At 43.4% G+C, this 113,416-nt stretch overlaps 5 protein-coding genes across 8 annotated transcripts; 2 read left to right on the top strand and 3 right to left on the bottom strand.

Moving 5' to 3' along the window:
* The first annotated feature begins 1,199 nt into the window (after positions 1-1,199).
* On the top strand, positions 1,200-39,267 carry PITPNM3 (PITPNM family member 3). 2 transcript variants are annotated; one of them, XM_084219374.1, is made up of 19 exons: positions 1,200-1,355; positions 9,713-9,808; positions 13,337-13,444; positions 14,566-14,642; positions 16,611-16,846; positions 17,857-18,046; positions 19,695-19,814; positions 20,832-21,013; positions 22,305-22,474; positions 23,980-24,150; positions 25,211-25,405; positions 26,211-26,359; positions 28,023-28,139; positions 28,781-28,897; positions 30,062-30,210; positions 31,242-31,391; positions 32,242-32,425; positions 32,824-32,952; positions 33,339-39,267. In XM_084219374.1, exons 1-19 carry the CDS (start codon positions 1,334-1,336, stop codon positions 33,645-33,647), a joined length of 2,871 nt encoding a protein of 956 aa, XP_084075500.1. In that variant the 5' UTR covers positions 1,200-1,333; the 3' UTR covers positions 33,648-39,267. The 2 variants fall into 2 exon arrangements, with proteins under 2 accessions (XP_084075500.1, XP_084075499.1); XM_084219373.1 differs by having other exon boundaries at positions 1,224-1,355; positions 28,781-28,837.
* Positions 39,268-40,994: 1,727 nt separating this feature from the next.
* PIMREG (PICALM interacting mitotic regulator) lies at positions 40,995-45,496 on the bottom strand (the record flags this gene model as incomplete). The annotated part of the gene is made up of 4 exons (XM_084219200.1): positions 45,161-45,496; positions 44,034-44,365; positions 43,218-43,313; positions 40,995-41,121 (listed from the first exon to the last, which is right to left on the bottom strand). The coding sequence occupies exons 1-4, from the start codon at positions 45,449-45,451 to the stop codon at positions 40,995-40,997; spliced, it is 846 nt and encodes a 281-aa protein (XP_084075326.1). The 5' UTR covers positions 45,452-45,496.
* A 3,173-nt stretch (positions 45,497-48,669) lies between these two features.
* On the top strand, positions 48,670-51,810 carry FBXO39 (F-box protein 39; the record flags this gene model as incomplete). Its single annotated transcript, XM_084218843.1, has 3 exons — positions 48,670-49,683; positions 50,461-50,637; positions 51,682-51,810. 3 exons carry the CDS (start codon positions 48,670-48,672, stop codon positions 51,808-51,810), a joined length of 1,320 nt encoding a protein of 439 aa, XP_084074969.1.
* Positions 51,811-52,741: 931 nt separating this feature from the next.
* On the bottom strand, positions 52,742-57,065 carry TEKT1 (tektin 1; the record flags this gene model as incomplete). Its single annotated transcript, XM_084218918.1, has 7 exons — positions 52,742-52,901; positions 53,193-53,389; positions 53,980-54,202; positions 55,418-55,561; positions 55,999-56,127; positions 56,336-56,501; positions 56,876-57,065. The coding sequence occupies 7 exons, from the start codon at positions 57,063-57,065 to the stop codon at positions 52,742-52,744; spliced, it is 1,209 nt and encodes a 402-aa protein (XP_084075044.1).
* A 3,098-nt stretch (positions 57,066-60,163) lies between these two features.
* SMTNL2 (smoothelin like 2) lies at positions 60,164-79,955 on the bottom strand. 3 transcript variants are annotated; one of them, XM_084219064.1, is made up of 9 exons: positions 78,149-78,915; positions 72,146-72,236; positions 71,190-71,432; positions 70,455-70,508; positions 68,854-68,929; positions 66,666-66,836; positions 65,988-66,105; positions 64,506-64,657; positions 60,164-62,569 (listed from the first exon to the last, which is right to left on the bottom strand). In XM_084219064.1, the coding sequence occupies exons 1-9, from the start codon at positions 78,551-78,553 to the stop codon at positions 62,443-62,445; spliced, it is 1,437 nt and encodes a 478-aa protein (XP_084075190.1). In that variant the 5' UTR covers positions 78,554-78,915; the 3' UTR covers positions 60,164-62,442. The 3 variants fall into 3 exon arrangements, with proteins under 3 accessions (XP_084075190.1, XP_084075192.1, XP_084075191.1); XM_084219066.1 differs by lacking the exon at positions 64,506-64,657 and having other exon boundaries at positions 78,149-79,955; XM_084219065.1 differs by lacking the exon at positions 70,455-70,508 and having other exon boundaries at positions 78,149-79,954.
* Positions 79,956-113,416: the final 33,461 nt, after the last annotated feature.

The following is a 113,416-nucleotide window of genomic DNA, read 5'->3' as shown; positions in this document are numbered from 1 at the left end:
AGTACAGCATGTACTAGCAGTGTCACCCACAGCTGGGAGAAGGTGAACCATAGTTTGCTTGCAGCTGCCTCTGGAGGTGGGAACTGCTGGGTGTTCTGGCTATTACACTTAGGGCTCAAGCAAAACCACTTAGCTTGCATGTTCTCAGGGGTATTTGCTATGGCTCTTGAATGAACTGCTAAGCAATACCCCTAGCAAATCATGCAATTATACCTACCAAGTTGGTGTTGGCACAGAGCCTGTAAGTTGCTTTAAGACTTGGTTACATTATGTTTGCTTAGTTCTTTAATTGTAGGATTTTTGGGGCAAAACTTTTGTTCACTGCCCTTTATTTAGTGGTCTTCTGACACACTGTAGTAACCTACAATCCCTCCTAAGATCTCTGCCAGCCTCCACCCATCGTTTCTACTAGAAGGGCTGTGACTTAAGTCATTCCTTAAGATTAATTTCTCCCAGTTATTGGGAGTTCTAAAGAAGTTCGCTTCTCTACTTTTAGAGACATGCTGCTAGCGAGGCTCTTGAAGAGGGACGAGCCCTGCACATTCCCTAATTCAGCCTTCAGCAGATTTTAAGCCACTTGCCTATGGCCGACTTAAAAGGCAGCTTTGCACTTGTTCAGCCACTGCATTGACAGGGGGCTTGGCAGCACCCGGAGGAATTTTGCTGTTCAAGTCCAGAGCAGCCGCTCGCAGGAGCGGCTTGGCAGGGGCAGTACCGCAGCAGCAGCCGAGCCGTGCGCGCCCCAGCACCCCGGGCCGGCGTAGGGACAGCGCCTCTCGGCCCCCGGAGAGCTGAGGGCGGGAATCGGGCACGGTGCGGAGCTCAGCCCCCTCCCGCCCTGCTCGCGGCTACGAGGGGCGCCAGGACGGCGAGGGAGCCGCGACCCCTCCCCGGGAGGCGTGTCGTGAGGGCTGAGGGCGAGGCGTGCTCCAGGCAGAGGGTCCTTGCCGGCAGCGGCGGGGCGAGACCCGCCGCCGAGCCCTGGCCGGGGGCGGGGGGCCGCTCACCTCGCGGCCGCTCTCTCCAGGCCGTATATGCGCAGCCACGTCCCCGTGCTGGCCCGGCCCGGCCCGGCCCCCGCTCTCCGCGGAGCCGCTCACTGCGCCTTGAGCGACGGCGGCTGCGCCTTTAGCGGCGGGCGGGCGGGCGGCACCGGGCGGCGGCGGCGGCGGCGGTGTCTCCCGGCCTCGTCTCTCAGCGCCGCAGGCAAGGGGGCGGCGCGGGGCCTCTGCTGAAAGCCGATGGGGCGCCGGAGAGCAGGGTGCCGGAGCGCCCAGCAGGCGAGCACCTGACACGGCTGCGGACGGTTTGGCTGCGAGTAGGCAGCCGTGAAATGGCGAAAGCTCCGCTCCCAGGTAAGTGCTGAGCCTGCGCGGCGCAATGGGGCAGTCCCGAGGGGAGAGCGAGGCCCCTAGGGCGGGATGGGGCGGCCCTGAGGGGAGCGCGGGGCCCCGGGGGCGCGGCGGGGGTGAGCCTCCGGTGCGTTCCCCGCCCACCCGCGGCTCCGTGGCAGCCCCGTGTCCGCGTCCTTCGCCGTCGGCCCCGCGGAGCAGTGAACGCGAAGTCGTGTGAACGAGGCGCGGGTACATTCGACCTCGTCGTCGTTATCGAGCACGGCCCGCACTGCCTGCGGCACCCGCATCTGCCGGTGCCGTCGTCAAGGCACGGCCGTGCGGGTCTGCGGGGGCATCGCAGGCGCCCGCGCCTGTCGCCGCTGTCCGGCCTCCTCCCCGCGCTCCGCCGGTGCTGGTCTGGGAACGGTCTCTCCCAGCTCCGGGGAAATTCCGTGGCTGCCGCCTGGTCGGGGCGGTGCTCGCTGCCACCCACTCGGGAGTAACAGACCGAGAGGCAGCAGCCGTGATCAGAGAACAATACAGATGTGCAGTTGGGTGGAATTTGACGAAAGCCTGCCCTGCGCCTTGCCCGTTCATGTAACTTGTGCTTCCTCTGGAGCCTGAGCAGTGTGGAGGTTGGAGGTCGTTAGCTGGGGCTGAGACCGAGGGTTGAGGATGCTCAGCAGCAGCAGGACCCAGATGTCCCGTGCCCGGTGGCAGGTGCAGCCTGAAGAAGGTAGCATGTGTTCTGTGTGCACGAAGCCAGAACAGATGAGAGTGCAGTTGCTGATGCAGAAGTGGTTTTCTTCTTGGTTGCACACAAAACGCATTGCCGTTGCAGGTGAAGGCCTAACTGCTATGGTCTGAATGGTCAATATGTGACATTTCTGGTGTTTGGTTCCAGGTCTGGACACATCTTCACAGCAGCATGGCAGTATTAAAGCTAAACCCAAAAGGATGTTTTTTTCCAGCACAGTTTATTTCTTTACTCCCCCAAAATAAACATGGATTGGTGGCAGCCCAGAGATGTAAGACTCAGAAACATGAGAGCATTAATAATCTCAGAGGATGCAAATATAGGATTGAACTAAATGTTTCTTTTCCGTCTTTGGAAGATGAAGAAGTAATCAAATAGGCAAAAAGTCTCATGGCTTTTTTTTTTTTTTTTTTGGCATTATCTTGCAGTTCTTTTAAGTTTGATAGGAAAATAAGAAGAGGGCATTGCTTTTGCTTTCTGTGATACATGAATAATGCAGCCTGCATACATACTTTGAATGTTCAAGTACAATTTTGCACAAGTACAATTTGAAAGTGTTCAAGTACAATTTGAAAGCATGTCTTGGATGTGATTTCACTGAAAAAGTGTGTATTTTGAAAGAAGCTTTGTAATGGCAATACTTATTGCAAAGAAAAGTAAGAGACCATTCACAAAGAAGGTCTGGAAGAAACTATCTGGTCTAGGCATAGGGAAAATGTGCTGCTTTTATAAATTGAGCTAACTGAGTTTATCCATGTGAGTCGCAATACGCACAAAAATTAAAAAGCTGTTTTGCTTGTATGTATCCTACTTTGCAGTCCCTGCCAGTGCTGTAGCCTTACCTCAAATAGAAAGGAAGACCAAAATGGTAGTGAAAACGTGCTGTTTGCTCACTGTTGAATGACAGGTGTGCTTGTAAAGGGCTTTTAGATATGGTCCACACTTTACTCATTTGAGTAGCCAGATCTTGCCTAGTGAACTCCAGACCCTAAGCACTTGAGGTTGTCCCTATGCAGAAATGCTTGAGCATTTGCGAGTGTAGATTGTAAAACCACATAAAGACAATTGCAGATCACCACCTGGCATGTCCCTGTGGGAGTGGTAGAGTATCTGCTTTTCAGCTCTGACTTCATTTTTAACAGACCGCAGTGAATGCCAGCCTCCTCAGAGGCTCAAAATGCCAGAGCCTCCTCAGAAAGCCAGAATCTCTGCACTATGAAAGTAGAGACTTTGAGATGTGTTGCAGGCAGTCCACCTACAGTCATTGCAGGAAGAGATTGGAGAATATTCATATCTTCTCTGGTTTTGGGGAGTTAAGTTTGGAGGAGGTGATGACACTGCTGAGAGGGAGGGTGAAGTTAATTTCGGCTGTGGGGAAGCTGGCATCTGAAGCACCAAGAAACAGCTCTGGAAGATGTACAATGTTTACAGGAAAGTTTGATCTAGGATTTGAAGTTTGAACAGTCATGTTAAACCTCTTTTCTTTCTTCCTCCATCTCACTAGTAATCCTGTAAAGTGCAAGACTGAAAATGTCATTGGTACCTTAAAATAGGGGCTTTAAGACCTGCATGGCTTAGTTTCTTGATTTGTTTTCTGCACTCAATATTCAAATACATGCCTATCCTTACCATCTGCTGCAGAACTGCCGGTGGAGGGATATAAACAGTAGACAACCAGGGATTTCTCTGTGAAATTACTGTGACATGAAAGACACTGAATGGGGAATGGGAGAGAGGAGCTGGTTGTGTTGGCCACTTCTGACCACAGTGGCCATCAGTTAGGTCTTTCACTTCTTCACAAGAGAACCTGTAACTATGTCTGGCTTTGTCAGTTGTGCATTTTGACAAGGGAGCTTGACATCTTGACTTGATCTTCCACTTTTTTCTTCACAATTCCCTTTGGCATTTTAGGTTCTCTCTACCCCCCCTCTCACCTCCCACTGTTATTTTTCTTCCTCTTCTCTGTTAGCCTCGCAGTTTTGTAGGCCAGCCACTCCATGCCTCTCCTCAGCCCCTTCTGCTGAGTTTATTCCCTTTCAGCTTCAACTGATTTTATTTCAGTTCCAGTCTCTGATGCAGATTCATTCTGTGATTTTGGATGAGGAGGCCTGGTATCAGTGATGGCATATGTGGTCCATCTTTTTTAGTGGTCAGTGTGCAGGCAAGGACTTCCTCTGATCAGCATCTCCCTCTGTCTTGTATGAGCTCTTGAGTCTTAGGATTGCCTCCAGTAGTTAAATTCACATACCTGTAATGTACGTCTCCAGTTTTATGATTTCCAAATAAGAAATGAAACATAAGTAGGAAATAATAGTGGGTGAACTTGGCCTCCAGTAAGTCTTAGCTTCATAGTCACTAGGTAACACTGTGTGGGTAGCTCAGTTAAATCATTTAATGGGTAGGCAAGAAGCATCTGAAACCAGCAAAACAGAAGGAAATATTATTATGCAACAACAGGCAGTAGCAATAGCAAAGGTCATTCCTCCTACCCAACATCTCTATCCAAATGGAAAAATGACTTGTGCTTTTAAATTTTATTAGGACAACTGCCCCTGAATTCAAGATGGTGTGTTTCTAAAACAAGTTTTGACAGGTGGAAATTTTTGAATCTATGTAATAGAGTCTATTTTTTATTATTTTTTAAATTGAGATTAAGTTGGTCCTCAATATTTGACTGTGTAAAAGACTGAGTTTCCAGTAGCTATGAGAACACTGTGTGCTGTTTCATCTCTACCTAGGTGTGGTGATAGTATTCAGGAGTGCTTTCTTTATCATCACCTGTCTTCTGGCATGTGTTTCTGTCTGGGCTTGATTGGAAATTGGAAAACGTTACCAAGCAAAAGATGTAGAAAAAGGGTGGGCCTCCTGCAAAGCTTGAAATTTGTGATAATATGACAGTGAAGTAAATATAATTGAATTCATTTTACAGTAAAGCCCAGTGCTGTAATTGCATCCAGTGAAAACTGCAGCTCTTACCCCAGTCTGCTTGAATGCATTTTCCTGGCAAGCATCCCTGAGCTGGGATGGCCTCTGGAACCTGCCTGTGATGCTGCCAGTACACAAGGGGCTGGTATGGCTGGCATTTGGGTCATCCTGCTTAATTTCCGTCTGTCCTGCTTGCCTGACGAGGTAGCCAGTGATACGTGCATTGGTAAGGAGAAGAGGGAGATGCTGGAGTGACTCTTAAACTGATGCTTCTAGACTGTGCCTACTGTGCTGCTGCTCTGCCCTCACAAGTATGTTCAGGAATGAAATCAACATACTCTCATTCCCAAAGAGTATGTGCTGGTCCTGCCCCTGAAGTGCTTCTGTAAACAGTGATGTGATGACTCCAGAAATGGGTTTTTTTTTCAGTTTCAGTAAATTTTTAAAAGCTATTTCAAAATTAGAAGGCAGAACCAGTGAAGAAAGGTAACATGTCTGTGGTTTCACAGCAGGGCTAGACTTACTTCCTGCTGCATTTGAAAATTAATTTTCTGCTTGTTAGATCCAGTAGCAGATTCAATCCCTGTACCTTGGTAAGGTGTGCTAAGAGGACATCATTTCCACAGGAAAATGTTCCTTCCTTTTTCCAGAAGATATTCTTGTGCTCTCACATGTTTCACCTCTAGGTGTATGCCACCTAAGGACCTGGGGCCTGTACTGTAGGTGTTGCTTTGTGCTGTCAGAATTTATGCCAGTTACTGGAATGGAAATGGAAACTAGATGCCTTTTCTTTCTCCTGACTTGATGTGCATTTTGAATATTATCTTTTCTTAACAGGTAATATTGAAGCAGCATTTTTGGTACTGGTAGCAGAACATGTGCATACTATTGAGTGACAGTGGTGAGCTGTTCTGTCTTAGGATCCTTGGGACTTCTATGAAGAGTGTGTTTTGGACACTGGGCCTTCCAAAGGATATAGGAAAGTGATTGAAGTTGGGAATCAACAGCATTAACTATTCAGTTTTCAGAGGAAAACCTTTGCTTCTTAAACTTTTTCTGAGCCTCTTCAGCCTTACTTTACTTACCTGTTTTTCTGTTTCCATTTCCTTAGTCCTGAGAATGTTGGCTAAAGACCAGTAGGGTCACTTTAATTCTGCTTGTGTTTTTCTTTTTTTTCTGCTCTTTTAGAATCACCCTCATATCACATGTAATGAAGCATGCTCATGCCCATCTTTATTGTCATATCATTGCCAGCTGTAAAAAAAATACACACCTTTTGAAAGAATTTGGGTTTATGCCTCCTGACCAGAGGAAGCTAGAGCTGATTCTTCTCTTATATATACTTTTCAACTGCTGGTGATTTCTTATGAAACTATGGTAGAATGAACCCTGCTGGTGTTCGTGGGTGAAAGTAGAATTGGCATTTTCCATTACTGTTCCGCTCCTTTGGTCTATTTGTGGAACATATCAGAGATTGCATCATTTTAGTGGGTTGTTCCTTCTCTGGATGGACAGCATTGGAAGCTGCTGGTATGTGAGTGGGAACCGTTTCTTCTGCTGTTTGCTGGAATTATGTACACTCACTAAACACCAAGGATTAAATTTGTCTTGCATCTGAATTAGGATGACGTGTACAGAGGTGCAGTCTGACTTGCCTTCAACCGAAGTGCAAGTGTTGCATAATAGAACATGGAACTATTTCTGTAGCAATTTTTAGCCAAATAAGATCCTGGCTATTTTGCTGCTTATCACAAGAGGTTGCAGCTGATTATGATCAGTGGCTCTTCCCCTTATGGAAGCTGTTATGCAGGATAGATTTCAGTTGTGATCCTTACTTTTACATAGTAGGGGTAAGGAAATCAATATCTATCATGCATCACAACACCTCCATCAGTCACCAGATCACTGATGTAGCAAAGTACTAGTGAAATTCCAGCTGGTCTTTTTTGAAGAAAAAAAAGGCTTTTTTTTACTGAGGAAAATCCCCGATTGTAATCTTAGTTACAATTACTTATGGGTAATGCTAGCCTAACTAGAGCATTGAGCTTCTCTTCATCGTGCTGCAACAATGGCTCTGCTTGTGTCTTCTCCCTTGCTTTTACTGTGCCTCTGTGCTCAGGGCAAGCCCCTGCCACCTCCCTTTGTGACAGGTGACTGTCACAGCTTGGAGTCCTGTGCAGAGAGAACAGGTTAGATAGGAAACTTTACTTCTGTTCCTTCTAGAAAAAAAACACCTGTGCATTTCTGTGGGCTCTCCTTCCACCTCTGGGAAATGGGAAAACTCTTTTATCCTACTATCTTTCTGTCGTGCCACCCCGACAGCTCGTGGGGAACTACTGTATGTGCTTCCAGTTCAACTATTGTGACTCACAAATTGGTCATGTAGTGTTCAAGACATTTCTCCATGCTTCATGCCCTTATTTGATCAGAAATTGTGATACTGAACAACTGAAATGAAATGAAAGTTGCTACCCGGGTGCAAAAACTTCTGAAATCTGGTTGCTAAGAGTCAGCTGACTGACCTGATAAAGGGTAGGTTCACTGCTGTAGAAGCATAAAGTGTCATTACCAAGGAGCTCGCCTGCGCTCTGAAGTAGGGCTGGTCTTTTCATTCTCTGAAACAAAATTATAAAATAAGATATGCAGCAGTTGACAGTGTAAATCAAATCAGTGAGTCCAGGAAATGCCAGTGTATAATAAAATCAAGAAATGTTAATAGAGTCCTCTGAAGGTGCCTAATGCTAATCTGCTGGCGCAGAAGGAAGCAGACTCAGTAGGACCAATGTATTAGGGCAATGCAATGCAGTCCAGCCAGCAAATCAATCAGATGAGGAGAGCTGTTGCAGTGAGTTTTACACATATTTGTGCTGCTGACTGTGGTTATGTTTAAGCTGCTTCTAAATCTAGAAGCATTCCCAGTGCAATAAAATAAAACTTATGCTCCCAAGATCTTTTCTCATAGCCAGAATTTATGCCTGGATATTTGTGACACTTTTCCCTGCCCTCCCTTCACATTCTACATCAAACTCCAAGGTCCCTGGAACCATGGGCTTTTTTTTGTGGGGTGAGTACTATTATTGATTTTCAGCCAGGCTAGTGGCAGTTCTTCTCCAGGGAATTGCTGTTTGCTTTGGAGTACCTTTGAAGTTTTTACAATTTTTTATTTTTATAGCCTCCTCCCTCCTTTCCTTCTTCCTTCGTCCCTCCCTCCCTCCCTCCCTCCCTCCCTCCCTCCTTCTGTCCAACCCTGCAATCATCACTTTGGGGTTTTTTTGCGGTGCTTCCCACCTTGTGCTTTTAGAATTTTGGAATGCCTGCTGTTCTGAGCATTGACCCAATGCAGACTTTTTTCATTTGAAGTTCAGAATAGTGTTCTTTCTACCACTATTTTGATGTCTGTAGTGATGCATTTTAGGATAGATATGTATCTGAATGGAGGGGCTCCAGTAGCTGCCAGATATGACTGGACACATTCCCAATACATGCTGTACTCTTGTAATGAATACTGACTCCTTAATAACCAAAAAAGCATATCAAAAAGCTATTAATTGACTATTATTTTTACTTACTTCTTAATAACCAATTTTTTAACCCTATTAAAATGCTATTAATTGATTATTGTATTTACTCACGTCTTGGCCAGCTAAAATCTGCTGCTTCTTACCACCCTTCACTTATATTTCTGATTAATTCAGCTATAGGTGGAGTAAATGAAGAACAAAAGGCTGTGACCTAGTGGCATGTTTTCTCCAGAATAATACAGAAGGATGCATCCTCTGTTTGAGTTGCTCTTTTACTACTGAGAGAAGAAGAATGCTTTTGTGGCCAGGGGCTCAGGATATTAGAATCAGGTCTGATGTCATCATTTGCGGAAATGAATAAAACGAAGGACACTATTCTGGTGGGTAATGAGTGTCCTTTCTACAATAGTGTTGTTAGGGGTATGGTGGATTTGATCCCTGGTTCTCCACTGCTTGTGGGGAGACTTTGTTGTTAATATAAGGAATATATTTCACTTCTTTGTAGTGTCAGGTTGCTTAGATGTAAGGAGAATTCAGATAATTAGACAAGTCTGGCTTACTAACTACAAATTAGTTTGAGTATGATGATCCGTTAGGACCATCTAAGCTGTCATGACTAAATCTGTTACTGTACCTATTCTAATGTGGTTTTCCCTTCCTGTCTTCAAATGGCAAGCTTCAAGTAAAAGCCCCAGGCCCCAGCACAGCAGAGCTCTCTGATGAAACCAGTTCAGTGAGTGAGAATTAAGTAGCTTGTCTGCAAATCTGTGAGCCAAATAAGATGTCACTTATTTTAGGAGTTAAATTAAGTGGGAGCTACTGTTGTGTCCTGGGGAAATGCTGCTTTGTGTCTTAGAAACAATGTGCAGTTTGAGTGTTGGAATGGAACAGTCAGATGAATTCAACAGGAAAGAGTTTATCTTTTGAGGTCACTGCATTAGCTGAATGCAGGCTTATCTTTAACACAAACTTGTTTTAATCACTTTCATTAAGTGGAAGTATTTTCTTGCCATCCTGAGAGCTCTGGCTGGCTGACAGTTGAGATTAAAGTGTGCATGATGACCGTCCTCCTGAGGCAACTACACAAACTGGTCATTAATGTGTTGGGTCAGGGTCTTTTCTGGAGCCGAGGTGAGCATTCCCTTGTGTTAATGTGGGTCTCCTTGTATTTTCAGCTGGCCCATGCCGATTTGGTGGTGCTCAGCGGCACGTGCAGAGTGTTCTCAGAGACTCTGTAGAGAGCTCCGATGATGAATTCTTTGATGCGCGGGGTGAGTACACATTTTTGTCCTTCCCTCCCCATTTTTTCCCCCAATTTTGCAACAACTAACTGAACTCCTTCATGGGTGAACTGACAGCATTGTCTTCATCATACAAAACCACTATCAGTTCTTCTATCCAGGATTTGTGAATGGACCTAAATTTACTGGAGTTTGGTGAGGTGCTGGGGTGGATGAGTGAGCTGCCCTGAGCTTAGTCGGGCGACAGAAGCAGCAAGACGCCATCAGTGCAGACCTCATGGGGTCTGACCCTGGTCCTTCCCAGCTCAGACCGTGTATGAGGTTACAGTGGGAGTGTTCTTGTTCACAGCTCCTGATGAAGGCCATCAGTGTCGATGTTACTGATGGCCAACTTTAAAGAACAATGTCTTAGGTTTTCCACTCTATCAAAACTTTTTCTGGAGGGACTGGGGCCTCTGCTTGTTGAAGAAGCAGTATTTGAATGCTTGCGGATTTCATCGCAGGGTATTCTGGCTTGGAAGGGACCCACAAGGATCATTGAGTCCAGCTCCTAAGTGTGAATAGCCCATATGGGAATCAAACCTGTGACTATGGCACTGTTCTCTAACCAGCTGAGGTAACTGAAGCACTCCCTATGTCATCTGGGAGGCCCTGAATCTTGACATGGTTGGTAGCATGCCAAGTTTTGTTCTCAAGTGGGAGAAGAATCTGTAGGTTGTGTGCATACAGAATCTCCCACCTCCACTGGGAGGCTGGGGCTCTGGTTTTGGTTCTGTTTTCAGGAAACAAAATTTACACTTTCTGACACATTTCACTTGCTTTTTTCTGAAAGAGTTTTCCTTAAATACCTAAGTTTTAATGTCAAAAGTAGTCTATGTAGTCTGAAATGCTTGTAATGACAGTCGCTATAGTTTTTATAATGGTTACTTGAAATAAAAAGATGTAAAGATAATGAACAACATCTGTTGCTGTGTTGTTAATCCCCTAATAACAGACTTTTAGTGAGAGATAATAATACATGATAAATTGCTTCTGTGGATCAAAATTAAATGTGCATGGGAGACATCTAAGCATGAAGAGAATGAGAGATGGTGATCTTTTCCCACTGGGTATTTAATGACAATAGGATACCCAAATTGTTTAAGCCGCATTTAAATCCTAAACTTTAATGAATGGAAGAGTTGGAAATAGAAAATAAATATACCCTATGCTGATCATCCTCCACACTGCCTTTGTGCTTTGCAATGTTCTACTATGCACTTAAAATAGCTGCCTTGATGAATTCAGCAATGTTTCCAAATTCCGCGTGAAGCTGCAGTTGTAACTTTGAGCACCAAATCATACTTCAGTTTTTTTCTCCATAAAGAGAACTAAAATGATGATGTTTCAGACATTCTAGATGGCATAGTTTTCTTTGATGTGAATAGATCAAAAGTGTGACTGGATTCTGTCTTTGGGAGTATGATCACTCACTGTTCTTGATGGAATATTCTTTTGAATCATCAAGATCCATTGTTCAGTAATGCTTTGAAGGTCAGTTTGATGCCTGCATTTTTGGAGCTGGCAAGGCATGTAGAATGAGAACAAGAAATGCACTTTAAATTTGCTGGACGTAGTCCATATTGAGTTGACGCAAGTATTTCCAAGTTTAGATTACTTGACAGTTAGCTTGCAAAAATGCTCTTCAAATCAAGTTTTGCTTAGATAGATTTTCATGTCTTCATATCCTGTCTGGTAACCACTGACCTCTCTGTCAGTGGTCACCAGAGAGATATCAGCAACTCCCTCTCCATGGCCTGCATTGGGAAAGTTGCAGACTGCGATGAGGTCTCCCCTCAGTCTTCTCTTCTCCAAACCAGGATTACCCCATCCTGGGTGCACAATCCAGCACTTGTGCATGTTAAATTTCATATGGCTGCTGATTGCCCAGCTCTGTGGTCTATTCATATCTCTCTGCAAGGCCTTGAGGCAGTCCATAGGTCCTCCTAATTTAGTATCATCTCTGCTTTCTCCTGACCAGCCTTTCAGAAATAAAGTGTTTAAATGTCAGGAAAATAAATGTACACAGAAGCACAAATACTAGCAAAAGAGGCAGAAGGCGTTTCTACACTCAGAAGCTCTCTTGGTGATAAGGGAGCTTGTGTTTTTGGTAGAGGAAAACATATGTGTGGGCTGAAGTAATTGGCATTATCAGTAGATTAAATTTAGCACCAAAGAAACAAGAGGAGTTTGTTTGTGCTGGACTGAGAGAGAACTGTCCAGGATAGAGACTGTGGCTTTCACCTCCTAAAAATGAGGTAACTTGATACCCTTTTTCTGTCTCCAGCATAAAATTTTATGCAGTGTTTCTTACCTATATTCCTCACCCATTCTCTGTAACTTATACAGAGTGCTTCATCAATGTTTGATATTCTTGCAGCTGCAAAGTGCAGCTGGAGTTGAGTATTATGGGGTTTCTTCATGGGAGAATTTGGAAGCTATCCCACATCTACCCATGTGTAATTTGTACTTCATAGACAGGCTGAAGTAGGAAGCAGTGGGCAGAGCAGTCAGCCCCATTAAAACATAACATTAGTGAGCTGCTTTTGTATTCTGAAAAACAGCTGGGGTCAAATCTCAGTTTCTCAAAGAAAGAAGTTTCTGGCTGGCAGCCTTGTAAACAGAGAATGAAGTGCCTGTGTTTGAGATGAAGCAGCTGTACATGTTTTGACTGTTGATTCATCTGTCATGGCTAACTACTTAATTCAGTGAAATCCATATAGAAAGGGAGAAGTAACTGTTTTTTGTTGCCTGGCTTTCCTTCGCTTCTTGCTTTCCATGTGACATGCCATAAGTTAGGCAGGAATTTTACAGTGTCAACATGTAAAATTATATTTGATGCAGGAAACTACCTTATAATTTAACTGCAACATACCTCTGATAACAGAAGATGGAAATTACAGCTGAATACATCATCACAAAATTGTCAGAATATGAAATTCCATGGTTGACTAACATTTCTTTTCTCAGATTTGAAAAGCTGCTCAGAGAAGCCGGCACATTCCCATTTGGCTGTTTTATCGGACTTCAACAACAGTCAATCACCCCTATACCAATCTCCCCACATGTCTGCCCCACAGCCTTTAAGCTGAAAAACAATCTTCCATAACAGCCCTCTCATTTGTTTTCAGTTCTTTTCACTGGTCTTTGTGCCTGCCGCACACACCTGCCAGTGTTCTTCTAATAAAAAAAGGTTTAAAAAGAAACCCCAAAACCAGCCAACTACTCTAACACCTCAAAGTGATTATTATAGACTTTGTTTTGCAGTGGCTGCTCAAGAGAGAAAAGATTCAGACAGTTCTCTCTTTTTCTGTGTTTTTCCTGCACATAATCCATGAAGCATACAGGATTGCTGTAAAGCATATGAGTAGGCAAGAAGATTTCCTGGTTAGTCCTGCATAACCTGTTACCATTAGGGGCTCTAATGAGTGTTTATTTCTCTCTTGATTATTAGTTCTCACCCTGTCATTTCTCTCTTTTTTGTCACAGCAATTTATTCTGTTCTTTTTCCTCTTATAGAAGAGATGGTGGAAGGAAAAAATGCTATTCTCATAGGCATGAGCCAGTGGAACTCAAATGACCTTGTTGAGCAGATAGAAACAATTGGGAAGCTTGAAGAAAATCAAGGTAATGTTTAGCTTGTATTACATAATGCTTAAGAGTTAACAAAAACATCTGACTACTGAAGCAGTTCACAGTGAAATGTCAGTTCTTTATTCCTGCAGCTGTGTTCATAAGCACATTGTCACTAGGTGCCAACTCCTTCCCTTTTGGAAATCATACTTTTCCCATCTAGCCTGGTCTTTTAACTGGAATTGTGGAGCATTTTGAGTTGTGATCCACAGCTAAATCCTGCGTGTTTCTTCTCCTGTGCTCTGTAGTAGTCATTTATGAGATCTGGTGGCGTGTGTATGTGTAAGACTCATCCAGTGAAGAAACTGTGGAACTTAACACAGGAACTATCTCATGCTGTGATTTTCAGAGCAGGATTGGATTCAGTGATGCATGCCATTATTTTCCTATAAACAGTGCAGTCTGCAAAACTGCATCTGCAGTATATTTACAGTATTCTTTCTCATTTGTTAATAGAAAGCATATGTCACAGCCTTCATGTGAACATATTTCTTATGACAGATTTGTCATTATGAGGGGTTAGCAATAGTGAAGCAGATGGCTTCATCATTTCTCATGAGAGCGTGATAATGGAAATAGCAGTTTTCTTTTGGGACTATCACCCCTTTATGCTTTGTAGCCAACACAAGTTCTCTTTTTCCTTTTTTTTCCCTCTAAATCTCTCCCTAGTTAGCATGGCAAAATATTAGGGATATTTGAAATGGTCTGTGTAATTAAAAAAAAAAAGAGGACCTGTCTTGATTCTTAGTATGGGTTCAAACTTTACCTCATGATCTCAGAAGTTTAGGAGTGGTCATATAAATTGTCTTCTCCTCGATTCAGGGTACAAGTGTTTTTCCTTTCACCTGGCTTTCTTTTTGTGGTGATCTTGAGATCTGATGTACTCCACCTGAAGAGGCAGGGCAACAAGTTACTTCAGGCAAAGCTAGAGATGCAGAACTTGCTTAGTGTCTCTGAGTCACTGATGAACATGTATTGTTCTGTTTGTCTACAGGTATTTCCTGTGAACAGAACTTTCTGTCTTGAAATCATAAATGGGCCTTACCTTCACAGACGTCTGTAAAAGATGTAACAGACAAATATTTATATGACTAATATGTTTCTTTTCCTTTCAGGTGAATTATATAGAACCTCTTTAAGAAAACAAAGGTTCCCTGCACAAGGCAGTATTGAAATACATGAGGACAGTGAGGTGAGATTGTTTCCTAAAACAAGCTGTGCTGATTTTCAAGGAGTAGACATGTGGAAATACTCTCATATTGTATTATGTAACTGTAAACTCATCTGATGCCTTAGTGTGTTTTTCCCTTGTTTTAGTAGGTGCACATGTACTCACTGAAAATCATCGCAAGATTTTTAGACATTACATACTTACATGGAAATAGGACTCAGTTTTCTGAAGAGAAATTGTTATGTCTGCTTAGTGCTTGACTGGAAATGCAGATTTTGTGAAGCAGATTCAGCAGCAGTCGTGAATTTGATAGTAACAGATTTGCATTTCTTTAGAAGCAGGAAAGAATCTCAACACGTGGTCCTTCCAGAAAACTGATTAAGGTCCTCTGTACACACATAGGACAGGTAATGGCAATGTCTACTTTACATTTTTGACGAACTCAGTCCTACAGCCCCCTTAAAATGGTGACAGTCATTGATTGACTGCAGTCAATTAGTCCTTGAGCACCTTGTCTAAGTCATAGCTGAGCTACTCCTGAGAGACAAATTAATTTTATTCTCTTTGAGTCTTCCTGTGAAAGATACCAGTTAAATTCAGCTGAGAGACTTCTCATACCAGTGACTTCAGCAATATTGACTTGATTTTTTTGTTTTTGAAGCTTTCAGTTCCACCAATTCCTCAGCAGTGGTGCTTATTTACAAGCAGACCTTGTCCATGGAAGGAACTATATTTAGCTTTTAAAGGGAATTAAATTTCTCTTCTGAAAACTGGAATCAAACTTTACGGAGAAGGAAATTGTAAATCAGTGCATGGAAAAGTGGAACCTGAAAAATGCTTGCATGATTCTCCTGTATTTAAGCAGATACAATCAGGTCAGCAAAGTGCCTTCAGAATGAATACTGGATACTAAAATTCATGGGCTGAACAGAGAGAGTGGAATAACCTGTAATTCTCTCATTTTCGGCCATTTCTCTGTCACCATAATACAAGTGCTAAAGTTACCCATTTCCTTTCATTCCAGAACTTCAGAATAAACTGTCCAGAACATTGCCTGATTCTGAGTAAAACACCCAATCTAGCATTTAATGATCCTTAGTCAAAAAACATTACTGTTATTTTTACAGTGTGTTCATATTTGGTCAGGAACTAGAAATCTTCAGGAGTCCTGTCATCCAAAGTGAAGAAGAAAATAGCAGTCAAGATTTAACAACAGAAAATCTAGCCTTTTAATGTATTACTGAGTTCTTGGAGTGCACATGAGTATCAAGGGGTAAAGAGGAAAATAAAGGTGAAACTGTGAGACATTCAAAATGCTTTTCTGGTTTCAAGCAGGAAACATCCTGGTTATTCTACAAAACACGCTGATTATTGTCTGTGTATGCGCCTATTCACATATTCATAAATTTGTTTGTGAGTTTTATGGATATCAGCAATGATGCATTTTTTTTACTTTTTCAGTAAGTGTCTTTCATTTTTATAAGAAGCTACCAGTCTCAAAAGCCTGAGATAGCTGCATCATCTGCTTTTGCTGAATGCTTTCATTGGCAGAGGAATTTGTCTTTTTGGACTTGTGATGATTTGAATGAGAACCTTGTCAGTAAATTAAGCAATTACTAGGGTACCTGGACAGATAATTGCTTTCGCTGCCTGTGGAGTTTGGAATTTTTCTCCAGTCTCAGAGTATTTAAAGTAACTTCTGATGTACACAATGCTGTCTTAATCTTTGTTGATCTGAAACCTACATCTATGCTGCACAGAGTTTGTGTCAGAGCATAGTGGGCTCTACATGATTCAGACATACTTGAATTAAATGGAATACAGGACATGCACACACATGCCCCCATTCACTTCAGTGAAAGCAAATATCAAAAAATTATCACGGTGTGAGTGGCAGGAAAAAAAAATCACTGCTAATGTTGACACCAAGTAAACTAACAAAGTCTGTAAAAATGCCTCCTCCTTTTCTTTTTCGTGTTTTTCTCACAGGAGGGAGTTCAGCACCAGAACTGCAAAACTCATGTGTTAATTTTGATCCTACATGGAGGGAACATCTTAGACACTGGAAGTGGGGACCACAGCAGCAAGCTGGCAGACATCAACACCTTCAGTTCTGTGTTTGAGAAAGTGACCCGAGCCCATTTCCCTGCCTCTTTGGGCCACATCTTAATAAGACTTGTTCCCTGCCCAGCAATTTGTTCAGCAGCTTTCTCTCTTGTTTCCAGGTAAGTTGATTCGCATTCCCAGGTGTTTGGTTATGCATTGTGGTTTTGAATGGTTTTCTGTGACCTATATATTTCATAATGAAATTTTGTGATTCATTCTTAATCCTCTGCTGACTGGAAGACTTGCAGCGATCTTTCATCCTTTTCTAAGTGAATTCATTTGTTTTAAGATAAATTTTTATTGGATGTATCCACTTCAGAAGTGGCTCTTCCTCAGCTGCTTTTTCAGTCTTGAAATTCACTCATTGAATGAGAGAATATTTTCAAGTAACCTTACTTTCCATGACATAAGTATTTTAAATGGCACAATAGAGAAAGATGAAAGAAACACATACTCCTGCATCAGTTCTTCTACAAGTGCAAACCAGGATTAATTGCTGAACACTGATGAGGGAAGGAGAGAATCAGATTTTCTTGGTTTCTGTTTTACTAAGCAAAGAGACCCTTCTCTTGGTTTTGTCTGGGGCTTCCTTAAGTGATACTTGCTTTTAGAGTATTTTTATTTCAGTACAGTGCCCAGGGTTACATTTGAAGGTCATGATTTCAGATCGTGTGCATCTTTGTTTTATCTTTTTGAAAAGATTGGACACTGGGAAAAATGTCTTAATATGCTTTTGAACAATACACCTGTTACACTTTTGTTCTCGGAAACTATTCCATTGTGATGGTTGGATTCTGCTCTCTGGTGTAGTGAGTTATTATATGGGGGGGGGAAACAAAAGCTGAAATGTAATCATGTCATTGCCATTTAAAATTGTGTCTAGTTGTATGTAGAACAATTGCACCAAGTGTGTTTAACTACAGAAATGCCTTCTAGTATGATCCCATTCACCTGAAGCAGTAGCGCTTTGGTTTTTTTAAGGAGTTGAATTCTCTGAGAACATTATCCTTTCTGTGTTTGCTCATTGCGAACTGCAGTAGCCCAACCCTTTTCTGTTAGTAATTGCTCATTCTCTAATGCTGTGTGCTGCCTCTTGCAGTTTTCCTGATGATAACATGTCCTTTTCTAGCCTAAATCCCTACAGCTATGATGAGAGCTGTCTCAGCAGCAGTGAAGACCACATCCCACTGGCTGCCTTGCCTTTGCTGGCTGTTTCATCTCCTCAATACCAGGATGCAGTTGCCATGGTGATCAGTAGAGCCAATCAAGTTTATAATGATTTTCTGAAATCTACCGATGGGGCTGGTTTTAATGGACAGGTAGGACTATTTTCTCTGACATCAAAGTAAAATTTCTTCAGAGCAAGGCTGTTTGGTTTTATGAGCCATTATGTTGAGGGGTTTGAGTTATGAGTGTGGGACACTACAAATATGATGGATGAATGTTAGCATGGGATCATCTACACAAAATGCCTTCTCCGTGTCCAGCACAAGACAGGCACTTTTAGAATCCTGTGCACTATCTCACGTGGATTTACTCAGCTGGTGGAAGATTATAGACATTCTCCCACAGGCATTTTGACTACTAACCTCTTTCTGTGCTATGGTAAGTGAGGTACGTAGTGAACAAGCATGCCAGCCTGAGACAAATGATCATCTGTGTTAATGAGTTCTTCAGACATAGCTGGTGGAAAAATTGGGACACCTTTAAGATCCTAAGAAATACAATGCTGAACTATTATTTCTTCTTTGTCTCCATCACTGTAGTAATAAAGAAATAGAAGAAAGAAGACTCAGTTGCTAGCAGTGTTGCAGATTTCCTGTCTAATTCTGGGGAAATAATGTGATTTTTCTGGTGTGACTTGCACACCAGTGAAGTCACCTAAAGGTTTCTTTCAACTGACAGTAACTGTTCATTACTGTCCCTGCTTTACCATCTTTAGTCTACAAAACCTCCTGCTTCACATAGGAATAGGATATTGATACCCTATGTGAGTTACTGATACTATTTTGTAATGGGGCCATCTACAATGCACAGAAGCATGCGCTTCCTTTAGGTACAGTGACCTCCCCACTTCAGAAAAAGAAAGAAGATACGTTTAATATAAAGTACAGTGTAAACTTTGAAGAGAAGCATGTGTCTTATTACACAAATTCTTTTCCATGGCACTAATAAGATTATGCTGTGATACATCAGTATTTTTAGTCTATAATTTGGTTGGAAGCCATTTTTACTGTGCATAGTAAACTGTTCTTGGTTAAAGCATAAAACCAGCCCAGCTGCAGTGACAGAACATTATCAAAGGTGAAATTATGTAAAGAAGAGTGATATCAGTTACAAAATAATATGAAAGCTTTTTCAGTAGAACTTTAGTGTTATGATTTTTTTCCTTGACAAAGCTACAAAAAAGTCCCTCTCTCGTGGTTTACAAATAGTATATGTTACTTACTGTGGAAGACTCTGTTTGACCTCTGTATGTTCCACAGAATTTTCACCATCAACTACCAGCACAGTTAAAATGCATGTGACTTCTCTGTGTTCTCTAAAGTGCTTTGCTTTCTTCCTTAGATAGAAATTTCAGCTCTGACTCTGAATAAGCCCTGTACTGATTGAATATCATATATCCTGACATGCACCCTGTGTGGATCTTTCCTTTCATATTTTTGTCTCGTCTCTCAATTTGCATTCCAAGTTCATTAGATCAGTGATTGCCTTTTTTTATTTTATATAGTATGTGGAACAAATTAACTCCCACTCATCAAAATAGTCCCTGGCACAGATATTCTTTGCATAGGGCATATTTCTGGTGATAAAAGAAAGTAGAAAAAAGTAGCTGCAATATAAAACAAAGTGTAAAAACCAGTAACAAGGGAATGAAGTAAGACAGAAACTCCTCTGCAGTACTGTGAAGCTTTTTGTCTTTTTTGAAAACACTTGCTACATCTTAAAACAAAATCTTTTTTTCAGGTGTGTCTTATAGGTGACTGCATTGGAGGAATTTTGGGCTTTGATGCCATCTGCTATAATTCTAATACAGCTTACGAGAGTCGGAACAGTAGCAGGAGAGGAAGCATCAGCAGCACACAGGTGAAGAGAAAAAAATACACACAGCTGAAACCCTATAGATGCATTTCATGGAGAAAATCAGCTTCATATAAACCAGAGGAAATTTAAGGGTTTGGTAAATTACCATAATAGAATGAGATTCTACCCATGTATCAGAAATTTGCTGTTAAAAATTAAGTTGTCAGCCTCAGTTTTTTGATATACAGAAATCAGTAGTGGAGACTTTATCTGTGTTAGCCTTTTAAAGTAGTGTTTATTTTCTTTTTCTTTTTCTTTTCTTTCTCTTTTCTTTTTTCTTTCTCTTTTCTTTCTCTTTTGTTTTTTCTTTCTCTTTTCTTTCTCTTTTCTTTCTCTTTTCTTTCTCTCTTCTCTTCTCTTCTCTTCTCTTCTCTTCTCTTCTCTTCTCTTCTCTTCTCTTCTCTTCTCTTCTCTTCTCTTCTCTTCTCTTCTCTTCTCTTCTCTTCTCTTCTCTTTTTTCTTTTCTTTATTCTTCTCCCTTCCTCCCTTCCTTCTCTCTTTCATCTGGAATTCCTTACACTACTGCCTTGGTGTCTAGCATTAAGACATATTATGAATAAGTGCTGTATTTGTGCAGAAGAGAGGATTCATTCTACCTGTGATCTAGGAAAGATATTATGGTAGTAAAAGTACAGGTTTTTAAAGTAATACTAGCATGTCAATTTCATTATTGTGTGCAACACACTTGAGAAAAAAAATTGAAGTTCAACTGATCTTACGTACTTCAGACTCTAAGAATGATGAAGTCATGAGGGTTAAAGCTTTTGTGTTACTTCTTCTTTCCGTCCCTTGCCACCACTCTACCCTCAAATTCCTGATTCTTCTTCTGGCTTTAAGCTATTATCTTGAAGGAAATTTAGTCTTCATCTCTGTCCTTCTACTGCAAAGAGAAATTTTTAATCCCTTCCACCCTTTGTTGGATTAAGTGAGATCATATGTATAAACGCAGGCATTTCATAAAAGCTCTTTTGTGTTTGTTATCTGTCTAAATCTTCCCTTTGCTCTGTTAATTTTCTGAAGGATAATCCACCCTTAGCAGAGGACTCCAGTCTGGGTGACAGCAAACACCTGAGCAAAAGCAATATTGACATCTCGGGAATCCTGGAGGATGAGAAGCAAAGGCCACCGCTGCCTCGGAAACAGAGTGACTCATCCACTTATGAGTGTGACACCATAACCCAGCATCACGCGTTCCTGTCCAGGTAACCAGTGCCCAATGGCCGAGTAAAAGAAATGGGCTTGCCATTGAAAGGAACCTGTTAGCAGCAGAGCACAGAGGCATGGTTGTTTGTGGTATGTTTCTGGAGGTTTGCTTAAAGTTCTTGTCTCTCCCTCAAAGAACACTATGGATTTAGTGGGTCTGGTATGAACATATTCACATCTGGAGAGTTTTTTATTTGATCTTTATTCAGTTGTGAGGGTTTTGAACATGCAAAAATGAATGCACATTCTATTTCTTCAGTACAGCCCACTCAAAACAAGATGGATGAATACTTGATAATTGTAAATTTCTGTTACCTATTTCTTTCTAATGATCCCTCTGACTTCACTTTCAAAGCTTTTATTATTCTCTAGTGAAATAATTGCTTTAGGTGCTCCCATTGGTCTATGAGCTATTGAGATCAGCTTTAAAACAACAACAGAAAAAAAGCCCTGCATAAAGATTTGGCTTAAATGAGGAGGGAACTGGGGGAAGAAGTTAACTTAGTTTTCCTTTATCCTAAAAAACCTTTGAAATACATAGGATGGGAACATAAGCATTCCCCTTGTCTCATTGTTCCTGCTGGTTCTAAGCTGTTCGGTTTTCTACTTACCTGAACTATACAGGCTTTTGTTTCTTCTGTCTATCTTCCTATTTCCTTTATTTCATTGTGAGTGATGCAGAGGAGCAAGACTTACTGTGTGTTGAAGTTTCAGTTCTGCTTGAGTTGAGTATAGTGCAGACTTACTACTGTGCTTTACTTCAAGTCTGGCATTTTTCTTAGTAGCAGATTAAGGTAATTCTGTAGTCTTGCTTTGATGGAATGTCCTTTGCTTTGTTTTCTTTGACTCTTCTGCATTTATTTTGAAACCATTGCATTTTCTGGGTATCAATGTGTTGTAGATTGTTTTTCCCCTGAGACAGAATGGTTGTTTTTCTCTTGTCTGCAACTGAAAACATGAAGATTTGTTTGGTCAGTCACTTTTAGGTTTTTTTATAGGAGAAATACTGTGTTATATTTAAAACAGTAAACTTGACTATTTGTGGTTCTTGCAAAACTTTACCAAGTATTGTGTAGAATAATTGCAGGAAACTCTTGCACGTTGAAGGCAGTAAATTTTACTGAATAGCCGCACTGAAAATCATGGCCGCTATACTGAAATACCATTTTACAATTTCAGGCTTGGATCTAAATGCCATTGCTAGAACTTTCTAAGTATCCTGTTTTGGGACTGTTCTTTTTTTATGAATGCCCTCTTTATTATTTTTGATTCAATATTTTCTTTCTTCAGCATCCACTCAAGTGTGTTAAAAGATGGTGCAGAACTTCCTCCTGTGGATTCCAGTTTCTCAGAAGTAAATCTGGGCCGATTTGAATTTGAGGTGTCTGATTTCTTCCTTTTTGGGTCACCGCTTGGTTTGGTGCTGGCCATGAGGAGCACTGTTCTGCCTGGTCTGGATGGTAAGTTCTTCTTGGGGTTAAAATACAGGAAGCATAAAGACCTTTGTAAACAAAGAGGCTCACACAAAAAGGAGGTAAATAAAGGAGCCTAGTTAAAGTCAGGGGGTGAGGTAAGTTCCTTTAAGAGATGGGACTGTTAATGTAGGTGGGTACTGAGGTGATGAGGATTGCTCCAGGGATGTCACTCCTCACTTATAAAAGTGTGTCTTAAGTTCTGCTGTTAATTATATACTCTGTGTCATACATCATGAAGCTCACACTTCACCAAGGATGGGTCCTTGAAAACAATACCAAAAATAACATCTCTTCTTGGTTCAGCATTACCTCTTGTTCATGTCTGGCTTTGCGGGTGGGTTTGGCCCTCGGGTGTGTTGCTTGTGAGCCATTCTTCCTCTCTAGTAACAGAGCCTACTGATCAGAGAGAGAGAGGATTTTATTTCTAAAGCATCTGGATTTTTTAACTTTTTCAGTTAAAAGATTACTTTACTTTTCATTATTCAGCATCTGCTTTGTCTCTTTGCATTGTGTGAGCTTTGGATAGCACAGCATCTTTATAGGAAATGATGCATTCATTTATTATTAGGTGAGGGAGAAAATCTGTTGCAATAATGAGAAGAGACAACAATTCAGAGCACCAAGGTTTGTTTTTTTTTTCCTAGCCAGTCCTTTCCACAGTCTCTACTCTGCTACCCTCCAGGCACCTTGAAAGGAAAATTTCATGTTAATTACTAGTATTTTAAACTATTTTCTTCAAATTAGCTCTCACTTCCATCCTTCCTCGAATATCCTGCAAAGGAGTATGCTTTGAAAGCAGCTCAACTGATGGGCATTTCAAACACATTTTAAGGTGAGCAGTGTCTACTTGAAGCATAATTAGTCTTTAGAGGTGCATATGATAAAAGAATCCCATTTTAAAGTGATAATTGTGACACAGTTGAGAGGAAAACAGACAAATTTAAATCTATCATGCAGACAGTTGGAAATTAGTTGAGAAGAGTCAGGTGCCCTCTTTACTGAAATGAAAGGTAGAAAGCTACCTGAAAATGTGACAAGTAAAATTCAGATGTATTTATTTGTTTTGTTAGAATTAGTTTTTATAATATAAGGGAAGGTTCTGCTGTCCCCTAGGTTTAAGTCCTCGGGATGACACAAGCCCATCACGCTGTTTTGCTCGTATATATTTGAAGTGCTGAACATCACAGCTATAATGCTCAATAATGTATTTACAAGTTTTTTTTTATTTTTTCATTTCTCCTTTATTTCTGTTTCTCTTCTGCTGCTCTTCACATTTCATATGTGCCTGCATTTCAGATTGTGATGTCTTTTTAAACTCCTATGCAGTGAAGTGTTCTTTACATATGAAATAAGAAAAAATTCAATTTGGCCAGCTGTGTGCTAATCTGGAGTTTGCAGAAGACCCTATTAACTGTGTTTCTGCACAGACTCCTTGAAAATTGTAAAGCAGCAATACTGGCCTCTTTTTCTCTGTCTCGTTCTCATCCAAGTATGCCAGGTCCGACCAGCCTGCAGCCAAGTTTACAGCTTCTTTCACTCTGCTGACCCCTCTGCCTGCAGACTTGAACCATTGTTGGAGAAAAGATTCCATCTTCTTCCTCCATTCAGTGTCCCACGGTACCAGAGATACCCACTAGGGGATGGAAGATCTCACCAGTTAGGTATAGTGCCTGTTTTTCATAGGTCTCATTGCCTGTTGTTCTCTTAAGTGTTCTCTCAAGAGAATTTGAAATAGCAACGTGCCAGCATGCTAAAAACCAACACTGGGACTGAGTAGCACAGACATACTTAGCAAGTGTGGAACCAAAGAAGATTACTAAGAAAAATTTTTCTTATGCATGAGGTTTGTGATACTAGTTGTGTTAAAGAGGAGTTTGAAGGCGATACCACTGTTCTAGTTGAAGTGTCACTTGGAAAATTCCATGTCCTTGGCTATCATTTTAAACAATTAATTTTTACAATTAGTTGGCCTTTGCCTAGATCTTCACATGTTGTTTCTTTTGGTCCCTTGTGGTTAGTTTTTTGTAGATATCTACTAGGACAAATCAGACCACTGAGCAGTCTTGATTGCACTTCTCCTAGGTGGATTACTAAGCAATAGTTATGTTGGTAATAAAGATTTGAATCCAGGAAAAAAAAAAGCCAAACAGAAATAGGTTGATTTCTGGGGAAGAAAGAGGAAGGGGTGGATGAGCAAGGTGCTAGTAGAAGGAATTGTGCTTTTTTGACTCAATAGAAAATAAGGTAAAATCATATAGTCATGAAGTATCTTTGACTTGTCACATTATGCAAAAAGGACATTTGCTCATGTCAGAAAAAGGACCAGAGAAGTATCAGACTCCCAGGACTATGTAGTTGTTCTCAGAAAATTACTTTAAAATGAGTGGGATTGAGTGTGAACTAAAATAGCATCCCAGCATCACTACCAAGTGTTGAAGATTCTGGCCAAAAGCACTCAGTTGCCATTGCACGTTCATGGCAGTAGGGTGTGTGCTTTCTCCATACAGTCATGCTGTGTCATGCTATTCACACTCTGAAGGAGGAAGTTTCATCCATGGGCATTAAATGAGATTATTATTCAGGAAAATGCTCATTAGCCCTCCATTTAAAAATAAATGAATAAATAAGGAAATAAGATATACAAAGAAACACTAGTTTCAAAACCATGGTGTGCATCCTTTTTTTTTTTTTTATTGTTATTTTCACTTTTGTAACCTGCAGGTGATGCTCTCCACAATCACAGTGGTCTGTTCCTTGAGACTAGCTCTTTGAACATGCCTTTCTCTCAGGAGTGTCCTGGATCTCCAAATACATCTGATCAACCACAAGGGAAAACAAGAAAGTTGAGCTTGGCCAGCACAAACAGTGAAAACTCTGGGTCAACTGAAAGCTTGCCATCAGCATGCCTCACCAACAGTGAGTAAAACTTGGTGCCCTGTGCTATTGGATATGGCAACAGCCTTTCCCTTCGCATTGTTTTGGTGAAAAAGTTGATTATGAAAAGAAAATATATCTCCTTGGAATTTGGGGAGAATGAGAATAGCCCAAGTTTCTGCAATTTTACATAACTCAAGTTATCTTTCTTTTCTGTTTGTAATTAGGTAGGTAAAGTAATAGTAAAGAAGTCAGTTTTATATTATGGTGTTACTCGTAAATAGCCGCAGGAGTTTTGTAGTAACAGGGGTTTATGATCATGTTCTAGGCATGAAGCAGTATAGGTAGATAAGATTTGTTACTCATAATTAGAAGTGCTGTAAGTCAGTATATTGTCCTGCTATGGACTATAGTCACATGTGTGTATATATATGTATGTATGTATGTATGTATGTATGTATGTATGTATCTCTCTCTCTCTCTCTCACTCAATATTTGCTTCACTGTTTGGGAGGCATTTGCAATTCTTACCCTATAACATGATCATAAAAGGAATAGTCTTTCACTGTACATTTTCCATGGACCAGAAAGCAGTGGGGATCATGCTGTAGTGATTTCTGCTTCCCAAAACTTGGACCCAAGAAGAACTCTTTAGATGTTAGGCAATTAAGGGATGATGCAGTGAGTAAAAACTGTACTTTTGTGAATGACAGATAGCTTTAACAGACTTAAAATGTCAAGATTAAGAAAGCAGAAGACCTAATTCCATTATCTAGCTTAAAATGAAGACAGCAAGAAATTTATTGATATGGAAATGTCATGCTATTTTGTTTCATTTTTTTTGTAGTTACTGCAAAGTGGTGGGGAACAAAACGAATAGATTATGCCTTGTATTGTCCAGATGTACTGACAGCCTTTCCAACAGTGGCCCTGCCACATCTCTTTCATGCCAGCTATTGGGAATCAACAGATGTTGTGGCCTTCATCTTAAGACAGGTAACTGATCTTTTTTTTTTTCTCTCTGCAGCAGATAACCTTGTGATTGTTAATTGCATTTTCCAACGGTCAGTCTTTGAATCTCTCAGTCCATTAGATGGCTAAGTGTGGATGCATCACATACAAGTGCATTTAGGAGTGACAGATCTGGATTTATTGGAGAGATAAAGGGGACAGTGAGCCCACCATTAGCACTGCTGACTTTGTGACCAGTAATATTGCACCTTTATGCATATCTCACCCCTCCTATGCCCCAGATCAGTCTAACCCTGTATTATATATTAATTTGGTTCTGGTTTTGAAGGAATAGGCTATTTCCATATCTCCATTACATTACATATAATTATGTAGTATAAATATTACATAATTATATATCTCCCTATTAAGTATCGAATTACTAGCATACATCTGATAGTAAACCAGTGTGAAAGTACTGCTTTCCATAAGAAAGTCAGGTCTCTCTTTTACAGGACACTTTCTTAGCCTTGTAAGCGCATTACAGCTTTTAGAATTTAATAAGCCTTTCAAGCATTTAGAACATATCTCTAAAGCAGTATGTGAGCTTACAGTTCTACATAAAGGACTAGTTAGTTCCAGTACAGTCTGGACCTTCTACCCTTGTTGGGGGTTAAGAATAAGACTAATGGCTCCTGGATGCACTGTGGCTGCATATATTGCCTGCACATTACCTCTAGTGAATAGAATTTATGCCAATTTGTTAAAAACCAGGCTTACTTCTCAACACTACTGTAATTTGTTGCAAGCCAGCTGCTTTGCTGGCTGATTGCAGCATGATTTTATTCAAGGGACTTCATATAAGACATCTTTTAAAAGGGTTCTAGACCACTCTCTTTGCAAGGGTACTGAGATTGTAAAACTTCAGCACAGAAAACCAGCTGTTCAACTTGAAAAATTTGTTAATCTATTTCTCATTCAAAATAGCTATTTGTGATTGCAGGTACAACCCACAGTTTGCAGTGAGACAGTGCTTCTGGTTTCAATTGAAATGTGGCATAACCCACACCCAGATTCTGAATTCTGTGGGTTGTCTCCTGAAATCTGAGTTGGATGTGAAAGTTTCTTGGTAAATATATGATGTTTAGGTTATAGAATGTGTATGACATAATAAGGTTCTGCAAGTTCAGTTGGACTTCAGTGGGTCCTTGTGGGTCTCTACCTATCAGCTACTGAAGTAGTAATACTCAAAAGGGATAAAAAACATTTTCTCTGAGTAGATATGTAGAAAATCAATATAGATGAAGTCAGGAGTCTGATGTCTGCCACATAAAGGACATTAAAAAAATGCTTCTGTGGTTTTATGCTTCGTTACAGGCTTTGCAGACCATCATCAAGACAATGTGACTTGTCACTTGATACCATCCTAATGTTTTCACTGTTTTCTCTTGGAGGAATGTGCAGGCTCTGCTGTGAATGAAAAAGCTGTTCAATAAACATTTGAAATTAAGTGTTGGCCAACAGATTGAAAGCAGTTTCTTTGTCTGTGCAGGTTTTGTGGACAAATGGCTTTACCACTCTACTTCCATTGTGCCTTTGGCTCTGCAGTGTCACTCAACTGGGGCAGCAGTGTAATTTCTCTTTCTTTGCTAAGTACCAGGACTCCTCAGGCCATAATCTGTTTATTAAAATATTAATATAATTTCAGGTGATGAGGTATGAAAATATAAATTTCAAGGAAAATGACAACCTGGATCCAGAAACACTAAGTCCATCCAATCCACGAGAAAAATGGCTACGCAAGAGGACACATGTCAAATTGAGGGTAAGTTTAACACTGAATATATGTGGCAGCTCTGAAACATGGGTTTGGCAGAGATTTAAATGGAGTTTGATCTCCCCAAGTAAGAGTTTACATAACTGAATATCACTAAAGAGCTGAAAACTGATAACTTAATCCAGAGGCAGGCAGATTAATGGTTAGGGAATATGAGTAATTTCATCTTGGTTTATCACTTCATGTTGGGAGAAAGTATATTTCTTTCTTTAAATAACAGACAGGCCCTAAGTTTATGCAAAGAGGTTTCTTTTATGCTAGACAAATCTATAAGCTAAGCACAAATATTTCCTGCATTCTTCAGGTGCTAAGTCACTTAATAATATCAGTTAAAATGCATGTGCCCTGCGCATAATGATATGGCCCTGTGGCACCACTTGAAAAAGAATTGGCTTTCCCTCACATGTTCTCTCTTATTTGGTCGTTTTGAGTACTCGCTCTAGAAAGTCTATTCAGGAACCCACCACAGGTGAAAATCAGGCTCCAGCTGAAATGGGAATGCAGTGCACTTCATTTACCTCAGACATACTGCCCAGGACTGTGTTTCTGTGTCAGTGTTCATAACAAAATAGAGACAGCAGCCTTGTGACAAAAAAGAACCGTACCGTTCTCATCTGCTCTTCTTTCAGAACGTGACTGCTAATCACCGAGCTAATGATGTCATTGCAGCAGAAGATGGTCCTCAGGTACTAGTTGGGCGCTTTATGTATGGACCTCTGGACATGGTGGCTTTAACAGGTGAAAAGGTGAAGTCTGAGTAGTCCATTTTCTTAGTTTTACTTGAAACAGTTGTTGAATGTAGCACACATGTACAGGGTCAGAGAAAGCCTTACAGTGAGGGGAAATGTCACTAGCCCCCTACTACTTAGGCAGAAATATGCTATAAAGTGGTCTTTCCTGATGGCTAACCAGTGTCTGAGCTCTCATCTCTCTTACCTGATGATGGGTATCTACTTTGGTTGGTGGTGAGTGTGCTGTGCAGTGGTTTCTGAACCTGCCATCCAGCTATACCACCTACTGGGGACAATTAACTTTCAGTGGAAGAAGGAAAAAGAATTTTATAGTAGTTGACAAAGCAGTAAAAGAAAACCATGTATCATCCTATCCAGGTAAAACAACTTGATAAAAGAATAGGCATTCTAGCTGCTAGGTGGCTGCTGTATCTTACACATGGACAAGTAAAAATTAGTTTTAGAAATTATTAGTAATGTGACGCAATTGAAACAGTCATTCCTAAAGCTGCCTGCAGAAGCCAAGCTTACAGCTAATAAAGCCAAGCATCAAGTGAACACATTTTTTTCATATTCACTGAGATTGTAGGAGTTTCTGAGCAAATTAAGAGAGCAGTGCCACTGAGCTGATGGCAAAACTGAAGCATGTAGGCTTCACTTGGTTTGTTTCAGGTCTAGCAAAGTATTTAATATAGATTATGTTAATTTTGATTAAATATTTCAGTTGAAGAAAACCATATTGATTAAATCTTTTGATACTTTGAACTGTTTTGGTTGTAGGCGAGGTTATGATTTGAGAAAGATTTTGTCTCAAGAACCAGATGCAGGAGGTTTCTTTGTAGGTTTAGTGTGCGAAAAGGTAATATAGCCATGCAAGGTAAAATTGTCTTTTTCCTAGTTTAGGGCTCCTCCCAAATTTCTGACCTCTATATTTGCAGTGCTAAGCCCAGGGTTTTAAATTATGAAGACAATAAACTCTTGTGTGTTAGAAAGGATTTGCTTATTAAGAGGACTCTCTTTGAAGTTCTTACTCAGTAATAAGGTTCCTTCAAACTTCCTTGTAACCTTTTACTACCAGACATGGTTGGAGATACTAATATTATCTAGGCTTGGCAGGCCTTGCACATAGGGGGTGTTTGTTGACTATCACACTAGATTACTGTTTCATTGGTTTTGCAGGTGGATATCTTTGTAATGACTGAGCCATCTTCGGGTAGGTGGGTGTATTTTGACACAGAGATATCCAACAGCAGTGGACGGATATCCTACAATATACCTGAAGAGAAGAGACTGAGAGTTGGTGTGTATCCCATCAAAATGGTGGTCAGGTAATAACTCCAAGCTGGAACTAAAGCTGTGATGGGTTTTGGTGATCAGGAAGGAACTTCAAAACTGGGTAAAAACGTCATTTGAATCCCTGCTTGGGAGATTAAATCAATGAGGAGAATTTAGCTGAAATAGAATGTGTTGTTATCCACCAGTTAACAAAGTCCAAACTCAGCTTACAATCCTATGTAGTGCAACTTGAGAAGGAGAAAATGTTTTACCTCAGTTGAATAAAAAAGGCGATCAATTCAAGAAAATAGTTACTGAAACACAAATAAAATTATATTCAAAAATGAAGATTTAGAGTGCAGGAGTAAGTTTCAAAGAGGAACGAAATAAATTGTCCTGTCTTTGTTCATTAGGCTGTGAGCACATATTTATAGGGGAATCTTCATCACCAGACATGAACGTGGTCTTTAGATTACAGGTTTTAGGGAACATGAGGTGGTGGGATGAGAAGACCTTTGGATTTCCTTGTCATTTATCCATTTTTAACATCCAATTCTCTTGGGGAAAATACATCATAAGGAAATGGTTTTCACATGTCCTTCCATGACAAGAGTGATGTATGACTGCATTGTTTTTTGGTTGGTTGTTTGTTTTTGTGTGTTTACTTGCTGCTTTTGTATTTTGTTTTTTACTTTTTTCAACTGGCATTGCCATTGCAAGGGGGGATATTTGCAAGAGGATAGCTAATGTCCATATTACAAACTGTTAAGCTTATGGAGAAAGTTTGAGTAGTAATTAGAATACTTCCAGGTGTTTTGCAGTTTTTTTTTCCTAATTCTTTTGGTTATTTGTATGCATGTGATTTCTTATTAGGATCAGCTTCCAAATTTCTCTTTGAAAAACTATTTCCTAAAAATGTAAGTTTTTATTGTCCCACATAAGACTGAAATCAGAAGCCATATTTGACAGTGATTTTTAAAGCTGTAGGTCTAGAAAGATCTAATTCCAAATCTTAACTAGAACATGCAGAAAATGCATTCTGACATTTTGCTTTTTAAATTAATTTATTGCTTTGACTCTGCAGAGGGGACCAGAGCAGTGCAGCGAGTTACCTGACTGTATTGCCCCGAGGAATGGAATGTGTTGTGTTCAGCATTGATGGCTCCTTTGCAGCAAGTGTTTCAATCATGGGAAGTGATCCCAAAGTCCGAGCGGGGGCCGTTGATGTTGTCAGGTAAATGAGATTTGAGCACTTCAAGTCTCTGACTTTCTGCTTGAACACAGTAGAAAGGAAAAGGGTTGTTATACTAAACAGACAGCAATTTTCTAAGTGCCAAGATTCTCTGCAGATACATTTCTATATTTTCTTGCACAGCACATCTGCCTGAATTTCAGAGAAATACTAGAATGCTGTGGATTACATTGAAATTTGTAGTTTAAATTGCTTAAAGACAAAAAGTTGCTTCTTGGGAATATGATCTTGAAGTGTGTGCAGTGAGTTAATAGTGATTCCATGTGTATTTTGTGTTTCACTAATTTCAAGTAAGGACATATTTGTACTTAAAAAATATCTGGTGCCATGAATGCAAGAATGTTTTTGGAGGAAAAATTAAAAGGCCTTTTAATTCATTCTTGCAGGTCTGTTAATGTTGCACTGGATGGGAAATGGCAGTTCTCATTTTGGAACTTGCATGAGAATGTAGAGGTGTCAGTTTTCAAGGGTTTCCATTCCTTATGGCTGAAATGGCAGGAAATCTCATTAAAGATTTCAAAAGTAGTAGATTTCAAAAGATTTCAAAAAAGCACCTGATGTGTTGCAAGGTTTATTCTAAGTATATTTTTGAATGGCTCTTATATTTTAGATAATATTTTGTATAAGAATGTCTCTTGCTTTCCTCCATCTCCCCCGAGGTGTAGACATTATTACTTAGTTTCTGGATTGGAGCAGAGACTTAGGCATGCTGCTTTCCACTTGTTGAAGGATATCATATGACTTATAACTGGTCAGAGAAAAGATGCTAACCTGACCTGTGAGCATTGTTGCTCTTTCTGCACTTACATAATTTAACTGCTTCTTCTGACAGGCATTGGCAGGACCTGGGATATCTGATTATCTATATCACCGGCCGTCCAGATATGCAGAAACAGCGTGTAGTTTCATGGTTGTCCCAACACAATTTCCCACAAGGGATGATCTTCTTCTCAGATGGACTCGTTCATGACCCACTGCGACAAAAGACCATTTTCCTCCGGAATCTTATGCAAGAGGTACTAGAAACCTATTTGTAGCCTTAAAACCTCTTTTCAGGGAATGCAATTCAGTAGAGATCTCCCTTCTTTCTGAACTGTAAGTCTTACTGAACATCACAAAGTCTTTTTGCCACTCCTCACTTATTTTCTCATTTTTTAAAGAGTAGGGAAAGCTGATAAAACATCCAAAGGGACCTCCAATCATGAAAAATCAGTAAATGAACTGCTTGTCCTTTCCTGTGCGCATAGCGGTAGCTCTTGCTCACATGCAGGCAGATTAATTTAGCTTTCTGTGGTTTACAGACTGAAATTTTTAACAGGGAACTCATATGCTGCTTTACTGTAAATCAAGTGCCAGCCTTGTAGTTGCATGGTGTTCAATAGTGTGTTCACTTTGGAAGTAATGTTTGTTTCAGTGCCACATCAAAATCTGTGCCGCATATGGTTCCATGAAGGATATTTCTGTGTACAGTGTCTTGGCTCTGTCGCCATCCCAGATCTACATAGTTGGACGATCCACAAAGAAATACCAGGCACAGTGCCAAGTAAGTAACTCTTGCTATTCAGTCAGGAAGTCCTAGGGAAGGCAAGGCAATGCATGCAAGTGAATGCATGTGCGAACTCACAAATACACAAAGCAGCAACGGTATTTCAAAGAAAGGCAGTAGGGGTTACAAATGAGGCATTTTCTGGAAGGGTGAATAGTAAAGAGAATCAAGTGGTGGTAGGTTGTATCTACAAGTGCATGCATTGCATATTTCTGAATGACAAAATCAAATGGGTCACTTGAAAAAAAAAATTGAGGGGAGAGGAGTATTAGTATTTTGTAGGTGTCTAGCTGGGATGCCAGTGATCAAAACTTAATGCCTCATAGCACTCATTGATCAAGGCAGCAGTAATTTGTCACCCACTTCTTTTCTTCCTATTTCAGTTCCTCAGTGAGGGTTATGCAGCCCACTTGGCCTCGCTGGAGTTCAGTGTCCATTCACGACCGAAAAAGAACAACTCTCGGATGATCTTGAGAAAAGGCAGCTTTGGCCTCCACTCGCAACCTGAGTTTTTGCGCAAGAGAAACCACCTCCGCAGGACTATGTCTGTACAGCAACCCGACCCGCCTTCTTTAAACCCCAAGCCAGAGCGTGCTCAGAGCCAGCCTGAATCAGACAAAGATCATGACAGGCATTTTCCATCCATTGCTTGGGTTCGAGGTGGAGTTCACAAATTTGAATCTATTCCCTAGGAGGATTGGGACTGTAGATCTTGGATGCACCCCATAAAATTTGTAGGCATGCCTGAAAGGTAGTATTTAGGCAGCTCCAAAATAAGAGACGTGGACAGGAATTTGTACCTTGGAGTCTTCCCTGTTCCGAAATCTGCCTTCTTACACCAACTGGGGCACTTTCAGTCTCTTTCTATTATCATGTTTATTGGGGGCGTTTAAAACAATCTAAAACTAACACAAGTTTATCATCATAGCAACAGGTTATTTTTGGGAACAAATATAATATGTGCAGTAAGAGAAAAAGATATTGATTTTACTCAGAAGAATTGTGGTATCAGCTAATTAGCTGCACCCAAACCAGCATCAAGGGTACGTCCTGTAGTTACAGAGGAGGTTTACACTTAAAACATTAAGTAGTCATGTCTGTTTCCCCTTCACTTTTCAATAAAAGTGATAAAAGGGAAGCAGCAGTGGGAGCTACAATAACAGGTGGTTAGGACTTCTACAACAAGATGCTTTCTGGGTGCCTTAAACCCAAGGTTTCCTTTCAGCCTACAGTGTTGGTCAACAGACTCCAACATGGGCCCTCACTGGACAAAAAAATGCGAAAACTTCACTTGTGAACCAAACATAAAAACTTCATATTAAAAAAATAAGTATGTCAGCCACAGTTTGAACACAGTTAGTGTTGTTGTAACCAAAGTAGTGTGCAACTGTACAAAGATCACATTGTTTGTGGAACTCGATGACTGTGCAAAAATGTGTGGACTACTCCAAAGAAGATGGCTCTGATGGTCTCAGTCCGAGAGTCAGATCCTAAGAGGGCAAGCTAAAAGGAGCAGTTTTACTAAGGGATCTGCAAACTTCAGAGCAATTCGTTTTTAATTATTCAAACTAGAATATTTACACTGGAGGGGTAAAAAACAATAATTAAGTAAATTGATAAATTGTTTACCTTCTCATGCTTCACAGCATGTGCTGCATTAAGACAATCTGTAGCATTCAGAATTATAGCATTTGAGCTTCAAAGAGTGGACATGCAAAAATACAGGTGCCACATAGACATTTCTCTACTGATTTAAATTTCTCTCTGATCTCTCAATGGACTTACTAGAAGTAAAATGTGTGATGTTTTCCCTAAGTAGTAATATTTCTAGAGTGTTATAGTTACTTTAACATAGTAGCAGTTTGCAGATTCTTCATGCAGATACTTCCATGGAAATTCGTCAAGAGAATTTTAATGACTGAACTGACGCATGTTTTAAAATCTGCAGTGAAGTTAGAAGTGCACATAAAACCCCCTTTTTATTTTTTAGAGTTAAAAACATACTATTGACACTGAGAAAGCTTGAAGTCAAAAGAAAATTCCTTTTCAGGTTTGTTGTTTGTTTTTTATTTCAGGGAATTGGGGTAGAGAGGGTTTGGTGCCTCTCCATCCCCCTTTCAGGTTTTGCCAAATCAGACAGTCTCTCACCAAGTCAGTTAATGATTTTGAAAGTTAACATGTAAAACAATGAATGCAATGGAAAACTATTAAGACAGTTCAGAAGTAAACTAAGTCTGTACTTTCTGTTAACCATGAAGTTTCAGTGGATTTTTGGAATGGTATAAGAGTGTAGCTTTTGCCTTAAGAGGCAGCAAAATAGGTTATAAGTGGAGATGTTTGATTTATATTTTCAGACTTTACTTGGCAAGATTGTCAGTTACCTATTTCAAACTTCCTGAAGTATCTCTGGCACATCAGAAGTTAGTTGTTTTGGTTTTTTTTCCGAGTGCTTCCTTTAAGGAAAGGGGTAATCTCTGCTGAAGATTAAGGAAAGATGTAAAATGTTTGGTAGCAAACACTCTGTGGGAGCAGGTAAATACATTACAAGGGGCTAAGGTTTTGGGCTCTGTTGCTACAAAAGCTAAATGAAAGATAGCTTGCAAACTACATTGAAACACTCTTAACATTTATAAATCTTTCCCAGTAGTGTCATAGTTCTTGAATCCCTGAAGTTGGAGGAATTATTCCATGTTCTCTCTCAGCCCACTGCACGTACTAATTCTAGTCACATAGTCCATTTCTTCTCTGCTTTGCACCATGATGAGGTTGCACAGGTGCACCAGCCTCCATCTCCTTTTAGTGAATTTACTGTTAGCCTGCTTCTGCTTGTTAGTTTTAAAAAGGCATGGGAATACAAAGCCTGTGAGAGGAACTTACTAGGAAAATGTTAAGTTTGATGAGGGGTCTAAAATATTTACTGATTGAAAAGTTCTTTTTAATCATTGGATGTTGTTTAGGATGTCTCCTGACTGTAATCGCTATTCCTGTTCAAAGCTACTGTTGTTTTAGCCATCTACCTCTATCAACCAAGAGACTTGAAAACCTATTTTTTTGTTCAATTGCTGTAGTAGAAAGGTCTACTTCCTTTCAAAAGAGGGATCTGTGTGTAATTCTGTTACTGTAATGAAGGAAATAGTATCTGTGTACAAGGTTAGAAAAATCTCCTAGGTTATAAAGGGCTTTTACTCTTGGAGACATAACGTCATTTTACAGGTTCCATGTCATCAAGACTCGGATTTGGTGTATTTCTGTTAATAGCTGGGTCACCTTTACAGTAGTCACTGTGCTGGCTTCCCTTAAGAATATTAGGAGCTAATAGCAGTAAAACAAGTGTGTAAAGCAGTAAAACGTGCTTGCATGTGTGTATATGGTTTAGTGTGGTAACAATTTCAAAGTTTCTACACATGGTATTAAAATCAAGCTGAAAATACTCTCCCTAAATTTTTCATACTATGTATGAGAGCTTATATGGCATTTGCATATTTCCAGCACTGCTGATTGCTCATGGCTAGAATGGTTTATCTTGTGATCCCACACTCCAGCTGTGCACTTTGGCAAAATAGTGACACAGACTTCTTAGTTACACACTTTGTCCACGTGAAACTGCATCCAGTCGTTCACAGGCATTCAGCTTGCAATTGGATTTCAGTCCTACCTGTGTTTTCATGGAAGGTCAGTCCCCTAGGAAGCCATTTGCTGAGGGTAAGTTTGATCCTACAGTCATCTTATTCTTGATTGCGAGTCCTCATGACTGCAGTTTCTGTGCAGTCAGCACGCACTTAAACTACACAGACTATGAAAGTGTTTTAGCATACACAGAAGGGAAAGGGACAGTGAAGTCAGGTGGGTGTGCCCACAGAACATACATTAGACTTACCAGTTGTTTAAGCACCGTCTTTCGTTTAGTAGCTCCAGTGTGTAACAGAAAAGCACATTCTTTAAATGTGCTGAATGGAGGAAGCAAAAATGAAATTGTAAAAGCAAAATTGTTAGTCCAGTGGGTGTTAAGGGTACAGTACAAGTATGCCGCAGTTGGAAGCATTTACTTCTTTGTCCTGTTTATATGGATCCATTTTAAATTACTGTAAAAAATGGCTGTGATTAATAGCAGTGGTAAAGTTGTTTGAGATATTGTGAAAACACACCTTCACAACTGTGGTGTTTTGGTTTTGTCTGTGTGTATGTGTGTATAGCTACTGGAAGACACTAGTTTTGGTTCTGCTTTCACAGCAATTTGTAACCAATACACATTAAAAAAAAAAAAAAAAGAACAAAACCAACTCAAACACAGCAACAGAGGCTGTCTGTTCAATTTTGTTGTCTAGCTAGGTAGGTTTGGAACAAGATATCATTGTATAGATTGCAGAATTGAATAGTGATGTTAATCCAAATCTGCTTATTTTGAATAACATTTTTGTTTGTGTACACTAGTGCTCTTGGTATAGATTTTTGCTTGACCAAAGTATTCCTGTTTAGTTTTGTGGCATGGTTTGTATCTATTCAGCATAAAATTCTGTTAGGTGTAAAAATGACAAAGTATTGGTAATTCTTATTCATTGGGGTTCATGAGAGCTGTCATTTTATTTGTTTACATTAAACTAGTCTTAATTTATACAGATTACTTCACTTTTTCCTCTAGTACCTAAGGAAATCACTTCCAAGCAGCTAAAACTTTCACTGGTTATGTAGAAGTGGAACTATCAGTAAACTAGAGGGAAAAAAATTACACACCCTGGTTTATGCAGGACAAAGACATTTTTTTCAGAAGCCCCAGTATTCTGCAAAATAGCCTTTGTTTGCCATTACTAGTGAACAAGTTGTCTTGTTTATACATTGCAGTCTTTCTTTAGCCAGGACACTACTAATGCGTGTATTTAACAAATCCTCAATATTTAGATCTATCGTATCATCATGGAATCTATAGTATAATTTATGGAATAAATATAGAAAGGGAAAACTTTTTCCCTTCTTTCTATACCATTTCTGTTTTAAACTTGCTAAAAGCTTTTTTATAAGCATTTAAAACAATACCTGAAACCAGTAGGTATTTTATGTTTTAAAATTTGTAGGTCCAACAGTTGTTACTGAACAAGTAGGATTTTCCTCGGGTTTTTTTTTTCCCTATTGCCATCTAGGCTGCAGCAAGGTGAGTACATCATCATAGGACTAGCTGATTGGAGCATGGGTATCTTTCTAGTAAACTCATTGGCTTGATAATGGAGAGATGAGGATTATGCACCACAATTTCATGATTTTTCTGATTAGAGATTGACTTGTGGCATCTGAACTCAAGATTTCTGCCTTGAATTGTTCAAGTCAGGCATGCAGGGAAGAAAGTGGCACTTTCATCCTTATCTGGAGTTGGTACAGGATAGAATTCCTATACACATTAAACCTTCCAGCCTACTTTTTCAGCTTCTCTAAGAGCAGTGATTCCTCATGGTCTGTGTTCAAAGCTTAAGCAGAAATTGTGGGTTTGTGAAGGAAATGAAGACTTCCATTATGTTTAGTCACTCAAGGTAACACATATGTTCCTATAGATGAGCCTAAATTCAGAACCCCCATAAAAATGGAAGTAATAGCACATTTTTCTGGATGAAAATATCTATTTTTCAGAAATAAGGCCTGGAACAGCTAGAGTCCTGTGCATGGACACTGGAATTGAAGTCATGTGTTGGCTCTTTCACTCATTTTAGGTCAAGCCCAAACAGAGATTATTACAGTTTACCCCCTACTTGTATTAATCTCAATAAGCTATCCTTGAAACTGAATGGGATTTTGGGAGCGTGGGGGAAATAAATTTCACAATTCATTTGTCATTTGTATGGGTGTATAGAACATAGGAGGGAGAAAAGAGAGAGGCAGGTTTACTGTGACATGGTAGGAGATGGTATATTAGAGATAGCAACATTGAAACATGATTTACAGATAGCAAGTTTGAAAGGTAGTGTTATACCTGGATGACTGGTATACAGCCCAGAATGGCAGTCCTCTCACAGAACCCCAAGTCTTATGCATAATTTGTTTTTCTATTTGTTGGAGTGAAAAGGGGCAATCCCCTTACAACTGAATTCACACAAGGAAACTTGAAATTGTAGGTGTTCTTTCAGTCTATAGTTTTATTAAGTGCATACTTTTAAATATTGTCAGTGAGAAGGTTCTATCTGGTGACAAATGTTTATATTTCTTATGGCTGCCTTGTAAAGATTCAAAAATGTACAATAATGAATTTCTTAATATGAAATAAGGAGTAAGATTTCTACAACTGCTATAGATTTTGATGTGAGCTGGTTTTTAATATCTTAAAACAGATTAGCCACTTAAATAAAACCTTCCTTGCCTTTAAACAAATAGTGTCACTGATTTTTCTTACCAGTAATTTGATAAATATTGGATTATGACTGTACATGTCCGAGTAGCTGGTGGAAACATTATCAACAGAAGCTGGTTGATCTGTTTGAAATAATACTTAGATTGGAGGTCAACTTTTCAAAAACCTCCAACCCTCCTTCCTTTTTAAAAGTCACAGAAAAAGGAATTTCACTAATGAGACAACATATTTGTGAAAGCTTTATAGAAGTAGTTTCAGGACATACAAAGAACAACTTAGAGATACTATATATATACTTCCATATAGAAAAGTTGTTAAAAAACCCACAAAACTCACACAAACACTGGATCAAGAAATAACACAAGCTAAAATTCTCAGTCATCTGAAAATCTAGAAGTCTTCGGGCTGGAAGGGTTGCTTTCATATTTCCAGGCCTCATTAATTGTTCAAATGTTTTAAAATGGGTTCATTTGACAAGAAAAAAAAATTGGGAGCAAGTTTAAAAATCAATACTTACACGTAAATCATAATTGAATGCTTTTCATATTTATACCTGATACCATTAAAATATTAGTAACACTGGACCTACTAGGTCACATGCACATTTTAAAAATTACCAAGTAGAACAAAGTTTCCCAAATCAGTCTTTTGTTTGAAAGTTCATTTTAGAGTGAACATAATTGGAGAAGCCTGCACAAAGCTTACCATAGAAAACAGCCCTGCCGTTGAATTCTAAAATTTTAACAAATCTTTGCTTTCATGTGAAAGAATAAACTTTGTTATAGTGAATGACAACCAAAAAAGGCTCATCAAATGAATGTTAATTTTTTTTTAAGTAATTAGAAGCAAAATACAGGTATCAAATGCTAAGTATACATAATCAAAATACTTCCACTGTGATATTAGCTAATAACAGTGGTTGCAAGACATTACATTAATTGTAGTAACAAATTTCTGTGTATAACTAAAAGACAGATGCAGCACAAAAGCAGTGTTTAAATCAACTGCCAAGATGCTATCTAAAGCATCAGTAAGAAATTACACAGTTGCTCTGATTTGTCTGGAGCCAAACTACCTAAGATAGGATTAAATGGCTAACCCTTAAGGCCATGAATTAAAGAGTCCTAAAATGGCTCTGTTCTTGTGGCATGAGTGACTCCACAGAATCCTGTTGCTTTGGAATGGCAGTTTTGCCTAGAACTCAAAGAAGCCACTGCTGTTTTATTAACTTCCAGCTAGCATGATTAATAACTTTAGTTTGCTAGTAACAAAAAAACCCAAGAAGTTAGGCTTTCAAAATAATAGACCAATCTTTTTCTCATGTAAAGTATTTGTGCTAAATCTCGTGGCTGCTGGATACCAATTTAAGCACTACTTTTACCTAGGATTACCCTTCATAAGCCCTTGCTTTGGCCATTCTTACTGGCCAGTTCAGCAGCATTTTCTAAGTACTTACTGCCTCATGAAAGTCACTTTCAATATGGTTTCCTCATCTCAGCAGGGATAATACACAGTGGTTGGTACTATTTTGATTCTCTCTTTACTTGAAAAGAGAAAGCAATGGAAGTGCTTAGCTGTTTCATTAAAAAAAAAGTGTAATGGCTCATTTAAGTGTATAGCGTGCAGCCTTTCAGGTGCTGTTCAGACCTCTCCCTTATTTGTGCTCATAAACTTGGAAAAATTAAAAAATAGTTACAGCCATCTCTGTCTAGGTACCAAGTGCTTGATGAAGTTTCTTTGCTTGCCTTCTGATAGCTTGAGATGGTTTCAGGGATCGATGTACAGACTGTGAGTTTTGTGCCATTAGATAGCAGTAGTTTGATACTGCTTGTTGCCTGCAGAAGAACAACAGGACTACCATTAGCAGCATGAAGTCAGTAGAGTTAATCAACTGGTTATCATACAAATTGCTGGAAAACAGATGGGAGAAAGGAATTGGTCTGGTACACTTTCACTGTGTAACTGTTCTGAACACTTGCAAAAAAATATTTGGTTATCTTCAGTGATCGTAAATGGCAAGTACACAAATGAAGTACTGCGATATTTTAACTAGCAACAGGGGCATTTCTTGTGATATAATCTAATTCATTAAAATGCAAAACATTAGAACAGTACTTTGAATTGGAAATAATCATTTGAGATCGAGATTTGCTTCATCATGAAAAAAATGAAAAGGAAGCACTAACATTAAAACTCATGGCAATTGGATACCAGAACAGAAAGTCTCATGCAAGACTAAAGGCACCTCCAAAAAAAGTTCATTTCACAATTATTCCAGTAGGCAACTAGGCAGTAACAAAGCACAGTGTATGCGTCTACACTTGCAGGAGTACTGGACCAAATTGTGGAAGCAGTACAGATCACTGTTAAAACCATCAGTCCAGCATTTGAAACTGCTCTCATTTTTCTTGAAAAGTTACAACAAAGTGTCTTGCACCTATCTTCGTTGCTAAAATGGGACATAGTATTTAGGATGTACCTTTTCCTCTAACAAAAAGAACACTTCCAACATAATGGGTGAAGATATTTTTGTCACATCCACTTGGGTACAATTGCTCTGTTTAAAAATGCCACCAATACAATTATGAGCTGCTGTTAATTTGTTAATTGTGATAGCATAGACTAAACTGCTATGAAAATTTGAGAGATGGAAAAGAAAGGCTGTAAAATCAGACAGCTCAGGATAATGGTTGGTTCTCTCATGCTTTGTTATCATTAGTAACCAGTGAGAACTGAACCTGAGTGACAAAATATTAGTACTAGTCATTTTTGGTCTGGAGTGAGAAAAGCTGATGTTTGCAAAGGAGGTTCATTGTGAACCCATAAGGACTCACTAATCCACAATTTAGAGGTGAAGTTTTACAACTGCACAATGATCTGCTGTAGCAGAGATGGCCACAGTGAATATGAAGGAAGAACCCTGTGGTTCTACATAATACTGCCCTAAAGTTGCAAGAGATAATAAGCCTTTCTCTCTATGAACAGCAGGTTTTCTCCCCACAGAAGCATGCAGGCATAGCCAAGGTAAGTGAACAACTATTTACCTGGTTGCTACTGTCTTCAATTACGAATGAGGGAAGCTGTCACATCACTAGCAGATGGGAGAATATTAGGAGTGAGATTTAGTGAACTTTCAGTAGATATGATAAAATTAACTTGATACAAGTTTTAACCTATAGTTATCTAGACACGGTCCCATTTACAAATTTACAAATTTTTGCAATTATCTGGGATGTTAAGCCCTTACCTCCTTGTAGGTAAAGCACTTGATGCTAAATTCTCTTTAGAGAATTTGAGGCGCTTGACATTTAGTTATTGAATACTTTACATGGTCTAAGAGAGGAAGAAATTTAGGGAATCACCCTGTGACAAGATTTCAGACCTTTAATTTTCATTTTCTTAATATGTCTAATTCAGAATGACATAACCTTCACAAATACAGCAGCCTACCACCTTGTGGATTAACCAGGGTTTTATAAGAGGCTTCTTCATTTGGGTACCATGGACTCTTTGTTAACATAATGCTACCTTATAAAAGGGTTTTTCAATAGATGTGCAGACATCAGTGACTGTGCCAGTACTCTAGAATTTTCCCACCTCCTCCCCCAGTCTGGATTGGCACCTCTTTTAGACAAGAGTCAGGGAGGTATTGTTCTCACACAGGGTCAAAGGTAGGCTCCTTCTGATAAAAATCTGACTTCCACAACAAGAAAACTGAAGACAAGTAGAGCATTTGGCAGGTTTTAGAAGCTGCAAATACAACTGCAGATTTAAACTTCCCAGGTATCTTTAAGAAAAAACAGATATACTACATTACACTTGAAAAAGTTCTGCAGCTATTCCTAATCCTGAGTTACAGGGACTACTTGGCCTTGGCAATTGGCTGTGGTCAGGTGGCAAGTAAAGCTGAGGGACACTTAGCAGTATTTACCTCTCCTCTTTCACAATGGCATCATCGAATGCTTGGGAGATACGCTTCAACTGACAAATCCCTGAGGAGACCAGTTCCAACTCACAGTCAAACTCTCTGCAAACAGAATGGGCATTGCTACAGATCAAACAGGACAGGCTGACTAGGTGACACTACTCAAGCCTTCATCCCTGAAGTACTCTTGTTACCTCTAGAGTTTACCCAGAGAAGTTTAGGGCTGTGGAAATTATACTCCTAATTCCATTGGCCAACTGCTTCATGTCTCCATTCATCCCCAAAACAGCTATCTTCCAACTGAGAGGTAGGATTCAGATTCACAAGGCTTGGATTCAGCTTCTAGCTTTAACCTTTCTTGTGACTTCGAAAGAAAAACCTGTGTGCACATTAAGTATTTCCCTAGCTCCCAACCCTTGATCTAATTTGTGTTTGTTCTTTGAGGCAGGAAGCTCTCTCTGTTATATAAAGAACTCAGCATAAACGGAGCTATTCCTGGTATCTTTGGAATACAAATAGCAGCTTTGGAAAAGTTACAATTAAATTAGAGTGAGATACAGAGCATTTTCCTTTACCCAAAAGGCACCAGCAAAAAACTCAGGTATGTCTCTAAGAAAAAATTACATTTTATGTTTCAGCTTTACACATAGCTCAGTCCCTGTCTATATAGGGAGTTGGAACTACTTTCTTGACTATTCAAGCAGCACACACCTTCAGGGGAATAGGACAGAAAACTTCCTACCTTGCCTTTCACTTTACCAGATACTCCAATCAGTGTAAAAAATTAAAAAAAAAAAAAGTTTACAAAAGAATGTGACTTACATCTTTCTGCTGGAAGGAGCAGGAGATGAATAGGGGCTCTTCAGTGCTGCTGCTCTTCTGGATCTCCGGAGAGAGAGAGCATTTTTACCAAGCCAGGATGAGAAATCCCTCCATTCTCTATGCTCTGACACCCTTGTTGGCCCAAGCAAGGCTCTTTTGCTGGACCTTGGAGTGCCTTTGGAACTGGCTGCTGGAGTAACACTCTTATAGCAAGGTGTTCGAGGTGTAGCAGTTCTTTTTTTGGTAGAACTGGCCGCACAGCTTCTGCTGATGGATTCAGCTGAATAGGTCACCATTGAGCCTACTGGGCTTTGACAAGACTTTTGTATTTTCTGAAAGAAGCATTAGACGTGTTAGGCTAAATTAACTCAATTAGCTGTGAGTTTGGAATAGGGAAGACTGGGAATATTTGGGCTGAATTACTAGCTTCCATGCTCATATCAGCTTTCAACTAACATGAATGCATCTCAACCTCTGTACTCATTTGCATGGGAGTCTCTTGCTGCCCTAACCCTTGGCACTCATCAAGGACTTCAGAGCAGGCATTGGACAATGCTTTTGCTGCTCTTATGCTGGAAAAATTCAGGCTCCCCAACACAGAATGCATGCGTTTAAAATTTTGAGGTCGGCAAGAAAGGGAAGTGCAAGCTTGAATCTGCTACCCTGCAGCAGCTTTTGTCAGTCTAAATTTAGATTAACTATAATGAAGAACATGCTAGTAAATAGTATGGGTACAGGCAAAAAAATAAAAGAAAAAAGTCCAAATTGCTACACATTTCTCAGTAACAATTCTTTGCAAATTATTGCAATCTCTGCCCAATTTCCTCCGTGTCAAGGCTGTTCTGCCGTATATGATTAAATACAGGAGGGGAAAAGCTCTTATAACAAAATAAACTGTTTTCACCTTCCTCCATGTTCTGCCAGGTCCATAATTTGCCTGTCTATACTTTAGGAAAGGATATTAAAGATTTTATAAGTTGGTAGCTATGAGACAAGTACTAAGGCGTGCAAGTGTGTCAGAATGGACTCTCTGGAATACAGCACTCAGTACAGAATTCAAAAATGTTAGTACTGGAGTTGAAGCAAAAATTAAACTCTATCTATATTCTACTGCAAAGACATAATACCTGTGACACTGTTCCAAAAGCATATTTTGCTGTTCTTTTAATAGTCTGAAGAGTTTGGCATCTCTCCCTTGGTTCTAGACTTTCCCTAGTAGGGGTTTTATGAAAATTCAGCTCGACTCGCTTTAATGGTACCCGTTTCCTTAAAGACATGCGAATGGTATTGAGAGAACTCAGAGAGGCCCTTCTCTTGAATTTATCAGGCACAGGGCTCTCATCCTCGTTGAGGTCAGCTAGGAGCCGGTGTTTCCGCCATGCCACCGTTGCTTTGACATTTTGGAGCACAGATGCCATCTTGTTCCAGTTCTTGGTCAACTTTATTTCTAAAACAATGAAAATGAGAGCAAACTTAGGCAGAACAAGGTACAAAGCGGTGTAAAGAAAGAGAAATGGAAACTGTTACAGAATATATTTGCCCAAAACAAGAAAACTAGAGCTGAGCATACTTTTAGTTGAAGTCTTCAAAGAGAACAGGGTTGATTTTTAAGGCTATTTAGGTTCGCTCAAGTCCACCAAGAAGCCTTGTATTGCAATTCCATTGCAAAACTCTAGTTTGAGAGCTAGAATGCTCTATGAGTGCCTTTTTTTGGTTTGTGTCTCAGATCATGATCTGATATCCCAAATTTTTGCCTTCTTTAATCTAAACAACCTTCCACTGCAAGACAAGTTTATGCAGCTATTGTCTCCTGCTGTACTTGCAAGCTGAAGGCTTCTCTTTAAGTCCCAGTTATGATTGTGGATACGCAAATCCTGAAACAGACAGGATTATTACCGGCAGAAGACTTTGATGAGAAGGGCTAAAATGCTACATATCTATATGACATATGACAATTTAAACATATATACTTTCCATTCTTGATTTTCACTTGCTAACAAATACGATTGAAATGAGAGAGAGAGAGTGGCTGCTGTCCTAGGGTTACAATGATCTGTTTATTAAACGGGTATTGCACAGGACGGCGCGGTGCCTTCTTTCTTCTGGAGGTCACGGCGGTCTGGGGTAGCCCCCGGCCGCGCCCCTGGACACACCCAGGCCCACGCCTCGTCCTACCGCAGGAACCCCGCTCCGCTGGCATCGGCCGCGCTCCCCGCCGACAGCCGCGGCAGATCCGCCGTGCCGCCACATCGGGCTAACGGGACTGGGTGAGACCAGCCAGGGCCGGTTTTGCGCCGACCGGGACAGTAGCTACAAGGGCGAAAAGTGCCGCCAAGGCCGGAGGAGACGGGCTCGGGCAAAGGGAGCCGCGCCTGGGCCGCTCTGGCAGTACTCACTCACTCAGCGCGTCGGACGGGACCGGGACCCGGGTCGGGACGGAGCTGCCGCCTCCCTGCAGCGGTTCCTTCCTGCGCCGCCTCCGCGTTTGAACGCCGCGCCGCCTCCTCCGAGCCCCGGATTGGCGGCGCCGCCGCCGCCGCCCGCCACAATTGGCTGGGCCCCGCGCGCGCGGCCGCCGTTGCTCGGCTCGGCTCGGCCCGCGCGGAGCGGCCGGCGGGGAGGGGGCGGCCCGCGCCGCGCTGAGGGGAATGGGCCGGGCCCAGCGGCACAACCGCAGGGGCCGCGCTGCGCCCCCGCCCGCGGCTCTGGCGCCTTCGCGGACCTCGGCCCAGAGATCCGCCTCAGCTGGACTAGTAAAAGGACTCAGGCTGGGTTGCCCGCTTGGGTATCCGAGCCGCAGCTCCTGTTACTTCTGGTAATTATCGGTCAAAGTCTTAGAAGGTTTTTGTTTGCTTTTACTCCACGGGCGTCTGCAGCTCTTGCTGGAGGAGACAGCTAGTGTAACTGTCCAAATGGGACCGTAAACCATCCGGGATGCCCTCTGAAGCAAAGAGGGCCAAAGGCAAAGGATGTGTATGATCAGCGGTGGGGGATTTTATTTTGATTTGTTTTTTTTTTTCTTACCTGAGTGGCAAACAAGACATGCAAAGCATTCATTTATCTTGAAATGACTTCTTCCTGAAAAAAATTGCTCTAGAAAGAACTGTAGCAGTGTTTCTTTCCAAAGATTTGTTTTCCTCCTACCAAGTTAAACTCAGAGCTGACAGCTAGAACACCTCCTTAGCTAAGACTTGGCTTATAGTGATGGAAAAGCCGACCCAACACTGCAGGATACCTCTTGAATGTCACCGCTGGCTTATAAACAAACATACTTTTTACAGATTCATAAGAACTCTGGTTTTTAAAAAGTTCCACATGATGGTGTTTGTGCTGCTTTGTATTCACACACTAATATTGATGAGTGCAGTCTAATAAACATCCTTTATTAACAGATGTGTTTCTATGTATTACAGCCCTATATTCTGTTCTGCTTTCCTCTGTCCATTGCCTTCAGGGCTTCAAGGTAGCTGAAGTGTTAGACCTCTTCCCCTGTGTTCTCTCCACTCTATAGCAAAAGTTTCAGGTTCTTCTCTAGCAAACTGGAGCTTCAGCCACCATATTTTAAGACTTGGTTTCGATTTTTGGATATTGATCTAGAGACCTCCTAAATGACTAATAGTTCTGCAAAACAAAGAGTTCTTCGGGGTGCTAAATACAAGAGAGAGAGAGAGAGTCGGGTAGTAATCAAACCACATGATCAGTTTCTAAAGGTTTTCTTGATAGGTGGGGATGTGGGTTGGTGCTTTGAATGGCAAGAGTGGGCAGAGAAATCCCTAAGAATAGAAACGGTCCTAATTGAAAAGAGTATGTGGACAGGCAGAGGGATTATATGTGACATAAGAACTGTAAGCAAAAAGACAAACAGCAGACTGAAGCTTAATTGTGCTATCAACCTGTCCTTTCCTGTCAATTGATACAATTAAAATAGAAATATCTCAGCTTTTCTTGTTGTAAACAGGCTCTCAGGGATCTGCATGTTTTCTCCTTCTCCTTCTCCTCCTTCTTCTCCTCCCTTCTTCTTCTTCTCTTTCTTCTCCTTCTTCTCCTTTTCCTTCTTCTTCTTCTTTTAGTACACTTCCTTTTCCATCCATTTCGACTTTTTTTATCCAGCCTTAATCTAAGGCAGGGTACTGATTGTCATGGAATGGTACCCCAGAAGACTATGAAAAGTCATAAGTGCTAATTTTGCACTGATGGTCCTGTTCAAATGTATACAGCCCAAAGAACTGAGTACTTTTAAACGCTAGGCATCAGATCACAGACCATAATCAATTAATTGCAGCTGATGCTAACCAAAGGTTTTGCAGACGGTGTGGCTACTGTAGCAGAAGTTGATAACATTTCACTGTTTAGCTAGACTGAAGGTGAAGGCCCAAAAGTTAAGATGTGTCCTGTGCTTGTATTGCGATTGTTCTTCACTCTGTTTTTTTCTTTTGATTTAGGTAAGACTATAGTTTAGACTCAAGGGCTTGTTTGACAGCTGGAGTACAGAGGCAAAGGGTTGTTGGTTTTGATTGTGAAGAAACAAACTTACATCCATTTGTTTAGAAGCCTATTATGTTGGGATTGGCAAGAAATCTACCCACAGCTTTCTGCATGTTGGTTTGATTTAAGACCCAGAAGACAAGTCCTCTCAATGGAAGATGACAGTGAACCCAAGCAAAGCTCCTGGGCCTATCTACCTGATGTCTGTCTGAGGCATGTCTTCCATTGGTTAGATGACAGGGACAGATCTCGGGCTGCCTTGGTCTGTAAAAAATGGAGTTGCACCATGCGCTCTGGATCTCTCTGGAGGTGCAGAACCATCACCTTTTATGGCCAACCATCAAGGGCACGCACACTGGAGTTTCAAAGTGCACTGTGGTATACCAAGAAATTTGGCAAGTATTTGAAGCACCTTGAGATTAAGTTATCAAACCCTTACAATACTCCCTTTATAAAAAAATTTCAAGTGATTATGAGAGGTCTTCTTTCACACCTGGGTAAGTGTAATAGTCACCTAGTATCCCTGAGCATCAAGTACCTAGAATTAGACTGCTTGATCTGGAAAAATGTGGTTAGGGCTCAGTTTATCAAGAATTTAGCTGCCTTCCTGAAAAGAATGAGCAATCAACTTGATTATCTTAACTTAAAAGGAGCAAGAATAACTTTGGAAGAAGGCTGTGAGCTTCTGAATTCTCTAAGCAGTTTGACAAATAGAAGCTTTATATCTGAAATCAATATTGAGGATTTCTTCAGTCTCCACCTTTCTGTCTACAGCAGTGCCTTGTTTCACCAAACTATGTCTAAGTTCCACAGGCTGACCATCCTGACTTTCAATTACAACTGCATCTCTGATGAACTGCTGGACATCCTGCGGGAGCGCAGCTCTCATTCCCTGTGCACTTTGAATATCAAGTGTCATATCCATGACCCTCATGGGCAAGTGGTCTCAGGAATGTCATGGGCAAACTTGGCCAAGAGAGCCCCAAAACTGAATGTGAACTTCTTCTTTGAAAGAGTCATGAAGCATGATCACCTAGCTAGGATCCTGCTAGAGGAGATCCCAGTTAGGAGCATCAGCCTACGGAGCTGTTATTTTAGTGACCCTGACTGGACAATGAGACCTACCCTCACCAACCTTCTCCCAGCTTACTGGCATGGTCTGCAGGTAAGGGAAACAATAGAGACGCCCTACTGCAGTATCACAAAGCTCAACAAAGCAATCATGTAGGCCTTCTGCATAACAGCAGTCAGCAACAGAAGTTCCTGACTGCTTTAGTTTTATGCTCAGAGGGCAGTTTTCATAAGTGAGTCATTTCAGTGTTTCGTCCATAATGTCGTTAATGAAATTATCCTTGTCCAGTTATAACCCTCCATAATGCTATCAGGCTGCTCTATTTGGCAATGCATAAGTGTCCTATAGCATATCTAAATTAACTAGTGCCCATGTCAAAGCACTTTGGTGTCACAATGGGTGTGTCACCAAAGGTTTGCAACTGCTGACCCACATAAGTGAGCATCAGGTCTTTGCATGCCACAGGGAAGCAAGTGGCCTTACACCTAACGGCTGCTGACAGCTTTCTGTAAGTCCTGTTTCATTGCAGAGTTGTCAATAAACACCATAGATATGTAAAGCTTTCTAGAAAACATCATTGGCTCTACTCTTGTCTCTGGGATAATTTTCATTATGTCAGATAAGATCATGGTATGACTGTAGGTGCAGCGTTTTCTAATAAATGCGCAAGGGATCACTGCATCTTAACAGGAGAGTGATTTACTGTAGCACATACAGTTATCATAATGCAAAACAGATTGTCAGCTATTATCAAGGTACAAAATTGATCTGCTGACATTTTTTTTGTTAACTTGGAAAACTATTTGTTGAATTCTAGTTACTGCATGCAAATCTGTTTAGTAGTACTAACAGTGTTCATTTTTTCCCAAGAAATTAACACTTGAATTAAACAATGACCATGAGTTGCTGGACAATGAGCTGCTGCAGCTTATCTTATCATGCAAGAGGTTGTTATTTCTGAAAGTCTGGGCATTTCTAAGTGTCAGCTTTATGGAGAGGCTGCTACAAAACCGTGCAGAAAGGAAATGCATTTTGACTACCATAAAGGTAAGACTTTGTGCTTCAAAACGCCCATTCCTATCCTTGCTCCTATACCCAAAGGTCCCCATGCCCAGGCAAAGATCACTTACAGAAATGTTAATGTAACCATCTTCGTTATGTTATGCCTTAGTACCAAAGATCTTGGGAGCCACTCACAGAAAGGAGGCTTTCCAACCCTACTTAGCCACATACAGATACTACAGAAGTTTATTATGAAGTCCTGAAAATTCCAGAAGCCCTTCCTAGACTGGCACTCCCTCTGTCACGTCTAGTTTAAGCCCTCTCCCACTTACAGGGTTTCTCAGTTACCTCTCAGGCTCAGTGCTTCTGTCTATAACCAAGGAAGGTGGACTGAATCCCAGTAAACTGCAAAAAGCTAGAAACGCATCCCGCCCTTCAGGAGTCCTGGGTTGAACTGGTGCCAAGCCGCAACTGTAGCTGGTGTAAACCATGCTGAGGTGCTACTTTCTGTGTTACAATCTGAATTCAGTAGGCCCTCACAGATCTGTGCAGATCCCAGGGATGCATCAGTTCTGGGGGTAAAAAGAACCTTGCTCTTCCTGTCTGAGGCAGCACAGGCAGACAGCAGGGACAACCACAAAACCACAGCTAAAAGACAAAGAGTAAATTTACTTCCCTTCTTTTGCTCACCAAGGCATCCCCAAAGCAACCCCCAGGCAGACACACACAAGTGGAGATAGAGGCACAGTTAAACTCGCTCCATGCCAGAGGCCCACTGGCTGGTGTTCATACTGGGTAATCAAGGGCTATTCCCATCTACAAGGTCACCTGAGTGATTTACAATCCTTCTTGCTAGTTTTCCACTATTTAACCCATTCCTCCCAACACCTTCCAAAAATTCTTTGGCAGGAGATGATGTTTTCAGTCAGTTGGGAGTGGGAAGAGAGTAAAGCCTCAAGATTCTATTCCAATTCAAGGAATTTTGCTTCTCTAGATTCCTTATTAGTCACAGATGCTTCTTGTTGCCATGAGCTGTAATGGGTTGAGCTCTCTATATCTGAGAGACGTGACTGCTGTTTTTGCATACAGGTCAGGATTTATACAGCCCAAGATGACAGCACTGAGGAGGAGCGACTGCTGGCTGATATTTACAGGAAATTCAAGTACCTAATTGACTCAGAACTTAATTATTTTGTCATCACCTACCCAATGGTATAAACTACAGGAAGAGAAGAACACCCAGTGACAACTGCATTAATGGATCCTTTGGAGTGCTTTAGTAAGGGATTTGAATTTTGACAGCAGTGCTTCCAAAAGGGAGTTATCATTCCAGCAAGTGAGAAGCAAGGGACAATTTTAAACTCCATGCATTAAAATGTTGGTCTTGGGAACTGGACTCCTTTGTCTCCAGCATTATTTATTCTTTCCCTTGCTTTGGTTTTCCTTGCCAGAACCAAAGGAAGCAGTGATCCCTTTTCCACCCTTACAGACACCTCTGATAAAAATAAGACCCTCCTCTTTTTTCAGCACTTCTCATTGTAGAGCTTCAAACACTTACCACTGAAGCCCATCTCAGTGTTTCCATTTTACGAATAGGGCAACCGAGACATGGGGTGAACAAGTGCTTTTCCCAAAGTCAGCCTTGACTTGATCTCGATTCAGATGCAAACGGATGCACTATCTAGTGTATCAGTTAGGTAAGTTAGGCCCTGTTAAGTTGGTCATACTGTCTAGTTCTTAGCAGCAGATGCTAAGATAAAAACAAAACATGGCATGGCCAGTCCTGAGAGACATCCCTCCCACTTGCCCAGCTGTCCAGTAAGTGATTTATAAGGACATTCCTGCTCTGGCTTCCACACAGTTGCCTTTTGACATTTTTCAATGGCAAAAGATATCATTGGTTACACATGAGAGAAACATGGAAGAAGGGGCATTTCTCATTATTCTGAATTTTATTGCCAAGTGGAAGGTTTCATCAAACATTTTAGAGCATAGATAGTTCTGAAACAGATAGCTGTAAGTACTAGGTCTGTTTTAATTACCTTGTGCAACTAGACAGCATTGAACCAAGCCAATAAATTTGGAAGCTTGCAAATAAAATTTCAGCAGGAGCTGGTTCTTTGGAGCACAGTCTCCCAGTATAATGACTTCAGTAATTGTTTATGCAAACAGACTCTCTCATTTGCATGCACAGCACTTCATCAATATACAGTGTGTTCTCCTTGACCTTGATCTCTTCCTCCAAGTAAAGCTGTCGGCGGCTCAGGCCTTTCAGCTCTGTCTGAGCCTGTGCCAATGCATCCTTTAATCTAACAGGGAAAACAGAGGCAGGCATTAGTTGAAAACACATGGGTAGGTTTTTTTTTTTCTCATAAGGGTTAGGAATTCTGAGCAAGAAAAAGAAAGATGGAAAGGGATTCACAGAGACAATATTCATTGTCTTCCCTTAAAGTCTATCCATTAACTTCCCTTTAAGTGTCCTGCCCTTAAGAGAAAAGCAATACCCAACTTTTCAGGGAGAATAGTTGGGACCCATTGTTATGCTAACACATTAAATTAACCAATACCACAGATTTTCCTCTTGCATCATTTCCACTTGCCTTTGAATATTTTTGGTAATCTCTTGAACTTCACTCATCAGGCTGCTGTGTACTGTGTCATAGCACAGTTCCACATTGGGGCGATGGTTCCTTGCTTCCAAGCGGGTCTGAGCCACTTTTACAGGCGCTTCCTTATCAGCGATTGCTTTCTTTAAGGCTGCAATGTTCTTCTCCTGTGAGGCAGTCTCATCCATCACCTTAACAAATCCAACAATGAAATTCTGCACACTGCCTCTTACAATGTGTGAAACCATCATCATCTTTAGTAGTTGTAACAATCACAGTAACAATTACTATGTTGTTATTTCATGAAACAATATTTTGCAAAGCTTAGCCAGGAGTATGATTCCTTCATTGGAAAGCAGATGACACTGTTCTGGGTGAACCCAGAAATTTATGCTCAGCAATTAATATTTTTTACTATCAATACTCAGTTTTCATGTGTCAAATTTTGAGCACATTGATCCTGCTGCTATTAATTATCAGGCTCTTACATCACAATCCTGAAAAAGCTGTAGGAGCCTCCTGCAACTAAAAATTACAGGGAAAATCCTGTCTTTACTGATGGCTACAGCAACATTTAGATTGAATGAGTGACTCCAGAAATTCGTCTCTTTGGTGGTGCACACAGAGCTAAGAAAAAAAATCTAAAATTACTTTTACAGAGAAAGAAAATACTTTCACAAAAAGGAAAATGTGGCAGATAAGTGCAACCCACTGTATTGGGTAAACTGGTAGATAACCCAAGCCCTGTGTTTCTACTTTTTCACTGTCCCCTATGACTTACCATTGCAAGAAGTGTCTCTAGCTTGTGCTTGGCATCCTTGACTTCCTTCACCCTATTTCTAAGAGCATTATTCACCATCTCACTTTGCTTGCGCATGTCATTTGCTACCTGTGATAGGATGCCATCGATAAGTGTCTTCAGTGCCAAAGAATTGTTTCGCTGCTTGTCAGCCTTTTCAACATTTATGTTGGAGAAATCTATCCAGTCCTCAGGGCTAATAAAACTGAAAGGGAATCAAAGTAAGAGGTCACCAACAGGCAGCAGCAGGCCCTCTATGACTTCATAAACCCGTAATTGTGCCACAAAATCAAGAAAAAAGCAGCACTTTTAACTGCATGTCCCAGTAAGTGCCATATGTCCAGGGAGTGCTACAAAGAAGACACTTGTTACAATAATTTTGTAATGAAGTAGATGAGAGTCCGATGAAAACAAATTTGCTAGAGTCATAGAGCAGCCTTGCTGTTACTTTCCCCTGGCGAAGGGGAACTTATGAGTTAACATGGCAGGAAACACACATAATAATAAATATTTCTTAGAACATCTTTCATTAATAAAGCTGTTATTATTAATAGCAGACAACTATTTACACAACACAGTCACTTATTCTCTCACAGAGTTCACCTATGCGACACTTACAGTACCTGCCTGGAACAACAGTTCAGAAACCCAGCCCCAAGAATTTCCCCAGAATTAGAGGATTCTGCTTGTGCAGCTTTGGCTTGCAGACAGGTGTTTGAAAAGCTCTTCAGGGGGTTCGTTCCTTGTTTCGTTGGGTGAATATATAATTGTATAATGTGTAATTGTCATTTGCACATAGCAGGCAACACCATCCTGGGTGTGGTCTGAGTTACAACCTGCTGTGAGGGCTGGCAGCAAGAGCTGGCAGCTTCTTGGTGTTGCAAGTTTGCCAACTGTTACATAGCAACAGTGACTTTATGAGGCTCTTGCACACGTTGCTTTCTCAGTATAGTTCCTCTTTTCAGCCCATTTTTCTGTGGTAGCTATTTTTGTATTTAAACCTTTCACACTAGCTAGCCCATGCAGAATGGGCACATTTGACAGCTTAATGTCTGAGTCAGAAACTGACTCGACACCTCATGGGTCCCAGTCCAGCATTCTCCTCACTGGGACACCCTGGGAAAGGAAAGAAGTTAAGATCAGTAAATCTATTGTGTTTAAGCAATATGTGAAATTCTTCCCTAGCTAACTGTGAGCTTCAAAACTTAATAAAAACCTGCAGTTCACTGGGAGCATAATTATTGTGGCTTATTTCACAGACATATTACACAGATACAGAAGTGATAGACAGAAATATAAGAAACAATTAGATGGCAAAAAGATAAAGCCTGTTTTACACAAAACTAATCTTGCTGTTACTGGGACAGCCCATATTATCTGTATAATTATCATATGTTTGTTGAACTAAAGAACCACTTACTTTCCTTCTAGTTTCATTGCATTATCAGCATAAATAATATGAGGAGTATCGTTTGTCAAGCTAGCACAGTAATCATCAATCGTCAAAGCTGTGAATTTGTCCTTCAAATCCATGTCCAGGTCGTATTTTGCTGAACGGTTTCGTCTAGGAGAAGAAACAACCAAACTCTAAGACCAAGTGTAGGCATTCACAGGTGTCCTTTACATGCATCCATACATGCACTCGGTAATTCAAATGCTGTTACAGAAATCGTCGTGTAAGAACTCTTAGGTGTCAAGTCACTAAATCTGCAGTAGCTGCCTTTCAACAAATTGATGATACCATCCTCATTGAAATTAAAGGCACAGGACTGGATCATGAGATGACCAAGGATCTTTGGTCTTCTCATGCAAGTACTTTGTATTCTGCATGCAGAACCTCTCACCACTACTGATTGAGTGGTATGAATTAGGACTGACCTCCTGCTAGTGTTTAGCACTGAAGATAATTTAGGACCTGTGTTCAGCCTGACAACTTCACAGTATTATGGCTGTCTTAAGTTTCATCTAATTAGTGTTCTGTTATGCTCTCTGCCTCTGCACCTGATTTGCTCATTTGTTTGTTCCAATGTACGTCCAAGTAAAGCAATAATCCCCTGGAGGACTTCAACTTCCTTCAGCAGTTCCTGTTCCACTTCATCATGCACCAAGTCAATCCCAACTCGCCTCTGCCTACAGGAAAAAAGGAAAAACCATCAGCCACATTGTTCAAATGCCTGCATTGAACAGAAGATGATGAGTTCCACTTTCCTCAGTGCTGTAACACCTAAATCAGACTATGACTTCATCGTAAAGAGGGGCGGGCCTTTAGTTTGCAGTCTTTTTTCTTATTTGTTAAAGTTTCATTACCTAGACTTTTTTTGTCTCCTTGAATGCTCACCTGTACAGGAGACACTTTTGGGCAATGACAAGGGTCTCTTTGCAACCCTCCAAAGCTCTCTCCAGTCTCTTCTTGAAAGTCAACAAAATCTCTGTCTCATGAACAATTTGTTCTAGCTTGTTATCTAATTCTTGCTTCCAGAATTTTATCTCTTCCCGTCTCTGTTCTGTAGAATCAAAATAACAAACATGTATTAATATGGGCCCATTTTATGAGCAAGGGGACTGCAGCTCAGGTCTTAGGTATGGCTAAAAATAGACTTATTCTGTAGTGGAGTGCCTGTAGTGCTGTGTGCTGTGTGGAAACAGGTTATCAACCCTGTGTCAGGAGGTTTGGTTAAGAGAGCTTTTTTGTGTGTTTCGTTATAAAAATAAAGAGTCTGCCTCAAAATATTTTATAAAATATTTTTGATTTTTTCATGACATCAGCAAGCATGGCATTGACATATACTCCTATTCATTATCAACTAATTTGTGAAGTCCTTCTTGAACATATAGCTCAAATAACACATTTTGACCCTTGCAGAAGACATGGGATTACCTAATTTCTTGTTGACATCACTTTGGGTTTTTTGAGTTGTCTTGTCTATTTCATCCACCAGCCTCCAACTCTCAGCTATCATGCATTCTGACCTGGATTTCTGGGACTCTGTACTGGCACGCTGCATATTGTTTGCAGTGTACCATTCTGAGGGATCTACTTTAGATGGATCTTGCAACAGCCTGGCCATTGCTATTTGCAAAGTTTCTGGATATAATGCAGGTCAGTTCTTGGAATATTGAACCTGAAAACAGAAATAGCATTATATTTGGCTGCCAAAGCAAGAAGGGGAGAAGACAGGTCTATAAGGATGGGAAATATTTTGTTCTTTTTACCTGCAAAATGACACTGATATGAAAAAAATATGGATTATGCAATAGGAAGGAGAAGAGAAAGGAGACCTGTGGAGAAAGATGGAATTACTAAACAAGCAATCACAGAAAACAAAAGAAAAAGTGAACAAATATAAAAGATAATTAGCTGCACAGAGGTTGGAGAAGCAAACACCTTTCAATAATATGGTTGGAGAAATGGCTAAAATCTAGACCATAAAAAGAAATGTAATTATTAGTGTTGGAAAAGACCTCTAAGATCATTGAACCCAACTATTAATGCAGCACAGCTGTGTTCACCACTAAACCATATCCTCAAGTTCTAAATTCACATGCCTTTTGAACACATCCAGGGATGAGAATTCCACCACTTCCCAGGGCAGGCTGTTCCAATGCTTCATTAGCTGATTTTTTTTCTAATGATGATTAAGAAAAAAAAAAAAAAGCTAAACAAAAAGTAAACCCAAAACAAAACACCCCCCCCATAAAAAAAAAAACAAAACAACACAAAGAAAACCCAACCTCAACAAAAAAAGCTACAACCACACAACTCACAAAAGAAAACACCAAACCCCAAATCAAAACCGGACCTGAAAAGCTGAAGGAAAAAATTCAGCAGGCAAATGAGGAAATAAGAAAGTCCAGAAAGGATTAAAGAAGAACAAAGCATAATGGGGACACTTGTTTAGTGGAGGGTGAAACCAATGCCCCGAATTTGCACAAAGTAGTTTAATTATAAATTTTCCTATTGCAGTATGCTCATCCAGTGTTCCTGAGACAGTTCCTGAGCCCAAATGCACACAACTGCCCAGCAACACACAGCTCTGCCCACGTTCCATTCAGCACAGCTACCCTGAACCCCCTTTGCCCTCACACACCTCTCGACTGACCTTGATCCTCGACTGAACTGCTCCGAAGTTCAAAGCCTGGCAAAGAACTCAGTTCCCTCGCAGTGCCTGGCTCACGTCCTCAGTTCCCCTTCCCTAGGAAGGGTCTCTCAGCCTCCTCAGCACAGTTTCTTTTTAAATGTGTGACTAAATACTGCAGGAGGCGGCTCGAACTGCACGGAAGGCAAACAAACTGGCTGCTATGGGAACTACAGCAGCTACCTTGCTAGCACCTTGGTGCTGCGGCACCGGGTGGAGGAGGCACGGCACACACAAGTCTGTGGTGCTTCATTTCCCCTACTTCCTGTTAAGATTTATCGGGGAAAAAACCCACGTGTTTGCTGTACATTATTTTTTTCATAGTTCTCAGAGCTGTGGGCAGTAATTCTCAATTGATTTGTTCTAGAAATGCATAAAGATTGTGAAACAAATGAGAGGCATATTAAGTATCCAGCTATCCAAAATGCCAGTCATAAAATATCCTTAGTAGCATGCTCTATCTTTATGTCAACAATATTCTTTCCTGGGAGAAAATATTCTGGGAGCCAGACAGAAGAGATGAAGGAGATCAAGAGCTTGACATCAGACGGTACAATTGTCTCCCCTCCGTATAGCTCTGCTATAGTTTAGATAGAGCAGAATTTCTCAGAGTGAAACCTGACAATGTTCCAAAAGATCACAAAATGATAAAGAAGTAACATTACTCAAAAAGAAGCTGAGCAGAGATAACGTCATGTTTCTGAAAACGTGCTCAGTCACCTTGAAAGCTGAGGAAACTCCCATGGTGGTTTTCCACGACGGTATTGTGAGACCAGTGGGACTTCACGCTGGTTTGTTCTGAAAACCCAGTATCTCATGCTGTCCAGCCTCAGATTGTACCGACACTGTCACAAATTAAAGCTACAAACCACACATCCATCCATCAACGTCAGCCACCGTAAAAGACAATTTCCTTTCAAACTTTCAGCATTAATATGAAATTTACAACCGATCCCGCAATATGAACTTCACGATAAAAGAAAGCTTTAGTTTTACCTCAGATGGTTTTCTCTACCGACTCACAGGGCTAGAAAACGGCTCCACGGCCGCCGGGGCTGCGCGCACCGGACGGCGGCAGCGCGCGCCCCCCGCCCGCCGCGCCCGCGCTCACGAACCGCCGCGGGCGGGGAGGGCGGCGGAGGCACCGCCCGTGCGCCCTTCCACACCGCGGGTAAGCGCCCAAGTACGGCCGGATGGAAAACGAAGGCCTCTTCTGCACAGCAGTAGGGGTAAGCTAACACCTTGCTTAGCACGTTCCATTGCAACGCCTTAAAAAGGATTTTACAAAGGAGCGGTTCCTCACATTGTGAATATTGTCTGGATGTAGAAAATAGAGTCACTGTTTGTGAAATGGCCAAGTCCTCGGTCTGGAAACATCTCACGTTTTCTGTGGAAAAGTCTAACCAACCAGCATTAATGAGACTAGATCTAAATTAAGTATGTTGCCATATTCCTTGTTGGGTGCATGAAAAATACCATAAATAGTCTTATTTGTCAGAGAATCAATCAGCAGAACTGCTGCCACTGTGTTGAAGTAGGAGAATTCTTTAGGTTGAGCTCACACTGCAACATCATTAACTGCTTTCTTTCAATGTTGCTGAAATCGCAAAGCAGACTAACGTAATAGGTCTGAACAGTCGTGTTCCACTAGAGTCCAAAATAATCCATGAAGAAAGGCTGAGAGGGCTGGGGCTGTTCAGCCTCCAGCAGGCTCATCAGAGAGCTTCCGGCAGCCTTTCAGCATAGTCTTAAAAAGTAGATGATGTCTCTGCTGACATTATCTTGAAAATACTGCACAGAACAAACTGATTTAGCCTTTAAAAGTAGGATCAAGTTGCCAATAAACAACCGTAGATATACTTTTAGATATAATACAGAAACATTAGAACAGTTAAGAAACAGTCCATTTGTGTAAAATATATACTACACCAACTTAATAGATTGTTCTTTTATCATTCATACTAAACACAGTCATATATATACACACATTCTCCACATTAAAAAAAAATTCTGAAAAATCAATTGTGGGCATACATTATATACTTTAATTTCAATTTAATAATACAATCAAATAGTCGAGGTTATTCATATAGAGCAGACCTCTTAATGCACAAAGCTGTAAGTTTTTCTGAAAGTATGTCATAGCACTATCTCCCTAAACCCTTACACACAAACTATCAATAGATCAATTCAGCTTAGTCTTCAACTTTCCTGCAAACAGGTGGCTGGTAAGTCCCAGAAAGCTTTACGATCACCTCTCTGAAGTGGGAAGACTTTAGAAAACCTGTACAAATACCTTGTGGATAGCTGCAAAAACAAGCTAAATTACAGAAATTATGTAGATTCACCCTGTCGAATTAGCAATAATTTTACAGTCTAAAAGTTCCTTTATCTAATTATATGCTAGTAGGCCTAAATTGGCCAAGCACTTACCTGCATCTTCAGCACTCACATCATACAGTAAAATAATCGACGGCCTCAAACTGTGAAGGAATGCGATGTATTAAGCCAGTATTGCCCCTCTTGTGGTAGTCATGGTGGACCTTGGCTCTGCTACTCAATAAAAAGTGTTCTACTGTCAGAATGTAAATAGGTGTATTGTGTGTGCCAGTTTCGGACAGATTTCTCCTCACGCTTAACCAAAACTCCTCCAAAACATGAGTACAATGTGTTTATCCTTACAGTGCATTTAGTAGAGCTATGGGCACACCCTTACTCCTCAGAATTATAATGATTCAAGACAAAGTAAAAAACTGAAGGCAATGGCATTTATATGCTATTTATATGAAGCGGTTGCTTCATTCATGGTTTTTAAGTACACTAGACTAGAAAGGGAGACTGAAGTAAAATCATATTTCAAATGCAGTTGAACTTACGTACTCTTTTAACTGAAATTCAGAGCACACAGAATCATAACTGGAACAAAAATCTTTACTTAAAAAGCTCTGTGTTGTTTTCACTGATTTTACTTGGTTATCTGTCACATCATTCTAAAAAGATGCAATAAATCTGAAGAATGCTTGACATATTTTATTATAAATGGTCATCAATACAGAAGCAAATTAATCTTTCTAAATATCTACAAAAAGCACAAGGGCAGGTTAAAAACCATTTTCTAGCGTGAGCAGATGATTTGCGGCTTTCAGTTTTTTTCCTTCTATAAGCCTGTTCTTAGAGAAGAAATAATTTTAGAAGGCTTTTTTTAGTCGAGTAAATCTGCAATAATCTAACTGTACTGTGGTTTTAATAGTAATTTAACTGAAAACTGAAACTAGTGCAAGGCTTTGAAATTATTTCAAAACTCCCATATCTTTCATATATATTTCTTGTGTACTGTTCATTTGCCTCAGAATCAGCATCTGTACTGAACAAGTTGTAAAGAGCTCACTCTAGTCCACACTGAAGAGCTGCTCTCCCCCTGAGTCCAAGTAAAAGGACATTACAGGCTTGTTTCTATTACAACTGTTCAAAGGACTTTGTACCTTGCTAGCTCCTACCTTTCCTGCAATCCTAAATCATGCAAGCACACGATCTCAGACACCAGCTGTTACTAGTCTTATCAAGAAATTAGTCCAGGACTGCCAGTAGAGGCATTAGCAATCCTCTCAGCAAATACTATTAGATTTGACCATTACAGACAAATGCCATTATGTAATCTGTCACTACACTCATCAGACAAGAGGTTATGCTCTCTTATATGATTTAAGAGAACAAAACAATGCCTGTTTGATCTGTGTGTGTGTATGCGAGAGTGGAGGGGTAGGGTTGATGGAGAGGCATGATTGCCCTAATGGCTGAGTACTCTAGGTCATTATTTGCCAAACAGAATTTTCCTTGTCCATCTGCTATTTCTTTTATACTACCTTCAACAGAGAAGTGAAACTGAAGGTGCTATCTTCTGGAGTTTTACCTGCATTTTAAGATGGAACACCTTTATAGCAGAATGCATAAAATGCACTGCATAAAATTGTCCCTAACCTTACAGACAGGAGAAGTACATTTGCTTCCTGTGATCTTTAAATGTAAAAATCCTAAAAATCCAATCTACTAATAGCACCGAAATGACAATATTTGCTTTTGCCAATGTCTTTTTGTCTTTTTCAATCCTATTTCCATATTACTGACATGGCGATGTGATCAACACTTCAGGACACTGCTCAGCAATACTTCAGTCAGCCAGCTACACAGCTGAATGTAAGCAAAGGGACAGTACAAAGCAAAAAATAATACTGTGTTCCATTTGCAAAATGTCAGTCTTCCTATTAGCATGCTGTACTTGACCCTTCTGGCTGGGGAGGTGTCGACGGTTTTATTCAAAACATCGTAGATGACTGTACAGAGACTGGACATAGGTGAAGACACACATGGGATCTGGCTTGTGACCCATCACCATCATGTCTTCCACTTCTATGAGACGGTCACAGTGAGCCATTTTCCTGTATTAACAATAAAACAGATACAACAAGTCAAGAGTTACATAACTGCTTCCAGAATTCATTTGATGCTCTGATTTGAGCACCATTGAAACATCTAAGAAATCCTGAGGTTTATTGGCAGCATTTCATTTCACAATGAACTGAGCAGGGTCAGGCTGGACGTTGTTATTTTTATGACCACAGAATATTCCTGTTCTTTCTGTCTCTTGCTTTATACTGGGATTTGATCTAAAGCCCCAGATGGGTGGTGCTTTTTTCACTATCCTTCACATTCTTAATGTAGCCCAATCTCACACTACTCTTCCCAGGTCTCAGTTCTTGGTTAATATATAGGGAGTTCCAAAAGAATGGAAAAGCTCAGGAGGAGATGAGATGTGCTGATGAAGGCCCATGTGGCTGTGAATTGTTTGTTCTCTACCACCTCCGTATCTTCAAGATGTGAGTGATCTGGACCAGCAGAAAAGAACAGATCTGCAGAGGCTTAAGATGAAAAATCAACGGGGCAGGGATCAATTTTATCAGCATAGCTAGTACTGGGGTGAACAACAATAGCTGAGAAAATAGCCTTTACTGACACTCAAATAAAACAGTTTAAAGGTAATCATAGCTATGAATAGTAATTTCTGTAATTTTCTCTCACCTAATGTTTCTTAGTGTTGTGCTTATGGTGTCTTTTGTTCTCTCCTAAACTTACTGTTTATATAAACTGAGGTAGAAGAACACTGCAGCTTTCCTTTGAGAGTTGTAGATAGTTTTTTAGAGATCAATCACCTAAAAGTTTTACAGAATCTCCTTCAACTCACTGACAAGCAATAAAAAGTTTTTATATATACATACAAATGTACTTATAAAAATACTTGTATTTCCCAAATGAATTCCTTTGCTAGAGCTGTAAATAAGGAGAAACAACATTATGTCAAGAAATGTGAAAGTTTTTTTCTGAATGGGCAATGGCAAATCCAGTTCTTTAAGTTACCTCATTAGCCATGTGTTCTTACCGCCTGTTATCGTTTGGAAAAAGTGTACCAAACCCAGCTGCATACCACATGGAGAGGTCTTACCCCAAGAATCATGTTGATATCAGCTCAAAAATGTTACTATCTCTGACTGGCAGGTTCACATTCACAATGACTTTAACAAATAAGTTAGCATTTAATTACCTGCTATACAGCATAAAAAAGAATCTGGATAATGTGACTGAGGGTATTAGCTCTGCCTGTTTTCAGAAATGCAGTTACCTGGCTGAGATACTGAGAAGCTCTCAGCCTTGATCTGTACTTACACTGAATTCAACCTTTGTTCTTTTTCAAGCAAAACAAGGTACAGTTAGAGATGAAGTCTCCCACATGTTCTCTGCAGAGCTGTATTATCTTTTTTGGCATGATACATGCAAGCTAGTAATGCTGATGCCTTAAGTTTTAGCTTTCATATGATCCAGATTCTGTACTGCATTAGTATATCAGTCTGAACTTCATATAAAGTGTTAGCAAGTTCTCCTCACAGTTTAGTCAGACAAAACAATCCTCTCCCAGCCCGAGAACAAGGACACCGTTGCAGCTTCAGGCCCAACAAGTATAAACAGCAGTGAATTGAGGAGAGCAGTCTGGGAGGATGGGGCTTCATAATCTGAAGGTGTAATTGGACAATTAACCCCAATATGTAAAAGGACCAAAACTTACAAAAGTGTAAAACATTTGATCCATTGTCCATCTTGGGTGTAGCCTTGGCCAGGCTCTTGTGCTGTCCAAGGTGCATCCTTTGAAGGCCTTTTTACTAAATACCTACTTTATTCCTTTAACACTGTCTAGCCTCTGTTCTAGGTAGCCTCCCAAGACATCCATAGAGAATCAAAAAGAATAATAATGAAACTCTTCACTGCTGCTCAGGTGCATTAGACTTGAATTGGAAGCACTTCACAGACCGCTAATGTACTCACTCAGCCGTTGTGAAGGCCAGCTCAAAGTTCTCCTTGCGGTTAGCTGGGTCAAGCTTATTATAATCAAAAGCTTCAGGAAAGAAAGAATGCACAAGAGCACAGAATGCCATTCCATCATTCCAGCTTGAGGAGAAGTTCTGGAGATCAATGTGCTGTCATCATGAAAAAAATTCACGTTAATGCAGCACAGGGGAACAAATAAGAGCAGCTGGTTTTCTTCAATGCAGTTTTCTATCATTCTTTCCCATCAGCAAAAGCACAGACTTTATTTTTTTCTTCCCATCTTTGTATGTCTATTTCATTGTTGACATTCTGGGAAAAAACGGCACTAAAAAGCAATAAAAGCTCTTTGCCTGAAAAATAAAAGCTCTTTGCCTGAAATATCCAGATGCAAAGCATAGTCAAGGTCCCCGATCCAAAGCCCATCGAAAATACTGTGAAGAATTTCCTCAACACCAGTGAGCACTGGAGCAGGCCAGATGCACCAGCTCAGTATCTGTGGAAACTAAGGACACTGCTTGTATATAACCATAATCACCCTATGGAGGATTTAAAATTGAAGAACAGTTCATTTTGTAAATAACAGTAGATAAAGACTATGCTTGCTTGCTTTGCTCAATTCAGTATCTGTTTACACACAGATAGGTAGAAACATAAGAAAAATCATACCTACTGCACAACCTGATTCTCAAAACAAATTCTTATTGTTACTTTCAAATGTCACAGTGAAAAGAAACATATTTGTGGTCTTGCCTCATGCTGCTTTCCCATCATATAAAATTCCAGCCCCAGCTTTTCTGATGAGCAATTAACCATAATTTTAATTAGTTCTGCTTATTTATACTATAATCTACAGTTTAGCAATAATTATGCACATTTGGTAATGTTGAAAAACATACTGAACACATGCAAAAAAATCACTAGAAAAAAATTTTCTATATTTCTTTGACAGTTGCAGTTTAAGGCCAGGTGAAACGAGTAAAATCTCAACTGCTGTATTCTTATAGTGACACTGATGCTACCTCATAAAAATTCTCACAGCATGATTCAAACTCAACGATTTATTACAAATTCATTTGTCAAATACTAAGAGAGTACTTGGGTCTGCATGTAGCAAAATGGCCATAGCCTCCATGTATTCAGAACTTGTCATGTATAATGTGAATAAAAAATTACAGCCTGCAACTAAGAAAAAAAAGTCTGAGCGTATACTGAAAGTTTTATCCATAAGCACAAAAATGTCGGCTTTTAGAAAAACTAATGCATTGCTTTCATAGACATACAGAATCTCATTCATGCAGTCACTGACAGTCTTGAATTACTGCCTATGCAAACCATATTCATGTTACCCACACAAAAATGGATGACCTTGAGGAAGTTAACTCATTCTCTAGCATATTTTACATTCATCCTTTGAGCACAGAATTTGAAAATTCTCTTGAAACAAAAAAGAAAGAGATGAAAACACTAGCATATCTTTACCTTGTATCCTATGGTTTTTGAGCGACACCAGTCTAACAGAATTTGTTTAATGCTGCTAGCGCTGGCAACCCCAAAACTCAGTGACCTCTTCAGCTTAGCTCTGGATTCTCCTTTTCCTCTGGAAAATTAACAGAGACCAGATTAAATTACATTCTAGAAAAACTTAAACCTATTTGTCAGGAACACGTATACAACTTTGCTCAGGTCAGCCCCTGTCCAGGTGATATTTGAGAAACATATTGCTGAAACCTTGACTTGTTGGTCCTGTAAGAAAAACTTAGTTTTTATTAAATAAAAGCCAGAATTCCAATTCCAAGCCCTCTTTAAATCATATTCCCATCAAGAAGTGTCCATATTTTGATCCTTAATGAATGGCAACAGAAAGTCGCTATATTTGCAGTCTCCTATAATGATGGAGAAGGCAGTTTTCACAGAACTCTTCCCTGATGAAAGGGAACCTGCTGCTTCAGCTGAACAACTCCAAAGTCAGAGGATTCTGTAGCTGTGAATTTCCAAGCTTGGTCTGTAAGTCAGTGAAACTTTAGGCGCCTCATATTGTCCCTTAGCTCCAAATCCTACACAGAGAGAGTTCTCCCACCCAGCTGTACTCTGCTGGTAATAACTGACAAATTAGTTTCCCATTAACAAACTGTTCTGGAGACAAGGACTGAGACGTACTTTCCATCCTCGCGTTCAAGTTTTTCCAAAAGCGCTCTCCTGGCCTGCGTTCCTGAAGTCCGTGGGAGCGTCTGAGACCGCACCAATTCTCGCCTCCTTTCAACTGGGCGATGCACAGTAGGAGGAGGTGAGCGAGAGCTGGGGGTCACCTCACCGTAACTGTCGAGGGCACTGGAGAAACATAACGTGAAAAGTATGTGGTAAATGAAAGAGTAACTCTCTGCAGTGACAAGAGAAGCCTAAAGGTTCAACTGTTGTCGCTAAACCTTCCAAAAGATCCATTTCAAGAGGACCTGCACAAGTCAAAAGCAATGTTAATAGAACTAAAATTATTATTGACACACAACGGCACTAAAGTATTGAAGCCCTTAAGGTACTGTTACAAATAAGACACAGCTGTACAAGCCACAAGCAATTTGGAGCATTTAGAACAACAATTAAAAACCTTCAAGAAAAAAAAGACAAAAAAAAAGTTGTGGCCACACAGGAGCACTAAATCCCATCAATTTCCAACTTCAGGGTTCTTGGAGGTTGTGATATTTATAAAATGAAACTTGAAGAATAAATCAGGAAGTACTTTTGAAATTTTTACTTGTAGCACACAAAATTCTGACCTTCTGACAGTATTGCTTTACTGACTGCAAGCTGTATATGTGATTGATATTCTAATTGGTGTTTGTTTGAGCCATATACTGCTTCATTGGCATTAATGAAGCAAGCCAGACATTGCATTCGGAATTATTCCATATCACAGAGATGGGGAAACAGGCCAAGAACAATGACATCAGTGTCACACATTAATTTCTGGTACAGATGGAGGTCAGGTATGACACCAAGTTCTCTAGGGTGCTCCTGTATCAGGACTCAAATACTGATGTTGGAGCTGCCTCGGAGGAAATGTAATGCCTAATATGGGATTGTTTTCAAGGTAGATAGAAGCCTAATTTAAGAGATGTAAACTTTCTTCTCTCCAATTCTTTTCTTGATGGATATTTTGCATGCTAAGCATGTCTGGATATGTCAGGAATAATTGAGATACCATGTAATCCTCTACTAAGCAACTGCAACTCTTGAATTAATCATGAATGTGTAGTAGTCCTCAGCAAGGCATTTATCTACAAATTAAAGTCTAGACTAGCCAAACTAAGGATATTTGCTGGCAATCATATGTTGATTTCCAAAAATAAACCCAAAGTACTAATTTCAACACAGATTAGTATATTTAAAACTGTTTTCAAAGGATCTAACAACTTCCTCCTCCTAACAAAAAGCCACCACTATTAAGCACTGATAATCGTACTGATTAAAACAATGTGGAAATCCACAGTTAGGTCTACTTGAAAGTGCCCTGTAAAATTTTGTCCTTTCTCATCTCTGTTCCACTTAGCCCAGAGGAAAGCTCACAGCCTTTAACACGCTTAAAATATAGCACCAGTGACTCATTTGTTCTTTGGTGCACGGGTGGGGGAGCCTGAAGAAGCACCCCCCCACTACAAAAGGAGCTAAAAGTGCTAAGGGTATCCAAAGCTGTAATCACAGGCGTGATGTTGATGTACAGCCTACTAGATGCCTCGTGAAAAGAAAGGTGTGAGGATTAACCATGATATGGCCCTGAGACAGGAATCAGAGGCACAAAAGAGCAAGTCATGCAGGGGGTTTAGGGGGAACGAGTGATCCTCAAACTAGACATATAGCATGATAGATACAGCAGGTTGCTGATTTCCCATGAGAAGTACAATCAATAAATAACCTGGTATGTTTCACCTGAGAACATTCAGGGTATGTATATAAGCACTGCTGTGTTGAATAAAATTGCTACGTACAGTACATCACTAGGATGGTTTTAGTACGGATAGTGTGATTATTCCAGTAGTCATTGACATTGATTGGTTATTTGCTGAAAGTAGAAGTGTGGTTAAGAGGAATATGCCCATTTACATGTTGATGGACATAGCACATACATTACATACATTAATGTAATTTATTGTATGTACATACATACATTAAATGAACTACCTATGTTAATGTAAGAGATTATGGGGCAAGTAGATTAATGTACTTAATGTAGATTAATCCAATGCTTAAAACACCATCTGGGACTCACCTGTTTTCCAAGTCAGCAGAACACCTGTCCCTTGAGACTACATTGACCACAATGGCCTAACAAAATGTCATGAAAAATGCATACCTTTCACCAGTTTTGGCTCCACTATGCAGGTCATAGTTCACAGTTGAGACAGGCTTGGTGACAGAAGTAGCATTCTCTACATAAAACCAGAAAAGATGCATTAGTGCAGAAACTTTCCTCATGTGCTTTCAAATAGAAACTTTCCTCATGCACTTTCCTGATGGATAGACACGCATTGATTTTTACTCAGATACTGTAAAGCTGCAGGCCTCTGACTTCCATAAGAGCTAACAAGTTGGGGAAGGATTTTACCCCAGCAGTTCAATTCCTCTGTAAAACTGCAGCAAGGGTAGTGTAGGCATACCAGAAAGGACTCTGAGAGGATGTCTTTGATAAAACTGCAGTTGGAAGGTCAGATCACTTCAGGCCCTCAGACGAGGGCACACTGCCACTGACATTTCAGTTAAAGGAAGAAGTGGTGCTTGCAGAAGTCATTCTAGCAGACAAACCCTGGGGAGTTTAATGTAATTGAGTACATAATTTAAGTGATCTCATTGCCACCAGGAAGACATTTTATTTTGTAAAGTAGAACAGACTCAAAGTTGCAAATGTGGCTTAAAATCAAATTTGCATCTTCCTCCCTCCACCTCTGAGGTTCTATCTTATGTGCTTTGCCTCTTAGGGCTCAGCTCTGGACTCCAGCTATGCTCTATAATTGCAAAACAGTGGAGTGTCTTGCCCACTTTTAACGTACCAAAGCCAAAACTAGTTGCATAAACCAGCAACTGATTTCTTGAAAGCTCGTTCTATACACAAAGGCCTGCCATCTTAGAAGCAGTCCAACCTGATCACTGTCTTACTCTCTTAAAATGCAGAATTCTCCCCTCTTCTTACAGAAGTGATCCAGATCAACTACACTTCTCATGTAAAACACACTGGTAGATGCCAGCATACAGGTGTGACAAATTTGTGACCACTAACAATTGCCAGATATTTATGCCAATCTCAGATGTTTTCACATGAGGAGGAATGTAAACCTTATTCTGGAAGGGTTACATATTTTGCTAAACAAACCAACACTTGAGACCACTGTGAAATACCAGTACATTGTGCAGACAGTAACAACTTGGTGACAGCAATCAGAGGTACTTTTGGAGAGAGCTCAACTCATCTATTTCAACTTAAATCAGAAATCCTTAAAGCATTTTGTCCTTTGCCACATTATGTTACAAAGGAGACACCTTACTTTTATCTTGCCCAAAGTAACTTGCTTCAGTATGTGTGGGTGGGCACACCACTTTCCAACTGCCTTGTGTGCAGTCACAGTTTTCACTTGATCAGCTGAAATCTTCACTGCTCCAGCTCTCTGCGTGCCTCACTTTTCTGGCACCTGTGGTTTCCACTACAGAGATTGCCTAACAGTACACATGTACATCACTGTGCAAATAAGGGTAAGTACCCCTCACTTTGAACTGATTGAGAATCTGATGGAGTAGAACAAGTGTTCGTGATTCTATGAGTCTGCATACATACTTGTTAGCAATATTAGTATTACTGTGTACCTACAAGTGAAAACAACATGCTCAGATCTGAATCCCCCAAAGAGCCAAGAATCACTCTCAATTTTTGTTGCATAAGGGCATGCAGATAGGAACCCTCACCTCCAGGGACAGATGAATCCATTGTTCTCATTGTAATTGAATTCCAGTCCTTCACTGTATCAGCACAAACAAAGACAAAGGAAGTGTTTGCTACATTTTTAGTTCTAGTGAAATAAAAATTGAAAGAATAATCTGCAAATAATCCCTATCTCTTGCTAGCAATCCCATTCCAGTCTCCTTCTGTAATTTCTGACCCATATATATAGTCCAATTTGTAAGTGTCACAGCCAAGGATGAATGGCTTCCATGTGAATTTTTTTAAAAACTCATTTTCAATATAACTAAGGTTCTGCAATCATTGACATGTGTGTATGTTTCAGACTGCTGTCAGTCATTCCTTCTTCCAAAAGACTATTGGAACTTGCTGGCCAAACACCTGCCTAACTTCACACAGGACCTCCAGTCCTGAAACACTAAAAATGTCCACAAATTTCATGAGAAGAGCTGGGCATGCTTAAGAGATTCAGTAACTTACTGAATTCAGTAACTGTCCTGTAAGATACGCTTCACTAAAAACTCAAATACCTTAGGCACAAAAATTCTCTGCAGATGTGACATTACAGCTGAAAGCTCGAGCTAGAACCCACAGTATTCCAAAACGGAAAGTCCCACAATGGGATATAGAGCCATAGAAGCAAGGTTTCATAATGACCACTAGGTCACAGGACAATACTCATAGCACCAGTTGAAGAAGGAAATGGGATGCAACTTCAGCAAGTCATTTTTCTCTTTTACCTGGCTGGTTGGAAGATTTTACTCCCATTTTATTTGCGCTCTTTCCCTGTCCCAGCAGGCAAGAAGATGTATTAGTTGCTCCTGTTGGACAGATGTTCTCTCCTGAAAACTTCTCAGATGTCCTGGTTACTGCAGTAACGGGAAGGTGGGGCATCTGTAAGGCGACTGCAGGAGCATGGGCTTCGGGGGACAAAGATTCTGACATCTGAAAACAGGTCAGTTCACGGGAGACTTTTGCCTGACCTGAATAAAAAATGGGAGAGAGGAAGTAAATTTGTTTGCAGTTTGTAACAAAGCTACAAACCAATGTTCATGCAACAACTTCATTTCACAGGTCATCGGACTTACTCCTCTTTGAAACATTATACCATTTACATAGCAGAAACAACCCTAGCCCAAGTGACCCTTGCAGTGATCACAGTTACTCTATGTGAATCTCAGCACAAGCAATGTCTTCAGATCATTTATATACTAGCATTTGCATTTGGTGAGCTTCTCTTCCTCTGCGCAGCCCTCATTCGCAATCTCCTGCCCCGGTTAAGGAAGCAGCATTTTTGTTCATGGTTTTATGAAACACTTTATGATTCTCTCCAAAGCGGAGATGGCAAGTCCTTCCTCCCCTGAAGGATGACAGAAGCAGATGGGTGACTTGCAACATGTTTTGGGATGCAAGACTACAACGGTACCCACAATAGAAGGTCTTATCGCTCATGTCTCAAGTTAATGCAGGAGTAATAGCCTCCAATCTATGAAACACTGTAGTACATGCTTAATAGTAAAGCCCAAGTTTAGAAATTAAGCTCCTAGTTATGAAATAAAGTACTGGTGCCACCGGACAATATCCATCCTGAAACTATAGTAGATTCTAACCCTTCCAAAATGTGAGTCCTACTCTATGACTGCCAAGATCAGGTGTTTTACAAGCAGAGCTGCTTCATTTCATGCCCTGTTCCTACCTGATGACGAAGATCGATGCCCATTTTCAATGATGGAAGAACTAAAAACTCTTCTAAACTCAGGTTTCTGGTGGTCATCCAGGTCTACACTCTGTCAGAACAGAAAAGAGACATGACAGCTAAATTTCAAACAGCAGCAAAAGTGAGAAGACTATCCAGAAACACCTGCCAAGAACAGGTCTTCCTCGTGCAAGTGACCACAAAATAAGAAAGGAACAATTATCTAACCCCAGGAGCTGAGCCTGCAAATGAAGCATTTGGCAATGCATAACTTAAATCAATCTTGACACATGTATCCTTAACGGACCCCAAGCACCTAGGAGGTGTTATCTTTCGTTAGATAAAAGTATTACCATCCACTGCAATGGTGATAAACAGAAGACTTGCTGTAACAGTGAAGAAATTGATTGAGATTGCATGGAATAATGCTGTGCATTTTTTTTTATTTGCTACAGAAAGAAAATATAGTATAAAAACATATTGTACAGGCATTACAAAGTAAATTCAATCCTAGGACGCTACAGCTATTTTATAATCTGTAACATCTGAAAGGATAGCTTTTTTTCTGGCAAAAGCATAAATTGTCCTCATAATGGCTGTCAATATAATTCCAGAAAAATCAGCCAGGAATATTTTTGTGGATTTAGTAGGAGGTTGTGGGGTTTTTTGAGGGGGTTTGTTTGTTTTTTTGTTTGTGTTTTTTGCCTGGTTGGGCTTGGGTTTTTTGGGGGGTGAAGGGGCATGTTAAATGGTGAGGAACTATGTGATTTTTGGCTGCATAACTAAAGGAAGAAGAAATTGCTTCACAGATACATGATTACTGCAGCTAAGTTCCCAAGAAGAAGCAGCAGCTACAAGTAGTAGAGAGAAATTCCCCAACACACAGTCCACCAAAATGCTCATTGATTGCATAGTTATATCCGGATGTTTTAATTTCTGGGAGAAACCGCCTATTTTGAAACTTTTGAAAAAGGTACTGTGCATGAATAAACTCAGTTATCACTAGCTGCCAGGATTGCGAAAATTACAAATTAAACAAATACTAATTACAGAAAGCATGCAGAAGCAGGGGTTCGGAACCTTTATTGCTGCATTTAGTGCAATTGAGATCCCAGTCAACAATTACTGCCCAAATCCAGAACTGAAATGTAAAGCATAGGTAATGCAGCTCCCTAGAATGTACCCATGATACACAGTTAGAACTGTTCAGCCATTCATGTCAGCGATTATGACCTGAATGTGAAGAATGCCTGTGTAGGCTGTAAACATGAATCTACTTTTATAGCTGGGGAGGTGTGGGTGAGTAAAATCATCAAATTACATGATTGTTGCAAAGGTCACGAGTAGCATTCTACACACTGAACTGGCTTTCTAATGCAATCTCAAGTGCTGTGTTACCTCATTTTATGCAACCTGACTGCTACAGTTTGGCTAAAGTGCCAAAGAAGAAACTGATACCAGGCTGGAGGATGGGGAAGAAGGCCCATGTGCTGACAGAACAGTGGGAGGATCTGAGATCAGATTCTGATGTGCATTTAGTAGTGTCAGACAGAAGTACTTTCAAAATTCACTTTGGAGATGACAAGCTTCTGACAAACTCATGTGTTTAGCAATACTACTTCTGTCAGTGCTGGTTACATAGATTATAAATAGCAGAGGGATAACTACACATATCTGTTCTTAATAATAAGAAGTACACATTTGTACAACTCATGTGACAACAACAAGATGAAGAACTGATGAAATTGAAGAAAAGAAAGTTTACACTAATATTTTGGATGCCTTATCCAAAGCTGGCTTGTAGAGCTAATCTCTGTGTAGCTCAAAGGTCTCCATGTAATGGAGGTTGATAATACTTTCCATAGTTATAGGGCTGCTGGAATTCCTCCTTTGCTGCAAAGAAGTTACACTTTGGAGATTCTTAACTGGAAGCTGCAATTATCGCAAGCCAGTAGTAAAAATTCAATGCATTCAGAAAAAATAAGCACCAGTTCACAAGACTACAAAAAAAAAAAAAAAAGAAAAAAGAAATACAATTGGTGTTTCCTTGCTGAACCTCTAAGATGCATGTCTGTTATGTCTCTTCAAGATTTTGTCTGCAATAAGGTCAAATTCTACAAGTATGACAGACACAAATGACAGATTTCAGTCATTCAACGTCATTCATAAAACCACCAACTAACACAAGGGTCACAATACAAATCACTGGTTCTAGAAATGCTGTTTATCTAGAAGTACATCCCATTCTCAAATATGATAGGTGAAATTGTTGCTTCACTTTGATGAACAGTAATATTGCCACTGACTGCCACAAAGGCAAAGTTCCACACTCTGTTCCTTGCATATATAGAGGTCACTGAGATATCAGATACTGGGAACAATGAAATTTTGAGGAAATGGAAACAAGCCAGCTAGATATCAGCAAGAAGTGTACCACATTTACCCCTTAATTCTACTACTAGAAAGCCATTGCCGACAAGACAAGTATTCTCTATCTGTAACTGACCCACCTATGTGAAGAAAAAGCCTCTAACCATGAACATATTAGAAAAGCTATTGCACTGAAGAAAAACAATAGGAGTACTGGATATAAACAGATAGGAGGGAACAATTCCCTCTTAGCAGCTTCAGCAGGTGCCTGTGGCTATTCCACAGTGAATTAAAACAAACAACAACAAAAATTATCTAGATAAGGATCAAGGCAACCACGAAATGTCACCATTCCAAAAGGACACTTGCTGGAAGCATAAGAGAATAATAAAGAAGTTAAACCAACAGACTTCCTTTATCAAACACAGGAGTTAAGATAGATTGGAAATAGAGTATGTAATGCTGTATTAATCATGTAATCTCCCTGTCATTATAGAACCATAGAACGGTTTGAATTGGAAGGGATCATAAAGATCATCTTGTTTCAACACCTTGACATGCATGAGATCACGTTGCTCAGGAGCCCATCCAACCTGGCCACAAAGACTGATAGGGACGGGGCATCCACAGCTTCCCTGGGCACCCTTCACCACCCTTTGAGTGAATGGTTTCTTCCTAACATCTAATCTAAACCTACCCCCTTTCAATGGTTTAAAACCATTGCTCCTTGTCCTGTTGCTATCTGCCCGTAAAAAAACAAGCGCATCACCCTCCTTTTTGTAAGCCCCCTAAAGTATCTGAAGACTGCAATGAGGTTTCCCTGAAGTCCTCTCTTCTCCAGGCTGAATAACCCCAGCTCTCTCAGCCCATCTTTGCTGGAAATACTTAGGTCATTATATAGACCCAAGTCATGTCTTATGCAGTTACTCACAGGCTGCCTAAGTGCTGGGTGCCATCAGGTCCCATTGGTCCCATCAGGTGCCCTGATGAGGGAGAGATCCCAATGGGTAGTAATACTTGTTCAGACCTTCACAGGTGGTCATAGCCAGCTATCTATCTCTTTGAACACTGCAGGCAGATTCTCTGCAGCTGTCCATCCACGTTATACAGAAACTTTCCTGACAGTTTTAAAACAGGACACCCTTAAAGTACTTTTAGTCCTCCCTCTAAACAAAGGCATCATGCTTAATCACAAAAACTATGGAAATATTGTAAGTTATGAAGCTCTTGCCAAAATGTAAAATCAGACCAACAAAAGAAAGATCAAAACTCTTCCTTTGTAAATGCTCAGTAGCGCAGGCATGGCTCCAGGATCCGGATCTTTGAAACTACCTCTTCAAGTATCCCCTATTTTCCACCTTTGTGAAAGCAGCTCTCAAGACTCTGGTGTGGTTAAGGGAGGTGAGTTGAAGTCTGGTATCAAAATAACAGAAAGACTCACCTCCAAATCAGAGCGGCTAACAGCCAATTAAAATTCCACCAAAACCAGCATTTAGACTGCTCTATATCAGCTTTCAAGGACATCACAGCAGAAATTGCCCAGATTAGAATTAAAAGGAGATTTGTGTCCTTGCTTCTGAACTATGCTTGGAATTCCCTGGATTCTTTTTTTTCCAAATGAAATTACCATGAAAAATAATTAGCAATATTAGAAAATAATGGCTCAAGTACCTAAGATGCTCAGAATCTCTGGTGTCCAATTAATGCTGCATCGACTGTACAGTAAAAAGGAATTCAACCAATAAATCTTTTCAGGAGCAAAAGAGCACATCTTGATTTGCTACTACTTCCAGGTCAGTATTATTTGCTTCTTGTGTCTTGCATTATAGAAGTATTTACTAAGACAGAAGCGTCACCAGTTTTATTATAGGTGCTCGCGTATCTGAAAACATACACAGTGCCATTTATGGAATTCTGTTTCAAATGCTTTGGTCATATAACCGGAAATTGGAATCAACTGAAGGAACAGTGTTCATTACAGAGATTTTGAGCAACCGTCCCAGCAACCAAGTGTTGGTCTTTCGCCATTTGTGTGCAGCCACATCAGAACCTGACCCACAAACTCATGTTTTCACCGCACAGATTTGGCGTATATAGCTGTAGCTGTACCTCCCATACTTCTCAGTACTGAAATTCCCTTTCGGTCAGCTCTGCTAACTTGGGAACTTCTCCAACCTAAATTGTTGGGAGGGCACTGAAGAACAATCAGCACTTAAGTGATCTTCCTCGAACCCCCAAAGCAAAGCAGGAAGGTTCCCAACCAAACAAAAGCTCATACTGTGCTTTAATGCAGACTGATACCTAAAGCTGGATATTGGCTGAAACATTGATGCAAGACTTTCACAGACTGTGAAGTGCACACCAGAGTGTAGACAGTGGTGATGGAGCGAGTGAAATGGAGTGAGGGACCACAATCCCTTGTCCCTTTTGTGCCACTCATCTTATTTCAATTCCTTGCAATACAAGCAAGTGTGGATAGCTCCGCAGAACAAAAAGAAAGCAGTCTGGAAGTTGTAGGGATGCTGTTTACCTTTGTCACATGGGGGAAAGGCAGCAGTTGCTAGAATGTATCAAACAGCTGTTTTACCTTTCCATTTGCCCAGAGGTAGGAAGCCAAATGATTCCATTCACAGGTCAGTAGGAATGAAGAGGGCTAGAATGCAATACAGACTGCTCATTCCCACCAATTCTAGTAAATTTAACTTCCAAGCTTTTCTTCTTTAACCCCAGGCCTAGGTAGACCACAGACCAGTTTTTTAACGCTCCAACAGTCTTAAAACCCTCTTAAGACATGCTTAACCAAGAGGATGTGAAACAGGTTGTCATCTGTGAAAGCCAAGACTCTAGTATCTCAGTTTTATGTGACCAAATCACAGTGTACTGATTGGCTGTGCTCATCTGGTGTCAAGGGTGGCACAGGAGCTCCCAACTCTTATCACAGAGACAGACACAGAAAAAGAATTACACAAAACATCTCGGTAACAGATGAGCTTTCCACTACTGGGATTTCTGTACACCAAGTTACAGTGCTCCATTACACTGCAGAAAGTTTTATCACTGGGAGGGATGACTATGTTTGTGCAAGTTTAGGTCATGGAAACCAGGACAGCTTGTGTCAACCTCTCAGGGATGAGCTGCAGCAGACAGGGACAGTGGCTGGACAGCAAAACTGACTCACTGTGGGATGTTATCTAATGGAAACCACTGCATGCTACATGCTAAGCAATTCCCCTTTGCAAGCTTGCCAGCTGGCAAACAGCATTGCTGGCACGCAGATCCCCCAGAATCCAGTCCAAAAAGGATACAAAAATATTTGCGTACACACGTACATTGATAGCTTAGACTGCCCCATCTCCTCTTATTTCTAACCACAGGGAACTGACAGGTTGCTACCACTCTAACCAAGATCCCAGTCTGACCAAAGAGGGCCATAATCAGGTATATCTCCAGATGGTATCACAGCCAAGACCATTTCTCAGAGCACCTCCCAAAATACCACTGACCCCGCGCCGCAAAATAGGAACCCCGTGTACCTAAACATTATCCCGTGCCAACGCAATCTGGTAACACCCGTCAGGCATCCCTTCATGCACGCCCTTGGCCCTCCCTCCTTTAGTCTCCCTGGCCGCTTACTTGGCTCCGGCCAGCGACGGGTAGCTTGGCATGACCCGAGAACGCGCCGTCGGCCGAACCTTGCGCCGGCGAGCCGGGCCCCACGACCTGAGGGCTCTCCGCCGCCTCGTTCACCCACTCCTGCGGCAGCCCCGCCGACCTGCCCAGGGCCTCCACCTGCCGAGACAGGCGCTCCAGCTGTACCCGGAGGCGCCGGTTCTCCTGCTGCAGCTCGGAGACAGCGTGTGCCAGGGGGCTGGCGAGGCGCAGCACCTCCTCCACCTGCCGGCCTACTCCTTGCTTGAACAGCTGGATGTCCACATGGATCTCCCGGACGGCGCCCCGCAGAGTGTCCTCGTAGCGTTCCAGGCCGTCGCAGACAGTCTGCGCCTCCCGACTGTTCAAATCCTCGATCTCGCCGGCCATGATGTCCGCGCACCGCAGGCTGCGCGGGCAGGGACGCAGGAAGGTCGGGAGCGGCTATCGCAGACGCCGGACCGTCTCCCCCGCTCGCCGCCGCCTCTCCTCTTTGAGACCTCCCCGTGCCTCCCGGCGGCCCCTAGCCCAGCCCTAAGCCCGGCCCCCGGCGCCGCCGGGCATGGCCCGTTCTGCAAAGACGAGGGGGCTCGGCGGGGCGCAGGCCGCGTCCGGGGCAGCCGCTGCACAGAAGCGGCGCGGGTGGTGCGGGTGGTGCGGCTGCTCGGTCTGCCCCAGTCAGCGCACACTCCTTCTAAAGGGGGAGAGGGAATTTCGAGAGGCAATGGTGGAACAAGCAGGGGGAAGGGGCGGGACCACGGGATCGTTCACAGCTGCCCCGGGACTTCAGGGCCCGAGAGGGCCGGGCGCGATGGGCTGCGGGCGGCGCCGCGGAAGCGAGACGGCTGTAATCGGGCGGCAGCGCCGGTGTGCGGCAAAGAAGTGAGAGATGTGAGTCGGGAAGGAATCGGAGAGAGACAGAACGAGGGGAGGAGGGGTTAGTACCAGGTCTTTCCCGGGTTGCTTGGACGATGACGATATGAAAGTATGTACAGGTTGTCTCTTTAGCGGGGAACACGGAGGAGAAGGGAGGCGAGAACGGTCTTTGAGGGCATAGAGACGGAAATGCACGCATATGCACCCTTAGACAAACTGCCAAATTTCTGCGCTTTCATGGGCAGAAACTTGTTACCTGCATGTTCACACTTACACGTTTCCCAGAGTAGGCTGCAATTCCATGGGCATTCGTAACGAGCTGCCAAGTCGTCCAGCAGATCCAATCTGTGTGCATGGTGGATGCGACACATTTCTGTCAAGCTAACCAGAGCCACGATGCAGAACCCTTTCAGGCGTATTCTTTACTGCAGCACAAGATAAAAAAGCCTCACAGAAAAAGGGAATTTGAGAAATATTTTATGCAAATTTGCACCATCAGGTAGCCTGTACATGTCAGCACTTTATGTCAGGTAGCTATAACTTCTTTGGTACAATGTAACAGTTGTCAATAGTAGCCTACTTGCAGCAGCATGTAGCTAAGCCTGTAAATCTGGAATGTGCAGGGAAAGTTGGCATTTTGCCCCAGTCAGTATGTGTAAAACTCTAAACCAATAATAACAGAATTCAATTACCATTAGCTCACAGGCAATTTCTTAACATATGCAACCTTATCTAAAAACAATATGTGTGTGTGCGCGTGTGGTTATTACTGTTGATAGCTCATAGCTATTAGCTAATGGTACTAATAGTGTAATTCTTTGGAAAATACTCTTCTCTAGTAAATATTTCCACTTTTACAATTTCTTAATTGCTAAAGAAAACTTCTACTTTTTCACAGAACAATTATCTAGTAGACATTTTAGTTTTCTTACAAAAGGTGTTTTGAAAGAAAATTTCCAACCTATTCTCAGCTGGGTCTAGCAGAGCTAAGCAAATCAAATTGTTTGGCTGTTTACAGACTCAGCAAGCATAGAGTAATCACAAACCACCAGTGTTCTTAAAACTGCCCCTCATTCATGCTTTTAGAGCAATTTACAGTACAGGTGAGGATACCAACATTTAACGTACATCCTAATCTCACAAAAAAAGGAAGTACAACTTTCTGTTTGTCTCTCTGTCCTGTTGCAAACAAGGAATTAGCTTTATACTTCAACAGTCTGAAACCATACCCACCTTTCTGTTCCCTTTGAAATCTTCTCCTTTGGAGCTCTTGCAGGTGGACAGAGCATGGGAATATGTCACTCTCCAAAAGCCTCTCAAAGCAGTTATTGGATGTAAACAGCACAGGGGAAGCCCAAACCAGTGATTTAAAGATGGAAAGATAATGCTCAGATTCTCAGAGCTTAAACTGAGAGATTTAGAATGTTTTGATGCCCAAATCACACTAGGTTCTCTGTCTCAATATCTCATAGTTTTTCTTCTTCAGTAAAACGCTATTGGGAAATAAGATTTCTTTTGAAGTACAGGCAGTTAAGGACCTCTTTTCAGGTCTGAGCCACAAACCAAAGACCAAGATCAATGGGTGCATTTCTGTTCGTGATGTTTCAATAGTTCCCTAAGCACTTGTGGTTATCACTTTTTAGAATCAATCTGGAGTGCTAGAAAAAAATGAAAACTCTCCTAGAACAGCAGTAACGTGTAACTTCATTAAAACAAACTCTGTTTCCTTCCCTACGTGTCTCCATACAAAGACACATAGACGTTTAACATAGGTGGGTGTACCCGTGTGCATTCAGAAGCAGAACCATGAGCTGGGAAGTCCTCACCTGATAATAAGTTCTTTCTAGACTTGTGTTAAAAGCATACTCATTTCAGACCTTGAGAAAACACAACCTACTGAAATGTACCAATCTAAAAGCTAAGCAATCCACTGGTAGTTATTCAACAAGGACTTAAAGAGGTATCTTAGACATAGAAAGATTTTGGCTAGTTTAAATATCAAAAGCCCATTCTGAAATTGGATCAGTTGAGTGCATGGGTACAATCACGGCTCAGATGAAGTTTCACAGCCTGTCTGCATGTGAAACAGCAGTTTTTTAGCAACTGAGGAAAGATAAACCTTCTAAATATAAAACATGAATTATGTTCTTAGTGACTTATCTCCATCATTAGTTCTAATTTGCAAAGCTTATTGAAAACAGCTGAAGATAACAATCACTCCAAGCAGGCTAACAGCCAAGAAGCCTCAGTTGTTTCTTATAACTGACAGGCAGCTTTTCGGTGCCGTTCTCACTTGTACCAGGAATTGTTGTAACATTGAAATCACGGTGGCAGAGGGTATCAGAGCGTACACACGAGGCACGTGTCCGCAGATGTACGTGCAATTGCACGCACCCAAAGGCAGCAATAGGAGCAGCCATTCCCTGACTTGTGCAAGCTATGCAGCTCCTTTGGCCGTGTTCACTCACCATAAGAAGGACTAACAGTCTCTGTTACACCTAAGGATGCCAAGCCCTGTAAAGGGTAACATTTAAGAGACAACAGTCGCTGCCATGGCTGCAAACTTTGTTTTCTCAATACTGATCTCGGGTATCTGAGGCCTGGTCATCCTCTCCTTAGCAATCAGTATGCGATCATGTGTCTGACAGCGTTCCACGGGCAGTTCCAATTCTTTCCAGATCAGAGTTCTAGCTTTTCACGGCATAAAGCAACCTGATACTCCAGGCTAGCTCCAGCTTACACAAGACTGCCAGCCAAGGGGAAGGCCTTAGCAATAGGACATTTTTTTGTCAGCACCTGTCTAAAAGCGCTCTATTACAGAAGAAGTGGAAAAATTCTACAGTCACTTCACACAAACCAGTTCCTTATTCACATCTCCTCCTTAGCACCTGCTTCAGCAAGCACAGCATCTTACATTGTGGCTTATTATTTATTTTCCAGAGCACTCAGCTCACCCCATCTGATAAGAGGTGACACCTCTTGAAATTCTGAGACCAGGGCAGAGGTGGGTAAAAAGGAGAAGCAACTGCGAGACTTACCGGTATCTGGTGCGCTGTGGGAGTAATTCAGACTGAGCGTCTCGCGAGCAAATATTTTATTAGGAGGACGAAAACCTGCTATTGCATTAATTCACTGTTGGGTTTTGCATTTGAAAGGAGTAGGATTGCCCAACACTATGGGAAGGCAACAGCACCCTAGCATTGTCCAGCTGGGGTGCTGCTGCACGCTTTCATGGCTGGGGTACTTCCCCTGCGGAGTTGCCAAAAGACATACAAAACTCCAGCTGAAATCAGCTAATTACAGTCCTCATTCTAAGAAACACCTTACCGAGCATCTGGAGATTTTCAAGAATATCAAAAGATCATTTGCTCATTCCTCCTGTGTTTTTTCTCATTCCTCCTGTGTAATCTTCTGCTATGTACCCCACTTATGTACTGAATAGCTTGGTTGGGGGAAATGCAGGGCAGAGTTGCTTGCCAGAAGGACCGTGTTCTAATTTTGTGCCACAGATGGACAGACGGGAAACTATTCCTGACAGCTGAATGCAACCTGCATTTATTACTTGTAGCTTTCCCTAGTAAGCATGACACTGTAGCATCAGGAGCAAAGACTGAGTTGAAGAATTACCTCTTATCAATCAAATTACAAAAGGGTTGGGGGGGGGGGGGGGGGGCAGGGAGGGAAGAAGAAAAGATGAAGAAACCCCAACCAAACACTCCTCTTGTCTACACCAGGTAGACCCATTAATGGAACTAGAATCTATAAGAGAATGAAATTAACAAGTTAGTGAATTCCTCCTCAGCACTTCATCAGCACAGCTGTGGAGCTGACATGCACAGAAACAGAACTAAAGGAAGAACAGCAGCATTGACAGCCTTGATGATAAAAGGATAAAGTTGCCAGCTGTCACCAGCTGTCTTCCTACAACCCAAGTAACTGTCACTGAATCCTCTCTGGACATGGCACATGCTCCACAGATAGCCTTGTCAGTCATGCTGTGCTTCTAAGGGTAAGCTCAGTCTTTGACCATGTCATAATTTTTCTAAGAAAGGCAATAACTGGTTCTAAATGAAGGGTCCCTGCAGAGTGGAGACACTAACTAAATGCGCAATGCAGAAAAGCCTCTGTAGGAAGGATCCTTTGCTCACGCAACAAACTTGAGCAGGTGTCTCTTGTGGAAATGTGGAAGTCAAGACCAATACACTGAAGATACACTGAAAAAGTTCTTGGAAAAACTGGATTTAACAGCCCCAGAACAGGCCATTGACAGCTAAAGGGACAGCAAGCAAAACAGCCTGCAAACTCCTTTCAGTGTCCAAGAGACAGCACAAGCTAAATACTATTGAACCTAGATTGCATGGACTCTGTCTGAAGCCAAGGCAAAGGCACAGCACAGAGTGAAGTCAAGAAGGGTGTGTCAGGGATCAGAATAAGCAGTACTTCCCTCTGCAGCAGCTCCTAAGGCCTCTTCCTCACTGGCATCACCCCCTTTTGCTCCCAGTAAAGGTTACTATAGCCACAGCAGCTGTGTGGAAATGACATATGCCAAATAGCCCTTGCTATGCAGTTACTGAGCTTCAAAGTACCATCAGGTTGCTGCCCCTGAAGATTTTGGCAGAGCTGGGTTGTGGTGTCTCCATTCCGCTCCACCCCCCTTAGCAGGTGCTTATGGTTGTATGGGGAATCATTGTGGAGCATGCCAACACAGTTCCATCCTGGGAACAGCACCTGTATTTTACCTTAAAATTTCTGTCCCATTATAGCTCCTGTAACTTCTTGGTTTCCTCTGATTTTATCCCCAGTCATCTTTCCATACAAACATTGCTCCACTCTCCAGAGGATTAGTGTGAGCGGATGTGAGCTCTGCTGTCCCTTTGGACTGAGAAAGACAGAGGTTTTTTTCCCAAGTTATTTTGAACCTCTCCTGCACCTGTTACAAGTCTTTGGTCTCCTGCAGTTTTGTGGGTCAGTCACATGTAAAACAGCACAACTGGCTGGCATGCTCTGCTCATGAGAGATGAAAAGAACCCCTCTGCTCACACCAGACTTGCAGCTGCCAAACCTCACCAAAGCACCTGAGGAGCCCCCAGGGATTGATGGCACAGAAGGGAGGTGATGGAAGACAGCACAGCAGGCAGCCTGCCCTCCCTCTGGGTGGGAAGAAGGCAGGGCTGGGAACTGTCAGCAACATCCCACCAGGTCTGGCTCACGGTGCCACCCTGAGGGCTTCCCCTGCCTTTGGACAGTCCCAGCTGCTGCAGGTCACTTGACAGAGACTCACTGTCTATACTGTGCTTGGCTGCCCTGGAGAGGATGAAGCTGAGGACAGCAATGATTGCCTTCCCATGCCCTGACTGCAGATGGGAGGGAGGGCGAGCTCTGTCACCTTGGGAAGGCATCTGCAGGCTCACTGCTGCCCATCTCTGGAGCATGGCTCCATGGGGGATCACGGTAAGGACAGCAGTGCAGACCAACTTTGTGCCTGAGGTCAGCTTCAGGATCTTGTCATACTGTGGGAGAGCAGAGCTTCACAGTAAACACCAGCTAGCACACTACCAGTGCTAACACTAACAATTCTTACCTAAATATTAATTCCAATAACACTATGCATATTATTAAGGCTAGTAGAGGCCGGCAGTGTTCCTTATGCTGAGGCTTGCATGAAGAACACAAAATTAATTAATGTTACTGATTATGCTGTTGTGGTGTTGAAATACTTGGCTGTGGTAGCCCCACACTTACCTCGATGGCCTCCCCCGGCAGGTCCCACAGCACCTGGATGCAGATCAGCTTCCGCTTCACTGATGTGATAAATAGAGCTCACTCTTTAAAATTTTTGAAAGTTTAATAAACAATAAAAGGACAAAATAATCCAGCACTGGAGAGCTTTTGGCACATAGCTAAAGAGCACAGAGGTAGTTTAAAATCATGTTCACTACATACGGTTTTAGGACATTTTTAAGATTGGGGGTTTTTAGGGTCTTTTCATGGCACGACACACAGAGGCTGAAGGACACTGCAGGGGCTCAAGGGTGACAGAGGCCGGGAGCCGAGGGAGGAACAGGGACAGGGGTACAGCAGGCAACACACAGAGATGCCAAGGGTGGCAGGCGCAGGCAGAGGGCACACGGAGAAGCTGGGGGAAGAGGGTCAAAGGAGAGGGATTCAGGATGAAACACAGGAGTCGAGGGGCAGCAGAGAAGGGGCTCAAGGGTGATGCACAGAGCCTGAGGGCTGGGGGGCAGAAGGAGGGGTTGAGGGGTAAAGGGAGAGGGCTTGAGGGCTGGCCAGTCCAGTGGAGATCAGGGGTACAGAGTACACCTTAGGAGGTAAGTTTGTGTACAGGCGTACCACCCCTTACCCCAGCCCTAACTTCACCCTAACCAGCCCCCCTAACAACAGACTTTTCCCTCAACAGCAGCACAACACAGCAACCCGAACAGCGAGATCACCCCGGAACCCTCCCGGTGGGACAAGATGGCAACCCTCACACCACGACAATGACAGAACTCTGAGAGGACAAGAAAACCCACTCTAAAAAGGGTAGGGACAACATCTGAAGGCTAGAGAGTAAGAGGTAGAATTCGGAGGCTAAGCGTGTCTTTTTGAGTGTTTTTTCCAGGACTTTTAAAGATATTTCGGGGATTTTGGAAGGTTTTTTAGGACTTTTCTGGGATTCTTTAGGGTATTTTTGGGGCTTTTTCAAAGCCATTTTAGGACTCTTTATATAATTTTAACAATTATGGCCAGGGTCAGAGTACACACCCTCCAAAAAGGCAGCTGCAGTCTGCGAGAAATCGTTCACTGTCTGCAGTTTTGGAGGCCTAATCCCAGTTTTGGCCACGGGCACACAGAGAGGAAAGACCATCAATTTCCTTGGAAAGGAAAGTCCGACACCCCATTGTTTAAGGGCTGTGTAGGGGAGGGAACTCCCCACAGGACCTTTCTTCACCTCACCTCCCACTCCAAGGTGTAGCGGTCACCTGTGCGACTGACCATTGTCAGAGGGTTACCCGGGCACACCCACACAGGGAGCCACCAGTCCAGAGGGGCCAACGGGGGTATCCCAAGCGTCCCTCTAGGAACCACGGTCGGAACATTCAGCAAGGGACCACGGCGCAGGCAGACCCAGCCGGGCACAGAGCAGCGCTTCGAAAAAATGCCAAGGGAAGGGCCCTCTTGCCAAGCGGCAGCACCTGGGCAGGACGTGGGGTTCCAGGGGAGAGATTTCAACTTTCTCCTTTTATTGTGTCAGTCCCTTCCTAGAGCTCCCAGACCCTCCACAGCACTCCCAGAAAAGAGAGGGAGTATCAGGAGAAAAGGGGTTTAAATTGAGGGAAAAACCTTCCTTTTCCATTATTTTTGGTGTTCAAACGGTGAGGGAATCTGCTTTCCCTACAATTTCAGTGGTCTCAGTTGAATGAATCGCTGTGTTTTTTATGCACTTAGGGGTATTAATTGACAGGGAATCCAAATTTTCCATCATTTTCTAGTTTAAATAGAAGGAGAAAACCTTGATGATGTTTTTTATCAGTTGGAATTAAGGGTAACTGCCCCCTTGTTGATGTCCTAAGGCTTAAATTGAGGGCAAAGCCCAGCCATTCCCCCTTCTTAAGGGATTGGATGGAGGGAAAAATCCCTCTTTCTTCACCACTGGAGAGATTTAAAGTGAGGAAACTCCCTCTTTCCCCAGTATTTTAAGGGATTAAATTAAAGAGCACCAGAGATTTATTTGCATTTTTATCAGTTTTAGTGGAAGCCACTGCCCATTTCCTCATTTTAAGTGCTTAACTCAAAGGAAGCTCTTCCTTTTTCAGCATTTTAATGGTTTAAAACTACATTTCAGGACACCTCTATCTGTACTCTAGCACCAGTAACTCAGAGGAGGGTGAGCCTGGCACATACTTACACCTAATGCTGCCTGGGAATACATTATTTTTATTTTTTAGTCATAATGTAGATAGTTGTACTTAGAGGTCCCGAGGAGACTTTGGCTATTTGTAAAACTAGTCTTCCTCTCCACCGTACTTAGTCACACGTGCAGCAATACCTAATAGTCACTAAGGACTAAATATGTAAGTTGATAGCCAATTACCTAACTTCCCAGCCCTGCTGCCTGAATAGAAAGCTTTATTTCTTACCTGCTTTTTGCCCTTTTCCTCACAGTAGCTGTAGCAAAAAAGAAAATGCTGTTATTTTCCTGCAGAGTTTTCTCCTGTATCAGGCTATTTATTCCCCTCAAATTAAAGTCAGAGGAGCCAAACAGCAGCAGCTGCTCTGAGGGCTTTTATACCCTGTGGGTTTTGCCCCCTCCCTTTTCCTGGGTGTCATGGGAACGAGAGGTGGGCACAATCAGGGGTATATTAACCCCAGCCTTGGCTGAGGGGCTTCATTTCCTCTCTGGCTGCCTGAGATCTGCTGGGATAAGAGGTCTCTCATTTCTGAGAAGAGGCCTTTTGGGCTTATCTCAGCTTTTTTTCAGTAGGCATTAAAAGTCATAGAGGCTTTGAAGATACTCTAAAGTAAACAGCATTGGACACAGGGAGTATTTAAGTTCGTGATTTTGGGTTGGGTGTTTAGGGGTGGTAAAGGGCTTTTGTAATTTCTGGTTTTGTTCTTATTTTGTTGGGGTTTTTTTCTTCCTTTTAGGAGGAGTGCAGCTTCTAGAAGTTCCAGGTTGTTTCAACTACAACACTTTTTTCAGCAGATTAATTGTGTCACAAAAGGCATCTGCCCAGTGTCAAAGATAATGTTTGAGATTGTGGTCTCAGGTGAGTTGAGGATTGTGACAAGGAGAGGGAAGGTGAGCAGGTATCTGGTTAGGAGTTAATGGGGGGGGTTGAAGGCAGCAGGGTGAGAAATGGTATCTATTTGAGGGCCCCCCAAGGCTTTTCACAAGCATAGCAGAGGCATTCACGTGTCTTACAGCACACAAGCTCATCCACTGCAGTCACAGAAATGCCACGTAACTTTGCCTTTCTCTAACCCAGGTGCCACTCAGGATAACAGGCACAGCCTTGGACCCAGGATGAAGCTGGAGACTCAAGACCCAGGCACACTCAGGAGAGGGCAAGTAGCTGACTTGCTGGGATTTGGCCCACATAACACTAAACTCATATGTTGTTTTTGGTTTTCTTTATTGTAGCTGAGCGAGAGGCTAACAGGCCATCACAGGACTCTCTGAGGCAGACTCATTTCAGATCCAATTCACATCACCAGTCATCCAAAAGATAAGTTGGGGGCCACGGCCTGGAGGTGGGAGGATGGGAGAGTAGTGGGTTTTTTGCCGAAGTGTAAATAAAATAATTCATTTAATAAAGTTCAATCAACCCTAATAAAGATAACCCCCACCCTCCCCCAACCACGGCCTTCGTGTCCTTTTGGTGTGGTCGTGTCACTTTATTGCCCCGTTCCCTCCTTTTCCTCCTCCCTCTAGTCTTCTATTTCTAAATTACCATCTATGTCTAACCCCTTGTTTCTGGTCCCCACTCATTCTAACTCTCTGTCTCTGCCTCTGTCTTTCCTTCTTTCTGTTTGTCCGTGTCACTATTTGTCTCTGACTGTATTTATCTTTCTCTCTCTTGTCTATACCTTGCAGCTTTTTTTCCCTTTTTCCCTGTAAAGGTAAGTAAGTCGTCTTTCTTCTCCTATCTGTGTTCTCCTCTTTTTGGTTTGTCTGTTCTCTTCCTAATCTGTCTTTCCCTCTAGCCCTGTTTCACTTTAACTGTAACTCTAATTATTTTATTTTCTCTCTAGCTCTTGTCTTTCTTCAGTTTCTCACTCTCCTTTTCTCTTCCCCCTAGCTCCTCTCTGTTTTCAGTCTCTCGTTCTCCTTTTCTTTTCCCTCTAACCTTCATCTTCCTTCAGTTATTAAACTCACCTTTTCTTTTCACACCCCTCTCCTCCTTCAGTTTCCTTTCTGTCTCTGTCTTTTCTCTCTCTCTGTCCCATCTCCTTTTTTTGTCTTCTTGCCTTTCTGTCTTCTCTCTCTTCCCTCTCTGTGTTCTCTCTCTCCTTACTCTGTCCCTTTTCTCTTCACTCTATGTCCCTTTTCTCTTCACCCTATGTCTCTCGTCTCTTTTCTCTTCACACTCTGTGTCTTTGGTCTTCACCCTCTGTCTCTCTGTCCCTCTTCTCTTCACTCTCTGTCTCTCTTATCTTCACTCCCTGTCCCTCTTCTTCTCACTCTGTTTCTATGTCCCTTTTCTCTTCACTCTCTCTATCTTCTCCTCAATCTCTGTCTCTCTTCTCTTCACTCCATCTCTTCTTCTCACTCTGTCTCTCTTATCTTCACTCTCTGTCTCTTTTCTCTCCTCACTCTCTTCACTCTGTCTCTTTTCTCTCTTCACTCTCTTCACTCTCGGTCTCTTTTCTCTCTTCACTCTCTTCACTCTCTCTGTCTCTCTTCTCTTCACTCTCTCTGTCTCTCTTCTCTTCACTCTCTCTGTCTCTCTTCTCTTCACTCTCTCTGTCTCTCTTCTCTTCACTCTCTCTGTCTCTCTTCTCTTCACTCTCTCTGTCTCTCTTCTCTTCACTCTCTCTGTCTCTCTTCTCTTCACTCTCTCTGTCTCTCTTCTCTTCACTCTCTCTGTCTCTCTTCTCTTCACTCTCTCTGTCTCTCTTCTCTTCACTCTCTCTGTCTCTCTTCTCTTCACTCTCTCTGTCTCTCTTCTCTTCACTCTCTCTGTCTCTCTTCTCTTCACTCTCTCTGTCTCTCTTCTCTTCACTCTCTCTGTCTCTCTTCTCTTCACTCTCTCTGTCTCTCTTCTCTTCACTCTCTCTGTCTCTCTTCTCTTCACTCTCTCTGTCTCTCTTCTCTTCACTCTCTCTGTCTCTCTTCTCTTCACTCTCTCTGTCTCTCTTCTCTTCACTCTCTCTGTCTCTCTTCTCTTCACTCTCTCTGTCTCTCTTCTCTTCACTCTCTCTTCTTGTCCCTCTTTGTCCTTTCTCTCTTGTCCCCCTCTTCTCACCCCTTTCCTCTCTCTCTCCCTTTTTCTAACTTTCCTTTCCTTTCTAGCTTTAGATTTAAAAAAGCAGCAGTAGGAATTTTCAGGCTCCCGGGGAGTAGAAGGGGGAAAAAAAAAAAAAAAAGCACTCCCTTTACTCCCCGGGAGCACCAAAATTCCTACTGCTGCACCAGACATAGTTTTTATTCTCTTTATATATAGGGTATAGGGATCCCCTCCCACCCCCTGTCAATCACCCAGCCCCACCCCCCTATCAATTACTGGGTCCCACCCCTCTCACCTGCCAATTACCAGGCCCCCCCACCAATCACCAACACCCCACCCCTCACCCCACCCCCCTGTCAATCACCCTCACCCTACCCCCTGCCAGCCCCCTGACCCACACCCCCTGTCAATCACCAAGTCCCACCCACCCCCTGTGAAGCACGCGAAAAAAAAAGAAAAAAAGCACCCCATTTACTCCCTGGGAGCCTGAAAATTTCTACTGCTGCACTGGACATATAGTGTTTCTTCTTTTTATATATAGTATAGAGGGTCCCCCTACCCAGCCCCTCCCACCCACACCCCATCCCACCTGGTCCTCATCAAGCACCATCACCAGCCCCCACCCCACCCCCTAACCCAGCTCCTGACACCCCTCCACCAACAACCCTATCCCCTAACCCAGCTCCCCATACCTGGTGCCCATCAGCTGCCACCACCAGCGCCCCCTGCTGTCCCACACACCACATTGCATGCGCAGTGCCTCGTGACCTGTACTCACAGCGCCCCCTTCTGTCCTGTGCACTGCGTTGCACTCACAGAGCCACTCAATGACATCAGAATAACGACACACCCCAGGAAAGACCCCCAACACGCAGTCGTCCAGCCAGCTGCCAGACCAAAACACCGACACAAAAACCGTGTCCTGAAACCAACATCCCGCGCCGCCGTTGGGTGCAGTTGCACTGGAATAGCACCACGTCCACCCGGGAGGCACGGGAAGCAAGAAAAAAGTGCCGGAAACTGAGGAAAATCCCGTCCCGGGCGCCGCCATTTTAAGCCGGAAGCACGTGTTTTCTGGCGGGTGTCGCCATTTTAAAACCGGAAGCACGTGTTTTTTGGCGGGCGCCGCCATTTTGAAGCCGGAAGCACGTGTTTTTTGGCGGGCGCCGCCATTTTGAAGCCGGAAGCACGTGTTTTTTGGCGGGCGCCGCCATTTTGAAACCGGAAGCACGTGTTTTTTGGCGGGCGCCGCCATTTTGAAACCGGAAGCACGTGTTTTTTGACGGGCGCCGCCATTTTGAAACCGGAAGCACGTGTTTTTTGACGGGCGCCGCCATTTTGAAACCGGAAGCACGTGTTTTTTGACGGGCGCCGCCATTTTGAAACCGGAAGCACGTGTTTTTTGACGGGCGCCGCCATTTTGAAACCGGAAGCACGTGTTTTTAGGGTTAGGGTTAGGGTTTGGGGTTAGGGTTCTGAAAACTAAAAGGCCCAGAGCTCCAGGAACACTGCAGCTGCAAAAGGAATCCCAAGGGCATCGCAAAACTGCCACAACATGGCCTTTGCGATGGCTTTAATTGTGGCACCTGCCTTAACCCTAGGCTGATTTGCTGCCCGGCCTGGGGTTAGGGTTAGGGTTACGTTTAGGGGGTAGGGTTCTGAAAACTAAAAAGCCCAGAGCTCCAGGAACACTGAAGCTGCAAAAGGCATCCCAAGGGCATCACAAAACTGCCAGAACATGGCCTTTGCGATGGCTTTAATTGTGGCACCTGCCTTAACCCTAGGCTGATTTGCTGCCCGGCCTAGGGTTAGGGTTCTGAAAACTAAAAAGCCCAGAGCTCCAGGAACACTGCAGCTGCAAAAGGCATCCCAAGGGCATCGCAAAACTGCCACAACATGGCCTCTGTGATGGCTTTAATTGTGGGACCTGCCTTAACCCTAGGCTGATTTGCTGCCTGGCCTAGGGTTAGGGTGGAGGGTGACACTGAGGGGCTGAGAGGGGGCTTGAGGGGCAAAGGAGAGGGATTAAGGGTGACACACAGGAACTGAGGGGGGGCTGAGGGGCATGGCGGGGGCTTGAGGGTGACAGACAGGAGCTGAGGGGTGGCTTGAGGGGCAGAGGGAGGGCTAAAGGTGACACACAGGAGCTGAAGGGACATTTGAGGGGCAAAGTGGGGGCTTGAGGGTGACACACAGGGGCTGAGGGGCAGCTGAGAGGGGGCTTGAGGGGTAAAGGAGAGGGGTTAAGGGTGACACACAGGAGCTGAGAAGGGGCTTGAGGGACAAAGGGGGGGCTCGAGGGTGACACACAGGAGCTGAGGGGCAAAAGGGGGGCTTGAGGGGCAAAGGAGAGGGATTCAGGGTGACACACAAGAGCTGAGAGGGGGCTTGAGGGGCAAAGGGGGGGGCTTGAGGGACAAAGTGGGGGCTCGAGGGTGACACACAGGAGCTGAGGGGCAAAAGGGGGGCTTGAGGGGCAAAGGAGAGGGATTCAGGGTGACACACAAGAGCTGAGAGGGGGCTTGAGGGGCAAAGGGGGGGCTTGGGGGTGACAGAGGCTGAGGGCTGGGGGGCAAAGGAGAGGGAATAAGGGTGACACAGAGGGGCTGAGAGGGGGCTTGAGGGGCAAATGGGGAGTGGCTAAGGGTGACATACCGGAGTCGAGGGGCAGCTAAGAGGGGGCTTGAGGGTGACAGACAGGAGCTGAGAGGGGGCTTGAGGGGCATGGGGCAGCTGGAGGGTGACACCGAGGGGCTGAGAGGGGGCTGAAAGGCAAAGGAGAGGGAATAAGGGTGACACACAAGAGCTGAGAGGGGGCTGAGGGGCAAAGGGGAGGCTTGAGGGTGACACACAGGAGCTGAGGGGGGGCTGAGGGGCAAACGGGGGGCTTGAGAGTAGCAGAGGCTGGGAGCTGAGGGAGGAGCAGGGAGAAGGGACAGTGGGTGACACACAGAGATGCTGAGGGTGGCAGGGGAAGCTGGAGGGTGACACCAAGGGGTTGAGAGGGGGCTTGAGGGGTATGGGGGGGCTTGAGGGTGACACACAGGAGCTGAGAGCAGCTGAGAGGGGGCTGAGGGGCAAAGGGGCAAAGGAGAGGGATTCAGGATGACTCACAGAAGCCGAGAGGGGCCCTGAGGGCCAGCATTTTAAGCGTTTAAATGTGCATTTCAGGGCACTTCATTCTGTACCTTAGGACCAGATAACTCAGAGAAGGGTGAGCCTGGCATCTCCTTCACCCTTATACTGCCAAGGAGGCTTTTATTTATTTATTATTTTTGTTCACAATATGGATAAACCTAATTAGCAGTCCCATGGAGGCTTACACTATTTCACATCATTAACATTCTTCTCCTTCTCAGTAGTCATCAAGGCTATCTGGGTGACACCTGTAGGAATAATTATGTAAGTTAGCAGCAAATTACCTGATTCACCTAGCTGTGCTTCCTAAGCACAAAGTTTCATTTCTTACCAGTTTTCTGAAGTTTTATTTCTTACCGGTTTCCTGAAGTTTTATTTCTTACCAGTTTTCTTCCCCAAGTAGTTGTGGCAAAAAAGAAAGTGCTGTTATTTCTCTGAAAAATTTTTTTTTTCTCTATCAAGCCCTTTACCCCCTGGAATCCAAGTCAGAGGAGCCAAACCAGCTGCAGCTGCTCTGAGGGCTTTTATACCCGGTGGGATTTGCCCCCTCCCTTTTCCTGGGTGTGGTGGGAACGAGGGGTGGGCACAATCAGGGGTATATTAACCCCAGCCTTGGCTAGGGGCTTCATTCTGTCTCTGGGCTGTGCTAGGGTAAGTGCTCTCCTTTTGTTTCTGAGATGAGGCTTTTTCTGCTTATTTTCTGTAGGTGCTTTTGGGCATCTAAAGTCATAGAGGCTTTGAAGATTCTGGAAGAAAGCAGCATTGAACACAGGGAGTATTTAAGTTCATCATTTTGGGTTGTGTGTTCAGGGGTGGTAAAGTGCTTTTGTAATTCCTGGTTTTGTTCTTATTTTGTTGTTTTTTATTTATTTTTTTCAGGAGGAGTGCAGCTTCCAGAAACTCCAGGCTGGGTGAAGTACAGCACGTTTTTCAGCAGATTTGTCGTGTCCCAAAAGGCATCTGCCCAGTGCCAAAGATGGTGTTTGAGATTGAGGCCTCAGGTGAGTTGAGGATTGTGACGAGGAGAGGGAGGGTGAGCAGGTGTCTGGTTAGGAGTTATTGGGGGGGGTTGAAGGCAGCAGGGTGAGAAAGGGTGTCTGTTTGAGGGGCCCCCAAAGTGTTTTTACATGTGTAGTGGAGATATTCCCAGGTCTTAGAGCACACAAACTCCTCCACTGCACTCAGATGAATGCTATCTAATTTTTCTTTCTCTAACCCAGGTGCCACTCAGGATAACAGGCACAGCCTTGGAATCAGGATGAAGCTGGAGACTCAAGACCCAGGCACACTCAGGAGAGGGTAAGTAGCTGACTTGCTGGGATCTGGCCCACATAACCCTGAACTCATAGATTGTTCTTGGTTTTCTTTATTGTAGCTGAGTGAGAGGCTAAGAGGCCATCACGGGGCCCTCAGAGGCAGGCTCATTTCAGGTCCAATTCACATCACCAGTCATCCAAAAGATAAGTTGGGGGCCACGGCCTGGAGGTGGGAGGATGGGAGAGTAGTGGGTTGGAAATTCCTGGGACAGATTTAAAAATTAGTAGAGGGTGAAGAGATGTCCTCTAAGAGGCCCCTTAGGACAGCTAAAGGGAGAGGCTCTACTTTTCATTGCAGCTGTAGGGTATGCGGTGCAGAACAGCTCCAGTCTGTGTTGTGTTGTCTGGTGTCCTGTGTTACCTCGTGTGTCTTTGGGGTACCTTGGATCAGATATCTCTGCCTTTTCCTCTTGAGGCCCTCACCATGAGTATCAGCCATCATCTCTGGCCTCTCAAATGCTCGCACTTCTCGGCACAATGCCAATATAATTTGTTCTTTTACCTGTGGGCTCGGCCACATCCGAGTCACATCTCAGCAGCATTGAGTCAGGTGTGTTTTGAGGCTTTGTTTCCAGGCCTATCACTATCCATCCTTTCCAGCTGTGAGCTGTACATTCAGGGCCTTATAAGATGGTATGATATGGAGAGCATTTTAAATGTAGCATTGTCTCACAGGCATCTTGGTCATCATGACCAACAGTTCTTAGGTCACTCTGTTCCAGTCTTTTCTTCTGCTCCTTAGTGGAGCTTCCTCCATCCACTGTCATCTTAGCATCGGTCATGTCCTTTTGCATCCTCTTGGTCCTTGCCATTATTAATCCTGCCAGGAACTCTTCCCTTATCCTTGTGTCCCTCTGTTTGTAGCATAATGTGTTGTGTTTACTGTCTCCATGTTTGTCATGTCCTGTGTCACGGGTGTCTGCACATATTTGTGCCGGAGCTGCTCTGCCCTGCTGCATAGCTTGGTGGAATAGAAGTCCCAGAGACTTGATATTTGTAGTGTGGGGTTTAGTTGGACTCTAGATGGGATTTGTAGATAGACACAAGATGTTTGCAGCTGTGAAGTTATCCTGCAGCACTTTGACTTCTGTCCTCACTTTCTTTCAGATGCAGAAGGATAAAATCCAGGGCAGCGTGCCCCATCCTGGGTGAGGAGGTTCCCCTGAGCAGGTCAGTCAGTGTTTGTCTCTGCAGGGGGAGTGTAAATGGTGACTGTGTTACAGCAGTGTTCTTTTTCTCTCTTTTTAGGAGGCAAATCTGGATATCAGCAGTCAAGGTGAGCAGTGGAGAGAAGCGGTTGTTATTGCTCAGGTCTCTGTTTCTGGTGCAGCTCTAAGTTTCCATTCTCATTTGTGCCCTTTAGGCAATCCACTCTGCCAGGCCTCCAGCACCGATCGGGTTTGCTGCTCCTGTGAGCCCTGTGGATGTGTTACAGGACTTGGTGATGATGCCTCAGCCTTTTCAATTTACAGGTGCCACCCAGGTAGCCTTTGGCAATTTCCTTAGAGTTGTAGTGAGTCGGGGAGGTCGGGAGAAGGGGTGAGGCTCAACTCAGGTTTCAGCAGTGCCGCATCACCTTGTCTCCCCTTAACCCAGGTGCACCCTGCCACAATGGTGTCGGCCTCTGAGCAAGCCTGAAGCCTGGGGCCCGAGGAGCTGGGCATTCTCAGGAGAATGGTGAGTAGCAGAATTGTGTTTTGGTCACTGTGCTGCTGAGGTTGTGCATTGATGTTTGGTTTCCTTTCTCTTGGCAGACTCAGAGACAACAGAGTGCTGTCAGCAGCAGCTTCCTTGACGGTGTGCACCTGAGAGGGATTAGCATCTCCAGATGCCTGAGAGATAAGTCAAGGGCTAGAGGGGATGAAAAGGCACCTCTGGGATGGGGCTGGCTGCAAGGGGTTTTGAGTCAGCTGTGGAGATGAGGATATCCAATAAGTGTCCTCGTAGGCCACATAAAGGGAAAGTGCCAGTTTTGATCAGAGTGCCAAGGTGCCCAGGGCAGAGCAGTTCCGGTGTGTGTCGTGTCACTTGCCTATCGTGCATTCTGTGTTGTTTGGGTATGTCCTGTCTTTTACCTTAGGCCTTTGAGGGGCCTATCAGAAACCATTCCTAGCATCTATGATCTGTGTTCTTTATCCTGGCACCAATGCCATAGGACTGTTGATTCAGGAGCTCAGACAGGCATCAGAATCTCTTCTCTCTTCAGAAGCATCCACTCCCATGTCTTCTGAGGTTCTTGTTCTGAGCTGTATGGGAGCTGCGCTCTGCAAGGATCCATTATGGCAGGTTAGGACTTGTTAGAATGTGAGGTCAGGTAGAGGTTTCTGACTGTAGGATTCTCAGGCATCCATCTTTGCAGTTCTTGGAATAAATCATTCAGTTAGCATCTTCCTCCGGGGTTCTCTGAGCCTCATCAGCCCACCATCAGTCTCATCTCAGTTATCTCATTTTGCATTCTCTCAGTCTTTGCAGTCATTTTCCTTGCCTCGTGCTTTCTGTCCCTGTTGTGTCTCCATTGTTTGTTGTGTCCTGTCCTGTGTCACGGGTGTCTGCACAGGTTTGTGCTGGAGCTGCTCTGCCCTGCTGCATAGCCTGGTGTGATAGGAAAAGTCCTGGGGCCTTGAAATTGGTAATGTGGGGTGCAGTTGGACTCCAGGTGGGATTTGTAGATGGACAGAAGATGTGTGGAGCTCTTAAGTTATCCTGCAGCACTTTGACTATTGTCCTCACATTTTTTTCAGATTCATATGGATTAAATCTGTACCAGAGGGCCCCATCCCGGGTGTGGGGGTATTCCCTGAGCAGGTCAGTTGTTGTTAGTCTCTGCATGGGGGATGAATATAGTGACTGTGTTACAGCGCTGTTCTTTGTGTCTCTTTTTAGGAAGTAACCCTGGATACCAGCAGTCAAGGTGAGCATTTGAGAGAAGGGGTTGTTATTGCTCAGATCTCTGTTTCTGGTACAACTCTAAGCTTCCATTCTCATTTGTGCCCTTTAGGCAATCCACTCTGCCAGGTCCCCATCCCCAGCTGGCTGATGGATCGGGTTTGCTGCTCCTGTGAGCCCTCTGGATGCATTAGAGGACTTGGTGACGAAGCCTCAGCCTTTTCAATTCACAGGTGTCACACAGGTAGATTTTGGCAACTGCTGAGGCGATGTGGTGAGTCCGGGAGGTAGGGAGAAGGGACGAGGCTCAACTCAGGTGTCAGCAGTGCCCCATCACCTTGTCTCTCCTTAACCCAGGTGCACCCTGTGACAATGGTGTCTGCCTCTGAGCAAGCCTGAAGCCTGGGGCCCGAGGAGCCGGGCATCCTTAGGAGAATGGTGAGTAGCAGAATTGTGTTTTGGCTACTGTGCTGCTGAGGTTGTGCATTGATGTTTGGTTTCCTTTCTCTTGGCAGACTCAGAGACAACAGCCTGGTGTCACCAGGGATTTCCCAGATGGCCAGGTGGCCTTCTTGTGCACCTGACACAGACTGGCGTCCCCAGATGTCTGAAAGAGAAGCAGAGGTCCAAAGCCTCAGAGGGGATGAAAGTGGGGTGCTGTTGGGACCCACTTGGAGGGGATTTTGATTTGGCTTTGGAGATGGAGGTGTCCAAGAAGTGGCTCCTTAGGCCACATGAAAGGAAAGTCTCACTTTTGATGACAGAGCTGAGGTGTGCAGGGCAGAGCAGTCTCAGTATCTGTGGTGTCACTTGTCTGTCGTGCATTCTGTGTTGTTTGGGTATGTCCTGTCTTTTACCTTAGTCCTTTGAGGGGCCTATTAGAAACCCTGGCATCATTCTTAGCATCTGTGATCCCTGCATTCCTTGGCCTGGCATCAGTGCTATAGAACTTTTGACTCAGGATCTCAGACTGGCATCAGAATCTCTTCTCTCTTTAGAAGCGTCCAGTCCCATGTCTTTCCAGGTCTTGTTCTGAGCTGTCTGGACAGCTGCGCCCTGCAAGGGTCCATTGTGGTGGGTTAGAACTTGTAAGAATGGTGAGGTTAGGTAGAGGATTCTGGCTGTAGGATTCTCAGGCATCCATCTTTGATTTATTCTGAGAACTGCATTCAGTTAGCATCTTCTTCCTCTGGGGTTCTCTGAGCCTCATCATCCTGCCATTGATCTCATCTCAGTTATCTCATTTTGCATTCTCTCAGTCCTTGCAGTCATGCTCCTTACCAAGAGATTTCTGTCCGTGTTGTGTCCCCGTTGTTTGTCGTGCCCTGTCCTGTGTCACGGGTGTCTGCACAGGTTTGTGCTGGAGCTGCTCTGCCCTGCTGCATAGCCTGGTGCAATAGGAGAAGTCCTGGGGACCTGAAAATTTGTAATGTGGGGTGTTGTTGGTCTCTAGATGGACACAAGATGTCTGGAGCTTTTAACTTATCCTGCAATACTTTGACTATTGTCCTAACTTTATTTTCAGATTGAGATAGATTAAATCTGTTCCAGTGGGCCCCATCCCGGGTGAGGGGGTATTCCCTGAGCAGGTCAGTCATCGTTTGTCTCTGCAGCACAAGTGTAAATGGTGACTGTGTTACAGCACTGTTCTTTGTCTTTCTTTTTAGTAAGTAACCCTGGATACCAGCAGTAAAGGTGAGCTGGGCAAGGTGAGTAGTGTACCGAAGCAGTTGTTATTGCTCAAGTCTCACTTTTTGGTACAACTCTAAGCATCCGTTCTCATTTGTGCCCTTTAGGCAATCCCCTCGTAGTGTGTCAGGCCTTGTCACCAATCGGCCGATGGACCAGGTTTGCTGCTCCTGTGAGCCCTGTGGATGTGTTACGGGACTTGGTGATGAAACCTCTGCTCTTTCGGTTGAAAGGTGTCACCCAGGTAGCCTTTGGTAATGGCTAAGGAGTTGTGGTGAGTCGGGGAGGTCTGGAGGCGGAGCGAGGGTCCACTCAGGTTTCAGCAGTGCCCTGTCACCTTGTCTCCCCATAACCCAGGTGCACCCTGCCACAATGGTGTCTGCCTCTGAGCACCCCTGAAGTCTGTGGTCCGAGGAGCTGGGCATTCTCAGGAGAATGGTGAGTAGCAGAATTGTTGTGTTTTGGCTGCTCTGCTGCTGAGATCATGCATTGATGTTTGCTTTCCCTTCTCTTGGCAGACTCGGAGACAACAGCCTGGTGACAGCAGGGATTTCCCAGATGGCGAGGTGGCCTTCTTGTGCACCTGACACAGACTGGCATGCCCGGATGTCTGAGAGATAAGTAGAGGGCCAAGACCCACAGAGGGGATGAAAGTGGGGTGCTGGGGTGGGACCCAGCGGGAGGGGATTTTGTGTTGGCTTTGGAGATGGAGGTGTCCAAGAAGTGGCCCCTTAGGGCACATAAAAGGAAAGTCTCACTTTGGATGACAGAGCTGAGGTGCGCAGGGCAGAGCAGTCTCAGTGTATGTCGTGTCACTTGTCTATTGTGCATTCTGTGTTGTTTGTCTATCTCATGTCCTTTACCTTAGGCCTTTGAGAGGCCTATCAGAAACCATTCTTAGCATCTGTGATCTGTGTTCTTTATGTTCTTTTTCCTGGCATCAATGCCATGGAAATGTTGAGTCGGGAGCTCAGACAGGCATCAGAATCTTTTCTCTCTTTAGATGCATCCAGTCCCATGTCTTTCCAGGTCTTGTTCTGAGCTGTCTGGACAGCTGCACCTGGCATAGATCCACTATGGCAGATTAGGACTTGTAAGAATGGTGAGGTTCGGTAGTGGAGTCTGGCTGTAGGATTCTCAGGCATCCATCTTTGCAGTTCTTGGAATAAATCATTCAGTTAGCATCTTCCTCCAGGGTTCTCTGAGCCTCATCAGCCTGCCATCAGTCTCATCTCAGTTATCTCATTTTGCATTCTCTCAGTCCTTACAGTCATTTTCATTGCCTCGTGCTTTCTGTCCCTGTTGTGTGCCCATTGTTTGTCATGTCACGTCCTGTCCTGTGTCACGGGTGTCTGCACAGGTTTGTGCTGGAGCTGCTCTGCCCTGCTGCATAGTGTGGTGGTATAGGAGATGTCCCTGGGACTTGAAATTGGTAATGTGGGGTGTAGTGGGACTCTAGATAGGATTTGTAGATGGACACAAGATGTCTGGGGCTCTTCAGTTATCCTGCAACACTTTGACTATTGTGCTCCCTTTTTTTTCAGATTCATCTGGATTAAATCTGTGCCAGAGTGCCCCATCCCAGGTGAAGGGGTTACCCCTGAGCAGGTCAGTCCATGTTTGTCTCTGCAGCAGAAGTGTAAATGGTGACTGTGTTACAGCACTGTTCTTTGTCTTTCTTTTTAGGAAGTAACCCTGGATACCAGCAGTCAAGGTGAGTAGTGTATAGAAGCAGTTGTTGTTGCTCAGGTCTCACTTTCTGGTGCAGCTCTAAGCATCCATTCTCATTTGTGCCCTTTAGGCATTCCACTCTGCCAGGCCCCCGTCACCAACTGGCCGATGGATCGGGTTTGCTGTTCCTGTGAGCCCACTGGATGCATTAGAGGACTCTGTGACGAAGCCACTGCATTTTTTATTCGTAGGTGTCACCAAGGTAGACTTTGGCAACTGCTGAGGAGTTGTGGTGAGTTGGGGAGCTAGGGAGAAGGAGCAGCGAGGCTCCACTCACGTGTCAGCAGTGCCACGTCACCTTGTCTCCCCTTAACATCTCCCCTTAACCCAGGTGCACCCTGCCACAATGGTGTTGGCCTCCGAGCAAGCCTGAAGCCTGGGGCCTGAGGAGCCGGGCATTCTCAGGAGAATAGTGAGTAGCAGAATTGTGTTTTGGCTGCTGTGCTGCTGAGGTTGTGCATTGATGTTTGGTTTCCTTTCTCTTGGCAGACTGAGAGACAACAGCCTGGTGACAGCAGGAGCTTCCCAGATGGCCAGGTGGCCTTCTTGTGCACCTGACACAGACTGGCATGCCAAGATGTCTGAGAGATAAGTAGAGGGCTAAGACCCGCAAAGGGGATGATCATGAGTTACCAGGAGGGGTTTTTGATTTGGCTTTGGAGATGGGAGTGTCCATGAAGTGGCTCCTTAGACCACATAAAAGGAAAGTCTCACTTTTGATGACAGAGCTGGGGTGCGCAGGGCAGAGCAGTCCCAGTATCTGTGGTGTCACTTGTCTGTCATGCATTCTGTGTTGTTTGGGTATGTCGTGTCTTTTACCTTAGCCCTTTGAGGGGCTTATCAGAAACCATTCTTGGCATCTGTGATTTGTGTTCTTTATCCTGGCATCAATGCCATAGAACTCTTGACTCGGGAGCTCAGACAGGCATCAGAATCTCTTCTCTCTTTGGAAGCATCCAGTCCCATGTCTTTTCAGGTCTTGTTCTGAGCTGTATGGACAGCTATGCCCCACAAGGATCCACAATGTCAGATTAGGACTTGTTAGAATGTGAGGTCAGGTAGAGGAGTCTGGCTGTAGGATTCTCAGGCATCCATCTTTGCAGTTCTTGGAATAAATCATTCAGTTAGCATCTTCTTCCTCCAGGGTTCTCTGAGCCTCATCAGCTCACCTTCGGTCTCATCTCAGTTATCTCATTTTGCATTCTCTCAGTCCTTGCAGTCATTTTCCTTGCCTCGTGCTTTCTGACCCTGTTGTGTGCCCATTGTTTGTCATGTCACGTCCTGTCCTGTGTCACGGGTGTCTGCACAGGTTTGTGCTGGAGCTGCTCTGCCCTGCTGCATAGTGTGGTGGTATAGGAGATGTCCCTGGGACTTGAAATTGGTAATGTGGGGTGTAGTGGGACTCTAGATAGGATTTGTAGATGGACACAAGATGTCTGGGGCTCTTCAGTTATCCTGCAACACTTTGACTATTGTGCTCCCTTTTTTTTCAGATTCATCTGGATTAAATCTGTGCCAGAGTGCCCCATCCCAGGTGAAGGGGTTACCCCTGAGCAGGTCAGTCCATGTTTGTCTCTGCAGCAGAAGTGTAAATGGTGACTGTGTTACAGCACTGTTCTTTGTCTTTCTTTTTAGGAAGTAACTCTGGATACCAGCAGTAAAGGTGAGCTGGGCAAGGTGAGTAGTGTATAGAAGTAGTTGTTGTTGCTCAAGTCTCACTTTCTGGTACAACTCTAAGCATCCATTCTCATTTGTGCTCTTTAGTCAGTCCCGTCGGATTGTGCCAGGCCTTGTCACCAATCGGCCGATGGACCAGGTTTGCTGCTCCTGTGAGCCTTCTGGATGTGTTATGGAACTTGGTGATGAAGGCTCTGCCATTTCTGTTCAAAGGTGTCACCCAGGTAGACTTTGGCAATGGCTGAGGAGTTGTGGTGAGTCGGGGAGGTCGGGAGGAGGTGCGAGGCTCCCCTCAGGTGTTAGCAGTGCCACGTCACCTTGTCTCCTCTTAACCGAGGTGCATCCTGTGACAATGGCGTCACCCTCCGAGGAAGCCTGAAGTCTGCGGCCCGAGGAGCTGGGCATTCTTAGGAGACTGGCAAGTAGCAGAACTGTGTTTTGGTTGCTGTGCTGCTGAGGTTGTGCATTGATGTTTGCTTTCCTTTCTCTTGGCAGACTGAGAGACAACAGCCTGGTGTCAGCAAGGATTTCCCAGATGGCGAGGTGGCCTTCTTGTGCACCTGACACAGACTGGCATGCCCAGATTACTGAGAGATAAGTAGAGGGCTAAGACCCACAGAGGGGATGAAAGTGGGGTGCTGGGGTAGGACCCACTTGGAGGGGTTTTTGATTTGGCTTTGGAGATGGGGGCATCCATGAAGTGGCTCTTTAGGCCACATGAAAGGAAAGTCTCACTTTGGATGACAGAGCTGAGGTGCGCAGGGCAGAGCAGTCCCGATGTGTGTCATGTCACCTGTCTGTCGTGCTATCTGTGTTGTTTGGGTATCCCATGTCTTTTACCTTAGGTCTTTGAGGGGCTTATCAGAATCCCTGGCATCATTCTTAGCATCTGTGATCCCTGCCTTCCTTGGTCTGGTATCAATGCTGTAGAACTCTTGACTCGTGAGCGCAGGCTGGCATCAGAATCTCTTCTCTCTTTAGAAGCATCCAGTTCCATGTCTTCTCAGGTCTTGTTCTGAGCTGTATGGACAGCTGTGTCCCACAAGGATCCACAATGTCAGGTTAGGACTTGTTAGAATGTGAGATCAAGTAGAGGCTTCTGGCTGTAGGATTCTCAGGCATCCATCTTTGATTTATTCCAAGAACTGCATTCAGTTAGCGTCTTCTTCCTCTAGGATTCTCTGAGCCTCAGCAGCTCAACATCTCTCCTCGCTTGGTCATCTCAGTTTGCTTTCTCTCAGTCCTTCTGGTCATTTTCCTTGCCCAGAGATTTCTGTTCCTGTTGTGTCCCCATTGTTTGTCACGTCCTGTCCTGTGTCACGGGTGTCTGCACAGGTTTGTGCTGGAGCTGCTCTGCCCTGCTGCTTAGCCTGGTGCAAAAGGAGAAGTCCTGGGGACTTGAAATTTGTCATGTGGGGTGCAGTTGGACTGTATATGGGATTTGTAGATGGACACAAGATGTCTGGAGCTTTTAAGTTATCCTGCAACTCTTTGACTGTTGTCCTAACTTTATTTTCAGATTCATCTGGATTAAATCTGTGCCAGAGTGCCCCATCCTGGGTGAGCGGCATCCCCCGAGCAGGTCAGTCACCATTTGTCTCTGCAGGGGGAGTGTAAGTGGTGACTCTGTTGCAGCACGATTCTTTGTCTTTCTTTTTAGGAAGTCACGGCAGAGAGCAGCAGTGAAGTTGAGGCAGGCAAGGTGAGCATTGAATAGTGTGCTGAAGCAGTTGTAATTGCTCAAGTCTCATTTTCTGGCGCAAGTCTAAGCATCTATTCTTGTTTGTGTCCTTTAGGCAATCCACTTGGTGTCTGCCAAGCCCCGTCACCAACTGGCCGATGCACGGGGTTTGCTGCTCCTGTGAGCCTTCTGGATGCATTAGAGGACTTGGTGATGAAGCCTCAGCCTTTTCTATTCGCAGGTGTCACCAAGGTAGATTTTGGCAACTGCTGAGGAGATGTGGTGAGTTGGGGAGGTAGGGAGAAGGAGGAGGAGCGAGGCTCCCCTCAGGTGTCAGCAGTGCCACGTCACCTTGTCTCCCCTTAACCCAGGTGCACCCTGCCACAATGGTGTTGGCCTCCGAGCAAGCCTGAAGCCTGGGGCCTGAGGAGCCGGGCATTCTCAGGAGAATAGTGAGTAGCAGAATTGTGTTTTGGCTGCTGTGCTGCTGAGGTTGTGCATTGATGTTTGGTTTCCTTTCTCTTGGCAGACTGAGAGACAACAGCCTGGTGACAGCAGGAGCTTCCCAGATGGCCAGGTGGCCTTCTTGTGCACCTGACACAGACTGGCATGCCAAGATGTCTGAGAGATAAGTAGAGGGCTAAGACCCGCAAAGGGGATGATCATGAGTTACCAGGAGGGGTTTTTGATTTGGCTTTGGAGATGGGAGTGTCCATGAAGTGGCTCCTTAGACCACATAAAAGGAAAGTCTCACTTTTGATGACAGAGCTGGGGTGCGCAGGGCAGAGCAGTCCCAGTATCTGTGGTGTCACTTGTCTGTCATGCATTCTGTGTTGTTTGGGTATGTCGTGTCTTTTACCTTAGCCCTTTGAGGGGCTTATCAGAAACCATTCTTGGCATCTGTGATCTGTGTTCTTTATGTTCTTTATCCTGGCATCAATGCCATAGAACTCTTGACTCGGGAGCTCAGACAGGCATCAGAATCTCTTCTCTCTTTGGAAGCATCCAGTCCCATGTCTTTTCAGGTCTTGTTCTGAGCTGTATGGACAGCTATGCCCCACAAGGATCCACAATGTCAGATTAGGACTTGTTAGAATGTGAGATCAAGTAGAGGCTTCTGACTGTAGGATTCTCAGGCATCCATCTTTGATTTATTCCAAGAACTGCATTCAGTTAGCATCTTCTTCCTCCAGGGTTCTCTGAGCCTCATCAGCTCACCTTCGGTCTCATCTCAGTTATCTCATTTTGCATTCTCTCAGTCCTTGCAGTCATTTTCCTTGCCTCGTGCTTTCTGACCCTGTTGTGTGCCCATTGTTTGTCGTGTCCTGTCCTGTGTCACGGGTGTCTGCACAGGTTTGTGCTGGAGCTGCTCTGCCCTGCTGCATAGTGTGGTGGTATAGGAGATGTCCCTGGGACTTGAAATTGGTAATGTGGGGTGTAGTGGGACTCTAGATAGGATTTGTAGATGGACACAAGATGTCTGGGGCTCTTAAATTATCCTGCAGCACTTTGACTTCTTTCCTCACTTTCTTTCAGGTGAGGAAGCATAAAATCTAGGGCTGCGTGCCCCATTCTGGGTGAGGGGCATCCCCCGAGCAGGTCAGTCAGTGTTTGTCTCTGCAGGAGGAGTGGAAATGGTGACTCTGTCACAGCACTGTTCTTGGTCTTTCTTTTTAGGAAGTCAAGGCAGATATCAGCAGTCAAGGTGAGGTAGGCACGGTGAGCATTGAATAGTCTGTTGAAGCAGTGGTTATTGCTCAAGTCTCACTTTCTGAAGCAACTCTAAACATCTATTCCTGTTTGTGTGCTTTAGGCAATCCACTTAGCAAATGTCAGGCCATGTCACCAGCTGCCCGATGGACCAGGTTTGCTGCTCCTCTGACCCATGAGGATGTATCAGAGAACTTGGTGCTGAAGCCTCAGCTTGGACTAAGCAACCTCAGTGGACTGTTCCTTAAGAGACTGTAAACCTCAGCGTATTCCCACGGGGATTAAAAGTCCTGTTACAGCAAGTGGACAATCAGTGGTGGCTTTATAGATTGGATGCTCGTCTGCCAGCATGGTGGGATTTACTATTCTTGTTGGACTTATTGATGCTGATTATACAAGAAAAATACAAATAATGGCACAAACGTTGTTCCCTTTGTTCATTCGGGCTGGATCACGAATTACTCCCTTGCCTCAGTTAACCAGAGGAACTTTATCACTAGACAAGCATTAACGGGGTGAGAGTAGTTTTGGCTCCACAAGAACAATGGCTTTGTTATCAGTGGACTTAAAGCATTGTCCTAAAAAACATATTGACGTTCAGTATCAAGGTCACACCAACACCCTGATTGCGCTCTTGGACGCCGGCGCAGACGTCAGCATCATAGGGACGCAGAAATGGCCACCTTAGTAGCCCACCCATGAAGGAAATGCTACAGTGACAGGAGTAGCAAGACTCACGCTTGCACGGACATCCCCTCTGCTGAAAATTCTTATAGAGGAAAGACTGTCACCTGCGCGGTTTCTGTAATACCACTCCCTGAGGGTGTCCACGCCTTGCTAAGCTGTGACCTGTGAGCACAATTAAGACATCTTTATAAAGACTGCCATTGCATGGACTTTCCTGATAGAAAACAGAAGACTGGGTGTGGGTTGAGCAATTGCCTTTAAAAAGAGGAACAAAACTATTTTAGCTTTGTACTGATAAATGATGCTTGTAGTTTCTAGTGATTTCTAGTATTTTGGTGGCTACTTAAAATATTTGCAAATAGAGGTTTATATAATTTGTACTAACATCTGGTATTTTATAGGTGACTATAGAAAACATCTTTAGTAATTTTCGTATGACATAAAAAAAAGAGAGAAAGTTAAAAGACTATTTTGCAGATGAATACTATAAAGCCTATATATGATATCTGTGTCTGCATATGAGGCAACAATGGCAGATAGCTCAATAACAAGTGGAATTGCAACAACTGACTTTTTTACAAATGTACCTTTCCATCAAGAGTTTAAAAACAAACAAAAAACACTAAAGCAAAAATCACTGTCAGTCTGAAGCTTCTGCACACACATTTTTGCTTTACACCAAGTAGTTTGCTAAGTGAAGCCTACCATTAAATGTACTAATTTCATTTAGAAATATTTCTTTCTCTATGATACAAATACCATAATGCAACAGTCTAGTGCAGTTATATTACAAAGAAGGTGTCAATCTCATCAAATGACCCTATTCAATTGCCAGCAGGTTACTTTTTAATATATGGAGACCGTGCCTAGCCTGGTATCCCATCTATGCTGCCAGGGGGGCCATGTACAATTGGACGGCTGTCTCTGCTTACACCAAACACTTCCATGATATTGAATATGAGCCGCTGCCATTATACAGTAAAAGAATGGCCCATGCATTTACTGCTGACTGTAAAGATGATGTAAAGGTTTGGTCCCCAGAGGCCATTATTACAGCATCCTTTCTAGCTCCAGGGGTGTCAGCTGCAGGTGCCCATGACACCCTAAATAAGTTGGGATGCTGGCTCGCGAAAGAAACCAATGCTACTTCTATGGCGCTTTCTAGCCTTTTGCTTGATGTTAATTCTATTTGCCATGCAACGCTTCAAAATAGAGCTGCAATTGATTTTCTTTTGATTGCACAAAGCCATAGTTCTGAAGAATTTGAAGGCATGTGTTGTATGAACCTTTCTGACCATTCTCAGTCTATCCACGCCCAGCTCTCTGAGTTGCAGAGGCTGACTGAGAACTTGCAGGTAGAATCAGGCCTTGGTCTTGATAGTTGGCTTAAATCCTTAGGCCTGGGGTCCTGGCTACGTGCTATTGCTAAAGCTGGTATTATAGTAAGCACTATAGCTTTGTTAGTAGTGTTAATTTTGCCTTGTTTTTGTATATGCTTGCAAAATATTGTTGATATCTGCTGCATTTAATCAAACCTTGCTTGTCCAAAAAGAAAACGGGGGAAATGTAGAAGGATTTTGTGCAGGACTGGCTTGCGAGCAAGGGACATAGCAGGGAGGATTAGCTGACAGAGAGCATGTATACAGGCCTGACAGTCATCAGTCAGTGTCCAATGGTAAAGCTGGGTCATAGTGACCTTACTGACACATGAAGAGGTAGGAGGATAATACCTTGCCAGAATAGTGAGATCAGTTTCAATAGTTTACAATAAAAACCTAGAAGATTGTAGAAGTAGATGTAACTGGATGATAAGTAAGCTAACCAATCCTGAGCTCAGCTTTTGCAATATGTATGAAGCTTATTAAGAAATGTATTTAACCTGCTGTATTCGCCTAATAAAGATGATCAAATGAGGTCCGGTCTCCCTTCGTCCCAACACCCACTCATCGCCCCCTGCTGTCCTTCAAAGAGCATTGCACTCACAGCGCCCCCTGCCCTCCTTCAAAGTGCAATGCACTCATAGCGCCCCCTGCTGTCCTTCAAACCACATGGCACTCACAGCGCCCCTTGCTGTCCTTCAAACCGCATTGCACTCACAGCGCCCCCTGCTGTCTTACGTGGGACGCTGCAGGCGCTCACTAATGACGTAACCGATGCGTCGTGCCTCAGAAAAGACCCCACGACATAGTCGTCCTGCCAGCTGCTCGACCGAAATGCCGATATAAAAACTGCTCCCTAAAAAAAACTTCCCGCGACACCGCAGGTCACTGACGAAGCAGAGTACCAGCACGTCTACCCGGGATGCGCAGAAAGCAAAAAAAAGCACCAGAAACAAAGGAAAAAACATCTGTCGCGAAAACCGCCATTTTGTCCTGCATCAGGCGACTCCATGGGTGCCGCCATCTTGCCGCGGACCCCGTGACTCCCTGGGTGCCGCCATCTTGCCGCATACCACGTGACCAGAGGACACCGCCATATAGTCCTGTGTAACATGACATACTGGGCGCCGCCAAATTGGATAACAGGTAAGTTTATTCTTCAGTGTTTATCTGCAGGCTTAGGGTATTTTTCAGCATTTATCTGCAGGGTTGGGGTTAGGGTTAAGGGTTAGGGTCTCGGGTTAGGGGTTAGGGTTAGGGTTCAGAAAACTAAAAGGCCCAGATCTGCGGGCACACTGCAGCTGCAAAGGGCATCCCAGGGGCATCGCAAAACTGCCACAAGCTGGCCTCTTCGAGGGCTTTCTCCTTGGCACCTGCCCTAACCCTAGGCTGATTGGCTGCCCGGCCTAGGGTTAGGGTTACGCCTAGGGTTAGGGTTCTGCAAACCAAAACGCCCTGAGCTACAGGCACACTGCAGCTGCAAAGGGCATCCCAGGGGCATCGCAAAACTGCCACAAGCTGGCCTCCTCGAGGGCTTTCTCCTTGGCACCTGCCCTAACCCTAGGCTGATTGGCTGCCTGGCCTAGGGTTAGGGTTATGCCTAGGGTTAGGGTTCTGCAAACTAAAAGGCCCAGAGCTACGGGCACACTGCAGCTGCAAAGGGCATCCCAGGGGCATCGCAAAACTGCCACAAGCTGGCCTCCTCGAGGGCTTTGTCCTTGGCACCTGCCCTAACCCTAGGCTGATTGGCTGCCCGGCCTAGGGTTAGGGTTACGCCTAGGGTTAGGGTTCTGCAAACTAAAAGGCCCAGAGCTACGGGCACACTGCAGCTGCAAAGGGCATCCCAGGGGCATCGCAAAACTGCCACAACCTGGCCTCCTAGAGGGCTTTCTCCTTGGCACCTGCCCTAACCCTAGGCTGATTGGCTGCCCGGCCTAGGGTTAGGGTTAGGGTTACGCCTAGGGTTAGGGTTCTGCAAACTAAAAGGCCCAGAGCTACGGGCACACTGCAGCTGCAAAGGGCATCCCAGGGGCATTGCAAAACTGCCACAAGCTGGCCTCCTCGAGGGCTTTCTCCTTGGCACCTGCCCTAACCCTAGGCTGATTGGCTGCCCGGCCTAGGGTTAGGGTTACGCCTAGGGTTAGGGTTCTGCAAACTAAAAGGCCCAGAGGTACGGGCACACTGCAGCTGCAAAGGGCATCCCAGGGGCATTGCAAAACTGCCACAAGCTGGCCTCCTCGAGGGCTTTCTCCTTGGCACCTGCCCTAACCCTAGGCTGATTGGCTGCCCTGCCTAGGGTTAGGGTTACGCCTAGGGTTAGGGTTCTGCAAACTAAAAGGCCCAGAGCTACGGGCACACTGCAGCTGCAAAGGGCATCCCAGGGGCATCGCAAAACTGCCACAAGCTGGCCTCCTCGAGGGCTTTCTCCTTGGCACCTGCCCTAACCCTAGGCTGATTGGCTGCCCGGCCTAGGGTTAGGGTTAGGGTTACGCCTAGGGTTAGGGTTCTGCAAACTAAAAGGCCCAGAGCTACGGGCACACTGCAGCTGCAAAGGGCATCCCAGGGGCATCGCGAAAGTGCCACAAGCTGGCCTCCTCGAGGGCTTTCTCCTTGGCACCTGCCCTAACCCTAGGCTGATTGGCTGCCCGGCCTAGGGTTAGGGTTACGCCTAGGGTTAGGGTTCTGCAAACTAAAAGGCCCAGAGCTACGGGCACACTGCCGCTGCAAAGGGCATCCCAGGGGCATCGTAAAACTGCCACAAGCTGGCCTCTTCGAGGGCTTTCTCCTTGGCACCTGCCCTAACCCTAGGCTGATTGGCTGCCCGGCCTAGGGTTAGGGTTACGCCTAGGGTTAGGGTTCTGCAAACTAAAAGGCCCTGAGCTACGGGCACACTGCAGCTGCAAAGGGCATCCCAGGGGCATCGCAAAACTGCCACAAGCTGGCCTCCTCGAGGGCTTTCTCCTTGGCACCTGCCCTAACCCTAGGCTGATTGGCTGCCTGGCATAGGGTTAGGGTTATGCCTAGGGTTAGGGTTCTGCAAACTAAAAGGCCCAGAGCTACGGGCACACTGCAGCTGCAAAGGGCATCCCAGGGGCATCGCAAAACTGCCACAAGCTGGCCTCCTCGAGGGCTTTCTACTTGGCACCTGCCCTAACCCTAGGCTGGTTGGCTGCCCGGCCTAGGGTTAGGGTTAGGGTTACGCCTAGGGTTAGGGTTCTGCAAACTAAAAGGCCCAGAGCTACGGGCACACTGCAGCTGCAAAGGGCATCCCAGGGGCATCGCAAAACTGCCACAAGCTGGCCTCTTCGAGGGCTTTCTCCTTGGCACCTGCCCTAACCCTAGGCTGATTGGCTGCCCGGCCTAGGGTTAGGGTTAGGGTTAGGCCTAGGGTTAGGGTTCCGCAAACTAAAAGGCCCAGAGCTACGGGCACACTGCAGCTGCAAAGGGCATCCCAGGGGCATCGCAAAACTGCCACAAGCTGGCCTCCTCGAGGGCTTTCTCCTTGGCACCTGCCCTAACCCTAGGCTGATTGGCTGCCCGGCCTAGGGTTAGGGTTAGGGTTACGCCTAGGGTTAGGGTTCTGCAAACTAAAAGGCCCAGAGCTACGGGCACACTGCAGCTGCAAAGGGCATCCCAGGGGCATCGCAAAACTGCCACAAGCTGGCCTCCTCGAGGGCTTTCTCCTTGGCACCTGCCCTAACCCTAGGCTGATTGGCTGCCTGGCCTAGGGTTAGGGTTATGCCTAGGGTTAGGGTTCTGCAAACTAAAAGGCCCAGAGCTACGGGCACACTGCAGCTGCAAAGGGCATCCCAGGGGCATCGCAAAACTGCCACAAGCTGGCCTCCTCGAGGGCTTTGTCCTTGGCACCTGCCCTAACCCTAGGCTGATTGGCTGCCCGGCCTAGGGTTAGGGTTACGCCTAGGGTTAGGGTTCTGCAAACTAAAAGGCCCAGAGCTACGGGCACACTGCAGCTGCAAAGGGCATCCCAGGGGCATCGCAAAACTGCCACAACCTGGCCTCCTAGAGGGCTTTCTCCTTGGCACCTGCCCTAACCCTAGGCTGATTGGCTGCCCGGCCTAGGGTTAGGGTTAGGGTTACGCCTAGGGTTAGGGTTCTGCAAACTAAAAGGCCCAGAGCTACGGGCACACTGCAGCTGCAAAGGGCATCCCAGGGGCATTGCAAAACTGCCACAAGCTGGCCTCCTCGAGGGCTTTCTCCTTGGCACCTGCCCTAACCCTAGGCTGATTGGCTGCCCGGCCTAGGGTTAGGGTTACGCCTAGGGTTAGGGTTCTGCAAACTAAAAGGCCCAGAGGTACGGGCACACTGCAGCTGCAAAGGGCATCCCAGGGGCATTGCAAAACTGCCACAAGCTGGCCTCCTCGAGGGCTTTCTCCTTGGCACCTGCCCTAACCCTAGGCTGATTGGCTGCCCTGCCTAGGGTTAGGGTTACGCCTAGGGTTAGGGTTCTGCAAACTAAAAGGCCCAGAGCTACGGGCACACTGCAGCTGCAAAGGGCATCCCAGGGGCATCGCAAAACTGCCACAAGCTGGCCTCCTCGAGGGCTTTCTCCTTGGCACCTGCCCTAACCCTAGGCTGATTGGCTGCCCGGCCTAGGGTTAGGGTTAGGGTTACGCCTAGGGTTAGGGTTCTGCAAACTAAAAGGCCCAGAGCTACGGGCACACTGCAGCTGCAAAGGGCATCCCAGGGGCATCGCGAAAGTGCCACAAGCTGGCCTCCTCGAGGGCTTTCTCCTTGGCACCTGCCCTAACCCTAGGCTGATTGGCTGCCCGGCCTAGGGTTAGGGTTACGCCTAGGGTTAGGGTTCTGCAAACTAAAAGGCCCAGAGCTACGGGCACACTGCCGCTGCAAAGGGCATCCCAGGGGCATCGTAAAACTGCCACAAGCTGGCCTCTTCGAGGGCTTTCTCCTTGGCACCTGCCCTAACCCTAGGCTGATTGGCTGCCCGGCCTAGGGTTAGGGTTACGCCTAGGGTTAGGGTTCTGCAAACTAAAAGGCCCTGAGCTACGGGCACACTGCAGCTGCAAAGGGCATCCCAGGGGCATCGCAAAACTGCCACAAGCTGGCCTCCTCGAGGGCTTTCTCCTTGGCACCTGCCCTAACCCTAGGCTGATTGGCTGCCTGGCATAGGGTTAGGGTTATGCCTAGGGTTCGGGTTCTGCAAACTAAAAGGCCCAGAGCTACGGGCACACTGCAGCTGCAAAGGGCATCCCAGGGGCATCGCAAAACTGCCACAAGCTGGCCTCCTCGAGGGCTTTCTACTTGGCACCTGCCCTAACCCTAGGCTGGTTGGCTGCCCGGCCTAGGGTTAGGGTTAGGGTTACGCCTAGGGTTAGGGTTCTGCAAACTAAAAGGCCCAGAGCTACGGGCACACTGCAGCTGCAAAGGGCATCCCAGGGGCATCGCAAAACTGCCACAAGCTGGCCTCTTCGAGGGCTTTCTCCTTGGCACCTGCCCTAACCCTAGGCTGATTGGCTGCCCGGCCTAGGGTTAGGGTTAGGGTTAGGCCTAGG

Source organism: Fringilla coelebs, assembly GCF_963513975.1.
Source record: "Fringilla coelebs genome assembly, chromosome: 20".
NCBI lineage: Eukaryota > Metazoa > Chordata > Aves > Passeriformes > Fringillidae > Fringilla > Fringilla coelebs.
This window is presented reverse-complemented; position numbering and strand designations above follow the sequence as displayed.

What these genes read in the sequence shown, in the direction of transcription:
- PITPNM3 (XM_084219374.1), top strand. Translation starts at nt 1,334, where the DNA reads ATGGCGAAAGCTCCGCTCCCAG. An exon ending in GAAGCATCAGCAGCACACAG is followed by an intron (nt 19,815 to 20,831) that starts GTGAAGAGAAAA and finishes AATTTTCTGAAG; the next exon opens with GATAATCCACCCTTAGCAGA. An exon ending in TGGAAGATCTCACCAGTTAG is followed by an intron (nt 24,151 to 25,210) that starts GTATAGTGCCTG and finishes TGTAACCTGCAG; the next exon opens with GTGATGCTCTCCACAATCAC.
- SMTNL2 (XM_084219064.1), bottom strand. Translation starts at nt 78,553, where the DNA reads ATGGCCGGCGAGATCGAGGATTTGAACAGTCGGGAGGCGCAGACTGTC. An exon ending in CCGTCGCTGGCCGGAGCCAA is followed by an intron (nt 72,237 to 78,148) that starts GTAAGCGGCCAG and finishes CTGTTCTGACAG; the next exon opens with AGTGTAGACCTGGATGACCA. An exon ending in GGATTCATCTGTCCCTGGAG is followed by an intron (nt 68,930 to 70,454) that starts GTGAGGGTTCCT and finishes GGTTTTATGTAG; the next exon opens with AGAATGCTACTTCTGTCACC.